Raw genomic sequence first — 144,179 nt, 5'->3', positions numbered from 1 at the left:
TTCAACGGAATTCTGCCACATGTGTATTCCGCCAACCCGCATTGGAGCAGCGTGGTGGAATATGCTCCAAACCTTCTCCTCGAAGGGAGAGGGAGGCCTTTAGCCCAGAAGTGGGAAAACTTACAGCCTGCTAATGCTAATGCTAACGTATTTATATAATCAAATTTAAAAGAAAAACAAACAAACAATGTCTCGCGTTACATTTTTATTGAATTAAACTCGGTAAGTAGTCTTATTAGTTTCAGCTTCTTTTCGTGGACCCGAAAGGTGTTGTTACAAAATATCAAAATGACCCATTTATTCGAAGCGAGGTTTACCCGCGATTGGATTGGAGATGGATTACCCGCTGGGAGCCATTAAATTTCTTCACGAAATATAAATTTTCTTATATCTTATTCAAGCTTAAAATCTGTTACACGTTTCATTAAAATCAATTCAATATTTTTTATCGACACAATATTACAAAATGAATTTCCAAAGGATTTCAAGTCTAAGCTTAAAAAATATAATTTCTTTATTTAGTTTAATTGATATTTCACTTATTGAGACTGTGGTGGTTATTACAAAGAGCACGCACAAAAATTTACGACAATTATTAATGTACCGGTGAACAATTGCTGTATCTCAGTTAGATGGGTAAGCCAGTGTATTATAGGCACGAGGGATAAAGTATCGAAAATCCTATAGATGTCATCAACTGGTTGTAGATCGACCGTGATACAAAGACGATATGATGACCATCGCATACACAACATTATCATAAAAATAACAATAAATAAATATATATAAATTTAATTAGCACATTTAATACTAATTAATAACTTAACAACTGTTAATATATAATTCGCTTCAATGTTCAACTGTTTATAATTTTATATTAATACAAAACCATTTAATGAACTAAATAATAATAAAACACATATTTTAATACCCTATTTGTAAAGCGCTCTCCAGCCACTCTAATAAAATGTATGAAACAAATACGTCGTAAACACCACACGCATAAGTCCGTATATGTAAATAGTCGCGTTACATGTGTGAGTCAATTAGATATATAAAAGAAGGCACCTTTTAACTCTGAAAAGTATTGTTATATTCTATTTTGTAAAGACAAGCATGTATTATTTTGTCACGCAAGGAATACTATCAGAAAGGTTGCTGTGAACTTATTTGTTCTGGCTTATGTGGGTTTTTTCGACAGGATTGGAGCTTATTACAATTCGCTGCTCAAATTCGAGTCGGTGGACGCATATGGGATCTATTTTCATTTTTCAGCCGAAACCTGAAGTTTTTTAATATTTGCTTAAGATTTTTTTCTAGTATATGTAGGGCAAATAGACCACTTGATAGTTAAGAGCATTCTGGATGTAACTTTAATGATTATTATATTTTCGATTTAAGTCCCAAATTAGATATATTATTTTTGGCCTTTTGATTTATATTCAAGCCGTAAAATTTATAACTACTCAATTTATCTCATTCTAGTATAAGTAATAACGAACTTCAGGTATTAAAAGTTCATAAGTATCAAAAATTATTTTCTTCTGCTAAAACCTTGTCGAGAGCTACATATGTATGTTTTGGTACGACTTCTAATCTTTTAGTGCAGATATCGTATCGAGTTTTCCAAACTACATTGCAATATTCCAGAACACTTCAAGTGCAATATATATTTAGAAATTTTCGTTTGTAACTTTTTGTATTCCTTTATATGATATAAAACACTGTAGAGATATTTTATTTATTAAGAAAGTTATTTATAAATGGTAGATTTTTAAAGAAGTTGATAATACGTTCGTTGAATTTTGTCCTGTCACTCATTAACAATAAATTTAAGATTACAACGAAGGACACTAATAGGTAAAACCTAAAAATAGCGATCCATAGTAGAGTTTATCTGATTATGAACACTTACCGAATACCATCCAGAACAGCTAAGTAATCCAAAATACCACAAAGACAAAAAAACCCTTCAAAGACATATATCCTTTATTTAATTTTTTCGTTGTGCGTCAATCACGTGAAAACTGTTGAACTCGTACCAAAAGAGACTATTACCAATTGACGCGGAATCATCCGGAAATAGTTGTAGGCTATTATCATTAATGTTCCGCGAAGCGGGCAGGTTCTGTGAAGCAATCGTTCTGTGAAGTATATTTAATATTTTCATGAAAAATATTTTTAAAAAACAAATAAATTCCTAATAAACATATCTCAAAGATATTTTTTTGTACAAAAACGATTTACATAAAAAAAAAAATACATCCCAATAAATATTAAACGAATCCACGCTAAAGATCGATTTCATTAGAGTCAATTCGAGCCTCATTTACAAATAGAGAGGTACTTTATGAAAGCTAAATGAGAGTGCCGAAAATGATTTATAGTCTCGCTCCAAAACTAATTCGGAAAATACAAAATGCATTTCGCGTTCAATGCGGTCTAATGGCGTTGCGGAATTTCTGTTATTTCTTTGACATATTTGTATAGTTAGAACGATAAATTAGAAAACTCTTTAGTGTGCACCATTATTTATCTATACAAGAATATAATAACGGCACTTAGTTTGCAATTTAAAGTAGAACTAGAACAAAGGCAAAAGTACTGACTGCTGGTTACGAGGTCCGATCGTAAATATGAGTAACATTTTTCTTATACACCAAATAACTAGCTTAGATCAAATTTACTTACTATGGGACGTTAAAATAATAACAAATTAAAATTTTTATCTTTCATTTTTGTTAATAACTAATTTTGCACTAAACAAAATACCTATAATTTATACCTTCTGTCCAATTTTCAACCATCTAACAGTTTTTTCACAAAGTTATAAGCAGAAACGCTTTTCACCCTCTCAACCCAAACCCTAGCGCTCACCCCAGAGGGTTGAAATTTTTAATTTGTTATTTTAACGTCCGAAACCACATATCAAAAAATCATAACGATACTAATTATTTGACCTCCACGGGCTTTATTGACTGGCCTACTTGTGATACACTTATCCCAACGTTTTCTGGAAGATTTCTTTCGAAAGGGCTTCTATGAAGTCATTAAGAATCTACTTTAACTCGTCTCATCAATACCATTGACACACGAGTTCCTCCTGCCCCTCATTCAAAAGGCTAGAAACAGATTTTGCACTGACTCATTTCATTGGCAAATCATTGGTCAAAATGCTCGGACTGGACGTTGCATAGACCCGAACGAAGAAGCCGATAGACATGTTAAAATTAGTTCTGAAACTGACCATGAAACGTATTTCTTCAACTGTTTTAATACCAGAATTTTCGAGTGTAAAAATCAACTTATTTTTGATCGGGTCTTAAACATTAACATTAAAGTCAGGTCAAAATTAAAACCATGTTTTTTTATTTTAATTTATTATGCCTTATACTTTTTAACTGTAACAATTCTACTCCCATTTCGTAAAATATCTCAAAGCTAATAAAAATCGGCGAAAGAACACGCATTTTTTTTTCTGTATCCATAGTTATAAAAATATAACTAATGATTAGAAAAATGTTTGTTTCCAACCATTTGTGGGGCTGGACTTAGATTTGGCACATCTGGTACCAATATTATATGCTGTAATGAGTATAAAACTCATAGGCCAAATATTAGCACAACATAATTATATGTATAAATAAATCGGATAGTTCCCGTAAATTTAGTGTGCGATTTTGTTATTATCCCAGTAATAATGTTCACATTAATCTCTTTATTTCATACAATCAAATTAAATTATGTAAATAACATTAAACGTGTAATTTTTATCGTCATTTTTATTACATTATTTTATTAAATGAATCGTAAAAATCGCTAGTATATAATAAAGGGGGTAAATTTAAAAGGTTAACGAAATCTTAAAACTAAATATATGTATATGCATATGTTATTATGAGAGTCTTTATAATTACTTAAGTACCAACAATAATAAAAACAAAAACGAACATGAGATGGAGTTTCATTGGGGTAGTTGCGTAATTCTTTATTTTCCGTAGTTATATAGAATTACTACGGAAAATAAAGATAATAAAGTACATCATAATATCTCACTCGGTTTCCTATATTTCGTTTATCAAATTGTAACGGACTATACTATACTATTTACATAAATACGTGAGAATGAATTATTGTTATTTTAATACATTTTTTTTATATATAAAACATAACATCGGTCGCAGCGCCACCTACCGGGTCCAATATAAGCCGTCCGTAGACTTAGCTAAGCACATATTAAAATTTAATTAAAATTGGTCAAGTTGTTTTGGAGAGTTTACATACATGCATACATACATACATATATAGAATTATATGTCATATATAGAAACATAAAAACATACATACAAATAAATTCATGAGATTGCATAGTAAATGTATACATATACATGGAATAATAAATTAATGACATTATATCAAGCTTACCTTTTTTCATACGTTTTTGATGAAATCGTTCGTGTATTCATGGATATGTTCGTGTATTGGCGAAGAAAATGACGTGCCACTTTTTTAAGGAAAAATCTCGACGCCAGCCTTTTTCCATACAAAATTCTATAGATTTAAGGCTGACCTGCGCCGAATGTCATACTCTCGTGAAAGCATATATAGGGGTATGATGCTTGGCAGCTCGGTTCAAATTGGACGCGTGGAGTGTTGCGCTCGCCGCATCGGCCGCGTGCAATAATGCATATCAAATTACATAATAAGAAATGATACTAGGCGGTGCAGCTGTGCGGGTTATACTGCGAGGCTGCTAGCTATGGTTGATTATTCTGAAATATAGGAGTGGCGCAGATCCGTGTGTCGGTGTAGTGCCTACTCATATATTAATGGTGGATGCATGGCAAAATATAATTATAATGAGAATGTGCTTCGTGCACTTTTCCTATAAATAATACAAATGATTATTACAAATGACGGTAAGGCAGGCCGTCATATGAATGAGTGTTCTCAATGAGACATCATATTTATTATATAAAAGCGATATAAAGAAGGTCGGGGTTAACCTCGAATAAAATATAATAATGAAATTAATATGATATAGAAACGGTTTGATGGTAGTCGTCTTGCGATAATATCTAAATGAAAAAAAGTATGTACTGGGCGATGCATACTGATAGTAGAGGGCTACCTCGATGACTATTAATTATGAAATTTAAATCAAGTATATTAACAAATAGCAATAAGGCTATAAATAATTATTGAACTTCTTTCAGTAATAATTAATTTGTTTAAAATAACTAAACATATTGCTTGTCAACCTTGTCTTCCATGTTGCAGATTCTTGTAAACCGTAAGCGGAGCAGGTTGTAGCGATATTATATTGTAAAACTGTGACGATCGACGGATGTAAGTTCGTATAGCGGTCGAAATCAATAATCTTCATGTAAAACTGTGACGATCGACGGATGTAAGTTCGTATAGCGGTCGAAATCAATAATCTTCATGTAAAACTGTGACGATCGACGGATGTAAGTTCGTATAGCGGTCGAAATAAATACTCTTCATGTAAAACTGTGTCGATCGACGGACGTAAGTTCGTAAACCGGTCGTTCTAAAACTCCACAATTATTATCAGTAAACAGATCCAAGTTTGGTATAACTGTTTGATACGATCACAACGACAACGATCTAATGATGTTGATGTTTTAAGATTTTTATTGTTAAATAACAAAACCTTTATAATATATTTGTACTATGCAAATGCAAAATGATCGCGCACGAGTACTGTACTGAATATACTCTGGTGGATTCTTGATGATTCGACGCGTGGTCTGAGGCTGTGTGGCTCGACCGAGAGTCGCTGCATTAGTGTCCCTCGTGGCGATGTCGTCTTGAATTTGCTTAGGTGATGCAGTTGCGAGGTGTGATGTTACTGTATAACGTCTTCGGCGATACGGTAGTGTCCCTCCTTCTGTTACCAATGAGGCTGCCTACGTGAGATAGTTTCGGGGTTTGAGGTTACTGTATATGACTATTAGTCTTTTATACACCTCAGCTACGGCTGTGATACCTGCTGGACTTTAGTTCTAGTTCATATATTATTTAACAAAGTGTTGGCACACTATAAAATTGCACTTCCCATGCTCGAGGAAGGTTCGCCGATCTATGGTTGGAATCTACAGTTGATGGCGGGCGCGGGGCCATTTCAACCTCCTCCCCCTTTTATATTTTTCAAAACAGTTAAATATATAAAGATGGGTAGGAGCGACATCCTTCAGCTACTCGTAAGAGGTGTTAAAGGAAATGGGACCGGTATCTCATACATTCGATTATTATTATTCAAATTAATTAAACAAAATATTTATATTAAAAACGCATTTAAAAGATAAACCTGGTTTTATTTGACTCCTCTATAGTCGATTGAATTTATAATCTCTGACGCTCTAAAAGAACACGGTTATTACACAAAGTCAACGTTATATGGATCCTAACTAACTAGACGAAATCACGAGCCAAACCGATATTTAAATATAAGAAATTTAAATGTAAAATTATTTTTATCTAAGCTAGGCAGGGAATAGTCACAAAATCATAAGTATTTGCTATTCAATATTCTAGATGGCGTTACTGAGACATGGGATCACAGTTTGTCTGTGACATATCTTCGCATAACCCTTATATCTATCTTTAGCTGACAACCAGATTCACTATTAGGAGCAGCGATATCATCTTCAACTTATTACCGAAAAGAAATTTCTTGAAATAAAATAATGACGTTGTAATTTTCAACGCTGCCTCCCGTACTGCAAAGGCATAAAAGAAAAGCTAATTTGATATTATGAATATCTAAAACATAACGAATATGACGCTTGACATAAAGATAAAAGCATACGTCTAAAAATATAATAAATAATGACACTAACAGTATAATGTCCTTTCATAACGACATGTAAAAGTTAACGAAAGGTAAGGTGAAGTTGCTAAGGTAATAAAAGTGTAGTAACCTTAAGATAAGCCGGGTACAGTTACGTAGATAGTCTTGAAGTAAATGAGGTAAGTCTCATTACTTCTGAATAATTATGATAGGCAAAATCCCACGTGACATTTTCTTTCAAGGATTTTGGGAAAATGTAACATCTAATTAAAAATTCCATCGTTAGTCAACTGGCTAATTGCAAGGGTTCAGATCCATAGGTCTGGGCTTCTAATCCCTGAATCTAAAAAATATTATTGGATTTATTAATAAATTCCAAGGATTTAACTGAAAGTTTTAAATCGAGTTTATATTATTCCGCACTTTGGAAAGTTTTTCTAAATTAGCCGACGGGCAAATGGGCCACCTGATATGGGACCGGTAGGTGGTCAACCTTGCATATAGAGATTGGTGCCATAAGACACATTAATCATTTCTTAAAGCGCCAATGGACCTGGAGCACTGCACTAGCCTGGAGCTAAGATGTTATGTCCCCATGTGTCTGCAGTTACTCTGGCTGACTCACCTTTAAAACCGGAATACTGCTGTTTTGCGGTAGAATATCTGATAAGTGTGTGGTCCCCACCCAGATGGACTTGCACATAGCGCTACCACCAAATGAACAAAACCTATGCGGTTTCCGAAGTTCATAAAACCGTTAGCTCTGCGTCTACACTATTGTGATAGTATTGGACTGCCGTTCCATTAGCTTATTTTGTTTTAAGAAAAGACACGAAGGGATACTTATACGCAACAACGAATCATTGATTACGACAATCATCATGATTTTTCTAGTCTCATATTCAGAACATCAATTCGTGATGGGTTCTTATATCCTATGAAATTAAGTACTTTATTATGTATTATAGTTCTGAAAAAAAAACATAATTTGGTTAGGCTTTAAGATCATGTTCTCTAACTATACACTGGGACAGACCCTAGGTCCAACATGTAAACGATAATCACACGTAATTTCGATGATGATATATAATTGTAAAAAAAAAATTTCGATATCGAAAACATTACGATAAGTTACCATTTATTCAGCGGAGCTAATAAAATAACAATTCCAAAAGCGAAAAATAAAGCAATTCGATTCAACAAATGTATAGAAAAACATCCGACTCAGGTCGAACAGTGATAGTAAATAATGTATCGTATATAGGTAACCCAGAAAATAGTACAGGGATAAAAATGCCTTCCCATTCGAAGAGGACAAAGGCCTATTTCAGCTTTTAGTAAGAGAGGATTCGTTGGTGCGCTTTTCGGTCTGATGAATACGTGACTTTTTCTCTTTCTAAGTATTTTTTAAGATGTTGTAATTGTTCTGGAAATGTTGCATTTTGTATGGAATATCTCTGAATTACAACCTTGTCGAATTAATCTTAATGTTTTATATTCATCACTTTGATAACGTTTCATTGATTTCTATGGAGTTTTTGGAATTCGAAATTTTTAAGAGTAATATTTTATTTGTTAGCTTTTACAATTTCATGATTTTAGTTTTACATTTTAACCGGGTAAACGCTATCCACGCCGATAAATACACCCATTAACGTAATATTTACCGTAGATAAACGAGTTAGTACCGAAATTTATGACTTTTTATATGGTAATACATTTAAAATTTAGTACCAAAGAACATAACAAAAAAAAAGAAATATTTTTTTAATATTTTACAGTGAAATTTGTATGTCACGATAAATAGAAAGATATTGTGAATTCCAATTTCAAATAGGTAATATGTAACATTAACATTCAATTGTATCAAAGAGACGAATTCAATCCTAAATATATAGAAATAAAGTTCTTATTCGTTTCAACGATTAACGGTATATACCATTAATCCTAAAAGCAGATTTATAACAGGGCAAGTATCGTCTTTTAATTATTACAATTAAACTATTTATTCTTACATTAGAATCTAAAACGTTTCATGTATTTCTCTAGTATTAAAGCGTTCGGTATAATATAAAAAATACCTTTTACATTTGTAATTAAATTAGGCTAAGAGTAACGCTTGTACTTAAGAGAAATATTGATGTATTTTCATGTAGAAGAAAGACTACAGTTACATTATTTTAAACTTCGAATTATTTGTCTAATAAGCACACTTTTAATATAGTTACTTACAGCATACATCATTATGATTTATTTGAAAAAAAAAGATATTACATTCAATTATGTGTTTATCTATGACTAAGTTTTTTCTTATAATATTAAGAGTCACATGGGCCGAATATGTATATAAGGATGGTTAAATGGGCCACTTGATGCTAAGTTTACTTGGTGGTGGGGCTTTTTGCAAGCCTCTCTGGGTAGGTACCTTAATCAGATATTGTACTTCAAAGTACTTGTACTTCGAAGGGTGAATAAACTAGTGTAAGTAAAGGCACGAGGGGCATAACATCTTAGTTCCTAAGGTTGGTCACGCATTGGCGATGTAAGGAATGATTATTATTTCTTACAGTGCCACTGTCTATGGGCGATGGTGAATAATTAACATCAGGTATTCCATTTGTAGGTCCGCCAACCCGTATGGCAAAAAAGTGGTCACCACTACCTATAGACATTTGCGCTGTGAGCGTTTCGTAGATTTTAATTATTTTTTAGATCACTCACCCTTCGAACTGAAACCGAACAATACAGAGTAATGGTTCTGGTTGATGGTGGAATATAGAATAACAATCCACAAAAACCTTCCATGAATTAAATAAAAAATAAAATTTAAGTAACATTCAACAGCTTAAGATTTATGGATTACGCCACTCTCGGATCACACGTAGGAGCTTGTGCAAGCTCGTCTACCTAGATGAGTGGGTATGCTGATGAAGTACCCGGGTACCGATTTTTTAACCACTAATCAGTACTCGGTAGTTTTGCGTTTCCCTAAGGATGAGTGAGTCCGTGTAATCAAAGAAATATAGGGAATATTGTTATATAATTACATATTTATGGAATATTTATTTATGTATCGTATATATATATGTTGTGTATCTATTTTTTTATGTATTAAATAATTTGTACACCCCTACCATCCTATCTCTCTCCTCTACCAACGGTTGCCTGGAAGAGATCGCTGTTTTAGCGATAAGGCCGCCTATTGTACATTTTTGTTTTTTTTGTTTTTGTTGTACTCCTATTATTTTTGTCTATATTGGTGTGCAATAAAGAGTATATAAATAAAATAAATAAATAGGGAACGTAACTTCTTTGTTCACAAGGTTAATTGACGATGTAAGGAATTATTAATATTTACGAGTTTATACGTCAGGTGCTATGTTATTTTTTTTTTAATCTGTTTTTTCAGTTTTCCTCAACATATTATTAATAAAATTTATTTATTTTCTGCATTTTTAGAAAAATAATAATAAGATACATATAGAAATAATAATAAAATTTGTGTATGAAAACTGAGATTTGTTTACCCAATTGAACGAGCTTAATAATTTAAGCATAAAATTTCTGCTTTATAAGTGAAGTAATTTGCTCAGTCGTGCAGTATAATTTTACTTATATATTCTAAGAATTTAAATTAGTCAGTTAATATTAGCTCTTTGTAGTAAAATGACCTTTAATCAAGACTGTCTGACTGTTCGAGGGAAGTGTAAGAGAATTCTTAATAGTGGAATTAAATGAAAACCACAAAGAAAAGACTTCATGGTTTTAATTCTTCTTTAGATTTTGCAATCAAAAGATTCATCAGATAAAATGATTAAATTTTAAATCTGATGTCATAAATCTTCCTACTAATTTTCAAGACTTCCTTCTATTGCATATTAGTACCTAGTGTACTAATATGCAATACACACAGCTCATGAAATGAATAAATGTTAAAATATTCAACATTATTGTACAGTACTTGAATGACCCAGACGGACAGATATCTGATTGGTCGTTATACATCAGTTATTTGAAATGGCACTATCAGAAGTGCCTTATATCTTCAATGTGCTACCAACTGAGTTGTGAGATTCCTTGTGTCATTGAACTTTCAAGTGGATAACAGTGCTACAACGTATTGTAAGTTAATGTACCTTCAGACATGGGTAATAAGACGTTATATCTCCTGTAATTATATTGCTGTTCTCACCTTGCAAAATGGTATACAACAAAAAAAGTATTACGATGAGAAGTTGGGCCCTTCACATACAGCTTTCAAAGTCAAAGTCAAAGTCAAAAATCTTTATTCAATATAGAAGTGTTTGCACTTGCTTATTGATTGTCAAAAATCTACCACCGGTTCGGAATTTAGCACCTCGGACCTGAGAAGAACCGGCGAAAGAAACTCAGCGGGATATATTTTTTTTCATTCATTCGTCCAGGTCTCGCACAATAACTTACTATTAAGTACATAATTACGTACGTTTGGATTTATCAAACCGTATTCAAACACAGTCAAGCGTTACCTTTTGTTTTTTGTTAATTATATCACTTTTTCCAGTTACAACAAAAAAAAGTCCCGATAAACTTTGAAAATACCGATGCGTCGTAGACTTTGTGCTATTTGGTTATGTATTCCAATGTAATTTAATTTTGACTTGTAAATGGAACGAGTTCGTATACGCTCATTACTTTTAAAATAAAACAAACTCATGCAAATACTAGATACGAGATGGCCCAGTGGTTAGAACGCGTGCATCTTAACCGATGAAGTCGGGTTCAAACCCAGGCAAGCACCACTGATTTTGATGTGCTTAATTTGAGTTTATAATTCATCTCGTGCTCGGCGGTGAAAGAAGACATCGTGAGGAAACCTGCATGTGTCTAATTTCAATGAAATTATGCGTGGTGGAATATGCTCCAAACCTTCTTCTCAAAGGGAGAGGAGGCCTTAGCCCAGCAGTGGGAAATATACAGGCTGCTAATGTAAAAAAAAAATTCGCATACTTGTTTCAATGTTATCTTTGAAAAAATAATTCAATTAATGATTTGTTAAGTAAATCATCGATTTATGCTTCGTTTCAAATACAACAAACATGAATATTTGGATCTTTGTTGCCCAATCATGTATAAACGACTAAGCGGATTAGGTTTGTATTGCATAGATAATCATTATCTCGTTTTAGATTATTATATATTAATATATTATTTTATAAAAGAAAAAAAAAAAACATATGTATTGTGATTTCCATAAAATAAATACAATAATGCATATACTACACCAGTGTATACGTGAAGCAGCAAAAACTTTCTACGAACCAATCGCTCTACAGTGACGATAAAAAACGAAGCTGTGATTGGTGTATTAAATTTGATCGATAAACCATAATGCAATGATATCATTACACATTGGAAACAAAGATGGCGTCAGAGTTAATGTAATAATTGTCGAAGTTATGCAATATTCACAATAACGATAATACGAACTCATCAATACAGTCATTAGTGTCTTATCAATTCAATTCAATCAGCACAGATGATGTATAATTTATCAAGATTTCTCTTTGATACCGATGAGTTATTACTCTAACATCGATAAAAGCGCTGTAATTTATAAGAATGTTGAAAGGGACGACTTTAATTAAGCATTAGAAGCAAATTTTCTTCGAACGTGATTAGAAATTACGAGAGATAATAACTTATGTCAGCAAATTTCAACGTTATTAATAATGGAATAGTGGAAAGATCGCTTCATTATCTCGGTTAAAAATGTCGTATGTATCGATAGAGTCGATTCTATTTTAATATCTACTGTTGTTAGTTTAGAAACTCTTTTTGCTGATTGCTATTATTGATAGTGCTCAAGTTCTTCTAGATAAGGACTGGCAACTCATAAACAATCTTGGGTCCCATAGTTTGCGGTACATTAACATTACCCTGTCAAAGATAGTGACAGTTGATTATTACTTTTGGTGCCAATAAATGGGTATAGATCATATTTTATAATTAGGTAGACTATTTACGTAGATGTTGTATGTAATAGACAACTTTACTTAAACCGGGAATACCTTTAGTGTCGAATCAAAAAAGAAATAGGCTGATTCATAGAATGGTGTTATTATACGTTTCATTGAAAAATTCTATAGTATCCGTGTGATACGTAAACAGTTAGACACAAAATACTTAGAGATAACACACATTTGTACTAAGGCCTCCTGTTCTCATCAGAATGATTTGGAGTTAAAATTTCTTTACACAAATGTATCTTCAAGATATTTTTCTACAGCGCTGAGTACGAGTAAAGTTATAAACACTTTAGTGCTGATGTTCGATTTTTCTTTATTGCAATATCATTACAATTCTTCCATGCGTTTGTTAGTTGGTTTCTTATTTTTTATAAAACTAGTTATTTTGCGCGTTCTAGGAGGTAGTCGTCAGGTATTAAAGGCAGGCATAAAAATTGGAGTTCAAGTTTGCTTTATACAAAACTTCATAAAATTCCGTTCAGTGGCCAGGTCGTGAAAGAGCAGCAAACAGAAAGAGTTACTTTCCCATTTAAAATATTAGTATATATTTTAGGTTAAATACGATGTTATATTCCTTATTTATACTGGTTTTCGTTATTAAAATAAAAAATATTAAAGTGCCTTTTGCCTTTAAGAAAGCGCCTCCATTTTCTTCAGGTCCTTATTCGCGACGTTTCGTTAAGATTTGTGTATGAAATATCCATACATTTAAGTTCCTCTTAATACTTCTACAAAAATGGATGTATCTGTATGAGAGACTTCGGTCGATTGATATGGATTTGTTTGGCCAAACAACATGAAAGTTGGCGAATACATGTATCTTTCCATGAAAAACGTTTTAATACTATCCATTTTGTATCTCGTCACTAGCAGCACACCAACACACCAACTGCACTGCAGCACACCAACTTTTCTACCATTCAACCAATGGCCATGACAATTTATATATTGTCTGTTACTAAAATGCTTGCAATGAGGCATAGTGATGCATTTTTTTATCAAAAGGTAGATTTGGAAATGGGCCAGCTAATGGTTACCACCACCGATAGACATGGTCACTGGATACCACCAAGTAATTATATATATATAAATATAAATAGTGCATGCCCGCCTGGGTAGGTACCACCGACTCGTCGGATATTCTACCGCCAAACAGCAGTACTCAATATTTTTGTGTTTCGGTTTGAAGGGTGAGTGAGTAAGTGTAACTACAGGCACAAGGAACATAACATCTTAGTTCTTAAGGTTGGTGGTACATTGGCGATGTAAAGAATGGTTAATATTTCTTACATTGCCTCATTTGCTCATCTGCCACACCTATGTCATAAAAAACATGTTGATAATTAGCTGGTATTTTTATATTAAAACAAACGCGCGCAGCTTTGATTTATATCATCACACTAATTTCCGTGTCCCACAAATAATTGTCACGCTCACGCGTTAAATTTAACAAATCGTTTAGAAACATGAATAATATATAGAAACTATTATTATTTAAATTAAATAAACGTTATATATTCAAAATCTGCTAAGCAGAAGACTGCTCTTTTATCTTCTTGTGCTAAATTTATATTTATATTTCGTCTCATGTAATAGAAAACATCTTGACGAAATCTGCTTGTGTAGGATTAAATTCCCTTTCATGTGTACGCGTATAGAGCCTGCGTATGTGTGTGAACAGCTTCGTTAAAAAAATATAAAAGAGATGATGAGATGAGAGATCGATAAATAATACTGTTTTACAGAGCTTATCTTAAAATTCTTATCAATCTATTTAGTTTCAAGCTACATCTATAATATAATATAGTACGAGAAAAAATAACATTTCTCCGTAAATTATTAATATATAGCAGTTCGGTTTACTGGAGCTGACTCATATACCACAGAAAAACAAAACGTTAATATTTGGTCGAATGAGCAATGAGTTACGACCTTTTACGTAGATAACCTGGGACACTACTATCATTACTCGTCCCCTTGTTTCAACGCGACGATAATATTACGTCACCAGATACATAGGTGCGTAACTTGAAAAACTTCACATACGTAAGGAATGCATTGTGTGGTGCCTCCATATTGAGGTAACCGGTAAATTGTGGGTACTATTAAGGCTAAGGGGGACGCTTAGTGTTTTATCACCCTTATTTTAACGTAATACTAGCCCATTAGAAGATTGTAGCGTGTTTTGGGTTCGTGTTTCGTAAGTAATGCGATATTAATGTGTTACTCAGGTTGTAATGGTATTCGACTTTTGTTTTGATTAATTACTTACAATGAAAAATTGCTCCGGATTTTCGTTTCAAATGAAACATTTTGTATCATTTGTTGTAACATTTATGTATTTGCCTTTATATCTAAGAAAATAAACTGCACAGTTTTGTTATCAAAACTGCACGTTTTTTTCGTCTTTTAATTTCACTTTAGTCCAGACCATTATAATTTTACTATTTATTTTAGTATCAGATAAAATTTAAAGCATTGTAGGTGCTCTCAAATTATTATTATTATTATTGAACTTAAAGTCTAATTGATTTATGTATAGCCAAGATTATAAATATCTCAAACCTTTAGTTTTATCCTCGAGCTTTTATAGCATAAATCAAAATCTATGTAAAGCTCAGTAGGTACTCTTCTAAACTATAACGTAGTCTTGCGTCAATATAATCAATAATACAAATCACGGTAATCATATGTTCATGTGAATTCTATTTGGTGGTAGGGATTTGTACAAGCCCACATAGATATCACTCACGCACTATCATCAAACAGAACTATTGCTGTATTGTTGTATTCCGATTTGAAGTTTAAGATTGAATACTACAGGCACAAGGGTCATAGCATCTTAGTTTCCAAGGTTGCCAGCGCATTGGCGATATAAGGAATGGTTAATATTTCTTATAACATCAATTTTAATGGGCAATGGTAACGACTCATTTGCCATACTGGCCCATTTCCTAATCTGCTCAACTAAATGATATAAAAGTTACGACCGCAAATTAGAAGGTTCTATATAAATTTAAGCAAACTTGCATTTTCAAGTTTCTCCCGATAAAAATAACTTCGCCTATACGAAGTTTATTGAAATGGAACTAATAAGGGACCAAACATTTTACAAATATAACATTTTTATTATTAAACTAGCTGTGCCCGCGACTTCGTGCGCGTTGTTTGAATTTAAGTTATTTGGATATTGTAGCGTGATTTTATTTTTATTATTGATATAAAAGTAGCCTAACTGACTTCTTATTACATCCGCTATCTGCCAGTGGAAGTCCCGTTAAAATTGGTTCAGCCGTTCCAGAGATTAGCCGGAACAAACAGACAGACAGACAAAAATTTAAAAAAATGTTATATTTGTATATGTACCGTGTATACATACATATGCATTTAGTAAAAATGGGTTATTTTAATATTACAATCAGACACTCCAATTTTATTACATGTATAGAAGATGTAGTCAAGAGGCGATTTGTCAATTATTTTCTGGAAACTGAAAACGTTATAAATATTTTATTCAATAGAAGCGACACTTCAATTCTTCACGCCGTCTACGGAATATATTAAAGATTTTTTTATTACAGTCTAGGTAGTATGATAATTTTATTGGCTGTATTTTATGTAATTTAAACTCTTTACTCTGAAAAAGATTGGTCTATATACCTAGTGTAAGTGTGTGTGTCTAGAATTTAAATGAAAAATTTGATGTAATGAAATTGGAGTTCGTCGAGATACATACAAATTGCATGTAAATACTTTTATATGTATTTGACAAGGTTACTCTTTTTCATTTGTCATGAGTCGTCACTGAGTTTATCGCTAGTTTTTCTGAATAGAAATTACATTTCGGTTAAGTAGTTTATACTAAATTTAATATTTTCAAATTATGATTTTTAGGTTCTAGGTTTATCTTTTAAAGTGTCTAATTAAATAAAATATATTTTGCTTTGAAAATAATTTTCAGTGTGTATATATATTAAATAATTTATTTATATTTACTCACGCATATATTTAATACAAAAATGGATAATTCTCTTTTGTTTCTTAATTGTAAAATCATAGCATCATATATCAAAATATGATGTACTTGTAGAGAACGCAAGATCTTTTACAATATCAATCAATATAAATATCGTGAATTATCGAGTTCTGTAATAACAAGATTTGTGAATTTTAAATTTATTTATTATAATTGCATTAATTATAATCCCACAACAAATATGATTCGCACTGTCAAAAAGTTATCACATCTAATATAGAATCAAGCTTCAAACTCTACAACGTAGTTAAAATATGTTAGGCTTTTCTCTTATACAATAGTTCTTGTAGTACCGAAACAGAGACCCCACCAAGACGAGTCTAAAAATATAAGGATTGTATGATCAGTCATTATTCTATATAATGAAAGAATAGAAATCAAAAGAGTGGATCATTGTATTAATCCAAATTCTATTGGATTTGCAATAGAATTTGGGCTTTGGAATGTTAAAAACAAATTGTAATATTCTATTAAATTGTATTCACGTTTTATGTAATACTTAATACAGTAAGCTCTCTAAATAATAAAGAAAAAAAATAGATGAATGTCCCACAGAAGCAAGAAAGAAAGCATTTGCGAAGGTAGTTCAACTAACTGACGGAAGAAACTTAACTGAATTTAATATAATATGTACTGTAGTAAATTTTGAAACTGTAATATGTTCCAAAAGTTAAGTTTCCAAAATACTCTGAACTACTAAACCTTGTGACTACAAGGTTTAGTAGTTCAGAGTATCTCTCAGATCATAGTATAAGCATCCGTATAAATAGTTGTACGTGTACATGATACTTTAAGATTTCTTCTAATAATTAAGATTACATTTGAAAGCCCTTCGTCGAGGTTGACGAACTTTTGCCTAAATCATCATCCTTATGCCCCTACCCCAATTTTATTTGGGTTCCGCGCAGCATGTCTTCTTCTCAAACGTCATCTCAAAAGTAACACACACACTTTTTTCCTAAATAAAATTAAAAATATTTTAAAGTAGTCCAGTACATTGATTATTTGTACAAAGCGATCTTGTAAGTCTGTGTTCACCTATTGGTAGGTAACATGGTCCGCCATCTTCAATTTTACACACAACTTACTAAAAATGTACATGAAATTGAAACTTAAACCCAATATCGATTGAAGATGATACCAACATTGGCTATTCTGCTTGAAACGTAACGTTTTGCTATAGATTAAGTTAACTTAATATTGGGTGACCAACTTTGGACATTGGAGCAATTTGTGGTACTGAATTATATTTTACAGATAAAAATATTATAAGTTTATTTTTTATTTGTAATTTTATATAAAAGTCAATATATTTTTTAAATATGATAACAATAGTGGTTTGAAAAGTAAGAAGGCAAGCACAAAGGAGAATATAATAATAACAAAGATATAATACAATATTTCGTTGATTCATCTTTTTTTTCCGTCAGTGTCGTTTCTTGTAAAGCACTCAAAATTAATTTAATAAATTGGTAGCCAAAACCCACCCCTCGTGATTACATTCAATGGTCTGCTGTATACAAATGCGACAGAATTTTATCAAACACATGTAGGTATCCTTACGATATTTTAATTTACCAAGTGTCATAAATCATAAATACCACTTCAGACTTTTAACATAGTCTAATCAGTTAGAAACATTGGTTCTGTGATTATAATAAGTATAAAATGTAATAAGTATTAAGTTTTTATTAAAACCACTTATATGGTGTAGATATTTAGTCCACGCGGTCGATGTCTGTCTCATGCATCCTCTGAGTGTGAAAATCAACTCGGTGGTAACGTTATAAGTCTGTCTGGGATCTACCCAGACTCAGTCATCAAATAGCACTCGCCAAACAGCGACACTTTGTATTTTGTGTTGCGGTTAAAAGGATGAGACGATAAACATCTTAGTATTGAAGGTTGCTGGCACATTAGCGTTGTAAGGAAGGGTTTTAATGTCTATCAGCTTAATATTAGGTGGTCCATTTGCGCGTACAACGACTTATTTTAAAAAAAGAATGGATAGGGAATTAACTTATATTACGTAGGCAGTTTGTTTGTGTTTCGTTTGTGTTTCGGAATATTTATGAAAATGTTTTAGTTGCAAATTTTAAATAGCTGATTTTTGATATTTTATTTTATGAATGTGTTATTTATTTTTAGTAAAGTTCAATTATTTGTAAAAAATAATTTAAACTAAAGTTATAATTATTTTTTAGGCTTTTTCTGAAATATAAGGTTCTAAGTTTAACCCGTTCAATCGTATAAATTACTAACTCTCCAGCATTATTAAATATACATAGATTAACAATTACTTGATATTATATTATATAACTATAATTAAAGTTAATGATTGAATTTGCGTTGGTCAAACTAATTAACGTCGGAGTTAATTATAAACTATACAATTGTTTAATTTGTAACTGATTGCAATTTGACCATTCTCTAAAATATATTAAATATTATACGTATTCTATTTCAAAACACATAGTATATAATTATGTTTATAGAATTATGAGGAACATTTACGCTCTATTATTACATATAATATTACTATTGCGACTATTCAGGTCAGTTACGTCTACGTGGGCTTCTTTTTAATAAATTAAATTATATTTTAAATGCGAGACTAAAACCTTTGTATAATCATTTTTCTAAATATGAACTATTTACTTAGTTATTTTTTTTTTTTAGTAATAAATGTATCCGCGACAAATACAAGCTAAGGGCCAGTGGTCAGAACGCTTGCATTGTGTGCTCAATTTGTGTTCATAATTCATCTTGTGCTCGGCGGTGAAGAAAAACATCGCGAGGAAACCTGCATGTGTCTAATTTCAACGAAATTCTGCCACATTTGTTACCAACCCTCAAAGGGTAAAGTCATACTTTTACAACTGTTAATAATCACTGTTTTAAAATTTCAATTAAAAATAAATGATCAATGAACAAGCTATCGATATGTTTCGAAAAAAAATAATTCGCGAACATAATGTCATTTTGTGATAAAATTGTACGTTTTCCTGAACAAAGAAACATTTACAAAGAATTAGAATGAATAATAATTTCCTTTACTTTTGTTGATGTACTCGTACGTTACGATGTCTTTTAACTTTTCGCCGTTTAACTTTTAATTGATGATTAGTCATCAATTTATAGGTATTAGATATGTTTAATAATATTCTTATTATTTTATAATACACCTATTATAATCAACTTAAGTGAAGGTTGAATGATAATTGAAAATAAAAATTATAAAAATTAATTATGTTTACTGTATATAGACTCGTTTGGGTATGTCTGGCCACTCATCGGTAAATCTATTGCCAAATAAAACTTAATGTTGGTGTTCCGGCTTGAATCATGAGTCAAGGTATATGATTCTTAACATCTTAGACCCTAGTAATTTTTTTAAGTTGAAGTATTTGACATTTAATGGACGCGTTGTCATTGGTCGAGAACCTGAATAATCTATAATATTTATTGTAGAAAAAAATGTGTTTTAAACGTTAACGAAACTGTTATAATATTAGGTTAAAATATATTATAATATTAGGTTATAAGTAGTTAATTTGAATACTCATGTATTAAAAATAAAGATATTATAATCGACCATTCACTAAAACATTTAAAATAAATATCGACGGACTCTGATAAAATAATTTTCAGTTATATATCAACAAAATATTATTAAATTTATCAAGAATGCAACTGACAGGTACAAACATATTACCACCATGACAAACCAAGATGGATGCCTTTTAGTACGTCTCAAAGGTGACGTCACTTCTTTGACCACGTCACTCAGTTTCGCTCTACAATAAAATATATTAATTAAGTACTTGTTAGTAGTGCAAAATATAAATCTAAGGTTTGTTTATCATTATTTCTTCTTCGACTAAAAATATACTATACGCTATCGAAGAGCGGAATCTTCCGAAACGCGACTTTCTATAGAAGTACCCAACCTCGGTTAACAACTTAAGAATTGGACATTTATACATAGAATAAAATATAATTGTATTTTTTTTAACTATGGTTAACACTAAGCCATCAAATAGTCCATTCGTGAGTCAACCTTCCTAAAATATATCAAAACACTGTTTAAGCTAACATTATCAATATTTAATAAGCTCTTTATTTTTTATTTTTTTAGCATTAGCAGCCCGTAAATGTCCCACTGCTGGGATAAAGGCCTCCTCTCCCTTTGAGGAGAAGGTTTGGAGCATATTCCACCACGCTGCTCCAATGCGGGTTGGCGGAATACACATGTGGCAGAATTTCGTTGAAATTAGACACATGCAGGTTTCCTCACGATGTTTTCCTTCACCGCCGAGCACGAGATGAATTATAAACACAAATTAAGCACATGAAATTTCAATGGTGCCTGCCTGGGTTTGAACCAGAAATCATCGGTTAAGATGCACGCGTTCTAGCCACTAGGCCATCTCGGCTCTAGCTCTTTTTTAAACATTACAAAAGTGTCAGTTTATATTGATCAACAACGTCCATATAGTTTAATAATAATTAATTTCACATAATAGAGTTTGTTTATTTTAAATAATATATTATGAATTAATACATTCCAAAATTTTTAATTTATGACCAACAAAGCGGGCGCGTAACATCTAGTCAATTATAAACTAAACTAGTTCCGAAATCCAGTGAATACCGGCTTAATCCAGTTAAGTGCGCTTTAGGATCGAAAAAACATAACGCTTTGTTCGGTATTATGTAATGCTTAATAAATATATCAGACTATTTCATTCACGTATTAGATCTGTTTGTTCTGTTTGTTATGGAATATTTAATGTGAAAACAAAGACTTTTTGTATCTGTCTGTATCTCTGCCTTCTTCTTCTTAGTCATTCAACGAATTTTGATACGGTTTTCACTAATAGGAAAAGTGATAAACAATGAAGATTTGTTGAAATTAGTAAATATTTCGTACAAAATTGATGAATTATAATTGTGTTTTGTCAAAATTGCTATTGTGTTCTTAAATGGCTAACTTTGCCTAAACCTTAGGATATACATAAAAACAATGATCTAGAAAATCGTAGGTCTCAAAGAACCTTGTCAAATTAATAAAAACTATAGGGTTCTTGCGAAATCATTTTCTACAAACCTTTATCAATCCTTATTCAGACTCAAATATACATAAAAATTGTCTTTTACACTATAACATTCGAATGCTTTGGGAGATATAATAGTTTACAAATTATGTGCAATAAAAAAGAATATGATTCGCAAAGATAGCATTTCGAATTTGGCAATTCAAATTACCTAAATATGACTATATAAGACGTGTGTAATCTATGCTTTAAACCAAAATTAAGACTCTAACCAATTTTCAATATATTTAAAATTTCTCATTTATGACCAACTTGTATAGACTAACAAATAATTGTTATAAAAAAAAATATATCAACATAATATTTTTTTGGTAAGCGTGCTCCTCAGTTTTATCAATACATAGAAAATAAAAGCACAAAAAAAAACTTTTTTTTTACGTTAATATTCATCGATATTTGTATTTTATGATGTGTTTCAATAGTTTAATAGCGAAAATCATAGGTATCCCTTGGGCATCCCCTCTCAAAAATGCTTTACGCTTAATTGGAGGGGAAAATAATAATATTGGTTATTCCGCGAAAACAATCGTTATTACGGATAGTTCTTCGAAAAAATTATTTGTTTTATGAAACGAATAAAATACGACAAAAAAACCAATTCGGATGAAGACATTTTATCGTAAATTTTTGTACGACGAATATTCGATTTATTTCAATAAACTTTAACTGATAAGAGTTACTAAAGTTACTAAGCCAGATAACAGAATTAAACGAAGACATTGCACCCTGTATACCGTTAACTTCTTCGATAAGGCTGGAGATCTAGAGGTCTTTAATTCGAATCCTGGGTCGGGTTAATAGAGTTGTTTAGTTTTTCTATTAAGATCTCAGTAGCAGGCAAGAGTTATAAAGTAGCTAGAACTAAGTTAATGTGTCTTGGAAGAACCTATAGCCTAACCTATAGGTAAAAGCGTAAAAGAAAAGATTTTGAATCTGGTAGTGTACTATACTATAAAGTATACTGGTAGTTGACTAGTCTGAAAATCCGGTTAGAAGGACCATATTATATCGTTTGACAAATTGCACTTTGATTGAAAACTAACTTTAAGCTGGACTACACAAACTAACGACACCGCAGCCTTTGCAATTCATGTTAAAGACAGCCATCGCAGGCGTTTTAGAATAAGTATCCCACATAACTCAGCTACCCCAAAAAGTTAAGACTTGATTAAGTTTCAAAGAAAATGAAACAAATTAAATTTTACTGTAATTACAAGAATTAATCTGCAACATTTAAAGAGTTATAAACAAAAAGTTTCAATAATAAATAAGGCAATATACAAAACTAAGTCAAACAGCAAAGCGGTCCACAATACGCTTGTTTAACGTTAGTACTTCAAAACTCGAAGGAAAACTTTGTGCACACTTAGCGGAATGCACTGCAAATGCGAAACTACGAACTTGCATTTACGGTACACAGAAAATTTAAGATCCATATAAAACGTCATGAATTGAATATATAATTAGGTGCATGGATAATTATGAATGAATGTCTCTTACTTGGTTTTGCTGGATTACATCTTTGAGGTTACACTTATTTGGATATACGAATGAATGGAGGCAAGCTTAACGTTTAATCCTCGAGCATTGCAGTTTGTTTTGACGGACGCTTTGAATGTTCTTGTATTAAGTTTTTCAATATTTACTAATATATTCATTTATTATTACTGTAATAAGATATGATTGTATAATGTGTTATGTGACACAAATAAAACAATATATTTTTTTTTATTTTGCGCCAAAAAAGAACGAAATGTTACCGTTACAGATATTAACAAAGCTAAATAGTAAGCCTATACTTGATTTTTCAAAATTATCTTAGATTGAATACGTCTTATGTCTGTTGATATGGAGTTTATGAATTCGGACATGTGGTATTGTTTGATTTATATGTTTGTTGTTTCGACGGGTCATAGACAATAGCTCATCACAATCAAACTAATATATCGTTTTCTTTGGATACCGTGTCTATATATTTCTATTGTGTTCTAGGGATACCGTTATATGTTGAATATATATTTGCAAAGTCTGACTTATAAAAAATACAATATCAAAAATTCGTATATTCAGATTGCCAATTAAGGATCAATTCATAACTCAACAATATTTTTTGCAGATACATTAAAAATTGTATCTTCACAAATATCAAGCTAATATTAAAATTCGTTGAAACAAAGTCTAATGATCTTACAAATCGTATAAACGAAAATTTGTTGAATTCGTATATTTAACATATAAATAATAAACTTACGTACAAAAATCAGCTTAAAAGAAACCCAATCAACGCGTTTTGTCGGCATTTCTTTGTGGAATTTATATTCCGAACCAGTCGTAGTGCTTGCTGCTTTTTTGAATAAGGATATATAATATTATGTGTAAGAGTGAATAAGAGAGATATGAGTGAGCGAGTCAGCCAACTAATGGATCACTACTAATGGAAACGTAGAAGTATAATCCGACTAAAGATTTCGGTTTAATTTTCCTTATTTTGTTTCATATTTCTGAAGAAATTTAAAGGTTTCGATTTTGAAATAATCTACTGTAAATAAAAATGAATCTGTTCAATTATAAAACGTCTATCGGAAGATAATTTATGTATAATCTTTAATGTATAAGAAATGCTTAGTAAAGTGAAAATAAAAAGGGTATCAAATTTCTGAACTGTATTAATTCCTTAGGCTTTGACTTTTTTAAGGAAAAGGTTTTGGAACTTTGACCGCAGTATTCGATGCGGACTGGTACATATACGAGTATGTATATGATAAACATGAAATGTCTATGAATCCAGTGGTTAGAACGCGTGCATCGTAACAGATGACTTCGGGTTCAAACGCAGGCAGGCACCACTAAGTTTTCATGTGCTTAATTTGTGTTTATAAATCATATCGTGCTCGGCGGTGAAGGAAAACATCGTGAGGAAACCTGCATGTGTCTAATTTCAACGAAATTCTGCCACATGTGTATTCCACCAACCCGCATTGGAGCAGCGTGGTGGAATATGCTCCAAACATTCTCTTAAAAGGGAGAGGTGGCCCAACAGTGGGAAATTTACAGGCTGCTAATGCTAATGCTAAACATGAAATGAATTTTAAAAACAAATTGGGCTCATGAAATTTCAGAAGTGTTTTTTTGAACCTGCAATTTTTAACTCAGAGTGACGTGAACTGACAACTGGGTCGTCTGCGCTAAAATGCTAGTAGCGTTAGTAAATAATGAAGACAATTGCGATTCTATCTTATGCAATAAATTACTATAGACATTTCTCAGAAACTTTGAAAAACATCATTAGCTAATAGACGTTTGTAAACAGACCGATATTCAAACCATTAAAAGTACACATTGTACATCATCCATTAGCCTTTGAGTTTTAAGCTACAACAAAGATTATATGGTGAAAGATTATTAAGATATAATATTATGCTTTAGATAAGTTTAGTGGAAAGACACATTCGATTTACTTTAAGCAGCCTGCTTGACTCTCTGATCGGATTAACAATGCACGATTTTTCTTCAATCTTTGTAGCTGAATGATACCGAATACCGGCTTACTTTTATGTTTTTATTTTTACGCGACGCAAAATGGGAGTTGCTTATTTTGTTTAAGAATTTTATAAAATAAATAGTAAATCTTATATCATCTATAGACAACTGATCAAAGACTGGAAAAGAGAGACCAATGAATGAGATTCGAATCATAAGTAAGATTTTTTTAAAATGACGATATTATTAGTCGTACAAATATAAAATGAAAACTAATTCAAAGAAAATTTGATAAAATTCTTATCAAAGTCACAAATGTCACGGAACGTAAGAACATACGGGAAATATTTTTATCAACATATTCTCAACAATGAGCAAAGTTAAATAGAATCAGATTCACCGCAACGAAAGATCCGTTTTCTCATTTGCAAACATGTCGGAGCCAGTTATGAATTTGATACCACATTATAGTATACATTTTTTACATGGAATTGTTATATAAATGCTCGTATCATTTTGACTTCATTTTAAAACGTGGAATATGTATTATTTATTTTGTTATAATAAAGAAACCTGCTTGTAAGTGCTCACTTTCAGCCATAGCAGTGTAAGTGTTAGTCAGTTTTTTTGTCGTCAATGAACTGCCAACAAAGGTGTCTAAGACGACAAGTCTTTTATGTCTGTAAATTATCAGGCTCATACGCCATTTTAATTTTAGTAACTAAATCTCTACAATAAAAAATAGAGATGTTGCAGGACATACAGTTGGGATAAAATCGCTTCGCTTTATGTTGTGTATTAAATGACCAACATAATAAAATAAATGAACATCGTTTAAGAAAAAAATAATGACAAGAAATAAGTTTAAATAATATTATTTAAAATCGTGACCGATAGAAAGAGACAGAGAGAAATAGAAACAGTGGGAATCGCCTGGAGGAGGATTAATTTTATATAATTTTCCTTACATGACGCTTTCTGCCAGTTCATTCTACTCTAAGCAGCGTAAAGGATCTTTGTTCCAAAAAGCATTATCGCTTAGTGTCGTCGTTGATGTCTACAGTCTTTAAAATCTAGAAATACTCCGGCTCATTCATTATTTTAATTTTATTAACTGAATATATATAAATAGCATAATAAATATTGACGCTTATCATACGTTAGAATCGAAAATCAAAATATACTTTATTCAACATTTTAAATGGACATATCACACGAATAAATTCGGCTCGAATGTAGATTCTATCGAGAAGTACTGGCATGAGACTAAGTATTTTTGTCACCTATTAAATTAGATAATTCACACAATAAAATAACCATTATCATAAAAAAATACTATTTATTGTACAACAACCAAAACACACATTCATAAATCATATTCAAGAAGGATTTACAGACAGCAATCTCTTGCAGGCAATCTTAAGGTGGAGAAAAGAAACAGAGGTTAAAATAGGTAGAGTTTTACATAGTGTAGATAAAAATAATATTTATATACATTACAATAAAATAATAACATCTTTAAAATAAATTAATGAACACTATTTAATATACATATAGATATCACAATGTTAGTGATGTCATGTATAGTACTAATTCAAACATTTATTAAAAGACAAGGGATTTTTATTTTCATATTTTCGTTTTTCAAACAAGAAACCATCACAGTTTCTTTTTCCGTATGACTTGTCTTGCTATATTACCTTCTGTTGCCTAGTGTCATCGTGTAACCTATAAATTATAGACGTATTTCGTCTGACGCCCCAGCGCGCTGACTTTTTTATCCCAGTTTTTCTCAGGTCTAGATATTTTCTCGGAAACAGTAGTTGTTTCTACTTTGACTATATTATCAATAAGTAAGTGTAATGATTCGTATAAAGAGAAATGGATAGAGGAATGTAATTTGTTTTTTTTTTATCTATTCAGTTTTGTAATTTTATTTATTTTTAATAAAATATTATTTTTTTTTAATTTCATATTGAGAGTTGAACTGATCACGTGATGGTAATGCTCACCACTGTCCATAGACATTGACAATTTAGGAAACGTTAAACATTCCTCATTTTACCTCTAGCCCTGGGAACTATGTCTCTTGTATCTGTAAACGCTGACTCACTCAGCTATCAAACCTGATCAGAACAATAATAAGAATTTATTTAAGCCGTTTGGCGGTAGAATATATGTTGAGTGGGTGACACCTACCAGGACGAAGTGAGACTGTGAGGTGATATGTCGTGACATTCTTATCATACGTTTTTGAATCCCGAGCCGACGTTTTGCGAAAAATGTTTATATAATTATTCAATTAAAATACAATTTGCGTTTGTCATTTGTTCTGCCCTTATTATTAAATTTCCATTTGCCGCTCCTCGAGAGGACATTCATCGAATCAATTTTTTTTAAAAATATATGTCCCTGATTGAATAAATACTGTTCTATAAAAATCTTTGCCGGTTATGAATTAAAAATATTTTAAGACAATATTATAAACCAACACAAAATACATATGTATGATAAACACATAAAAGCACACTGACCATCAAAAACCGATTCAAAATATCGGAGATACATATAATTAAGAAGTTAATTGAGACCCATAATAATAAAATGCCAATTATAAACTATTATTGTCAAAATATATTATACATATTAAATACCTAATATTTAATTCTTTGATTTATTTGTTATATACGTTACTCGTTATATTTTTATAATAATAATAATTAATAGTTGTCTATATAATTAAACATAGATAAATAGTTCTGTATCTTTTTCTTCACTGATAGTCAAGCACATCACATTTTAGCTTCTGAAAGGAACTTAGTGTATTAAAAAAAAATCGAAACAAAAAAATGCGAGTCATTCCAATTTTAAATATTGAAATTACGAAAACAACAGTTTCTCATAAAACTCCTTTCTCAGAACATAAATAAAAACAACATTAACGGTTTCTTATAGAAGGTAACGAGACACAGTTAAGATTGGATTAGTGAAGCTGAACTCCAGTTAGTTCTAAGGATTTCGTCTACGTTTCTACTTCCACTAAGTTTGACTTGTTTTCGTTGTAGGGATTACTTTGGTCGTTGAAAACGTAATACATACTTATGCGCTTTAGAAAACACGACTAGTCTATTGACTCGTCTTTTTCGTTTATGTACATTTAGTATTAACGAAAATTGTCACGTTTGAGTTTGCGAAATATTTGTAGGACATTTTATTTCGTATAATTTCTACCAGTGATATTTCACAGTCACGTTTCACCGTATTAATATTTCATTAAAGTAAACCGTATAGTTTGGGTAAAAACTCGCACTGCGATTACTAAACAAACAATATGGCGGACAGGTAACATATAATTCTTTTAAATATATATTTGCCAACGATTCCTATAATTGAATTTGTTCAATAAAATAAAAATCTAATTATAATTAAGAACACGCTGTATAGTATTTCACACATACATACAACTAACCGCAAAAATGATATGATAACTATCACACACTTACTCATATACAGACAAGCTCACGCACACAATGCCACATTATACATACATAAATTATATAACAAAACTTACTCTTACGCAGTATGCGATCATATTAATACATTTGATAAATGACGATGATAATGAATGAGTTATGACGTTATTCTGCTTAGCCGTATATTTGGGAAGGGCGACCTAGTTCTTATGACACAGGTGTCCTTAAAACCAACGGTCCCGTATATAATATATTCGGCTTAATTTGTATTTGTTACAGCTTTAAATAGTTTAATTTTAATTGATTTTCATTTGTTATGCAAATGAAGTCTAGTAAGTATTCCCCTTTAGAGGAATTTATACTTAATAGTAACAGCCAGTAAATATCCCACTGGTGGGGGAAGATTTCCTCTCCCTTTTGAAGAGAAGGTTTGTAGCTTATTTAGCAATGTTGCTTCAATGCGACTTGGTGTATCTATTCTTAATACTTAAATAATATTTCGGTTCTTCAAATGATATTATAATAATATAATTTCGACCTCTTTCAAATATAATTACGTAAGACTACTTGTATATGTATTACTTGGCTTCAGATCCCATTTCAACAAAATCAGGTAAATGATACTACCCGTTGAAAGTTATATGTGAATAGAAGGAAACCCTTTAACAAAAATAATATTTGTGCCAACTGTCGTGATAATCGTAGCCACAAACATGAGACCCATCTCACGAGCGGTGATCGCGAAGCGATATTCGCGGCGTGTTTTGGAATTAATTGCGTAGATCGTAATATTACTGCTATCTTTTATAGTTTTATATTTCATCTCCTTTAAAAATGAATCTGAATTTGAATTATTTGGAAAGTTAATATTATTTTACAAGCACGCACTGTATAAGGGATTAACTGGAGAACTTTATGAATAGCACAAATATGTCACTTCATAATAAGTGATCACCTTCATCAAGAAACGCTTCAAAGACGTTATGTCTCTTTAACTTTTTATTAGACCCTCCTATATTGTTACTCGTCCCTTTTATAGGGATGCAATACGAAATATTACCAGTGCTTAGAGCTTTTAGAATAAACGGTCAGTAGGTAGAAACGATCGAGAAAAGTCTGCAAAAAGACACCTCCGGTTAGCAAATACGATCAGAAAAACACATTTAAAGTAAAATATGATAAAATTATTCTACCCAAGTGCAGGATTCTTATCTTACACTCTGTCGCTTTGAACGGAATACTTTTCACTGCTTATAATCCATTTAATTCCAATTACATCTCATGTATAGTCTTCATCGTTAGTTTCTTGTGTATATTCATATCCCTTGATTAATTTAAACTAAGTCTTAGTCCATAAAACATATTTTCGCATAAATTCTAAGTTATCTTGTTTAATGCAAATTTAGCTTTACAAGAACATGTTATGTCTTCGACTTAGAAGCAAAATAAACAGGTAAAGGATTAATTTAGATTAGCTTAACATAACAAATTGGTCATAATATTATGTAACTAGTAAAGGCAGACGTTTTCATGGCCTTATATACGAATATACATATGTATATGTGGATTGTAGATCAATCAATTGAACGTTATAGAAGTTAAAATGCTGCAGATACATTTGAGGTCAAATTATAAGAAAATGTATAGTATTATTGATTAGGATACTTGATGGTAAGTGACCACCATTGCCCATAAACATTGGCGCTGTAAGAAATATTAACCATTTTTAATATTGCTATTGCGTCACCGGACTTGGGAACTAAGATGCCATGTTCCTCGTGCCTAGTTACACTGGTTCAATAACTCTTCAAACTGGGACAAAACAATGTTAAGAATTGTTGGTTACTGGTAGAATCCGTGATGGGAGAGTGGTACACTGACGGGCTTTCACTACTATGAAGTAAAATATTCTTCATAAAAAAATACATGTGTCGTGGGACACCAGGTTCAAATGAAATTGCTTTCGTAATATACTTTGTATTAAATAACTGATACAATTAAATATATTCAATAAAAAAAGTTTGAGAATAATTTAATGATACGGTATAATACAAAATAATCACAACAATATGCTTAAATAATGTTATGTATAAACGTATATGACGTACGTGAAAGAGACAGCGAGAAAGAGAAAGAGAGGTAAGGTCGCTTGGGGCATAACGTTTTTTACCTACGTTGCGATATCTGCTATTTCACTCTACGGTAACAAGCACAAAAGAAAATCGTTCCATATTAGTAACACACTAGTGACCCGCCCCGGCTTCGCATGGGTGAAATGCTGATACTAAATATAGTAAAGAGTGTCTTACAACGTTGATAGTTTTTCAGTTGTTAGACAATACAAACCGCTATATCCATGCGTTTTCAATCTGTAATATTTTCGAAAATATTAATTTAAATTATATTCTGTAAAGGGCTATATTGATCTTTATTAAAAGCAAATGTATTTATGGTACTTAACTGGTTAAGGATTAATGCTGTATTGCTTCAAAATAAGCCATTATTTCTCGTAAAATGTAAAGGATAAAAATAGTTAGTGTAGGTTATTCCTAGGAGATAGACGTATACTACTACCTTTTAAAACTATACAATACTGTAGTACACTGTTTTGATCTATCCCGTAGGGTTGAGATAGCATTTGTATTGTAAGCGCAAAAAATGTGTTTATTTCCGACATCACTTTAGAAACCTCTAAAATTATCAGAGTCGCTCACTATATTGTGCACGTATTATACATATAAACCTTACTCTTGAATAAATGTATCTAGCCGCATTAAAATCTGTTGTGTTATTTTAAGATCTAAGTATACATAGTAACAGACAGCGGTAAGGACTTTGTTTTATACAGTGTAACTGTATTATTCAGTCACAAATTACAATTCGGTTTTAAATTTAAATATTATTCTCGATCGGTCTGGTATCGATGACTAACATTTAGGGATAAGTGCTTTGTATTATCAGAGTCGTTTTAGGTCTACCTCTTCGCAAAAGCGTTGAGTATTTACCGACCGTTCATGGTTCTTCTAAGTTATGGTCTCTTAATCCTGCCCCATTTTTTATTCTACTCTAGTTGCTAGCTATTGTATCTATACTAAAAATTATAATATCCTAATTGAATGTCTTATTGTCTTCTCTTTATGACACATCATTTTCTCTACCTTTATCATAGTATTAAAAAGAAAAACAATTAATGTGTAAAATTTATGATATTTAAACTTTTTCATGAATATTTTTTTTTATGGCATTTGTTGGCGGACGAGCATATGGGCCACCTGATGGTAAGTGGTCACCACCGCCCATAGACATAGGCGCTGTAAGAAATATTAACCATTCCTTACCTCACCTATGCGCCACCAACCTTCGGAACTGAGATGTTATGTCCCTTGTGCCTGTTATTATACTGGCTCACTCACCCTTCTAACCGGAACACAACAATACAGAGTACTGTTATTTGGTGGTAGAATATCTGATGAGTGGGTGGTACCTACCCAGACGGGCTTGCACAAAGCCCTACCACCAAGTAAATCCTCTTGCCATACATGTCTTATTTCGCTTCTATTTATTTAGGTACAACTTCTGAGGACTCTTTCATTAATTTATATCTCCAATCATATCGTCTATTGTTTCGAAGACACTATCTGCTCTACTCTCCGAAATCTCGTCCACAGAGTTCATTGATCTTTTGCAATTCTTTCTCTTTATTCGCTAATACTTTTTTATTTTAATACGATGTTCAACCATCCATATCAAATATCGGAATATACGAGTGTATAACAATATTCAAAACTACAAACAATATTAAGTACAAACAACTAAATTAATCAGTCAAGTTAGAATAATTCGAGCAATAATCGTAGTTTTGTGGTCGTAATTATTTACCGGCAAAAACGCAAACATTGAAAATCAACTATTAATAGAAAGTACAATTTATTTTATGTTATTATATAACGCTAACTATTTAATTAGCCTTGCAATTATCACACACACAAACGCTAATTTCGAACACAAATTTAAAACATTTGGACGTTATATTGTTTGGCTTAGACGAAGGTGAAAACTGTTTTTTCGAGTGATAAATTGGTGTTATGTCACTGTAAATTAAAGCGATATTGGCCAACCCGCTGTGAGTCAGCATGGTGGTATAACTACCGAATCGTTGTTCTTCACATGGGGTCCTCGTGTCGCTCTGGGCCATTAGCGATCTATGCTCGTTTTATTTTACGCACTGGCTTTGACTAGCATATTTATCTGTGTTGAATTTTTTAATTTTTTTTTGCTTCCACATATATTATTATTTTTAATATCACGGTGCATCTATGAACTGACCTAGTATTCTTAATACAGGATTAAGGATTCGTTTTCACGAGATTAATAAATAAATTTGTGTTTATTTATCTCTTGGTCAAAGGTAAAGATGAACACTGAATATCTGACATATTTGTATTTGACTTAGCGTGGTGGCATATAAGTTTCAAATCTTCTAAAAGAAATATCTTAGCCCAGCTGTGGGCAATGAAGTTCAATATTTATATATATATAGTAAATGGGCCACCTGGTGGTAAATGGACACCACCACACATAGACAATTGTGTTGTGAGAAATATTAACCATTCCTTACATCACCAATGACACTCACTCACCCTTCAAAGCGGAACACAACAAAAAGAGTACTGCTGTTTTGGCGGTAGGATATCTGATGTGATACATACCCAGACGACCTTGCACAAAGCCTTAACACCAAATACCCACCACCATGTAATATATTACGAATTTGTTATATTAGTGTGAAGTATAAAATAATAATAATAATTGTGATTATTTATTGCCAACGTCTAAGCTTACGATATTTTTTTGTTTTACCCGTGGTCGTATTTATTATTTTGCCGGACTTCTCATAAGAATTTTATCTGCCGCGATCAGGAGCTGTCCTCACACAAATAATTTAAATATACATAATATGAGCTTCAGCTGCTATGATAACCATGATGGTCCTTCCAAAACAATTATCACGTTTTGTTAAAAAATAATAAAAGAACACGTAATTGAAAACACGTTTCTTGAAAACACTGTAAATTGTATAAAAAATACTTTTAATCTTGCAATATAAAACATGAATTATTTATTAAGAAACCTCATTTGATAGCTTACTCTTGTGATATTGTGATTGGTGCGAGTGAGATAGCAACACGGTGTCTCTTTTGTTTCGTATGAAGTATGAAGAAGATAAAACTACATTGTTAGCTTCGATAGTTTAATAGCGAAATTGCTATAGTCGTAATTCCAATTATTTCAGACAAGAGAACAACAAATGTTGAAAGTTTTTGTAGAGTGAGTCTCTGTATTGTATATAAATTAAATGGTAACACAAAGCTAAATAAAGAAAGGAGGTTTCCTGTTCTTTTTCTTCGATAGATACAATTGTATTAGCTATTTGTTGATTTACAAATGACGTCCTTACCTCAACATATAAAGTAGTCATTAGTATATGTAAGTATGTTAATTATTTACTCTAAAACAAAGATTTTTTATCAGGGCATAGGTATTAGGTATATATATAGGTACGGGCAAAAAAGCCAACTGGTGGTAAATGGTCACCACAGCACATAGACATTGGACCGTTAATAAAAGCAACCTCCCTCTACAAAGTCAATGTACCGTTTGGCAATATTTGTACAAAACTTTGGGCATTGTTTACTAAACAAATACGTAATGAAACTTTGAGAGTTTGTTGAACTTAACGATTAAACGATTTTTACTTCCCAAGATTTTTTCTGCTGATCATGAGACGAATGAAATTACCAGCGTAAAATAAGCCGATGGAGACACTTTGCTTATCGGATTTGAATTCGTGGATGTTCAGCTTTAGTATGGGTTGCCATCGTTAAAATTCATTATTTCCTCAGAAAAAAGAAAAAGGAAAACAAAGATAACATATATAATAGATTCATATTGCTATTATTTATATATTTTTTATTACTATTACATCGGTACATGACCTAACGCGTCAACAAGAAATATTAATCATTCCCGATATCAACAATGCGCCACCAACCTTTGATGTCCCTTGTGCCTGTAGTTACGCTGACTCACACAAATATCAAACGGAACACAAAAATACTCACCTATGATGAATAAGGCTCACCTAATGGAAAGTTACTACCACCGCCCATGAACATCTGCAACACCGGGGGGCTTGCGGATGCGTTGCCGGCCTCTAAGGAAGAAGTACGCTCTTTTCTTGAAGGTTCCCAAGTCGTTTCAGTTCGGAAAAACCGCCGGCGAAAGCTGGTTCTACATATTGGTTGTGCGAGGCAGAAAATGTCTTAAGTCGAAATGTCTTATGTCGAAAATCCACAATAGGGTGATTACCCTATTGTGGATTTTCGAATATCTAAGTGGTGCGGGTGAAATTTAGAATTTTGACGAGATGTCTGACGATGATTGGGTGGTACATACCCAGCAGCCTTGCATAACACCGCACTATCAAGTCGATATTGCCATTAATAAACTTTTCTTTTTCATTAATGATAAAAATAATGATATATGTACGTGTGAAGTACAATTCGTGGTGTTTTAGGAATGCTTAAGGTATTTGCTTAAAGGCTTTATAACTGAGAGCATTAATCGATAGCAATACGCTCCGTGGGAACTTCATGCTCGATTTGTCTAGAAGCTAAGTACTCTGGTTTTGCTAGAATTAGTTAATAGCACTGGACGTAAAGCTTGTAGTGTTTTGCTTTCGACATTTTTAATATATATTATTAATTACTTTAATGTATAATTGTGTAGCTCTGAGTTATTTAGCACAAGTACTTTTAAGAAAAGTCTATATAAATAAATATTTTTTGTTGTTGTATCAACTTGTTCGATGTAAATAACTTTTCCTACTTTGTTGTGTTTGAGAAAACCGAATTAGAAATTGATTATAATTCAACGTAAAATCAATACACGACCAATTTATAACAATCGAAATTACATAAATTTCAGATGGAAAACCTTTTAAATAAATTGTTTACGCAAAAACTTACAGCAAATCTTAGATTATCGTACAAACATTTTTTTTCTAAATGTTTCTCAAGAAATTGATTACGTAATTTTTAATCTTTTAGTAATATATTTTTTAATTCTAGAAAATATCAAGAGTTTTTAACCTTCACTTATTATTTTTAAGCTAGTTGACATTAATAGCTACAATAGAGTTTTATAACTAATAAAGTTGTTAATAAATAAGGCTAAACATTTTTGTTCTATCATAACTTTTTAAGACACCTTAAAACATATCGAATAAATCAGCATTCAAAATTAAACATCCAACTTTGTTCCAATATATTTTTACTCTTTATTCCATCTCAACTACATCTAATATAATATCACAAAACGAGAATGTAATTAGGTATTAAATCCCGCGGCAGACGATCGTATTACTATTTAATGAAATTTTAGCTCAGTTTCATGAGTGACGTAGACCTGTCGTAATGAGATATTATGGGAAATGAGACTGTAATATACCTTGTTAATTATAATAAAACATTAGAAAAGCGAAGTCCGTTTACTTAAACATAGGAAAATTTTACTTGAACAATTAATGTTTTTTTAATAACCAACAAAAGTCACAATAATATGTTACCTTGATGTGAATACTGTTTGCAAATTCGAGGTAGATACAATCCACTAATCAGGTATACTACCGCCAAACAAAAAATGCTAATCCTAATAAGATATGAAACACCTGTAGCAGGAGGCTACTCTTCTAAAAGTAACTTCAATTCTATATGCGAGTAATAGATTTTAACATTAATTTAAACAAATAAAAGAAAACTCTAATAAAATTATTTAGATTAAACTAGCTGGCTGTGTTTATACATGTGTGTGTGTGAGTGCTTGTCGGGAACGTGTATGTGTGGATGTGATTAAAAACGTAACTCTATCATCTTATAGTTTACCGATATGCTGCACTTAATTAGCTGATAAAGCATTCGTGTTAGGGCTTCGTGCAAGTCCGTCTAGGGGGGTATCATCGACTCAGCGGATTGACAATAAAGGATAGTAGATAAAATAAATGTCTTATTCTTAATACAATGTGTATAGACCGAGGTTGATAACTATATTTTATTTACATAATATCCAGTTATTTCATGATAAACTATCTTTCGATCGTGTAATAACCATACATTGAACTATTAGACTCATTAAAGCACTTTTGAATCGTCATATTACGGTGTTGAATTAAAGTAAATGTAAAGCTACCACCAGTTTGGAAAGCAGATTCTACCGGTAAGAAACTCAGGAGTTACTCTTTTCCGCCATTTTAATTACAGAGTACGTCAGTAAAGAACAATTAAATTTTTATATATCCTGCCTTGAAATCAATAAGTATTAATTCCACGCTTTTTTATCTTTAATATAATCTTGTATTGAGTAACACGCCGTAATTATCAATATAAATCAATATTATATGATATCGGTATCATAAACTACATGTCAGAGCCTAGATCGCTACAGGACAGATCACGTGACTCAAATTCAACAAGCATCACTAACATTTTAATTCACAATTATTATTATTCGGTATTCGGCAGTTAAGAACAATATCGTGACGTATATATATCTCGTAAAAACAAGTATATCATTTACATATGTATGGTAGAGCAATATAGTGAAATTAACTCCAAATATTTCTCGTTAATACGTAATATTTTTCACCTATCTATGAGGCTTCTATAACTCTATATATTTAATAAAATTTATAATTAGTATATTTTATAAATTTAAATAAATTCACGTATGACAAGTAAATCGTTAATCCGATAATTATTTCAAAGTTGTGATAACAGGAGTTGAACTCGTTCCCCCTTTGCGCCTAAAGTTAAACCAATTAAGCCATTTGTCAAAATGTCTGTTCAGGTTTAACACTTGGTACGAAGCATTTATTTGGTCTTAAATGGAAAATGGATCGTATGTACCATACAACGTGTTTTAAATGAACTAGTTGTTAACTGAGTTGAAAATTGAGTGAGTATTATAAATTGAGTTTGTGAAATTGTTGTTTTTAATCTTTTTATATTTTTATCTTTTAGTTGGTATCTAATCTTAGGAGAGACCGTTTACAACCGGTGTACAAGTGAAATAATGTAGCCATCACGCCTGGTAAATCTGAATCAGCATCGCAGTCAATAGATAAAGAAAACCAATATATCAATATATAGTAAATACATAAAAATAATAATATTCTCTTATATTTTATTAGTATTATAATATTATTTACCTACAAAGATACGACGGCATAAGAAAGTAAACATTTTGTAAATAAATATCCTTAATAACATGTTTAAAATCACAAAAGCTCATTAAAGTTTCACTTATTCGATGAAATAAAAAATAAATTTACATTAACATAATATTATAGATATTGACAACTGATATCTCACGTTTATTGTCATGTGTAAGTGCCAAGTTAATCGAAGTGAAATACAGAATTTAATTGCTATTCCATAAAAAATTCTTGGGGACACACAGTTTCTGGTACACTTGAACAACGAAGATTGTAATGTTGGTATTATTTGAATTAGTTCGAAAATATAAATTAAATTCGGTAAAATTTAAGCTAAAATATTTATCAGGATCAAAAATCATGATGATTGCTTAAACGTTGAATTTGATGTATTGCAGCGTCACAAAAATGCAGCTAGTTGAATACCAAAATGCGTAGAACTTAATAATGTGTGAGCTAATTCTTCTAGACAACCTTACTGAAAAGGTGGTGCAATTGTATACATATTATGTATGTCTAGTTTATTACCCATGGCAGGTTGAATGTGATTAGAAACTTTGACAAGAACTGAGACCGTATTATGATCCACATTCAAGCCGGATTGTAAAGAATTGAGAAGTGAATAGTCTTTAAGGAAAAGTATAGCTGATGTAAAACAAGATTTTTTAAAAAAAACTCTTCAAGAATTTTAGAAGGGAATCGTTCTGTCAGAATTATAGTATTGACAGTTTATAGGATAATTTTCTTGTCCTATGCTATATTTAAAAAAAATATTTTTCATCATGATTGTTCAAGCAATTTCGAAGCCAAATATCAATACATACTTTCCATTTTTTCACAAATATATTTTTTTATATAAAATAAAAGAGGATTCTTTGTTAAATGTTATATTCTTCATCAATTATACAATATTTCATGAGGTAAATGATACCGATTTTATTATTGTAATAACCGTAGTCCCAAGGACAGTGAGAGTAATTCATAAAATTTATGCCAGAGTCGTAACGTATGGGGCCATCAAATTATTATGGCAGTAGCCGTTCCGTGCGAGGGTTTTACCGTTTGATTTTCGCATTTATGTGAAATTTACACGTGAGCTAGTGACATAGTGACGAATTTCAGGCAAGGCAAATTGAACTATACTATTACAATCATAAATGTCACTATGCTGCAAACGTAATAGTGAGTTGAGAGTTTCCAAGAAATTGTATTTCCTTATTGAAGACAGATACAAGAAGGTACATTTCAAAAAATTGAAATGATGTATCTCCTCGTTTGCACTTGTATATGAATTACATTTTGTTCCTTGAAATATAGTATGTCTTTTCTTGGAAACTTTTAGTTAATCCATTTTGCTTTTGATTATTTTAATGGTCTCTGCAATCTCGACCAAATAATTAATTATATTTTTAACTTTGGCTAATTATAAAACTTAAGTATTCAATTGAATTTCTGAATAAGTTTTAATTACATTAACTTGATTCAAACCTATAGATTGTTTTATACCAGTTAAATGCGAAATCAATTGAATTTATTCAAAGTTATACGACACGAAGCCATTGTCAAATAAAAGAAAAAGGGTTCAATCTCCATAAAACATAAAGAAAACGAACTCTAAAAAGTTACCAAGTTTATAAGATGACTGAGATGATAGAAAAATGTAAAAATAAACTTTCTGGAAGTGTCTTTCAATTCGATTCTTGTTATCTTTTACAAACGAAATCAACATATGTATACAAAATAGAGAATAATTTCTTGAATTCTGTTATAAATTTAGATTTAAAACAAAATTTAAATATACAACTTGTTTGGATCTTATGCGTGTTACTTATATACTTTTTTCCACTTTATCATATTTACATTATTTCTACCACGCACAACTACCCTGTGGAACCAGCCGGCAGTTTTTCAGAATGGATACGTCTTAGAAACCTTCAAAAATAGAATCTTCTCTTTCCTTCAAGGTCGGCATTGCACCTGCAAGACCCTGTTGTTGTAGTTGTCCATGGGCGGTGGTAGTAATTTTCCATCAGGCTAACTATCAGTTAGATTTAAAACTAAACTATAAAAACAAAAAATTTATAGTCACTGCTCAAGTTCATAAGTACCAACAACGACTGGACATCGTTTCAACGTAATCTAATGAGCAACGTAAAAAAACAAACCGATAAAACCAAACTAACTGAACTGAATACATTCTGAGATTAATGCGTATACATAATATCATCTAAATATAAATTTAAAGTAAAACCTACGAACGATCCCCCCCCCCCCCGTCTTTAATTTTCCTCATTAGTAAACATATGCGATGAAATTCTATTGCAAACAATAGAATATATATACAAAATATCACATAATATTTTCTACAATAATATTTTTCATCGTTTTATTGAACAGAAAAGATAAAAAGACTGGTCTTATCGTAAACAACAAATAATTACTTTCAAAAATGTTTGCTATTGAAATTACATTTTAACGCCGTTTCTCTAGCAAACCGACGTTCCTTTATTTTTTACTTATTCTCTGTTCGAAAATGCCATTATTTATAATTCACTTGATGATAGGGCTTTATGTAAGTCCGTCTGAGTAGGTACCATCAACTCGTCACACAATCTACCACCAAGCAGCAATAATGTGGCACTTTGTACTGGTTTGAAGAATTGATCAGCCAGTTTAGTTAAATTGGCTCGTTTATCCTTTAAGCCGGAACACAAAAACAGGCATACATATTCACATCTCAGTTCTCAAGGTTCGTGACGCATTGGTAATGTAAGAAATCGTTAAAATTACAAACGGTGCCAATGTTTATAATAAGTGGTGACCACGTTCCATCAGATGATCCATTCTGCCAACCTATGCGAGACAAAAATACCAAAAATATTTGTGCATTTGATTTTTCAAGCAAGATATATAATAAATACTATCTCAGTCTCTTTGCTGTTTACCCTTTCTTTTTCACAAGAAGAAGCCTATTACTACGCACTATTCCATCATTCATAAATAGATGGTGAAATTCGGCACCTATAATAACATTGACAATTCAAATTCAAATGTAATTAAATTTAACGCATTACTCGTGACAGCACTGATAAGTGCTTCACTTAAACGTTACCTCTATAGGTAACGTTTCTATAAACGTACTTAAATTCGACCTTGAAATGTGACCTTCATTGCAGAATCAAAAGCTGCCCAAGAATTTTAACTTCAAATAATTAGATTAAATATTATTAACTAAAATCAGCTAATAAAATTATATCCATTTATATATAAAGTTTACTATTGTTTAAACTATATATAACATATCACTTCTTACGCCATGCAGCAATTACAGGTTACGAGATAATAATTATAATATCTCCTTTGTGCTTGTAATTAAACTAAGACACAAACCATTTAAACCAGAACATATAAATACAGAGTATTTAGCAAACAGAGTATCGCTATTTGGCGGTCAGATAACTAGTAAGCATCATCGTATTAAACGACACCTATAAATTTACCTGAAATTACCCATTCCTTAAATTTTCATTTAAAGAAAATCTGAGAATATTTCGTAAACGGACGTTGTAATAATATCATTTTGTAAACGTTCTAGTAGCAGTTACATTTTATGGTATAGAATACCCTGTAGGCTGGCATATGAGTACATAATAGGCCATTACACAGAGTCCTCCCCGAAGAAAGAGGACATTGAGGAACAAATTAGAAATAATAGGAAAAATTGTAATAAAATCCTCTTTATGAGCTTATTTCATAAGATTAGTTTTATTATCACCTACAAAATGACGTATAAAATTGTTTTATTTGTTTTTATTATTTATACCCATAACTGTACTGTACCCATATGTGGGTTCGATATTCAAAATATTTTCATTAAAATATTACATATACGTATACGTATACCTATTACAAATGGATTTTTAATCAACGAAAATTACTTAAAAGCACTAAAAGTGAAATAAATGAATTCCATTTTTAAATTGAATAAAATAAATACTATGTTTTAAAATAGTGACAGATTGGATTTACGGATATTGATTTATGTTACGATGGGTTCAGTAGAGAAGCCGCTTATATGAATATTGTTAATTTTAGTAAGTGTACATATGTTATTTACAAATTATTTGAACGATAGTATCGAGGTGTGGGAGGACAATCGCTATATAGATGGTAATACAAGCTGCAATACAATATAACTAAGAAATGATTTATTAACCTATTTCGATAAAGCAATCATGTGTTTGCCTAAATTAGTTTAGTAATGTAGTTTAAAATATCGAAGTCGACTGTCTCGTTATTCAGAAATAAAGACACTCTGTGATTTTTTTTTAAATGTTAAACTGAACTTTAAATAAAAATGTTATGCCTTTTACGTGGTGGTAGGGCTTTGTGCAAGCGCACCTAAGTATGTACCACCCACTCATCAGATATTCTCCTGACATACAAAAATACTTGGTATTATTGTGTTATGTCTAGATGCCATGTGGTCCGTTTGCATGTCCTCTCATCAATTTACATTACATCACATATTAAATTAGCAGCCTGTACATTTCCCACTGCTGGGCTAAGGCCTCCTCTCCCTTTGAGGAGAAAGTTTGGAGCATATTCCACCACGCTGCTCCAATGCGAGTTGGTGGAATACACGTGTGGCAGAATTTCGTTGAAATTAGACACATGCAGGTATCCTCACGATGTTTTCCTTCACCGCCAAGCACGAGATAAATTATAAACACAAACTAAGCACATGAAAATTCAATGGTGCCTGCCTGGATTTCGGGTTCATAACCCGAAATCATCGGTTAAAATGCACGTGTTCTAACCACTGGGCCATCTCAATACAAAACGAAATACAAAGTTGTATGAACCATTGTTCTCTGTTGCATTAGGGCGTAACTTGAAATCCGTGAAGCTGTTTTAAACAATTACAAGCATTTAATGTTATGTTCATCACTTTAAATGTGCTCGTGAAACGTAACCTCCTCCTTTTTATGATGTTGATTTAAAGACAAACATACATTTATGATTTTGCAGATGCATGAGCCCGCACGCTAATGAATGCGAGCACGCATGATCTCGAGCACGTGTATTAGTAAGTGAGGTGAGTACCTTCATCGAATTCTAATACATCCATTATGAATCTAACGCCATTTTCAACTGGACTGCAATGAAATCGAAACTAAAGAATAATAAAAGTTTCCGAATGAAGACTGCGATGGATTTTTAAAACGCCGTTTAATATTTTCGTTTGACCAATCTTTTCCGTGGAAAAATTTTAATTAAGCGCCGTGAGCGTTTATTTTATCGTTTTCCCCTCTTTTATTCCTGTAATCTGTTATTGGATGTTGAAATTTTTGTTAGTACCGAATTCCAATTTCGCTTCATCTTATACAATTAAAAGTAAGAAGCAATTATTGAAACTACTTTAATTAAAGCGGGAAATGTTTTACGAAGACTAACACATATTCTGTAGTACTAAAAGTCGTTTTGTGAAATTTGAAAGTTTAAATTAAATTATATAGGTAGTATGTTTGCGTTTTTGTATTAGATTCATTTTATTATTGTTATTATATTTCGACTGCCTTGTTAGTCTGGTGGATAGTTGCTAGAAACAGATCTTGAAATCCTGATTCAGGATAGGCCGATTTAATAATTGGATTTCTCGAAATATTCTGAGATGGAGTCCAGAAATTGGAAGCATGTGCACTCCCAGACTCCCACACTTTGGAAAACACGTAAAGTTGCTAGTCGTACGTACGTATCGGAATTGTCGTTCCATCGAATTATGATAGTGACCTTTCGGAGACCCTGGTGCACTATCAAAATCAAAATCAAAATATACTTTATTCAAGAAGGTTTTTACAAGCACATTTGAATCTTCATTTAACAAACTATTTAAAGTAAAGCTACCACCGGTTCGGAATGTAGATTCTACCGAGAAGTTACTGTAATATATTTAGTTGACTAAATTGGTTATAAGAACATAATTATATTTAGAATAACGTGACGTAACTGTGACGTCATTCTCCTGTTGCGATTTTGTAATCATTCTCGTATGTTTTCTTGGTATATGTATCGACTTGGTGGTATCATTATTATTTGCGTGTGCAAAAATATTACGATATAATGAATTGATTTTAAGGTAAATATCTTATACTCTATGTAACATCACCTTTATATCGGGTGAAAATGAATTATGAACTAAGCTTTAAAAACAAGTATTGATGTTGGTAACTTTGAAATTTAGAGTATAATTTGCAGTTCCAAATTTAAATTTTCGAATTATAATACCGAACCAAAATATAATGATGAATTAGCTATAGAAATTGTTGGATAGAAATTTTGATCTATATTACGTTGATAACAAAAAAGTTAATAATGCTCTTAAACTTCTACGAATTAGTGTATTGTACCTACTTATACAAATAAAATATATATTATATATATATATTTTTTTACAATTATACTTTTCTTTTAATATAGATCTGTGTCGAAATAAAAAAAAATAAAAAAGCTAGCAACCCCTGCTTTCAAGGAATTACTTATACTCGTATATTTTTCTCAAGTCAAGTTTAAAGTACACCCCGACACCAGTAAACTATGAATGTTTAAATTCAAGCAAGCACTTTCAATCCAAAAAAAACAAAAGAAAACAAGTCTTACTAGAAAACGTAGAATTTTACGTTTTAGAAAGTCATCGTCTACTTCTACGTTAAAACGGACAAAGTTGCGAGTGAAACTAATCCTACCTAAACGCGTTAACACATTTCACACACGGTTTTTCCTTACTATTTTGTAGACTTGTATTTTAGTAGCGTTAATGCGTTTCTAAAAAGTGCAAAACGTATATCAACGCTACCGCAGTGCGCTTGTTCGAAAACCTCATAAGATACAGTTTTTGTTATTTTCTGAATAGCGTGTTCTGTATGTGAGAACGAATGGGTTAGTAAGTAAAGTCAAAAACAGAGGACTTCCTCTAGCACGCTTTAATTATACGTTTTAAGACTTAGAATAAAATGTATAAATAATGATACGAAACTTGTATTAACTACAAAGCTTTGCCGGCTTCATGTCTAGCTGCAATTTAAATTTAAGTCGTAATCTTTTCGCTTTTTATGACACACAATCGAAATTTACAATTATTTTTATTTAATTTTTGTTTTATTGGATGAATTTTTTTATAACCTAGCAACCGCCCGCCGGCTTGTCGAAGAAAGTGTTATGATATAAATAAAATTTATACCCCAAAGCTTACAGGAACAATGCAGCTTTTTATCTGTTATTTTTTTAAATTGGATAATTAATTACGGATATGACCTCAGTACTAACAAAGAAATTTTACCTTTTTATAGTATTTGTATAGACTAGTGTAAATAATCTGCGTGAAAACATATTGGCATACGTGTATGTCAATTGATGATTCAAAGCCATATATGATATTGGGATTTCATTTACGCAACTTTAGCTTATAAAATCAAGGTCGGTCACAATAATTTAATAAAAAATTGGACTCTACCAGATGTATGTCCACCAAGCAGTACCATCATGATTAATTAAAAAGGCAAGTCAAGTTACTACGGGCAGGCTACTTACAGAATAGTTCTGTTTATCCTTGCAGTTTTAACATTACAGGTCTACACCATGGTTCAAAGGGTACATAATGTACATAATGTGTTAACTTCACATTACAATATTCCTTTATAAAAAGACAATGTAAAACAAAAATAAATATATAAATAAGATTAATAATTAATTAGATCTGCGCGTATAAATAAAAAAATCCGTCCATCTTTGTCATATTAGTATATACTACATCCAGTTTTCGGTTTTATTATGATTTGTAAAAAAAGTAAGTTAAGTAACGGCGTGTAAAAGTTCCACTAAGCTGGGTTAAGCCCTACTCTCCCTTTGAAGGTAAGGTATCGACCTAATCCAAGCACTACTGAATTTCCATGTGTTTAATTAGTGTTTATAATTCACCTCGTGCGCGGTAATGAAAGAAAACATAAGAATGTCCTGCATGTGTCTCATTTTAATGAAATTCTATCGCAAACATATCCACCAACCCGCATTGGAGTAGCGCGGTGGAATAAGCTCCATAGCTTCCCTTAAAATTTTACTAACGAAACATCAAACATAATGTTGAATTTCAAAAGTTTCATACATCCAATTTAATAACGTTTTATAATCTCTCCGTTTCATATGATAATTCCATTGGTCTTACTTTTATGAATTTGTTTTAGGGTATGAAAGAGACAGAAAATCCGAAGCTTTCGTACGCAAGAACGGACAAAGGGTATGTATATCCTTTGAGCCTCTTGTTTATATTACAAAGTATTGCATTCCTCTGAATGTTTTTCTTAGAATGGCTGTATTCAAAATAATAGACAGTGTTTATTTGAAGTGAAATATTGAAAAAATAATTTATACGATTTCGAATTCAAAATAAATTCTAAAATTATATTCTCTTCGACAAGTACCTATATAGCTTTTTTATTATTCACTTAATGTGAATACAAAGATACTCAAAAATATATCGGCGCTAGTATTATAAAAAATGAAAAAGGAGTGTTTTTAGTTTTTGTTTTTTTTTTTTTATATTTTAAACGGTTGTTACAAGTCTGACTGCTTCGATGGTCTTGTGGCTTGATATAAGGCCACGTATTCCAAGGTCCTAGGTTCAAACCCCACGTCGGACCGATAAAAAGTTTATTGGTTTTTTTCGAACAATTCTCAGTAATAGCCCGAAGTCTGGAAGTGTGTACACTTTTGTGCCTTTGAAAGTACGCAAAGCTGTTAGTTCTACGCCTGAGCCAAGTCGAGTCGTATCGGATTTTCCATCTCATCTGATTATGAGATTGACAGAATATAGAGCGCAGTTGCACTCTATATTCTGTCACTCATCAAACATAGTTATGTTTGCACACACACTTGGACACTATTATATATCCTGCTTCGTTGGTTGATCTCCCATGAGATTAGCCCCCGTGACCAAAATCGGGTGGACGACGTCATCAGCACTATTAAAAGAACTATATGGAAGATCATAAAGGACAATTTGCATATTATTCCTACGTCATTTTTTTACGGCAGAGTGGTGGACGACTATATGGGCCACCTGATGGTAAGTAAGTAAGCCCCCATAGATAATGGCGCTGTAAGAAATATTAACCATTCCTTACATCGCTAATCCGCGAGAAACCTTTGGAACTAAGATGTTATGTCCCTTGTGCCTATAGTTACACTAGCTCCTTCAAACCGAAATACAATGATACTGAGTAGAGCGGTAGAATATCTGATGAGTGAATGGTACCTACCCAGACGGGCTTGCACAAAGCCCTACCACAAAGTATCGTACATAAAAATTAAATGATACCTCGCTATATCAGGCAAGTAGACAAACAGCATGCGAGTAGGAAATTAAAGATATTCATATGATTTTTAAATTATTGAAATTTCGCTGTACTGGGTCAACTGAAAAAAAAACGATCTATAAAAAAACCGACTATTTACTTTCCTTAACGAGCAGCCCGCGTTGCACACCATGACCTCTATCAATGAGCCGAACACATTTAAACGTTTGCCTAGTGAAAAAAAAAACATAATATGTACAATTTCCAAGTTTATATATGAAATAAATAAGTCATTAACTAGAATTTATAATAACGTGATTTAATTTGAATAATTCTAAATCAAGCTTAACCTGGAACGGAAAATATGTCCAAAGAAAAAAAAAATTAACTTAATTCTTATTTCCTATAACTAAAATTAATTCAAAGTTCTCTATTAGAGCCAAGATAGCCCAGTGGTTAGAACGCGTTCATCTTAACCGATGATTTCGGGTTCAACCTAGGCAGGCACCACTGAATTTTCATGTGCTTAATTTGTGTTTATAATTCATCTCGTGCTCGGCGGTGAAGGAAAACATCGTGAGGAAACCTGCATGTGTCTAATTTCAACGAAATTCTGCCACATGTGTATTCCGCCAACCCGCATTGAAGCCGCGTGGTGGAATTTGCTCCAAACCTTCTCCTCAAAGGGAGAGGAGGCCTTTAGCCCAGCAGTGGGAAATTTACAGGCTGCTAATGCTAATAATGCAAATGCTAAGTTCTCCATATATGTTATTTTGATTACACGTTTTCAGGGGCATAAAAAGACATACGGTTACATGTGCCCCTCCAGCTCACACGCGAGCAAAGATCCGGGGGAAACTAGTTGACATGTGACATAGTGCTATATATTTTTAAAACAAAATCACAGTGTATAAAAGTAATTAGACAAAATCATTTTTTATTCCCTAACAGGTCATTGACATGGAACCTGAGAATAATTCCCTTGTTAATACAAAATTATTAAAAATATCTTTATAAATCTATACATATAATAAAATTTAAGTGTCTGTTTGTAAAATTAAAATAACCGCTTATTACTAAATGCATATATATGTTTATACGGTACATATACCAAAATGACATATTTTTAAATTTTTGTCTGTCTGTCTGTTTGTTCCGGCTAATCTCTGGAACGGCTAGACCGATTTCAATGGGACTTTCACTGGCAGATAGCTGATGTAATAAGGAATAACTTAACAATAACTTTTTTGTTAAATTCAAATGCGAACGAAGTCGCGGGCACAGATCGTAGTTCATAAAGACGACTAAGTGTGTTACTAAAAAGTGCAATACATCAACACTACCGCAGTGCGTCAGATTAAATAAAACCTCACAAAATGATAGCACTCGTCGTGTGAATGTAACATTATAAAGCTGTAGCCACACACTGCGAGATGTTATCAGATATATGAAAATGTATTTTAAATTAACAAAATGAAGAATACCGTCTCAAAGGAACTCTAATACCTTTGAAATGATATATATTAAAATATCCTCACTTTATACTTTGTATGGTATTATTTTCATTAATGAAATCCTATAAAGTTTTAGGAGTTTCTGTATTGGTGACATATATGCGAACGGGCAATACTCTAAAACAAAAAAGAATAATAATACGAAAAAATTCTGCACATCTTCTGGTAAAAGACTTTATTTATTTATTTGGGAAACAAACAATTAGTAGTAAAAAACAAATATAAAAAAATAATATAAATCAATCAAGTTTCCACTTAAAATTAATACACACAAATGACAACTTACGTTAAAAATAAAAACAAAAACAGAAAGTATAAAAAGCAAGTAAAACATTTATAGTTTAATAATATGACGTAAATTATATTTAAATTCACTAATTTTTGAGTTAAATATATCTAATTCATAATTAAGGAGAATGTACGCAAATATGACGCGCACAAGTGTTCTGCATCGCTTAGTCGCGCCACAGTAGCTGCACGTAATAGCAAGCACTCTCGTGCAAACGTGGTTTTGCGCGCTGAAATTGTGGATTCGTCTACTTGTGAAAGTACTTTGTGAGAGGTCTTACAAATTCATATCATTCAGTTCATTGATTTCAGATTTGATTTCAATGAATGCAATGTTGCTAATTAATATCTAGGTATTGCAAATTGCTTTGCATTGCGCTCGGCTAGGTATGCGTTGGCCTTTACACCTCATGGTTGACGAATTATGAGAGATCGGCGATTCCACTTTTAGAACTGATTTATTTGAATATAAATGAATACTATTTTAGGGATCAAAGTTGAATAATAATTTAGAAGGATTAAAATTACAGTTTCAGATAGTTTTCTTCATTTTACTGACAATTAGTAAGGTAGCTATTAATTTTGTATGAAACATCAAACACGAATATTGAAACTAGACATTTTATAAAGTTTTTATCGCACAGCGGGATGAAAAACGAGAAATTATAAAGATTCTAAACAAGATTAATTAAATTTTCTTTAAATTGACGACGGAACGTTGTTCAATCAATGTCATTTTAGATGATATGGTAAAAATATAATTAGATTTATAGCTACTACTACTTACTAAGAAAGTGCCAGATAAAAAGCGTTAAGCATGGGCATAATACGCAGTTAATATGTTTGATAATGGGCAAAGTAGTGCGCGTCATGTTTGTTTCCGATGCTATTCCGAAGCGATGCAGTGAGCAGACTCCTTAAACATTGCACTCAAATTCTACCTTAATTTTTCTCATAGTTTATCTAAAAATAATTGGACTTAATATTAATATGTTTAGCCTTTTTAATTCAAAAGCGTTTCACTTGTTTATTGATTGTCAAAGATCTACCACCGATTCAGAAGAATATACACTTCATATGTAAATATAATCAGCGGATACGATTTTATTTTAGTATACATTAAGGTTGTATTTTACTCGAAATGGCCAGGAAACGATCGTTTCATTCCCATATGAGGCCATTGCATCTCTACAAGTTAAACTATAGTACAACGTATAGCTACTAAGCCAATAAATAGTTCTCCCTTCAAGATTTTTTCTGAAGCAATCTGAAGTCTAGAACTTGGCATTATTTACAATCCCTCAGAAAGTACATAAAGCCGATGGTCCTGCGCCTCTTTGGTCGTGTCAAATTGCCAATTTTTTTATCCTTGTCGGATTTTTTTGTACGTCTCGAACTGTCGCTGTTTTTCCTTATCGGGTTTTGGGATTGAGGGAATTAAAATTGCATCTACATGTACAGATATCACTGCCCGATAATATCTTCAGCAAAGTTAGGTCTCCGTTGAGGTTAGCCGCAGAGATCCAAATCAACTAGAAGGACATTATCATAATTATAACGGTACTTCGATTGATTGATAAAATATTACATCACCATAAGAAGGAGTTTATGAATATAGATATATAGACGGGTAAATAGGCCACCTGATGAAAAGTGGTCATCACTGCTTACATTGCTGCTTGGCGATGGTGGTGTCTACGTAGATGGGCTTGCACCAAATCTTACCACCAAGTGAATCAATCTATCAAGTAAAATCTAATTCGCCATAAAGTAACGAACGCCAAAATTTAAGTCTTGTATTGCTAAAACTCATAAGTTATATAAGTTTTATTTCAATAATACTTGAAAGTCTGTACTTTAATATATTCTAGTTATCTGAACTCAGCCTTATTACTCCAGGAGTCTAGGAGTATAAAGTATACCTACTGTTTTTTACGGCACTATGCATAGCTTTTGCGAATAGAATTTTTCCGGTAATTCCTCAGTTTGCTTGAAAACTTAGAAACGATCTCGTAAATTACTACATTTCTGTAAAAACGATTCGTTTAGATAACATCAGCTTTTCTTTTGAAGTCGTTTACATTACTTTTTTTTTTTACATTAACAGCCTGTAAAGTTCTCACTGCTGGGCTAAGGTCTCCTCTCCCTTTGAGGAGAAGGTTTGGAGCATATTCTACCATGCTGCTCTAATGCGGGTTGGTGGAATACACATGTGGTAGAATTTTGTTAAAATTAGGCACATGCAGGTTTCCTGACGATGTTTTCCTTCAGTGCCGAGCACGAAAGAAACACAAATTAAGCACATGAAAATTCAATGGTGCTTGCCTGGGTTTGACCACTGGGCCATCTCGGCTTAAAAGTCGTTTATTACAATAAAAAAAAACTTGCAGTTAACAACTGCACCTATATAGTGCACAAGTGTGCACAGATGCACACACTATCCTCCAACTCCCACAAAACGTCATGCTGATATGATCGGAAAGAACGCCCACAGGCTCAATAACTTTACGTGATTTTCGAGGTACGGGATAGTACATCTTTTCTTACTCCGACCTGTTATAGAGAATTTCTTGACCAAAAAAATCATCAACTTTTCGGATCGCCGGCTTAGTTGTCTTGGTCTATTGGCTAACTTTATCAGTTTCGAATGTTGACCATAAAGCTATAACATAAGTTCTTAAAATAAGGAGACATTTAACAAATATTTGCTGCTTCTATTTTATACAAAATTAAAAAACTCCCATTTGTATTCATATAATCTCTACGTAGAAACAAACTTGCTTCACATCATCTGAACGATCTTCTGAACTATACAACGGAATATAATATGACTTTCATAAATAAACAGAATGATTCAATAGAAAGGTTGATACGTACTAAATGCATATTAAAGCAGAATAATGACGAGAATTTATAATTTCCTAGTCGGAAAAAAACAACAATTTTTATGTTTATATTTGTTCTCCTAAAGCTAGTATTTGTATATTTTATGAACAAAATGAAATATAATGTCAATATTTTAAAGTTTTTAAAGAATTTAATCTAGAAATCTAGGCTAAAAGTGATATATACAGAGCAATTTCGATCGAATAAAGCATACTTAAGCTAGAAACCCATTAAAGCGTCTTAGAATCCCAATAATTCAAGTAGTATTACACATCAGAGACTGTGAAGTCATGCTAGTTGAATTACGATCACGCGAGCGAGTTATAATAAAATACTTTATCTTATTGTGAATAAGGTCCATAATTCAACGACGTAAATAAAATGTCCACTATAAAGTCATATGCTCATAGCACACGAAGCTAATTAAAGCATACAGAATATTTTATATAGGACACTTCTTTTCATCTCATGTTTAAGTAATCGCTTATCCTTTGCATAAACCAAAATTTGCCCTTAAATATAATATAATACAAAACTATAGTTAGATATAGAAATCCATACAATAATAGATTTTGCAAATAAACGCCAAATTATCACTGTATTATAAATACTATACAAAATCGAGACCCTCGTGATGTAATTATATTCTTTTACTCTAATAATATGTTTTTACTATATAAATATTTATAGTATTTCAGTTTGAAGACTGTTAAATACTTTACAAAAGTAATATTTTTCACACTTTTGTCTATTAGTGGTATCTATTACGTAGTTAATAAGTACTTTCTATCTAAGTGATATCGAACTTAATTCCTGATTTCTTGGACTCCTTCTAATACTCACTTCTAGTAATAGATTATGGAAAATTAAATGTTAAATCGAATAGCAGTAAAATTTATAGCATCTTATCGAAAACTAGCCTTAGTTCATTGGGTCAGGAGCGACCGAATTCCTTGAGTAAGAGACGACTTAATACAGCAAATGATTACGAATGTAACATAAATTGAGGTACAAAGCAACTCTTATCTGTATATATAATGAAGCACTAGAAACCGTGTGTCTGTATATTGAATAGTGAACAACGAAAAAATTGTTACAGAACACGAAAATATTTTAATATTTTTTATTTTTCTGTATGTAATGTGAAACTATTGACCGAATTGTCTTGCAAATTGTACATGTAAGTAGATTAAGGTAAACTTAGAGCAATATTCGGCTTAGTCCATTGACAAATCGTTCGGTTGATGTTACAGAAAATGTAAAAAAAGCATTTAAAGAAATAGGCTATTCTGTAACAAGAAACTCGAAAGTCATCGCAAAACACGAGCATGAATAGTCAGAATGTGATATACGAAATTGACTAGAATAATTATAAAATTGATACGATACACGTTTCAAAATGACGTATCACTGTTATTCGATTGATAATATTTCACGTGTGAGATGCGAAGGGATTTCTTACAGAATCGCACTGCAGAGCTGTAATAATAAAAACGACTTTCACGCGGACGAAGTCACGAGCTCCAGCTAGTTATATAATAATATATATAATAAGTCTTAATTCCGTAGTCAAAGTAAGGGTCTTATGATGAAAATGTTAATAATTTAATGACTAAGCATAAGTAGATCAATTCATACGTGAGTTGGAAATATTACGGAAGATACAACTGTAAGTGCGTGATTTTCTCGTTATCGACTGACTTTACTGAACTAAGCGTTCATGGTTGCGTCAAATCATAGATCTCGGCATTTATTAAAAACACAAAATATTTTAACACTATCGAGGCCCTGCTGCTCTAATAAGCGATATATTTTTAACTCATAATTATATTTGAATTGAATAAAATATTTTATTGTTTGACATACTCTTCTACATAAATATGTACACACTATATTATACTAATATTAAGATATGTGCACAGCAATGTACCATCATAAATAGGAAGGTCACAGTTATTTTGAAATTCAGGGACATACGCTGATTTTCAGTGACCGCTTTAGAGGGTATTTTCGTCATTGTCTTTCCCACTGAACTGAATAACATAGATCCCATACCATTAGACCAAAATTAAAAAAAAAGCCTTACAATCTACAAGGTAACAAAAATGACGTCACAAGTACGTAATTATCTGTTATAATAACGTAATTCGACGTAAATAAAGTAATTAAATAATTTCGGTTTCATGTTTCTCTCTGGTTTTAGAAGTTCCCTTTAATGCTTTTGAGAGAATATTAAGTCTTTGATAATGTTCATTACGATTTCATAATAACTGTTACATTTTCGTAGAAAAAATAATGTCAATTTACATTTATAGAATTCTTATATAATATAATTTTTTTTTTTATGATTAATATGTATATCAAATTATACTAATACATTTTATTGGGTGGTAGAGCTTTGTGCAAGGTCGTCTGGGTAGGTACCTCTTACCGACTCATCATAATTTCTACCACCAATACTCAGTATCATCTTGAAGGGTGAGTAAGTCAGTGTAGCTACAGGCACAAAGAATAACACCTAAGTTCCCAAGGTCGGTGGCGCATTGGTGGTATAAGAAATTGGTCAAATTTCTTACAGTACCAATGTCTAGGGCATCAGTGAAGACTTACCATCAGGTGGGTCTATTGACAGTCCGCTAACTAACTTCAAATTAAAAAATATTTTGCTTAAGAGCAGTACAGCGATAATACAAAAGCCCCATAAGTATGGGTGTCTTGTCCAATTTTCTATTATATTTTATGTTTCCATATTTCTAGTTCTTCTGATTCCGATAACTTAAAATGTTATAAATATACATATTTATTTTTTATCGAGATCAAAGGACGACGAAAGGAAGAAAACCCCATTAAGTATTACTAAAATCCACAAATCTGTCTTTATATAAAAAAGTATATATAAATATATGTTGACGGTATATGACCTTTGCATTAGTCATGTTAAATTTTGAAATGTTGACGCGCAATTTAAGTTTGCCGGTCTGATGTTAGGCTCTGAAAGATATCCACTACATGATCTCTAGACTAAACATTTTTTTATCCTAAATAAAATATAAAATTCAGTAAAATGAATACATAAATAGTCACATACATACACATACAGATACAATCACACTCAATTACATTACAATGTATTACAATAAAGTAACAGCCTATTAATATCCCACTGCTGAGCTAAGGCCTCCTATCCTTTGAGGAATAGGATTGGAGCCGTTCCCACCATGCTGCTCTAATGCGATTGGTAGAATATCGTTGAAATTTAACAATTGCAGGTTTCTTCACAATGTTTTCCTTCACCGCTGAGCACGAGAAATACAAAGTAAGCACATGAAAGTTCAGTGCTTGCCTGGTTTTGAACCCGCGACCTTCGGTTAAAATACATGTGTTCTAACCACTGGACCATCTAGGCTAGTACGACCTTATTTTATATCTACCATAAGCTAAATGTATTATAAGACTAATGTACTTTCCATTAAATAAATAACTAAATACGATCGCAATTAACTCTCAAGGGGTTAGTTGATAAGAATGAACTGAATCAAAATTCCATCCATTCATTCACTTGATACACTATCTGTGCATCGTTTAAGTTATTCAAATGCAGTTCTGTTAAATCTACTAATCACTGAGTAGAAGCCAATTGGTTATTCTCCGTAGTAATTAACTGAAAAGTACCTAATTAGCATTTCAGTTTAAGCACTAACGTTTCAATTTACGCTGGCTTACTTAATACGCGGTATTAAGTAATTACCCATTGGTTGCAACTTGTTTTAAGGTCGCTCTAATGTTTATATTCCATCTTGGTTTGTGCTCACTTTGACAAGCAGTAAAAGTATTTTCAAGTTGCAATAATCGTCGTTTGAGTTGAATTAAATAAGTATATAAGAAGGCGAAATGGCATAGTTGCTATAACGCGTTATCTTCACTTGGTGGTAGGGCTTTGTGCAAGCCCGTCTGGGTAGGTACCACCCACTCATCAGATATTCTACTGCCAAATAACAGTACACTGTATTGTTGTGTTCCGGTTAGAAGGGTGAGTGAGCCAGTGTAATCACAGGCACAAGGGACATAACATCTTAGTTCCCAAGATTGGTGGCGCATAGGTGTTGTAAGGAATGGTTAATATTTCTTACAGCGCCTTTGTCTATGGGCGGTGGTGACCACTTACCATCAGGTGGCCCATATGCTCGTCCGTCAACCAATGCCGGAATAAAAAAAATAAAAAAAAACCGTGGATTGCGAATTCAAAATCCAATCACCACCAGGCCCTATAGTTCTATGTGACCTCGTGCTCAGCCTAAGGAAAACATAATGATGAAATGAAACTTGAATATGTCTGTTTTCAATGAAAATCCGCCACATGTGTATCTATCCGAATTGAAGCAGCATGGTGAAATTAGATACAAGCGCTCTTCTCATATGAAGAGCCTAGTACTAGGAGATTTACAGCCAAGAAGCACTGGTTCTAACCACTAAGCCATCTCAAGACCATCACGGGTCTGACAAGTTATATATTGTCCTTCTAACTATTCAAAATATGTTAGAAGTCTTTACCATCATCTTATTAATTTAATAAATGCGAAAATTAGGGTGGATGGTTTCTCCATCACAGAGGAACGACTGAAAGGACTGAATGATATTTGACACGGAGGTAGATTATAGTATGGAATAGCACAATGAAAAAATACCTGATATCGTCACCCCCCAGTCGGCACACGCGGCAAATCAGTAGGCGGAAGCTAGTTATATTATAAACCTTATATTCCAACTAGTATAATTTACCGGTCCTGCTCAAATGTTAAACTTTTAACAAACAAGTTTAATATTAAATTAAATAAAGTTTTAACTGTGATTTGTTAGTTAAATATTTAAGTTTAAATTTAGTGTAGTTTGAATCAAAAGACCGATCCCGGTGATATTCAATGCGAATTTTGTTTGATTATAAATAATGAATGCTAGGCCTGACTGGTTTGCATTTGTTTGTATATTTTGGCTTTAAAACAAAAGTATTATATTATAATAAATAGATTTCACATGTATTCAATTTTCAAGTATTTTATTTTTCCGTCGTATATAGATAATGTACTTACATTAAGAATCGGTTTTTTGAGCGCATTATTAAAATTTAATAACTTTTGCAAATTTTCTGTATTATTTATTAACTTAATGCAATATTTAAATAAAAATGTGCTAAGGCGGAATTATTCGAAAGAGTTGTCACTGTCAAATTTAGGATAACGAGTGGGATAAATATTATATAATATATTTATTTTAAACTATAACATGAGTTGAAAATAAAATTTTGATTATATTTTATACATAGGTAAGAATATTTACCCAACTTCGCTGCATATATTGGCCAGGTCGCCTACTTATATCACATAAAAACTCTATTGCCTCATCCTGATAGTCTGAACTTCAATCTGATAAGCCGAGAGATCCATGGTTCAGGATGAAGACCAACGGTTATACGTTCTTTATGACGCTCTTTTTATTGGCCTTAGATATATAACACTCCCGATACCGAAACTTCATACGCCTACCGAGAAATTCCCTATAACTTATTTGAATAGAAATCTCGTCACTAAGGATTATATAACATTTCGTTTTCCTCGTGGACTATTCCAGGATCATATTATTGCGTAAATACAACTAAAGTATCCTACCATTCTGTACCAGAAAAATATTTCAGATTTTTTATGTAACGTCATTATTATTAAACGACTTAAAAAAACTCGAATAACTCAAACAATTAAAATAAAACCTACTCCCGTCATACATATTTCAATTAATATACGTCCGTTTTTTGAACAACATTTCCGTGTAGCTATTATAGATAGAGTCTACAGTTCAGCTACTCTTTACTATACACAGAAAACACTGCACGAAATAAAGACAGAAAATGTGTGAGAGTCGGCCTTATTTCTGCTACAGCGGTTTTCTAGGTAACCTTTAGAAGAGGAAAGAAAAAAAACCGATAGCTTACATGTTTAAGTGTCTTAAATAATAAGAAAGCCAACAGTAAGTATGCTTACAAGTTTTAAACTTGTCTTAAATAATAAAAATTACTTGTAAAAATCTTTTTTAAATCTCTTAAATAGTACTTATATTCAGCGGCATAGAAGAATCATTGTAAATAAAAGACATTTCATCCTCTTCAGCGTTTAAAAGCTTAGTCTAGTACGAGCCTTTGGAATACGTATTATGTGAACCACATTCCTGGGCATCTTGCTTTACATTTACTCCGTATAAAAGTGTATTCATTTTAATATATTCATGTCTTTTATGAATGCAAGATGGATTCTTTTAATTTCTGTTAAATAAAATGTTCATTTTAAGGGAACTACATGGGCCAAAAAAACAGTTTTAAGTATTTTTGTTACTCTGCTTTGTACTCTATTTATTTTATTTTTAAGCTATTAAAATTTCTAAGATTCAATTAAAAATTGCCTTGACAGACTGTGTTTACTGTGTGTTTGTTTGTGTGATTTTATGACTTTTATTGATTATCAAGTTCTTCGTACACAATTCCTTGGCAGCTTAAAATCTGTCGAGATTTATTTTAAACTAAAGGTTCATGCAATATTACGGTGGCTTATCAATACTAATATTATAAATGCGAAAGTTACTCGGTCTGCCTCCTTACACTTTAACGGCTGAACCAATTTAGATGCAATTTGCTGTAGAGATAGTTTGATGGAAAGGAGAAAGGAAGGCTACTGTTTTAATTTAACACTCGAGGGGGTAAAATATTCGTTGAGGGTTTGTGTACTGTAGGTATAGTATTGTAAATTTCGGGAGAGTAAAGCCGCAGGTTCAGGTAGTACATAATTTACCTACTTACTTACTCATAGTATATTGCTTGCGTGTCAAACTTTAAGTCAACAAGAATGGTTAAATGAAACAAGTTGTAACAGAGGGAATAAAGTTCTTGACACACGAAGACGGTCAGTTGTGAAAAGTTCCATTTCGTCAGAATCTAATAAACGATTATTATTTCAATATAAATTGCTACATATGTTGTTGCTAAGCTTCTTATTATTATCATAGACATTTCATTGAATAAACAAGAACGCGAGGTAACAGAAAAAGGTCATAAGACGCTATCATTTTGTTCTAGAAAATTCTACCCTAAGATACTTATGTTATTAGCTATGCTTTTTTATTTCGCTTGGCTACTATTACAGTCTTATCTTTTATCGAAATCTTCAATTCGAGTACACGATCCATGTCAATAAAATAAATAATTATTTTATGAATTTAAGATAAGAAAATACTATCTGGGACAATGAACGTGTATCCTGAAAGTATCAACTTTGTAAATAGTTTTATACATATTTGACAAAATAGCACGATGTTTTCTTTGAAAACAATGTATGTAAAATAATTATATATTACATAGTTATATATTGGTAGACACCTTACAATTATGAAATACTCAATAGCTTTAAGAAATAAACTGCATTGTTACATCAAATTATTATGTATTTTCGTCTATTACAAGTATCCAAGCATGTTAAGACCAGAACCAGTGTAACTAAAGGTAAAAAGGACATAACATCTTAGCTCCAAAGGTCGGTGATGCATTAGTAATATGAGGAATGGTTAATATTTCTTATATCTATATATAAAATATATAGGGGCGGTGGTGATCACGTACCATTAGGTGGTCTATTTGGTCGTAAGCCTACAGATATAATAAAAAAAAAAATACTTTCTGGAAAAGAAACGTGTGTGTTTTAATAATGGTGTGAAAATATCAAATGCCTATTCGTTTGTATAATAGAACCCACGGTTATTTTTAACTTGGCCTATTAAAAATTACATATTACTCAATACAAGACTATATTCAATATAAAAAGTGTGGACTAAGTATTTATTGATTTTTTTTATAATATATTCTATATTATAAAAAAATATTGTACTTCATTCAAATACTATGTAATTAAAATGGTGAAAATAGTAACTGATGAGTTTCTTGCCGGCTCTTATCGGTAGAATCTACTTTCAAAACCAGTAGTAGCTTTAAATTTAATTCAACAGATGTAACATGACGATTCAAAAGTAATTTAATGTGCCTACTTCAATGAAGAATATTTTGATTTTGATTTTTATTTTAAGGCAAGGCAAGGCTTTTATGAAAATAAGAATACGTCAGTTTTTTATCACAATCTTAATTAATATTATAAATGCTTAATGAGTTTATTTGTGACATATCTTAATTACTTAATTCATGATAATAAAATTTTACACACTATCAAACAGTGTGAAAAATTTTACCGGCGGCCTCGCCGATGCCCCTGATAACGTGTTATCAGGGGCACCGGAGAGGCCGCGTGCAGACAATAGTTTAATATCAAATATGAAGACCTTACTCGTCTGTCAATATTAGATTAATGCTTGTATTGAAAAAATAATAAAACACATTCTAACATAATTTTAAGGGGGCATTATCCTCTTGTACATCTTTTCAATGATTATGCATTACATGAGCCGAGATGGCCCAGTGCTCGTGTCCAGAACGCGTGCGTCTTAACCGATGATTTCGAGTTCAAATCCAGGCAAGTACCACTTGCCTGGATTGGAATGTTCATGTTTCAAGTGCTTAATTTGCGTTTATAATTCATCTCGTACTCAATGGTGAAGGAAAGCATCGTGAGGAAACCTGCATGTGTCTAATTTCAACGAAATTCAGCCACATATAATAACCAACCTGCATTGGTTGAATATGCTCCAAACCTTCTACTCAAAAGGAGCGGAGGCCTTAGCCCAGTAGTGGGTAATATACCGGCTGTTAATGTAAAAAAAATTGTATGCGTTATATTGTATTGCAAAATTCGTATTTAATATGGTTAGACACATAGTTTTTATTTAAGTTTAAGTTTAGATATCAGTGACGATTCGATATCACATTTATAAAGCTAGCACATTGAATAAAAGTCGTTGCCCCTTATATGTAATATAGAGTAAAATTCGTTCTAAAAGCAACTTGAAACAGATTTCTCTGGAATTCTTTCAACTTCAAACTCAAAGCTGAATCGAATTGAATTCGAAGGTTTCGCCCAGTTAATTTCAATCTTTTTTATTTCTGTAAGTGTATTTCTTCAAACCGCACACTTTATTTTTGATTTTGTTAAAAATGTCTTAATAAGAAATTCATCATGTATTTATTATTAAAAAATTGCCTGCGTCATACGTGTGAAGTATATTTGGTATCTTGTAATAATGTAAATAACATTTTTTTGCTTAATAAATTGAAGAGTACTGAGAAATGCATAAGTGACTCAATTTATAGCTTGTGTTACCCCTAAGGAATATAACGATAAATAATACCCCAAACATTAAATATTTTCTGGCATTTGCAGATTGTGGTAGATTAAATAAACTCAGATACTTACACACATACATGTACATGTAGTCAGACACTTTAAATGTTATACTAATTTTTAGGCTAACATTCAAATAATACGTAGTTTTTTGAGCAGCATCAATAACTCACACACATGTGTACAATGTACGCTTTAATATAAACACAAATACACTTTGTAACTTAAGCGCTGTTTTAATGTTTTCGCCATAAAAGTTTCATGATAATGTAAAACTGTACACGTCATATTTACGAAGTTGCTGAGTTATTGTAATACAAACTCGATGCTTACCGCAGAACATGATCGTCAAATGTCACCTAAAAGTTAAGCAATATTGACTTTAAAAATTACTTAATGAAAGGATGTATGCGTCATAATTGCGTATCGCTCTAAGTTGGTTATCAATTTCATTATTGTGTAACAAAGTCTCTCGGCCTCGGGGTAAACCTCCTTTCGTTTTTAACGTAACTTTTTTCTATTCTTACGTAAGCGTCAATACGTAAATACAAACGTCAAAACTTTTACTTGGTGGTGGGGTTTTGTGCAAGCCCGTCTGCTTAGGTACCACCAAATCATTCATAGCCAAGCAACAATGCTTAGTATTTTTGTGTTTCGGTTTGAAAGATTTGACCCAGTCTAACTACAGACACAAGGGACATAATAACAAATAACAACATCTCGAGTGATTTTTGCGATATAAGGAATTATTATTATTTTTTACTTATGTCTACGGACAGTGGTGGCCACTTCAAATTAGGTGGCTTAATAGACCTTTCGCCTATCTATATAACATATATAAATATTTTCTTAGATAAACCAGCAAGAAACTCGATAGTTACCCTTTTTTAATCATTTTCAAATAAATAACTCAGTAAACATGTTGTGCAATATTTGTATGCCCTATTTGGAGACCAACGAACACCTAATAAACTACTACTAATGTGCAAAAGTAATTCAAAACCAATGTCGATGAACGCTCAACCTATAAATTAGTAACCATATTTTCTAGCAAGTAATTCCATCTGAAGCTCTACATCCATTAGAGAAATAGGTCAGGAAAAATAAAAGGTAGAACAAAATTCTAATTTTACATCCTTCAGCTTGCGACTGGATCGTTAAAACACCGAGCTTGTATTATCACGCTTAAGATTCACAAGTTTGTGTTTTACAAATGAAAATTAATTTTCTATTAACGATCATAGATTCTCATACGCTTAATATGTGTTTATGAGATGACGAAAAACATTATGAGAAACGTTGGATGGATTGTGTGAAAGACGATATGACTGGAAGAATGTTACTTGTGAGATAACGTCAGACAGAGAAGTATGGAAGAAGAAGACATGCTGCATAAGGGCAGGACGATGATGATACGACTATGTAATTGGTGGTATTAACCACAGGGGTAACTATAACCTAGCATTGAAACAGCGTGAAAGAATATTCTATAACTATCGTATGTATCTTTTTTGAGTGATATGTACCCAAATCTCTACCATCTATACTTTGGTATCGGTATATTTATGTTGATATTATTATAGTTTGATATTAACCATTAAGAAAGTTGTAGAAATATTTGTTTAGTTATATTTATATACAAATAATAATAAAAGTCGTATCTGGTAAGAGCCGGAGCCGCCGCGGATAAATCTGAAGCAAATAAACGCACCAAATATTCGTCTCCTGTTCCAAATTATGCCTTTATTCCATTTGCAGTTGAAACGCTTGGAACTCGGAGTAGTAGTGCAAAAACCTTCAATAAAAGCATAGCACCTCGCCTTATAGCCTCAACTGGTGACAAGAGACCTGGTTCATTTTTTGCCTAGAGGATCGAAATTGCGATTCAACGGGGAAATCTTACTAGAATTCTTTCCCCTATTACAAGCGGTCATGATTTTTATTATAACAATTTTTAATTTTCATTTGTTAGGCATATAGGTATATATAGTTAGGGACTTAATTATTATGAATTTTGCTAGTATAACTTTACGGTGCGGGCGTTTGTTTTGAACTAGTAACCAACTTTTGATTGTTGGTAGGGCTTCGTGTAAATCCATCTGGGCTTATCAGTTAATTTATCAAACATCCTGTGTTGTGTTTAGTTTAGCACTCGCCTGTAATGTAACAATCTAATATTCGATTTGAGCAGTACGATAGTCTGCCTCACTGACTGACGAACGTTCGAATATAATTTTACAATCTTAGGATTAATATTGGGGATTCTCCTGAATTCGAGTATATTGTTGATACTGTGATCCAGGATTCTTTCCTCGCATTACTGTCATGCTCGAATATGGACTGTTATAATAAACGCAAATGCTCCCGTCGAGGGGCCAATAATGAAATACTTTGATTCTCATTACATATGTTCGAAAAATTACTCATATTTTAGATAATTTAAAATTAAAGGATTACAAATGCGTACCGGTATAGATATACTATAAGATATATCTTATACGATGAATATACTAGTAGCTATAAATATAATACTTGCAGAATATTCTTTGTGTCATTACTTGTATTGTGAAAATGTAAACATACGGTTTAGTATGAATGATCTTTTGTGCTATGCAAATAGAAACGGCGTTGTGATCAAAAGAGATGGATTATGTATTGTGACGCGTATTAGTAGTATGATCAAAGTAACCCTTCGCTGCGTCTAAAAATAAAATGCAACATGGTAAAACCGAGTGTTTCATATGAGTTTATGTGGTACCATTTTTATAAGAAACTATACATTTTGTTAAGAGATAATGTTGAGTGATTTAAATGGTTTTACTTGGTCGTAGGGCTTTGTGCAAGCTTGTCTGGGTAGGTACCACCCACTCAACATATATTCTACCACCAAACGGCAATACTTTGTACTGTTGAGCTCCAGTTTGAACGATAAATGAGAACACTGGACCCTAATAACTTAGTTCTCAAGGTTTATGGCGCATTGGAGATATGAGGACTGATTAAAATTTCGAAAAAAGATCGAAATTTTAATCAATAAAATTGGTAAGTAAAGTTGGTGTTAACACCAGGTGTCCAATTTTTCTGCTCACCTACCTACAAAATAAAAATAAAAAACTAAAAATAATTAACTGTGACAAGACCACACCGACATTATGATGTGGGAACTAAATTATAATGTTCCTTGTGTACTTGTTCCTGTAGTTACAAGGGCTCAGATACCCTTCAAATCGGAATACAATAATACTAGTTATTTGCCTTTGGCTGTAGAATATAATTGGGTACCTCCCATGTCAGCACAAAGACCAAACACATTTTAGTAGGTGCCGCTATTGCCGAATAATATAATAACATTTCAATAATAATAATTACGCGTGCATCTTAACCGATGATTTCGGGTTCAAACCCAGGCAAGCACCACTGAATTTTAATGTGCTTAATTTTTGTTTATAATTATTTCATGCTCGGCGGTGAAGGAAAACATCGTGAGGAAACCAGCATGTGTCTAATTTCAACGAAATTCTGCCATATGTGTATTCCTCCAACCCGTATTGGAGCGGCGTGGTCGAATATGCTCCATACCTTCTCCTCAAAGAGAGAGAAGGCCTTAGCCCAGTAGTGGAAAATTTACAGGCTGTTAATGTAATGTAAAATAATAATTCACTTGAAAATTAAAACAAAATCAAAAATAGCTTTGTGACATTTATCCTGTTGTAAAAAGTCTAATTAAAAATGTCATGCCCGAATACTGGCTTAAGTTAAAAGGATTACATACGAAAATGAATGAGGATGCTTCTCAGAAACATCTGATATAATATTTATCACGCTTTCACGATCACTTTAAAATCATTATGTTAATTATTTTAATGAATTAAGCTTATTTTGTTTGCTTTTCTTTCCATATTACACAGTTCATTTAACGTTGAACTATCTCTTATTAAGAGATTTTAATGTGTGTACCACTAAGCATCGATCATTTGTAGATATAACTATTTCCTGTCTGTCCTGTCCTGTCTTTAAAAGTAAGTTTAATTACACACACATACACATAGGTGAGTTTTTATATTATCAGACTTTAAAAGTGACCACAAACCATCTGGTTACCGATTTGCTCACTCACATTTCTAAATATATATATCTCAAGTTGGAAAGTGAATAGAAAACTATATCAGATGTGTCAAAACTTTTTAAGGAAGATTTATATATCTGCAAGCCTACAGAAACATCTGCAGCATCATATTACTTTTAAAAATAAATTATGTATAGCGTTTTCGTAAGCCGAGATATACCAGTGGCTAGTCATGAATCGCCACTTAAGATTACGGTTTTCAATACCGACAAAATCCCGAGTCGAGTCGAGTTTACATGTGCATAGTTCATTTACCTTGTGTAGGAAATAAATAAATTCTGCCACGTGTGTAAAATCAAAATCAAATTATTCTTTATTCAGAAGTGTAATGTTACATTGTTGAATTAAATGCAAAGTTACCGTTTCAGAAAATAGATTCTGTCGAGAAGAACCGGCAAGAAAGTCAGTAGTTACTCTTTTCTAAAGTAAAATTACATTTTTATATATCCTACCTAGAAATTGATATAAGCCCACTCTTTTTTTTCTTTAATATAATCTTTTTTTATGAACTTTAAATTTTTTAATAGGACAAGTTATAACTGTAACTAAAGTAACTGTAGAATCGGATTATAGAAATGAATACCGTGCCCCAGGTAGGATTTATTAACTTTGCGGAGTCGGAAACTAGGTTTTATTAGTTTACCTTTCCTTCTCGTGTCTGTACAATGATGTCATGATCACCGTTTCTTTCAAAAATATTTATATTATTGTGAATATATATGAATTGTTGAAAACATACTGTGAAGCAACTGTGAGTATACCCAATATATAAAAAACATACTGAAAGGAGCTATAAGGTTAGCCAACATATTGAACAACGTGATGAAAAAAGCAAACCATCTCCTTAAAAAGAGAGAAAGACTTTACCTTGCAAGTACACAGTCCTTACAAAAAAACGATAACATTATCTTCATTATTAAGCGTTACATTATCAAAATAAGTAACATTTTTATAATGAAAGATCCTCGTAACAAATGTGAAAGTGTATATATGAGTGTGTATTTTATGCATGTGTACGTGCTTGTAAGTGTGAGACATAATATTTTGTATTGAGATAATTTATTGACCGACGAATGTCGTAGGATACGTAAAGGCCAGTGACATAATTACGAGAGAGAAATCGTGGTCGGTATTAAAATTAATATATAGCAGTAATATATCATAATAATATGTATATGAGAGCAAAATTATTCGACGTATCTCCCGAAGGATTAACGTTGGTGACAGCGAAGTTGTTCTTTAGAGAGATAGTGTTATGATATGTGATTTAGATGAGAGAGAGCGAGATGACAATATGACGGTTGCTTCAGCCTGAATGGTTGTTTATGATATATGCAATTAAATTAAAAAATGATTTAAATTGGAATTATATTAATATATATTTAGGGTTAACTAACGTGGCAAAGCAAAAAAATGTTACTTTTATTATATATTTTTTGTTACGTATGGTATATTTTACTAAAATCAATGCAAAGTTTAAGCTGTCCTGTTATTTCAGATGTACCGTAGACATTAAAATTTGAATCTAGTTCCATTTATAATAAAAAATACGAAAAAATTACATTACTAAAAGCTACATATGGTACGACCAACAAATCACTTGGATTCTAAATTGAAAATTTATGTTAAAAAAATATGGATGTTTATGATGTTTTACACCTTTAATCAACAGTGTTCAGCGTTTTGTCTTCAAAATAATGTGATTTATTTCATAAACGTAAAGCTAAGTATACACATTTTTCATATTGGCCGTATTTCAACAACAATCAAAACAAGAACAGCAACTGTTTCAGTTTAAAAATATTTTGTTTCAAACTTATGGCAGATACTAAATTACGAAGCCAGAGGCGTCCAGCTGTGAAAAGTTAGCAAATTGTTTACTGGAATTGAAGCAAGCAATTGCTCGTTGCCGCAATCCTAGACAATATGTGTAGGGGGAGCCGTGTGTTCGCTGTTATTCGCAAATATTCGGCATGAGATTGTTTTTAAAGATGAATAAAGTTAGGCATGTTTTACTTATATATTTAATTATTTCATCTGAGTGAAATTTTAGAAAACAGGATTATATTTCTATTTTGTTACTTATGAGTGAGTGAGCTAGTGTAATTACAGGTAAAGAGGAAGAAAAGGGACGTAACATCTCTGTATGCAAGGTTGGTGGGGTTAAAATGTCTTACTGTGATAATGTCTATGCGTAGTGGTGACTTACCATATGTAGGCCATTTGGCCTTCCCTGTACCGATTTTATATGAAAAACCTTAAGTTCTTTAAAATCAAAATATTACAGAAAATATAAAATAAAATATTTTCTTCGGACAATTATGGAGATTAAAATTAAATAACAACATAACATCAAAGATAACCATAGATTATAAATACAAATTTAAATTATTCATTAACACAAATTATATAATGCGACTAAATAGAGAAGTCCAATAAAGTCTTGTTACAAATATGCTCAATATTTAACATCACATACATTATTTCTGTTTGATAAAACATTAGAATTTATCCTTAAAAAAACTCGAAACTCACCGCAGAACACGAATGTGAAATGTCAGAATTCGATATGCGACATAAATTTTAATATATTTTAATATAGGTATAGGTTACACGTATCAGAATGGCGTATCACCGAAAGTCAACATTTCAAGAATGATACAAACAAACAAGTTTATTAAAATTAAAGATGTACCTACCTTATCTGTAATTTGACATAATATTACTCACACTCCAGGGTGGCTGGAAGAGATCTCTCATAGAGATAAGCTTTCCTATGTATCACTTTCTTTCTTTGTTATTATTTTTTTTTCTGTGTTACTTGTTTTTGGTACATGAATAAATAAATAAATAAAAATAAATAAATCAACAAGTATAGCCCATTAATAAGTTTTTCATTAAAAGTATTTTTTACGAAAATTGATGTGAAATATTTAATTTTGAAAATTTTCCGTTCATCAAAGCAGTAATAGCTTTCATTAAGAAAATATTTCATTCATTGCTATATAACGTTTTTCTTAAATTTTAGGCTAAAAGGTCAGACGTAAATGATCAAACGAGCTTGCTTACTTATTAAGGATTTTTAAGTAAAAATAGATTCATAAACGACGAAAATCACTTATTTTCACATTTATCTGCAGCCAAATACACTAACTTTTCTTTACTTATTACTTAGTATTCTCAACTCGTGCGATCAACGTAGGCTCTAAGAAGGCACGTCTACTCCTTTCTTGGCAGGATATAAAACGGTCTGATGTTGGATAGCATTACTACATAGTAATTTATTTTTATTTTTTTTACCGTTATACTTTTATAAAAAAATGTGTCCGTCCTGATACGTCTGGTAAATGTGAAACATATGTTTATTGAGATATTGTTTAAGAAAACTAATAAATTAATAAGACATTATGACGTTTGCCGTTACGGCATGTAAGTCGGTTTGACGCCTTTGATGAGCCAATAGATGTTTTACAACTAATTAATTCAAATCAAAGCAAACTTTGAGATAATTATACTACTTTATTTATGCAAGATTCTAATTATCTGAGTAATGAAATTATACAGATACGATTATGTGTTTCTCTGTTTACCACACATTCATTAATAATTATAATACTTTGTAGGGCTATGTCCTGGTTTGAATAGTAAGCCAGCTTAATCTTATATGCCTATACCTGTAGAAAGGCATGTCGTCCTGACCTATTTCAATCAATCTCAAGAGAGACTAGCAGTTGCTTAGTATGCCTGTGTTTGCTACACACTTGCGAAGTGTGTGTGACCGGAAAGAGTTACTGCCCGTTACCGTACTACCCCAAGAAAGGTCAAAGTTGTAAGTATGTACCCAATGCCCCGTGTACATACTTCCAACTTTCAGAAAAGCGCATTAATTTTTTTCGACCCGATTGGGATTTGAACCACGGAATTTGCGGCCTTATAACTAGCCACTAGAATAACCAGGACATCAAAAAGGGTAATAGGCCATACTGATACGTGTAACCTATACATTTTAAAATTATTATACTTTATGTCGCATATCGAATTCTCACATTTCACGTTGGTGTTCTGCGGTGAGTTTCGAGTATTTACAGAATAATTCTAATGTTTTATCAAATAGAAATGTATGTGATGTGAAATATACTATATTGATCATATTTGTGACAACATTTTATTGGGCTTCTCTACTTAGAACCATTTTAGAATTTGTCTTGATGTGTAAATAATTTTTAATGATTGATGGTGTAACAGTAGCTAATTTTTACGGTAAAAATGGCTACGAACAAAATGATCACTTATAGCCAGATCTTTTTCTCGACTGCTATTTGACGTGGAAAGCCGTACGACTTGCGTCTATCTTAGTATATTTATAAATCTGTTATTTATATCGCTGCCTCTTTGTCTAATGTCTAACTTATTTCAAGGCTGCAGATTACGACGTCTTTGGATGGCGCAAAAAATCGTTGATTCTATACCTTTTTTTCAGTCTTGTCAAATCGCCTATTAATTACAACGGACTGTAAAAGTGATCGAGAGTCTTTATATTTTATGTTCAATATAATTAAACTTAAAAAAAGTCTTTGTAATACGATGCATAATGAAAAATTATACCGACTAGTGTTATATAATATATTAATAAATGTTCTGCATCAAGAACGAATTTCTATTGAGTTTAGGTCTTAAAAGAATAGTTGATGAAGTAAACAATTCAAAACATAATAAAAACCATTTTGTGGTATTGTACATTAATTTAATTTAACTTTGAAGATGATTGTACAAATTTGATGATAGGCCACAGCGCCAATTTATAAATACAAAAAAAATAATTGTTTAAGCAGTATACAGTTTAGTTGTGCGATAAACCAGCCAATCAGAAAAATGGCGTTTATATGATACACTACAACACACACTTGTCACGACAATGGTACAAATTTAAATCCGACGAAATTGCGAAGCGCTGCTACTTATATACAATTCGTATATATTATACCTTCTCCTTCATTTAGTAGCTTTATCGGGTAAACGTTACAATTCTCATTTATTAATATAAGTATGATGACGACTAAAGGACATTTTGACGCCTCAACATACAAAACTGCGTACAAATGTGGTACGAGTTTATAGTTCGTTGCCAAATATATGAAGTTTTGTGGCGAAAGTTATAACAAGTATAGTAATTGCCAATTAAAATTTAATCAAATAATTACATCCGTTTGTTTACGAATTCAATCCTTAAGCCGCTTTAAGTAAGATCCATAACTCATTGTAAGTTTGATTATAATATTTAACAATTATGAGTTGGTAACGTATTGTTAAAATTTAATATTCTAAGGATTTGTTATATAAAGTAAGAATATTCTATGAATCACAGTTATATCGAGTACTGTGTTTGTAAGTAGCAAATCATTTGTGTGGAAGATGCTTTCATAATACATAGTCTTATGAATGAAATATCACGGATAACAATGTTGGTAATACAACATGCAAATATCATGCCTTAGTGATAAGGATGGCTTTTGTAAAATATATATCTTGCCCTTATTTTCTGTATTAGTTTTATGAAATATTTTTTGTATTGTACTTTATATAAACTGACATAGAGCATTAGGGTCGAAAAAAAAGTTAAAAAATATATTTGTAAATTTAAAATTCGATTGTCATTCTCTCTGGAAACAAAAGCACGTGGGCACATATGTCACGCACACATGTAAATAAAGTCTTAAAAATAATTGAACAATACAGTAAATATAACAATCAATCTATGAAAATTTATACATATACCTAGTAAATAGGTACGGTACGTACAATTAGTATGTATTTATTTATTTGTTTGAAACACCATCGCCATTTTCTCAAATACAAATAATCAAAAACACTCGGACTGATTCTGTGTTATACACCATTATAGGTATTTACAAAACTGTTAAATTAAATATGAAACTCTTAAGCTAGCATAAACAATTTAATACAATAAATATTAAAATAAACACAACAATACTAATCCTCTAAATAATGCTGCTTACTTACAGGGGATATCAATGATTTCTTAAAGCTGTTTATATGTTAATTAGGCATAATATTATGTGAAACTCGTGGTTTATAAGGCGCTCGCAAGTGAGGCCACTAATATTGATTTATTTTTGACATAATCAACAATCCTCGTGACAACTAATTAACGCAAAACTTTAGTAAGTTATACACATAATCCTTTCTCATAAATCATTCCGTCCATCAATTAAAGCCTCTACGATATAACGTACGAAATAACGATGAAAATTCATGATAAAAATTCATTTGTTTTTTTTTTTTTTGACTTCAAACAGAAGTCTCAAACTATACCCTGTACAAGTTAGCTTGATCTTTTTGTCAGACGGGCTAGTGATGGGTAACAGAGTATATAATAAATATAACAGTCGATGGAACGATGGAATGCGTAATTCAAATTAGAATTCAATTATTTTTTTTACCTTATTTATCTAAAAATAGTCATACCAGCTAAAGAGACCCCAACAACGGAACGATAGGTTTATCCCATTCTTGAACCGCGTAAGACAATATTAAATAATAATTATTTTGTTGATATGACAGCTTTAGCGTTTCTTTTGGATTGAAGGAACACAAGAAACTCTCTAAAAACTATGTGTATTACAAATAAAACTGCAGGCATCGTTGATAGTTAGTGAGCATGTTAAACCCAATCAAAGTAAATACACTAATCATACATGCCACGCAATATCAAACGTTAGTTTAACTCTGAAGTTATTGTAAGATTTAATTATCTTAGTAATCATTTCATTTCAGACTGAGATAGTCTCGCGATCACGGCGTTCCTGTATTGTTCTCTTTCTTATTATCAGATGAACAGTAATTGTTGTTAGTCGTTGATTCGACTTTTGTAAATGGCCTATCTGTTGTTAGAATGTTCAAGAGTACACCGAATTGACTTTGGATTTTCTTCATTGTTAAACTGGATTTGATAAATTTACTTGAGTTTCAAATTTTAAATTAGCAATTGTTTCATTTGTTCTATATTTAGTGTTGATTCTATTGTTCGGGCATATAATTTTAATAATGTTTTGAAATGATAATACAGATTATTTTTTATATATAATATTTAATATGGCAAACAGGCGAATACCACCTGATAAATGACAACTGGCTATAAACATTGGCACGGAAAGAAATAAAAACTATTGTTTACATTGCCAATGTGCCACTTACCTAGGGAACAATGATATAATATCCCTTAGTCTATGTTTACACTGGCTTTACATATATTAGCGACAGTAAATATTATTGTTTGGCGGTAAAAAATGAGGGAAATAGCTGGTGTTAAAAAAAGTGAAATATATTTTTTAATTAGATGTTTAGTGTTTATAAGAAAAATAAGTATTTAGTGGAGAAGTTATTAATGACTGGAAGCGTGTCTTTTTATTACAAAAGGTACCGCTATTAATGGCCAAGTTGAACGCTTCCGTTGCGATTCTTTCAGAAAGAAAATAAAATACCTAGCAAAATTTACATCAAATAATTTTGCGTTATTTTGTATCAAGTATTTTAAACTTAAATAAATAAATAAAGCAATATTACTTGATAAATAAAATATTTCCATTATAGATATTAGGGAGTATAATATGTCTGTAGTGTTTTAATTATTCACAAGTAATTTTAATACTCAATAATTCAAATATTACAGTTAACAAAAGTAACTTCAATATTTTATCAACAAAGTTTATTACCCTTGTACTTGAAATGCCTAACTTAGTCATTAAACATTCTTGATAAAGCTTCAGTTTCGAATGGGAGTAATTAAGAAAAGACCCCTAAGGGCGTATGAATAATAAAACAAGAATCAAGTATAAGACAACAACAACACGTTAAACTAACAAACAAATTTAATAAATTAGTTTCTCAGCAAAATTATTCATTTAATTGATGCTAAGTCAAAGTATTTGAAATAAGAAAGTACGTGTTTTCATTTGTTTGTTACTTATAATAAAATTACTCGTGACACCTGTAGGTGTAAACGTCGTGACGTTCCGTGACTTTTAATGAATCAAATGGGCAAAAGTGTTTACGACGTAATATAAATTATGAACATTTTCAAGTTTGTTTCAAGTTCAAGCTTTTCAATAGTCTAAATTTAAAGCGAAAAGCGCTTGCTGTTATAATGTTATACTAAAACCTCCGAATTACGCTACATCTGGTATAATGGTTTTATTTATATTAGCTTAGTACTTATTTCACAATTATTATTATAGATCCATATCAATTACTGGCCCGGAAGAAAAATATTTATAATTAACATTGTTAAATTAAATAAATACTTGGTGGTAGAGCTTTGTGCAAGTCCGTCTGGGTAGGTACCACCCACTCATTAGATATTCTACCGCCAACTAACAGTACTCTGTATTGTTGTGTTCCGGTTAGAAAAGTGAGTGAGCCAGTGTAGGTGATGTAAGGAATGGTTATTTTTTTCTTACAGCGCTATTATCTATGGGCCGTGGTGACCACTTACCATCCATCTTACCATCAGGTGGCCAATATGCTCGTCCGCCAACCAATACCCCAATATATATATATATCAATGGATGTTTGTAGCAGTCGCCTCTGCAGCGTAGGGCTCTTCTAACCTTTCCATAGATCTCTTTCCCGGGTCTTTTGCACCCAAAGCGATCCACATCTCTAAGTGAAAATATCTCTCTAGCTTTTATTTGGTCGTCTCTGTTTTCTTTTCCTTCTCGTGGTAGCTACCTGTCACACGTTTTGTCCATCTGTTATTACACAGAGATATTTCCTGCCCAATGACATTTGCGTAATCTAATTCGTTTTCGTTAATCTGTAATTTTTGTTTTTCTTCTAATTTAGTTGTTGCTAATTTTGTCTGTTCTTTCCATTTTACGTTGGCAGACAGCAATCCTTTCTTTGTCCTCTTTTTCAATTACCATATATCAATCTGTATATTTGAACTATTGCCCAGATAGAGTTGACGGATGTTTGTATTTCTTGTAACGCGACATGGTCTGAGAAACTTTTAAATTAATTATGTTGTGTTTCAAGTTTTTCTTTATTTGAAGCCCAACTCCATTTCTTCCATTCATTCCAGGCGTATAAGATAAAATCGGCATATTCTTCTATTATATCCGTGTCTCTAGTTTCGCTTTTGCCTATTATGTCCCATTTTATTGACTTAATAGTAGTTAACTCTTCAATTTTACCATCTGATATTAAAGTTCTTACATTGAGACTTGCTATACAGAGATTTGCGTGATTTATGTCTTTTGTTCTTACTTTTATTAATAGGTTTATTTAGTCGATTTTGATTTAGGAGGTAATTGTCTGACTACTTTACGATGACCGGTTGGCTTAGAGAAGTTAGGTTGGTATGTTACGGATGCCCCAATTAGTTTTTCTGCGCATTTTCAACATCTTTGTTTTGTGGGTTCTGGTTGTTAATATTCAGTTGCGATGGTCGTACAACACTAGTTTTTGTTTGCGATAAGTTTTTTTTGTGTGATTCTTTCGTCCTTTCGTAGCGTTTTTTATTTGTAAATCCTTTCTCCTTCTCTGCATCTTCGGGTGTAATGGACATAAATCGTTTGTTCGTGTTTCTTTCTGTGGATGTACAAGGTTTAGGTTCATCTGTTTTCAGTGTTACAATATTGTCATAGCACAGAACGAGTCGTTGTCCTGACTCTCGTTCTTGTTTAAGAATTTCCTGTCTCTTTGCTTTTGTAACACACTAGGTGGATTTTTTTTTTTCAGATAATGATTTGTATTATAAAACGGTTTTTTTCTTTTTAAGTATCTCTATTTTTCTGCTTTTTCTGTTGATATTGTGATAAATATCGGTTTAATTTATGCAGCTCATTTTACTATCTTTTATCATATCAGAAAGAATATATGTTAACATTCTTTCTGACATGACAGTTTTCATTGCGTTATTTATTATATCTAAGACAGTAGGTAGACTTCCATATTCTGTTTTTTCAACCTTAAAATACGATTAAGATTGAATTTTCGTTAAAAGATAATATTCGTTTTTTTTAAGTAATCATTTAATCAGTTAAAACGGAATATAAACTCATTTTTAATCTCATTACAGATTCAAATTTTTATCTTATTTCATTTAGTGATACGATTTTACGTTATTTTTACATACCATTTAACAAAATTATTAACTTCGTGTAGGGTCTCAAACAGACTGAATAACTCTTTATATATTTGTCATTTACAATTAACATTGATTATGAATGAAAAAAATGACGATACTATTTTGATTGAATGCTCTCGATGGTAGAGCTTTGTGCATGCCCTAGAGTCTAGAGTAGGTCTAAATATCACCTATTCAATACTATATCGCCAAACAGCAGTACTTAGTATTGTTATTTCTGGTTTTAAGGGTGAGTGAACCATTGTAACTAAAGGCATACTCGTAAAATATGTTCTTTCTTTTAAGCTGTTTGTCTAGTGATATCGATAGATTTTTTTTGTTGTTTGATTTTACGATACGTTTGAATTTTTCGTAAAATTTTTTGTTTATTATTCTTTAATATTTTGTTCCATCTCTATCATTTAAAGCTTTTGTTTTGACAATTTTTTGTATTATTTTTAGAATCTCTTCCATTATAACAGACTACTTGTGCCCTCTATTGGGTATCGCAAACAATTAATTGTCAGCAGCTTGCGCAAGAGTTTGATTTACAGCTATTGAGTTTTGCTACTAGTCGATAGATGGCTTTCTCTTAGAATTTTTTAATTACTGTTATTCTTATTTTGTTTTATACTGATTGAAATTTATAATTAATACAAAATTTTCGAAATTGAAATTTTTACACATTTTTCTAAATCTATTTTCGAAACTGACTTATCATATAAGGAGTTTCCAAATTCTTCATGCTGAAGCGCTTTAAGTAGATATTAGTTTGTGGTCGTTTTTCAAATATTTGATGGTAAATACAGATTTTGGAAGGCACATAACAATTGTCCGGTAACAATCACAGATTTAGCGTACTCACACGTCGCGTTGTATACTGTTTTTATTTTTAAGCACAATAATATAATAGAACCAATGTGAACAGTAGCGCATTCTCTCTATATATCATCTCCCTATATAATTAATGTATGTTAATTACTACGTAGAAATAGTAATACTTTGTCACGCCCTGTCACAGTCTCAGGTACCAGTCGTTTCCATACTAGTATTCAATTTGCCTGGTTAGGACTCTAGGTTGCGGTTGCAGTTACATCACATAATATAGTTTTAATCTTTTTTTTTTTTGTTTATTTATTTATATTTTCTGTGTAGTTTTTTTTTATACATTTATTTCTCTGCTTATATTCCTTTTCTTTCATTTGTTTATTCTCGTACCAAAAGGAACCGTTTTTATGTACAATTATTTATACTTTTTTGTCCGTCTGTATCTGGTCCTAAGTAAACTATTTCTTATTCTTATTAATTAAAGAATATATAAGGTTTACCGTGTGACCGAATATATTTAATTAAAAGGAGAAAACACTGGACAGCTCCCTTAGTCATAGCAAAGACTTATTTTACCAGTCTGCTTATAGAAAAGTGGAAACAAAAATATATTTTGTAAATTTTTGATGACTTTATCTGATGGTAAAGTATTGATGACCAAATGGTAAAGTACATTGAGTAATTCTGTAAAGCTATGATGTTAAATGATAGATTTAGAAAATTTCGTAAGAGTTTATAATTAACACATGCAAATTCACCCGTTCACATAAAACTTTTTAATTGATGATAAATGAAAATTGAACTGTGTTTTATGTATATAACAATATAAAGAAAAAAAATTGACACCACCAGGAAGTACTTATGTAATGAAAATGAAATCTGACCCGTGAGAGAATGGGACTCCCTTGGGTGCAGACTATGTAGAACTTTTTGCCGAAAAAGCTCCACCAACGATATATCTGACAGGACTGTCTTATTATGGAGCTCGTTAAATAAGTGTTTCATATTCAGCATATTATAATCCTTACTAATATTATAAAGCCGAAAGTTTGTGTGTATGGATGTTTGTTATTCTTCCATTCAAAAACTATTGAATGGATCTTAATGAAACTGTACAATAATATAGCTTATTCATCAGAATAACACATAGGCTATTATTTGTAATAATTTTGCGTGATTAATACCTGACAAGGAACCCTTAAAACGCGAGGTAAGCCGCGGGCGAAAACTAGTTAAAAATAAGAAAGGTAATTATCCACTGAAGTAACAGAGACTATGCAAAAAAACACAAAAAAAAAATTATATTTATAAACTTTACAATTCTTTAGACTAACATCTCTAGGTAATTATGGCCATTAAAAATAGAACAAGAAAATATTTCCCTGTAATTGAGCTCGGCTATTAAGGTAGTAAAATAAAACACTAGCAAATTAAAAAGGGATGCTTCCAACAAGCTCTGTATATTATTAAAACCGGTTTCAACGCGGAGGTGATTATATTTTAAATTCTTTTATTATAATTTAATTTAGTATGAGTATATAATTTTTAAAATCCTTTTATTGTCTGCTTATTTAAATACTCAGTTTTAACTTGTTTAATGGTCTCATGAACAACGTCTATATATACATATATGTATATTATATTATTAATCCGGTGATTCAGTTTAACATTATAAAATGATTTAATATATAAACATCATTATTATGACAGGTGTTAATTTAGTTTTATTGGTATCTATTAATTTTAATGCTAAATTAATCGAAACTGTATGTTATTATTGTTATAAAACGGTTTCACTTACTTTGTTCTGGACAAATGTTCGAAATTTTTGGGAAAGGATACGATTTCCATCATCGTGGAGTAGACGCGTCCAAATGTCGGCTCAGACAGTTCAGTCGACGTGATTTAATGAACATGTCGTGCATTCCTCGATAAATAAATGCAACGCTGCTCCAATGCGGCTGCTACAAACAAGGTCATCCAACAATTAGTGTACATAGGTTTCCTTACCATATTTTACTTCACCACCGACCACTATATACCTTAAATTACCGACATTTGAAATTATTTAATAATTATCGCATATATAATTTTTAATAATTTAAGAAAAGCAACCAAAATTATTTCCCTTAGGGGGTGATTTTCAACATTCCAATTCCTTTAAAAAACATACAAGGAACCTATTTTATGATTTACAGTTCTCAAAGCAGTTATAAATATTAATACATTTAGATTGCCTCTACACTACAAACTATATTGTAAATCAGTCAAACAAGTACCTACATTCGACGTGACAAGTACATTATCGACATAAATTCCTCTATATTATTATGCAGCAGTGATCTAAATAAAGATGATGTAGTCGAGATGGGCCAGTGATTAAAACGTGTATATCGAAACTAAACATATTAGAATAAACCCGAAAACTAACATCTAAGTAAGCTGGAAGAGATCTTGGGATAATGGGGTCCACCTTCGTATACTGTTTCATTTCTATTTAGTTAAGCATAATCCTCGTTTGATATTGTATGTCTGTGTGCAATAAAATTTACAAAAAAGTTTCTATTTATATAATTTTCATTTTATCTTATGCCATGAAGACACGTGTATGTGTATGTATGTAAGATAAATATGTGCCCTATGATGATGACCCAACCCAAACTAGAGCAACGTAGTAAAAGAAGGTCCAAGCGATACCTTCAAAAGTGGAGACTTATGCTTTATTGTTACTATTCCATAACAGCTTAAAATTTATATAATTAATATAAACAATGCAAGCTTCAAGTATTACAGTGGCATATTTGTGTTGTATACCTTTTATACTACATCAATGCTCTTTATATAATATTATGTAATTCAAAGAAATATAAACATTTTTATAGAGCTCGTCGAGACTACATAGACGTGATTTTTATATAATAATTCAGTTGGAAAGTATTCATAGTTATATTCATAGCTATTTTGTTTTTGAAACAAACCGGGTAGGTTATACTTCACTCCACCTGATGGTTAGTGGTAGTTGAGTCCAAACGCGAAGAGGGCCAGTACAGTCAGAGAGAATGAACTGCATTAGTCGGCCACTTCTCGCCCGCAAGATGCTGCCTGCCTCTTCACGCCTCCTTGTTCGCTTCGCTAGCGTTTTAGGTTGTTGTTGTTTTTTGTTGTTAGGCATTAAAAGTAGCCTATGTCTTTCCTTGGAGTTCAAGATTGCTTCACACCAAATTTCATCAAATTTGGTTCAGTGATTTCGCTATAAAAGGGCAACATACAAAAAGATAGACAGACATGCAGATAGAGTTATTTTCGTATTTATTATTTTAGTATAGATAATCATTATTTATTATATTTTAGTGCATTAAATTCAAAATGCCACTATTTTAAATATTTGGAAGTTATCTTTGGAATTGAACCAATATCTTTAGATGAAATTATTATTACAAGATATTGCAATGGCTTCCAATGCAGCATTAGAGGCGATTTTTAATTCTTAGAATGTCAATATCTACTATAGAAGGTATACAATTTTCAAGCAGGTAACCCAATAGTATATTTGTTTATCTTCTATATATATATATATGTTTGTTCCGGCTAATCTCTGGAACGGCTGGACCAATGGTGACGTGACTTTCACTGGCAAAGAGCTGATATAATAAGGAGTAACTTTGGCTGCAACAATAACTTTTTGTTAAATTCTAACCCGCACGAAGTCACAGGTACAGCTAGTATAAAATATAATTTATTTATACAAATTTAGTAAATATATCAACAGGAAATACAAAGAGAGATCCATGATTTATTATATACAAAATCAAATTCATTTTACTTTTATATATATATATATATATATATATTATATAAGACTAGTTGTCACCGGGCGCTACCCACGCGTTTTAGTGATTAATCACGAGGCTTTACGCATAAAATGTATCCTACGTACTTTCTTGGAGTTTCTTAGGTTTGCTCCATACCAAATTCCGTCAAAGTCAGTTCCCTGGTTTGAAAGAGCAACTGACAGAAAGACAGGCAGACAGAGTCACTTTTGCATTAGTAGAGATAATAGCTTAAGATTAAGACGTTAGCGGTAATTGTAACTATTTACGTTACAATTTATATCAAAATGTATCTGTACCAAACGACCAATTGACGTCCCATAGCAGTCTTGCCCAAGGCGATTTATGCCTACAATAGCATTCGCAATAGAACGTTAAGAGCTATCTATATTGTTTGCAGACGATAGATTCAAGTCCAGATACGCTACTCTTAACGTATCGATGTTTGGTTACTGATGATTATTGTCATTAGGTTTAATAGCATCAATCTTTTCTTTTCTTAAAAATTATGTATATGTGAATTGGACACATTTCAGCTACATTAGAACCTTTTCCTTTTACATCATAATATGAAAATATTAGTAAAAAAGATAAATGTATACTACTTCCTGTTTTGTAGTTATTACCTTTTTCTCTTGATCGCGGTTTTTTTACCTAACTAAAATATTGAACAATACAGCAAGCCAACTGAGAGAACATTCTGGATGTTTTTGCGAAATATTTTTCAAAAGTTTTATTTCTAATACGACCAAAATCCGATGCAACCCTTCTGTCACTTAAAATCATTGCGGTAGATGTTGTGCTAATCAGACCTGTGACACTTTTTTATTGCGGTTCTTTCCGCAAACGCCAAATGTAGGCATAGGTTGACATACCTCCGTAGGCATGATCTATGCGGGGCGATGTCATTGGTAGCATCCATCCAAGCAAAATCAAGGGCGTAGCTTAAACACTGTTCGTTTTTAATCACCGTAAAATATTATAGTTTTAACAGGCATAAAAAGAAATTGATCATTTATAAAATAAAACTGTTGTATTGATATATTTTTTAATGAATTCAGTCGGTGCTTACAGTGCCATCATTTTAATGAAACGTGATCAATCTCACAAAGTATGAGAGAAAATGATAATTCTATTAAAAATCATGCCAATAATTTTTCATTATTAATGAATAGCCGTTGAAGAAGTTCAAATTTATCTATAAACGTGTTTTAAAAACTGAACAAGATTTAATATTATTTTTTAAAATAAATACTTAAATACACTACACATATGCACATTGAGGATGTGCATCGTGACGTAGTGGGCTATCTTATGTCATCAAAGTTTAGTTGGTCACATAAATATTTCCATATTCAAATATATTTTATTCTTTTAAATTCTATGAAGTCTTTATTTAGTCAGTTTTATCAATTGCCTATTTACGCCTAATACTTTTAATATTATAATGTCTTACATTACTTCGTACATTACTTCGTACATATTCCATCTCACACACGTCATTCATTCCTTATTAGATCGTCCTTTTCCCCTCCCTCCCTCTACGCTCAGATAACTTTTCATACCATTTATTACTTATAAATGGTATGAAAAGGCGTAGTAAGGAGACATAAGTAGATAACCTACTCGATTAAAAAGTATGGACGGACTCTGAAATGAGAGCAGTAAATAAATAACTCCATCAATACAAGTACACTTGGTAACTGTCGTACGACAAAACTTCACACATAAAAACACACACACATATACACATTACTGAAAACAATGTGAATTCACAAATATACGAAAACATTGTTCGTAACATACGTTGTACGTTCTTATTTCGTGCTTGCAATATTATTAAAAACCTCTTTGTTTCTTTTGCTATAATGAATTATTCTTAGGCACAGTGTATACTGATGTTATGAGCTGTTTTAAATATATTATATGAAAGATTATTCTACATTCATAGCTTTAAGGTTTTACTATGAATAAAGTATCGTTATAAAGAAATTGACTATTTTAAATACGTGTGACGTACATTGACTGTTTTGTAGAGAAATCAATTAATATCCTAATTTAAAATAAATATGTATATAAAATAATTATAATTTGCTAAATAAATCACTTTTTCTTAATTATCATTCAATACGAGCTGAAACAAAAACAATTGAACGTTTGATTACGGTTAATAAGTAAAATAATTAAAAGATAAACATTCTTTTTTTTAAATAAACTAAGTATAGTAGTAAAATAAATTAAGACAAAATCCTTTTAACAGGATAAATTGTTTTGTTAATTTATTAATTTGTCGTTAAGTCATTCTTCAGATTATTAGCTTAACTAATATCTATATTGTCTTTTAAGTATAATATTTATAAAAAAAAAATACATTTGACTTGGTGGTGGGGATTTGGGGAAGCACGTCTGGGTTGATACCATCATATCATTGAGTATGTCCCTGTATTGAATCAGATATTCTTCCGCCTAACAGATACACGTAGGATTGTTGTGTTCCGGTTTATAGGGTGATCCAACATCTTAGCTACCAAGGTTGGTGGCGCATTGGTGTAATTTTCCTTGCATTGATGATTTATTAATCAGCGCCAATGTCTATGGGCGGTGGTGGCTACTTACCATCATTTAGTATAGTACTTTATATACGCAAGGTATACCTCATAATGTGTTTTTACCAAGATGACACAAGATAAGCTGATAATGTTGGCCGAATCAAATGGGACGATCAAGAAGTTTTGCTCTTTAAACGTAATCTAGTAAACATCATTAATTTTATTCATACACAGACAAAATAAAAGATTGTCTGTAAACAGTTTTATTTTTAAACGAGGTGACTTATATTTGTTCTAAATAAAATGAGAGAAATCGCTACCAATGGATAACTTATATATTTTTCCTGGAGCAATCTGTGAGAAATTAAAAATAAAATTCCATTTCGTTCACCGTAATCCGAGCGATAGTCCGAACAATATACTACGTCAATATCACGTACCGCCATTGTTTGAGATGGAAGCTGGAATTATTATCATTAGGTTTTTTTTTTTTTTCAAATTCTCTATTCAAGAAGAACAATTGTGATCATTAGGGAGTAAATGGCGACACAATAAAAGAATAACGCCACACATGTGGTTTCATAGAATCTTTCAATTATTGTGCATTGTTAGTGCAAAGACAAAAGATAAAAGTTAAATAGTAATTCTAAAAATAAACTTCAAATAGATTTCAATTTATTTTGCAGAAATTTAAATAGCCTCACTTGTTACGGAAGAGGCATTAGAAATCATGAATTATTCATTATGTAAAAACTTAACAAAAAAAAAATGACTAAGCTAAGAATAATTCAACGTCTTCATCGTGGAAATGAAGTTAGATTTTTGTTAAATTAACTCTAAATCAAAGATCTTTAAATAACATAGACAAATAATTAATCGCTTTTATGAAAAAATACAACTTTAATTATAATTTATCTGTAGTTCAAAGTATTAAAACTATATTTAGAATGACCGTAAGCATCCGAATATTAGTCAGTATTAACAGCTTCTTATTTTACGTATAGGAAATGGTTTACACGGTGTGAGGGCTTTCTGCAAGTTAATCTGGGTACGGACCAGCCATTCATCATATACTCTACTGCAAAGTATCATTATTTAGTATTATTGCAACTATAGGCACAAGGAATAAATCATCAGTTATCAAGGTTGATGATATGTGGTCAATTTTAGGGTTGGTTAATATTTCTTACAATGCTAATGCCAATGGACGATGGTGAGCACTTACTATTTTGTAACCCATTTGCCAGACTGCCAAATCTGTTAAAAAATATACCTTCATATAATACAGACAGATGCAGCGACTTTTACGATGTTTTTCACGATTTTCTTAAGCATACCTCCCCGAAAAAATTCAAAGTTTTTACGGAAAAGTATAAAATTACTCCATTATTTAAATTACTCAGTTGTATATATAAAAATGTCAAAACTAACCCAATTCTGTTAAATTAGTTAAAGGGTTGGGATTATTTAACTAGTTTATGAAACCGGCTTTCTTCACTCGAATTTTTTCGCCATAAAAATACTGTCGGTAACCATAGTTTGTTTCTTAATACTTATGACAAAAGGACATTTTTTACCCAAGAAATTACGTTTAATCGGGGAAAAGCTGCTACAATATTTTCAAGCATTCCACGCGGACGTGATTTGTAAAGCGAATATTTTTAATTTTTACTTGTATATAATTAAGGCCTTAATGTAAACAGTTTTATGTATCTTAATATAAATAGGTCTTAATATATATTTAGGCTGAATTTCCAAAGCTATCAAAATATAGCATATTTCTTGAAGAAAAGAATATCATAAAATATCAAAATACCTTTGAACGAATCTCAAAAATTTCGGGTCCCTTTTATCTCAAATAACGAAATTCTTCGTCGAAATATCCGACCCTTTATACAGTTTATAATAAACTAGAATATTTTCCCTTGCTACATACAAAAGTGAAAACTCATCTTCGTAGTGAAAACTTTAAAAGAATCTGCATAATAACTTTCGAGTTGAATTGTATAAAAGACCAGATGTAAAAAGTCATACCATACTTTATTTGAATACGGCAAGGCAAAAAGATTAAGTTTCATATTTTTCATATGTTAAGTGTATTCAAATATTGGTCCACACTTGAGTTTAAATAATTGTGAAAAAAAAAATATATATATATATATACTGCCTGCTTTTGAGCCGAGATGGCCCAGTAGTTAGAACGCGTGCATCTTAACCGATGATTTCGGGTTCAAACCCAGGCACCACTGAATTTTCATGTGCTTAATTTGTGTTTATAATTCATCTCGTGCTCGGCGGTGAAGGAAAACATCGTGAGGAAACCTGCATGTGTCTAATTTCAACGAAATTCTGCCACATGTGTATTCCGCCAACCCGCATTGGAGCAGCGTGGTGGAATATGCTCCAAACCTTCTCTTCAAAGGGAGAGGAGGCCTTTAGCCCAGCAGCGGGAAAATTTACAGGCTGCTAATGCTAAAAAAAAATACTGCCTTTGTTTATTTGTTTGTTACAGCTACCTAAAATGAGGGTTGTATTTCTAAATAACATAAAACTTTAACTGTACTAATATAATTATATCTTTCATATCTTTGTATACGTATATTATATAATCTATACTAATACGTATATATGCGAAAGTAACTCCATCTGTTTGTCTGTTCCTCTTTCACGGTCAAACCATTAAGCCGAATGTGATGAATTTTATATGGATAATGTATTCATATCATCAAATCTAGACTGATTTTCAGTAAAGTTTGAAGTCGAGAGGCAATCTATATACATTAATATTTATTACTGAGTTGAGAACTGGTAATCATAAAACCGATAGGTTTCTTATTGGTTTTATTGGTGATTCTTCAAAATTCACCCCCTAAGGGAGTAAATAATGCCTTAAGTTTGGTGCTTTTGTTAAACGATAAAAATACGTTATTAATAATAATAATTATTATTAAATTATTTCAATTTGGTTCATATATCAAGTGGTTTGTTTTTGACTAACACTTAACGACCAGCTCCTAAAATACAAAGGAAGGCGCGGGCAAGAAACAGTACTTTCTATAGTAACATATTTAAAAAGGTATATAAGCGCACACCGATCGGCTTTCCTAGGTCGCATGCTTGTACTGACCTATTTTAAACACATTTTTTCTCTGCGGCTAATCTAAGCTGACAGTAATTAAGCTTAGATAATTTGACGCTGAAGGTAATTTAATCTTGCTATCTCTTTTAATTAATACATGTTAGAATAGCTTAACAAGCGTATTTGTGATTATGTAAGCACTTATGGACAGATGCTCCGTAATGGTACTGAAATACCCGGCTGTACATCACACGTTATACGTCAATACAAGCTTGTATGTGTTTTGCAATTCGCATGAACTTTGAATTATATACCGACTTATTTTATTTTATAACTGTTAGTGAAATTGAAATGAATGAAAATTAAGTGGATTTTTTTCCACTTTTGCATACGACGACGTGGTGGTAGAGCTATGTGCAAGTCTGTCTGGGTATATACCACCCATTCATCGCAAATTCTGCCGCCAAAAAATAATACTCAGTATTGTTGTGTTACAAAGGACATAACTGCCTACATAAAGTACACAAAAAAGGCTCCCTTAAGCAATATTATATGTTCTATAGTTTATAAATCAACTACAATTTTATTGCAGTTGTAGTCTTTCTCGATGACAATAAAAAAATATTTTTTTTTTAAACTACGACGTAATATTTTTAAAACAATCGCTATGTTGAATATCGTGAGCTTCATACACGAAGATCTTGGCTTTAAATTTGACTGAGAAGATCAATTTTTCATGATGATTTATGTTTAAAATGTTTTGTGCTGCGAGTTCAGATGAATTGCTTGTAATTCTTTCACATATAATGTTATATAGGAGGTTGACTTATATTTAAACACCTAACATCAATACCTGTTAAGAGTAATCAAAGTTGTGAATTTAGTTTAAAATTTGAAAATTATATTTTAATTTGAAAAAAGAACGAGGAAGAATTTTAAGGCGTTTAAATTAGTAAGATTATATTTTTTATATTAAAGTTTTGTATATTACAACTTAATATTAATTAATAATTAAGTTGTTACCAAAAAAATATAATGAAAATTAATTGCATACTTAACCTGATAAACGTAATTCACAAAACATTATAGTATTACAAAATCGGGCGTAGCTATCTCGTAGCACTCGTAACGTAGCATTGTCATGAGGGACTGATGAAAATACATTCTCAATCCCTGGTCGTATCATTTAGCGATAGAATAAATAGATACAATATTCAATGCATAAGACAAATTGAATTGAATGCAAAAATCACAGTCGAACTTAAGTAGTTATGTTACATATACCATCCATTAATAAATTAATTATTTATTGCTGAGCTATTTGTTCTGTCGTATTTCGATTTGAAGGGTGAGTGTGGAATGTAATGTGAATGAATATACACAAGTGATATCTTAAGTTTTAAGTTTTTATGGTCAATGGCATTTTGACGAACGGAATGAGTAAACTTTTTCACACTTTCTGTAGCAGTTTTTTACAGTTCAGTCCCTTATCAGTTTATATCTAGTCTTTAAAAAAGTCTATATCTAGTCTTTTACTATTGTTTCTATTTCCTACAGCGATAATGGTATACTAAAAGAATCTTTATCATATACTTCACAGTAAAAATTGACTGACGTCGTGTAGCTTTTGTTACTGGAGATGAATTCAAATCTCATTAGTTATTGTCATCATCGCAACATACTTATTGCATATTCCGTCCACAAGAGGACAGAAGCCAAATAAACAACATTTGATATCAAATTGAGAGCTTGAATTATCTATGATGTTCATTACGAATTTACGAAAAAATTACGCTTTGAACGTCGGCGAAGCTGTCACGTCAGAACTATGGAAGTAAAATTAAAGTGGATATTAGTAGATATAAGTTAGTATAACTCAGCTATAAGTAAATTTCATGGAATGCGATAAACTAAGGTCTGTTAAGCTATATATGTTAGTGCTGGGAGTTTTTTTCAGAAACGGTTTTAAGAACTAGTTACTTTAAAAAGAACGAACGAACTGTTTCTGGATTTAAAACGAACGACACTCGCCACCGGCGGCCTTCGTTTTGGTACTGCTTCGCGAACCGGTTCCTTTCACGTGTAACTGACTAAGCACTCTATTTTGATCGCTGTAAGGACTATTATTGTATGAATATTAAACCAGTTATAAAGAACTACTTTGGATTTGAAGTAACGAATATGCTACAATTAATCTTATTTCTATAGAAATACAATACAAATTTGGTTGTAGAAGAAAAGACTAAATCGAAAAACCTGTTTCTTGGTACCGCTGCGCGAACCGGTTCCGATCACGCGTAACTGACTAAGCACTTTATTTTGATCGCCGTAAGGACTATTATTGTATGAATATTAAACCAGTTATAAAGAACTACTTTGGATTTGAATCTTATTCCTACAGAAATACAAATTCAAATTTGGTTGTAGGAGAATTAAAAAATTACGAAACAAAAAAAAAAAAAAAAATGTTTTCGTAGACTCCTTATACGCTTATTATTTTTTATTACAGATTTAGTATTAACTGCTTATAATCGGGTAATCCTCAGCCATAATAGTTGAAATTACAAATAATTTAAAAATATTTCTTAACTATCTGTTTTTTTAAATGCAAATAAGTGCGTGACGTAGAATTAATTCAAATAAATTATAAAGTCGAAGTCTATTTTCAAAATTATATAATATGACTCCAGTGTTGAATATACATTATTTCAGTAAAGTATCGTAAATATAGTAAGTTCTCGAACCTATGAAAACAAACCGGTTTTTTTTATAACCATTTCGAAGAACTGTTTTGTAAATGTAAAAAACCGGTTCGTTTCGTTTTACGTAAAATCTGAAATGACCCAGCACTAATATATGTATTTGTTGCTATTTTTTACCTTATTTCGAGTTAAGACCTTCCTCTGTTATGTTCATCAGAATTAAAAAAGGTCTTATATAAATAAATATTTCTAGTTTTAAACACGATTGCAACTATCATAGTTTCTGCCATAATGATCCAATAAAACGATCACTGAATTCCTTGAAAAGATGCAGATGGCCTCGTTACGTAATAAAAACTAACTTATAAATAAATTTCTATTGAAAAACGCAAAAAAATAAAATTGCACGTTTCTCTTTACAGGTAATATATTTATGATATAGTTATAATATTATACGTAAAGTCTAAAAAATTGCAATTCTTACTACTAAAAAAAAAACTAGTTCGATCCGGATTCTTGTACGGAGGGCTCCGTCGTACTATCACATAATACTGAAAATTTACCGGATTTTTTATGTTTTCCTATATAACTATGCTTCAAATATTGTTTTTGGCCGAATTTCGTGATTCTAGGTGAACGGGAAGTGCCCTGTGAAAGCGAATGTGTGGGAAATGCGAAATAAACGGCCGTAACTTTTATTGTGTAGACTTAGAGGTTCAACCTTTTTCACAGCTGCCAGGGATCGCAGGTCTCAGTATTTGGTTTAAATTTAAATTTTTATACCGGTACACGTTTCTGAGAAAAAGGGCATTGACAACGAATTTATCTTATAGCGGTTCCTTTATTCCTGTAGAGGTACGTAACCTTAATAATATTTCTCAAATACAAAAAAGAGAATTTATTGCTTTAGAATTAATTTATACAGTTTATTATTCATCTTTACTTTAAATAACGTACTAATTGAGTTATTTAGATTCTGGGCGAGAACATATAAACACGATAAGTACATTACCCACTGGCTTCAACGTAGTTTAATAAACAACAACATCAGAGAGCAAGTTTTCGCCGGAACCATAATTGTTATCAATGTTCATGTCACTGTGTAATTAACCCCAGGTACCAGGGGACTATTACAATTGTTCCGTGGCAAGAGAATTTAATCAGAAGACAGGACGTGAGTTATAGACCTCTTTATATACCACGAAACGTTATTTGTATAAGGGATTGTTAACCAAAAACTAAAAAGGTGTGGCCTATTTGTATATGTTTTTTTTTTTTCAAACACAATATATTAGAGTTAATAATTTCTGCTTAACGTAAGTTTATAATTATAATCGGGTTATTAAGAATGAAAAAAACTATGCAAGTGTTTTTTATTTCATCATACTCCCCCCCCCCCCCCCCTTGATAGAAAAGCAATATGACACTATTTGAGAGAGATTACTCACCAGTGTTATATCAAAGACTTCTTCACACTATGGAAAACTATTAAAAAAAAATCATGACAGAATTCATACTAGGTACTACAATATAGACGTAAAAGGTAATTACTATGATCAACGACACTGAATATTTAGCACTGAATATTAATATAACTGTTGAACACAACTTATTTGCGTAATCTTCACTTTGTTAAGACGACTAATGTATCATCTAAAAATAGCTGTACTAACTCAAAAGCTTATATTTTATTATCAGAATTATTTGACGACCGAATAACGATGTCGACAACGCCTATAGAATTTCCCAGGAATTTCAATACCCTTAATATTATTAAACTATAACCGAACGAAACAGAACCAAAGTTCATTCCAGCATTATAATAGCCTCCTTGTTTCTGACAGTTACTTGACCTTTACGATGTAATTATCTTTCGAAACATAATTCACTACAATCCTCTTCAAGTTTCTATGTACCTACTGTCAATATCAAGTTTGAGCGTATGTATTTTGGAATTAAATTTATACACGTATGTGGTATTTAACCGATTATTGTTGGTTCAAGCCCAGCTAATGAATTTTCATATGTTTCATTTGTTTTTATAATTCACCTCGTGTTTGGATCTCAAATGTATACCACATTTGAAATCCACATATATTGAATGAATATCTACCACATAATTACGTATCCATCAACACACATTAGAGTTGCGCATTTGGCTTATCTATTATATTGTCCAGCGTAGCCATATTCAGTCAGAAGGACGTAACTACCAAACATATTAGCCAAATATACATCTTTACGTACACTTTTTATGTCATTTTAGACAAAAGTTAACGTTATATATGTTAATTTATATCATGAATATGCTGAATCTGTATATTATGGAGACGGTTTCTATAGCGAGTTGATATAATGTAGCGTACTCGTAGCAATCGGCCTACGAATACGCTACGGTAATTGTAAAAACTAGGCTGTACTAATTTATGTTATAAACTTTGTTTATAACGCTAACGCTGTATTTTAATAAGAATAAACTTTAATTAAACCCGTGCAAAGTAAACAGGGTAGTTGGTTATAAATCTAGCTCCAATTAAAAGTAATTCAATTAAGAACATAGTAAATAATCTTCAGTTTTTCTTAATTGGACGAGCAGATCAATTTGTAGCGAAGTCTCAGTTAATAAAATATTAATAAGAAAACTTGTGTAACGGATCAATCATGTCCGTAGGTATTCTCATAGTTTGTTAGTGAAGCTAAGTTGATTGTAGCAATCAACGCTTTATGATTACAAAGCGCTGCGGATGAATACCAATATTATTATTTCTTGAATTTACAGCGCTCGAACGGCTTTGGTGGCAACGAATTTCCGTGTTCATTGTTCAGAAATCGTTATAATTATTTAAAATATCTTAATTAGTACCTTGTTCACCTTCCCGCTGGGAGATTACCGGGTTTACTGTTTAATTTAACAATCCAATGGTTTATCTATAACTAGCTGTAGTATTTTAAATATAACGTAATTCGCGTACTTATTTTTTTACGTGATAATCTTAATGTAATTTAATGTAATGGACTATTATTTAAAAAATATATAAAATGTAAATTACATATTCCAGTTCTGTCAAACGTGTAGTTATGCTTTTTCTATGCCTAACAGCAGACTTGCTATAGTTGTACTGTACTAATACTTGATTATGGAGGATTGGCGTATACCACACATACAAAAACTTAAGGACCCAAGCAATGGCTATACATAACTGAAATATTCAATACGTTATTAAATAAGATAAACAAAAACATATTCCTAGGCAAGTATTCTCCGCACTCGTAATAGCGTATTCAACAAATTATTTTATAGAGAAAATATTTAGAAAATGCTATGACTATAATTGCACTACCACAGCTTATAATATAAGGATCGTACTTTTACACAAGATGATTTAAAAAAGAAATTTCATTCATTTCATTAAAAATATCAAATGTCGTATTATTGTTACATAAATATCGCGACAAAAACATTTTTTTTTTTCTAAAAGCGTTCTTTCATAATACAAATAAGTAATAATTTTAAAAGGTGACGTTAAATTACATTTGCCTAAACTGAAGTTGACAGGAATAAAGCGTTGGAAATGGAAGATATATACGGTGAAATGATAAAGTGTACATTTTACAAAAATACTTATTCGAATATCAAGGGACTGTCGGTGTACAAAATGTTTTTATTTATAGGACTCCACTCCACTTATAGCCACTTTGTTCTTGAAGGTGAAAGTTGGAAACAAATTTTCGTAATTTTTAAAAATGGAATGCCTTTGTGACTGTCAAAATTGTAACGTAAGCTAAATCTATTGCAATTAAAAATAAACATTGAATTTTTTTTTCTTTTAACGTCAAATCCCGAGGTGCTTCAATGCTTATACCGCTAATTATGTATATATGTAATACCGATATAGATGAAATTTGGAATGGAAATCGTTTGAGTCCTGGGAAAGAACATAGGCTACTTTTTAATTTAACCCTCGAAGGGGTACTATGGGGGTGACGATTTATGTACTATAGGTAAAGTTTTAAAACCTTAGCGCGGATAGGGCCGCTAGTTTTGCTAGTATAAAATATACCTGTTTAAGTTAATCAAGTTTAAATCAAATTAAATCAAACTATACAATATTAATATTGTCTCTGACGAGCACTTTTGGTTCGTCATTCTACATTTGGTAAGCATGTCGAAATCCCAGATGTCAACTTGTGTCTATATCATTACATTGGATTTTTTAAACTGAAATAAAGCAATAGTTGCATAGTATTGATGTTTGACAACAGAATAAATGTAGAGTAGTCAGAACTCAGACAAGAGCACAGAAAACACACCAGGTAATAAAATCAACAAAAACCATAACGAAATGCTTACCTGACATGTTCATATAAAAATATTTATACATTAATTATTAATATTTTAAAACACAATAATAATATTTAACAAAAATTAATGAAATCATCTCTATATATATTTTTATATTATTTTACATATCTTCTGTAAGAAAAAAAAACAGTAAGTGCACATAGTTTGTAAAAAAAAAAACATTACTTAAATCTGATAGCATTGTAGCAACATCATGTTAAAACAAAAGCAATGCAATCGACGCAGAACTAGTAAGAATTTACCGGATGCGACTTCAAGCATAAAACAATAGGGAACTATAACATCGAACACATTGACAAGAGAAATGAGAGCTATACTTGTACTTAAAATATTTTTTTTTTTTTATTTCAGGCAGTCTACGTATAAACAACCTTATTATTAACAATCTTTTTCTTCAAATTGTAGTTAAACGAGAATACTTAATTTGTTTTACTTTGTTGTTTTGAGTAACGTTTCATGTATAAAGCTTAAGATATTTAAGGACTGTAAGCTTATGATTTTATTATCTACTAGCTGTGCCCGCGACTTCTTGCGCGTTTGAATTTAATAAAAGACCGTGACTTTATTATTATTTTACTTATAATATTAAATAAAAGTAGTCCTTATTACATCAGCTATCTGCCAGTGAAAGTCACGTCAAAATCGGTCCAGCCGTTCCAGAGATTAGCCGGAACAAACAGACAGACAGACAGACAAACATTGTAAATAATGTTATTTAGGTATATATACCCTGTATGCAATATGCATACAGTAAAACACGGTTATTTTAACATTACAAATAGACACTCCAATTTTATTATATGTAGAGATTAATCAGTTGTTATAGTAACTAACTTATTGATTTTTCTCAGAAATTCATCGCATTGTGTCTGAGTAAAATTTCATTGTAGAACTTGTGTGGTTCAATTTTATGCATAATTTTCTTGAACGAACTTCATAATGATCATTGGTTAGATCGAGATTTAATGATACAGTGTCAATAATGCAGTAGTTTTTGGTGCGTCTAGTGATGTGAAAAAGTCGCAGATTTGAACCGACAATAGTCCAAGGGGTCACTCTTAAACTATCGTTGTCCCCACTCCTAGCATACGCAAATTAAGCTTCAACTTAATTTGATATGCGAATAAAAACAATTTTATTTATTAATAATGATACATTGCTAATCTTATTTAATTAGCATTAGCAGCCTGTAAATTTCCCACTGCTGGGCTAAAGGCCTCCTTTTCCTTTGAGGAGAAGGTTTGGAGTATATTCCACCACGCAGCTCCAATGCGGGCTAGTGGAATACACATGTGGCAGAATTTCGTTGAAATTAGACACATGCAGGTTTCCTCACGATGTTTTCCTTCACCGCCAAGTACGAGATGTATTATAAACACAAATTAAGCACATGAATATGCAGGGGTGCTTGCCTGAGCTTGAACCCGCAATCATCGGTTGAGATGCAAGCGCTCTAATCACTGAGCCATCTCGAGCTACTGAGCCATTAGCAATACAATGCGAGATAATCATAAAAAAAGAGATCAACGCTACATAACATAAAAGATGGTTCCGTATCGTTTTAACTTATAATCAGTACAACAATTGTGATACCATGTAGAATGACACTGCAATTCAAAACATGACGTGATTGTTAGTTTGCATATGGACCGAGATGATTGGTTGCCGCTTCGCTCAGTGGTACAGGTGTTTGCAATTATTCATACAATAAGTATTGTTGCCCATTGCAGTTCATTTTTGTATCTCACAAGCTATTGACTTGATGTTTCATTGACTATAACAAACGTTCTGCCAGTGGTTGCTCTAAATCAGCTGTGTTGTTCTGTAAAAATTAACTTTGTAACTCACCTGTAAAATGTTAAAAACCTACTTTCTCACAAAGGGATCAAATGGGCTGGAAGTTCATCTGGTGAAAAGTTACTACTACCAATGAACATCTGCACACCCGTAGGCTTTTTTGATTTATATAAAACACAGAGTGGTTGTGCTGAGTAAAAAATGCCTTAAAAATCTCGCTATTGTGGATTTCCAGACATCGAACTGGTATGAGTGAAATTTGAAGATCTATCGTCATGTAATAATGCTACTAAGCAGCTGAGTATAATCAAAAACAACAATAATTCAGCGGAACATTGCCTGAGAAAGATGATCCAAAGTCAAAGGACTCGTCTACTCCTTTCTTAATGGATGGCAACACATTTGCAAGCCTTTCGGTTATGCAAATTTTCATGGACGATGTTATTCATTTTCTATCAGATGAGGCTGTAGTTTGAAACCTCTTTCGATAAAATAATTAAAAAACACTTACTACTAAAATGCTTGGTGACATCCAATCAGTATAGAGTATATACGCGAGAGTAACTATACGCGTCGAATATCCTCCTTCTTTTTTATAAATCCACCTTTAATAAATATAAATATTAAATCAAATCAAATGTATTTTATTCAGTAAGATTACAATAAAAAAAATTTGTATCGTTAATATGTTAACTCTTATACCACTTCGGAAAGCAGACTCCAGCGGAAGAAACCGCAAGAACCTCGTTGCATTTTTAAATAAACAGATTTACAAGAATATTCACAATTATTGTTCTTAATCAGTCCTGTATTGGAACTTGGAACCCAAGCCTAAATCCAAGGATCTTTATCCGAAAATTATAATCTGTTCTTAAACCATAACTATGTCAACATACAAAAAATAAACACACATATCTCCTCATTACATTAGTATGATAGTAGAAAGATCGATACTACTAATAACAGCGGTCCAGTATTGCCTCTTCAACGTGTAATGTTGGTCTTTTTATAACCCTATTTGTGCTTCTGCAAATTGTTTGTTTCATCTTCAGCTATAAAACTTTACATACGCCATCGCATACAACAACAGTTTTATTTCTTTGTTCCGTTATTAAAATGAAATAAAAAGTTATATAAAACTTTTATTAGTAATCGCACGCTTACATAAAACTGATAAAAGTTCATTTTTTTTTTTACATTAACAGCCTGTAATTTTCTCACTGTCGGGCTAAAGCTTCCTCTCCCTTTGAGGAGAAGGTTCCACCACGCTGTTACAATGAGGGTTGGTGGAATACACATGTGGCAGAATTTCGTTGAAATTAGGCACATGCAGGTTTCCTCACGATGTTTTCCTTCACCGCTGAGCACGAGATGAATTATAAACACAAATTAAGCTTGAAAATAGTGGTGCTTGTCTGGGTTTAAACCCGCAATCATAGGTGAAGATGCACGCGTTCTAACCACTGGACCAACTCGGCTCTAAAAAAAGTTCATAGTAACACATATATTAGTGTGTATCAGTGAAAAAAGATCGTATTTTTACAACCGGGAACTGATAAATCGTCACCCCTGGGACGTTTTTCCCTGGTGGTTGAGCTAGATATAAGTCTATCTTAGTAAGTAGCAAATTAGTAGTTATTATGAATAACAATGCTTGTGTTTAGGGATATTTTGCTTTGAAGGGAAATAATATTTTAGACTATTTGTAATCGTTGACGGGGCATAAAACAATATAAGGAGTCTTTAATAAATATGATATATAATGGTACGTCTACGCTTCCCAAAGGGGCAGTGGAAACGTACCTTCAGGTAGCCCTTTACCATAATTATACAATAAAAGTTACATGGCGCTATTAAATATTTTGATACAGGTAACCTAGAGTAGTATAATAAGATCAATTAAAATAATAAAACATTTTATTTACTTCTTTTTATCTTTTTAATGTGTTATTTTTTATATCAAACAAGCGAAAATCATTTTATAATATATGACATGTAAAAATAAGAACATTTTGCTTATATACAACTTTTACTTTATTTATTGATAAAAACCGCATTAAAATCCATTGCATAGCTTAAAAGATCTAAGCGTACAGACGGCGGGAAGCGACTTTATACTAGGTAGATATAAGGTAAACTAGTAAAAATATTACCCTCCTGAGACAGCCGGGTAAACAGTGTTGTAACAAGTTTTACAATATAACATAAGATACATATATCTAGTTATGTCTATTACCAATAGCATTCGTATGAAGTTATATATGTCATAGTTTATGTACAGAGCATAGTACAATATACGAACAAATAGATTTTTTAAAATAACTTACTAATTTAATCGATGATTTCGGGTTTAAACCCAGGCAAGCAATACTGAATTTTCATGTGCTTAAAATTCATCTCGTGCTTCGCCATGAAGGAAAACATCGTGGCGAAACCTGCATGTGTCTAATTTCAACAATATTGGTGGTGGAATATGCTACAAACCTTCTCCTCAAAGGGAGAGGCCTTAGCCCAGCAGTGAGAAGGCTTACATTACAGGCTGTTAATGTAATTAAAAAAAAACACAAAGGGTCGTCCGCGACTTTACTCGCGTTTTAGGGGTTGGTCATAAGGTGTTAGACAAAAAAGTAGGCGATGTCCTTCCTTGAAGTTCAAGTTTGTTTCGTAAGAAATTTCATCAAATTCGATTTAGCAGTTTGGCTGTGAGTTCAGATTTACTTTCGCATTTATAATATTAAAGCGTTGTACGTGCTTATTTTTTTTTATCTAAAATCAACCTATACATATATAAAGTAAGTTTACGATATCATATATTACTATAAAATTTAAAAAGTGCCTATGTTGTACAATTTTAATTAATTCGAACTTGTTTTAAACATGCAGGCTGTAGATTTGTCGCTTTGCTTTCGAGATAAAAATTCAAAGCCCGCATCGTTTCTTCCATCTATCCTTACACCAAATTTGGTTGTTGTTTCATCATTCAATGCCTAAATATATCGTCGTTTAATTAAGCAACGTTAGCTGTACCTTAGATAAGTAATTTTAATATTAATGATTGAAAAATACTTACCAAAGTCACTAAAATCCGAAATCTATTATATCTGAAAGTATTGAGTAACATAGAAATAGAGTATATACATTTAGTATATATATATACATATATATTGCTGCAGGGTTGAAGTTAGTGCAATTGCAGGCAAAAGATAAATATTTTAACATCTTAGTTCCCAGGGTTGATGGTGCATTGGCGATGTAGGAAATATTTCTTACCATGCCAATGTATATGGGCCTGATGACAACTTACCATCAAGTGAGAATAATTACAAGTGTCATATCTATTTCTTCGCTTTCTTATTAAGAATAATATCGATCTGAAACCAGAGATCCAATGCAGGAGTTACGGTTTTACTGACTTCGTCTCTGGAATGACACTAATAAAAAAAATAAGTATGTATACGTCTCGGGACGCCCGACAGAAGTGATAATTTAAAAAGAAAACACCTCTGTCCTAAATACGGCTAGCGCTTTGGGTTAGAGTGAGAGAGAAGGAGCCTGCCTACCGCTGTCGTATGCGTAAGAGAAAGGGAAGCCAGACCGACTGGCGTCGTAACGCGTTACGTAACGAAACGGTTTACCCTACCTTAAGAAGTTTTCACTTCAAAAATATGACCTATCTTAATGTTTAATCCTCTAAAGTTTTAATTATACAACATTAAAAGCAGCTAAGTATGTAGTCTGCTTTAAAAAATGTCATTATTTGGTGTAGTCAAACTATAGATTTCCCATCTTACATCCATATTTCCAAGGTGATTTTTGGTGTCGACTTTTAATTAATTTAATTAATTATAATTATATTGTTTCAAAGCATTTGTATTTAAGTTATGCTAAATATTAGATTAACAACATTCTCAAGTATATATACCCTTCTGTATACAAATAAATCCACTTTAATTTTACAATCAAATTGGATTAAATGACTATTGATATGACAAGTCAAATAAGTAAAAATGGCGCTGTACATGATATTTCACGGGTGTATAAATTAAATAACTATCATAAAAAATACAAACATTTGTTATTTGATGCATAAATGTTCAAACTATCAACATATATCATGATGACAATGTGTTTTAATAAAACTCGATAGCTGTCGCCGTGTGACATGTATGGGTATCGAACAATATTTTTTATAAATTCTTTTGTTATTTGAACACACATTTATTCCGGACTAAAATCCCACCTACTCTTATGTAATTCTGCAGTTTACCGACCATTTGACAATATCGCTAACGATTCCACTAAATTTCGCTTACGCCTTAGAAAATCGTTGGATCGTGAGGATTTCTTCCTCCAAATTTTTATTTTTGCTGATGAGGCATTGAATCTTGATTATGGTATTGTCATGGAATATTTAAAAAAATATTTCACAGGGCACGTTTTCTTTTGATTTATCGCATTTTTGAAATGAACTTTCAATCTATCAATTAGAAAAATCACTCAAGATTAACGATTAAGACTTTATATTTTTATTGAAAATCAAAAATACTGGAGGCGATCGCTTCATTATAAATGATGTAATTAATGTATCCAATTATATTAAAAATATGCTTACGGTAGTGCTTCGGGCAGACATAGGTAGGTGGATTGTTACAATCAACTCATTATCTCTTGAACTAATCATAAATACGACTAACTAAAAGTCTTAGGCTTAATTTGAAGAAAAATTGACTCCAGTAAAATTTTCAATTACAGTGTTATCAGGTTTCACACTTGATTCGTTTGCTGTCTTTTGAGGTTCTCATCACATTCAATAAAAAAAAAAATCACCATAAATTTTTTTTACAACGATATGCATCTTGATAACTATTTTGAATTAATGAACTAACGAAAGTATAAACATAAAAATAGATACCTATTTTTTTTTATCGTTGATCATATCAAAAATACAAAATTAAATCACTTAAATTGTACAATATGTAATTTAATATATTTCAGTACTGAAACTTTTTTTGTAGGCGTTAATTGAAAGGTTTTTAATATTCCTTTTAAAAGCGATGGAGTTTTTGCTTTGAAACTTATTAATTATATCAGAAATGGACCAATCAAAAGCACGGAAATGTTTTGTTTTTATTAAATTTTATATCATTCGATATACGAAAAGAATATTATTACATAAACAATTATTAAATTTATATATTTTTTATTATAAGTACATTATTGTATTATTTTTACTAGACCGAAATAAAAATTGTTGTCTTGAAGGTTGAATGAGCGGGTAACTATAGGTACAAGGTATATGTATAATATCTTAGTTCCCAAGTTTGGTAGCGCCATGGCCATGAAAGGGATGGTTAATAATTCTAACACTGCTAATATGCTAGTAAAATAAAATAATATGCTGCTAATATGGGCAGTGGTGATCACATACCTAGCGGCCCTTTTGTCTACGAAATAAAAAGTGAAAAAAGATATAAAAAAAAACCAATATATTTTATTGGCCCGGATTCAAGCTCTGGATCCGTAGCCGTATAAGCTAGGCGATAGACAAGACTAGTTAATCCTACGTTTTACTCATATGAACGATTTATAAAAATACTTTTAAATTGTTATTTTACTAGCTAAGCTTTTTGTTATATCGAGAACCGTCAAAAAGTGTGTTTATTTTTAGTAAGGTAATAACTTTCAAGGTAGGTATGTATATATTTTGGTACTTAAATGAATAATGATTTTTTTTAAAAATTATATTCGAATAACATCAAAAGATCTTGACAAAATTTATATGAATATTCCCTTGTAGTATCTATTTTTCCAACAGAAATATAATCAATACCAGTCAATGTTTTTAGTCCTCATTTGTATTTTTAATACTGCTTAAAATCTTTGACTTTTAATTATTCATTTAAGCTCTTAAGACATTTATTGATTTCAACTCACGTTGTGTACGTATTACCTTTTGAAAATCTGGGTCAGCTGTCCAAAATTATTTGCGACACACCAAAGAAGTTTACAATATATATTGTATTTTGTATTATTTAAGTTTTTTTTTTATTTTGGCAAGTCTGTAGGGAAATTGGGGGGTACTAAGTCAAACTTTTATCATCTAAAGTGTGAATGGAATAGAAAAACAACTGAAACGCCGAAATAGTACTTTTTGAAAATAAAGTTAATAGTTAAGTTAGTAAACCTGATTTTCCAAAAGTACCAAATTATCGCTTTAGTCTTTCTTCTTGCACTGAGTAAATAAATACATAGTAAATACAGCAGGTATTTATTTTTGTTTTTTTTTTTTTTTTAACCTAACTTAAATTTGATTGATTAGTAAATGTAAAATGCAAATAATTTATATCTATAATATATTATTTCCTGGATATATTTACGTTCATAAATATAGTAATGTCTGTATTTATGTTGATAATAAGAATTAATAACACAAATTCAACATAAAAAATGATTAGCTTCCACTAATATGAGAACGAAGATCTATTTTCTTTATAAACTACTTTTCCAATGAACACAATGAACCGAAAAATATCCCTTAGAATAACGATTTGGAGTGAGTGTGTTTGTAACGCAGAGAAAAACGATTATTCTGGCTGATATTTATTTGCTGAAAGACACTCATGATAAATATTCCATAAGTGTTTCACATAAGCCACAACAATGTGCTGTATTATTATTTATATAAAGCACTACGAGAGGGAAATATCACTGATGATATTATCGTCTATCGCTATCCCTTTCTAATGATTAGCTTATTGTCGATGCAATAAATGTTATAATCACTTATTTCAATATTGACTTTTTTTTTATGTTTTTCATATTGTCATATTAATCTGGTATAATCTCTTAATATCACGTTCAATCTGTCAACAACTTGTCTGTATGTCTGACTCTCTTTTAAAAAATAAGGCTTAGATCTAACTTCAACACACTGCTCTAGTGCGGGTCGGTGAATACATTTAGTTCAAGTGTAAGTTATTTTTATTAATATTAGTTCATGCTTAAAATAAATAAAAATAAAAAGTGCTATTGATTAATTTTGAATTTTAAAATCACAATAATATTATAAAGAGGATTAGATTATATAAGAGGAGTATTTTAATGAATTGATTTATACATACATACCATTTATTTTGTATTATGTAGATTTATATCTTTAGTTAATTGTATAAAAAATATATTGCGGAGGGATGAGGACCATGTTGTGAGGAAGGTTTTTAGAATGGATGTGGATGGATATAGAGGAAGGGAACGACCGAAGAAACGATGGATGGATTGTGTGAAAGACGATATGGTTAGAAATAATGTTACTTGTGAGATGACGTCCAACAGAGAAGTATGGAAGAAGACATGCTGCGCCGACCCCAATTAAAATTGGGATGAGGGCAGGAGGATGATGATGTATAATATATGAGTAATTCCACCAAAAAATGACAACATTAAAATAATAATAATAAAATATTTCCCTTTACAATTCGGAGAATTTATTCAATCGTACAATCAAGTTTTTATCAATTACGTAATACATTTCTCCCAACAATTGATGAAAACATATCATATGAGATTATTCTTACATTACGAACGCTCTGCTTGACCGATATTATTACAATTTATTATCTCGGACTCGTAAACAACGCTGCTACGGACCTCTAAGAAACTTCTTTGTATAATGTTGTTTTAACATTTTTGCCGATATTCTTTTGAAGGAAATATTGTAACTAATCCTGATTACTGAGCTCAGTGTTTTCAAGCATTTAAGCTGTTTCTTTCCAAGACATTTTCATTTCTTTGCCGCCCAATGTCTATTGTTTTATTTATAAATGAAAAACAGCTTATACGACTGTATAAGCCATGGATTAGAGAAATCCTACACTATTTTCGTTCTGGTTTCATATTGTCTTAACATCTGCTGTAATGAATAATGAAGACTGTATTTAAGATGTTATAATTAAATATTTATACTATCATAACAGCAGAGTTAATTCAACATTCTATAGGGCTGATGATTTTACAAGGAAATACTTTTTTTTTCAACCCAATTTCTGTAAATAGTTATATTTTACTGTGAATTAATTAGATTGGATAAATATTGTACTTCTGTTATACCGGAATTGAGTAAAATATTAGGTAAAATGTATTAAGCATTTGATAAAATCTTGTTTATTGTAATTACAAGATATATTATCGATGTAAAAGGCTAGGTAGAAATTCTTTAGATATTTTGAAGCCAGTGATCGTTGATCCGTTCAAGTAAGCACCGAGTAAAGTGCAGTAGTGTCTACTATAATGGTGTTTTACTGAAAGTTTATAACATAATATTATAATTATGTAGTTTATCATACAATATCATTAATGCATTAATCATTAATATCAATATCATTAATCATTAATGCATTTTTATCGTCATATCTAATTTAAAATATATAAATCTGGTGCCGTAAATATTTATTTAGCTTATATGAATGTCACAATTAATCGAATCGATGAATTATTAAAGGATGCAGGGACACCTCTACGTTTTGAAATTAACCCTTTTAATTTTAAATCTCTAACATCCATCTTCTAAATCACTAATCAGAGTCATTTTTTTTATAAATTGACTAATGACTCGTTGCCGGTCGCGTCATCAACTGTTGACCGACCAATGATCATTTAGATTAAAATTAAATTAGATATTATGCTTAATACTGGATGTTGGTTCAAAATTGATCACAGAGAACATAATTAGCGTCTATCGGGTAAAATTAAGCGCACGAGTACCCCCGTATCTAAATTGGAGAAGCGTGATAAAGATACAGTTGATTGTTTCAATTAAGCCAAACTAATAATATCCCCAACTTCACGGGTATGTCCATTCATTCAGTTGGTATTGCCTAAACTTGTACCTCGACGTTTATCATTATATTGACTATTAAGGTACCCTCATTAATCGCGCATGGGCACGAAATTTCAAAGACCCAATTTCCCATTATTCAAAACCCATGTCACAAATACTTCTCAATACCAAATAATACACGATTCGCCTTTAAACGTGACAATCGTCACATTTAGAATGCCTTTTGGTATGGTTCATTGAATTTCCTTTAAGGACCTTAAGGAAATGACTAGGGCAGAAATAATATAACGTCTTTTGTGGGATTGAAGTTAGATTTATTTAAAACGAAACCTAAATCAAAGATGTATAAATAATACGCTCAAAGTATTTTCTTAAATATCTAAGAGAAATAATCTTTGTTTAATAGAAATTTAATTATAACTAAATCTGTTGTATTGAAGCCTAATATTTGAAGTTTATTTAGAGGGATTATTATTGAAACAATCTGCTGTTATCACAAAACTCTTCAAAAACCTCCTCACCCCTAGAGAAGATTTCAAACTTATTACATCACGATAATCCAATTCGGGTTGCTAGATAAACACGAGATAGATTAAATCTACAAAAAAAAAAACATTTTATATAGTACGTGTCCAAATTTGAATTTGTTTTCCTCATTTAAGATCTACGTGTTAAATCCACTAGGCCACTACGACTTCATTTCATAATATAATTAACATAAAACAAGACTAGTACTCGCGTTTACTAACTGCATTCTAAGCGTTGTTAAATTTGCCTTAACAGAGTTTACGTTGTATCAAATTGCTCTAAACTTACAGAGTCACACTTAAATTATTCTACAATTTACCATGCGTGTTTACTTAGTACATAATATAAACCTGTGTGAGTTAAATTTTCAAAATTTCCAATTGCCTTAAATTAATCTTAATAATTTGTTGCTCTATTATAAAAAAATCCTCTTAATTATCTTTAAAATAAGGATAATAGGTCAGAATTCGACCTGCGATATTTTTCGAGCGAGCGAGCCGTTATGGCCCAGTGGCTAGAACGCGTGCATTTTAACCGATGATTTCGGGTTCAAACCCAGGCAGGCACCACTGAATTTTCATGTGCTTAGATTTTGTTTATAATTCATCTCGTGCTCGGCGGTGAAGGAAAACATCATGAGGAAACCTGCATGTGTCTTATTTTCCAATAACCCGCATTGGAGTAGCGTGTTGGAATATGCTCCAAACTTTCTCCTCGAGGGAGGGGCGGCCTTAGTCCAGCAGTTCGAAATTTACAGGTTGCTAATAATATTTTTCTTAAAGAATATAAGCAATGTCATTTCTAAAGTATAACTAATATGACGCCAATAGATCTATACCGATGAGAGTAAGCATTCAATTTTATTTAAACTATTTTTAGCCCTTTGACGTTGACACTAGGCTATTCTACACAAGGCTTGTTGATGTATATAAACACAGTACGTATGCTTAGTAAAATAAAGGCTGTTTTTTTTCACGAAATTATTCTATTGGAAATTGATTTCAATGATCAGAATGATTTAGAGAATACTATTGATATATTTGGTATAATCTGTTTAACTTGTTTGTTTTTTTTGTATAGGTTGGCGGACGATCATATGGGCCACCTGATGGTAAGTGGTCACCACCGCCCATAGACAATGGCACTGTAAGAAATATTAACCATTGCTTACACCGCCAATGCGTTACCCACCTTGGAAACTAACATGTTATGTCTCCTGCGCCTGTAGTTACACTGGCTCACTAACCCTTTAAACCGGAACACAGCAATACTGAGTACTGTTGTTTGGCGGTTGAATATATGATGAGTGGTTGGTACCTACCCAGACGAGCTTGCACAAAGCCCTACCACCCAAAATTTATAAATACCTGTTAATATTTACTATACAAGAATTATGTATTTACCCTTATATTTCGTAAGAAGTTAAATGCTAAGAATCTTACCCAATTCTGTTATCAAATAACTGTCATAAATTGACTTATTAATTGGATAAAATAATATATTTTAGCAAAATAATTGGACGTAGCTGGACACGACATTTTCAATAATTAATATAAAAATACTTCACACAAAACGAAGCATGTACTCTACGCCCGAAAAGTTCTACTTCATTGCCTAATTAAAAATAATCTTAATTAATTTCATAATCAATTTAATGGATTATTTATGTATATACAATTGAGATATTAAATTAATAACAATACAATAATATAATCTATGTTTTAATAATAATATATTTTTTATTATTACTGTGTTTTCTCTGAGGCAAAATAATAAATACGTTCATTACACGGCTCAAAACTCCGAGTTGAGGGTTTTGTCGATTAAAAACCCATTAAATATTTATTTGTCCCACCCGGGCTTTGAATCTAAATCTCGAGGACAGCCTTATAAGCTACCCATTAGAGCAGTAAGTCATTCAAATAAATGTACAAGATTTATAACGGGACTATAATTATTGTGAATAAGCCCGATGCCTTTTACTCACTTTAGCTCAATTTTAGTTATGATTTGGACAATATATTATAGCCTGAAATTGCGACTAGTTACACAAGAAGAGATATGCCACACAGTTAACGCGGAAACGATGATTAATAATCGTATATATTAGTGTATAAACAGATTAATTTCGCCGATGACATTGCGAATATGCTCCTTGACTAGGAATTAATTGTTTCTATTTCATATAACTTACAATGATTACAGAAAACAACGGATCGGATAAAACATATGAAATCATTGATTAGAGCGCGTCAATGTTAATCGAAAATCTTGGGTTCAAAATTGTATGTAAAAGAATGAAGGAAAATATTGGTAGGAGAATTCTATGTATAGCTGATGCAGAAATTGTAACATAATTGTATCAGCATGATCATATAATCTTCCCTATTTTTTCTAATTTGAGTGAAAAATAAATGATAAGGCTGTTTGCAAATACGGTGAGCGTAATTATTGTAAATATTAAGAGTATTAGTTAAATAGTAATGGAACAACTTCCAAATATCACCGGTTAAGTTTTCTTGTTACATACAAAATTTGCGCGCCAAATCCAACATTAGTGGATACATGTAACAATATATCTACACATATAATAAAATTGGTGTGTCTGTTTGTAATATTAAAATAACCGCTTTCTACTAAATGCATATGTATGTATACAGGATACATATACCAAAAAACCATTTTTTACAATGTCTATATCATTTTTGTCTGTCTGTTTGTTCCGGTAAATGTCTGGAACGGCTGGACCGATTTTGACGAAACCTACACTGGCAGATAGCTGACGTAATAAGGAGTAATTGTACTTTTATTTTAGAATTATATATAAAATAATAATAAGTCACGCTGCTATGTCCAAATAACTTAAACGCACACGAAGTCGCTGACACAACTAGTTTATAATAAATTTATATAAATGTTCCAATTTTTGGACTAAACGGATCTTAGACGAGTGGAGTGATGATGTATATGCATGTGACAGACAGACAGGCACGTGTTCCGTATTCGATGACGTCTTCGAAATTTGATCATGGAGACTGGATCATAACGGCGAATTTTTTTAAAGTTTTTATTATATTTATTTAATGAAGCAAGCCATTCGAGTAAATAAAAGAGAAGAATATTACTACGACGTCCATACGTTAACTGCGGGTTTCAAGATGTTATGTATAGAAACTAATACAAATATTATTACTCTTTAGCGGTAGAATACAAATGTAAGTGGGCTCTTATGACGTTATACCCAATCTGGAATTATATATTTATTACTTTTGCTAATTTTTTTTTAAATTCTTAAACATAAACATTACATTAATTACAAAAATTTAATTGCAGACACCAAATGTGATGGAAGAAATTTTGCTAAATTTTATGGCGCACTCACGTTTGACCTTGATATTTTCTCCCACGGGGCCAAAAGAAGTTCGAACTTCAAAAATAAAAGTTAAACTGTTTACCAAGAAAACCTTGGGGATTGATGTCTTTGTGTATGAGGATAAAAAATATGAACGTGTGCGTGCGTACCTCTTCAAATATCACGTTGATATCATGCGACATAAACTCATATCTCATGCAGGATTTATGTTCTCACTCTTAACTGAAAATATATGAAAAATGTTTTGACATTGATAGGCGTGTGAATATTATAAAAAATATCGACACCTAAACTTATTAAATGTTTTGCTAGTAATAACTAAGGAGGTACTCATCAAAACAACCAAATCAGTCCAAACTCGAAGGGTTTGTTAGTGGACATAATCATAATTTAAATCTTATCTACCAGTTTCATCAACGGATAATAGTGTTGCTATTTGCTCACATTTGGAATGATTCTATATCATAATTATAAGAAGAACGATCTTGCTTTCTATATTCTAGTTATTTAGGTAGATAAATATTTATAAGGAAGCGATACAAAGTTGAACTGTTATACGGGTACGAGTCACAGAAGTTACTGACTTCAATTTCGGTATACTCAAAAGCAGAAAGTCGTTTCGATTATATACTTTTTCTTATACATATGTCAAATGGAATGTATTATTGTTGCCGTAATTGAATATATTTTGGGTAATCGAGTCGAGAAAAGAAAAGTTAATTACAGTAATCATAATAACGTTAACTACATTTTATTAAATTAAATGAAATATTTTTACATTCGCCATTTTAATGCCTCAAAATTTAAACAAAAAATAAGATTTTATTCATTGCCTGTGCCGGTAATTATTCAATTCATTACACATATATCCTGCCCGGCATCAGCTAGGCTTTGTCTTAATGCAATAACACTTGAGTTAATAACCGTCTCCGACATATCCAATGTAAGCCTAGCACTTCAATAACCTACCAAAATATCGTATCACTTCGTATCCGTGCGTTAGGAAAATATTTTTATATATTTTCCAATACGATGCTGTAAAAAAACATAAGTATTCCGTTAAAAAATTATTGAATATCGCAAAAACATTTTCAAAACAAATATCATACTGAAATAACAGACATTACTCTTTTAAATAAATGTGTTTCAACTAAAATTTTGCGAGTCTTCAGTCTGTTATATTTTCCCAAAATAATAAGCGTGTTTAAAACATCCTACAAAAAGGTTATTCACTTCCAGCCTACCCTTGGCGTTGAAGCTATTTGCCGCGTCGAGAGCCTCACAACGACCGTTGCTACTAATGTTACGCGTTCCTCTTAACGTAAACGAAAAACTTCTTATAAAACTTCTACGTCCTTTTAGAATGATCGTTTTAAATATTTAACAGCATTTTAGTATACGAAGCAAGTGAATTTTGCATTTCTATTTATAAAAATGCTCGCTATGATCCTTTTTGAAACATGCTATATAATGTAATTATACGTTGATAATACTAGAAATATACAAGAGTCGAAAACAGCTTTAGAACGTTTCGACCAAATCGGATAAATGTTAAACACTGGACCAATTAAAAAATATTAATTTATGTCTATATCGATAAAAATGAGTTTATGCTTACTTCATAAATATAACGTTACAAAATCTTTAGTAAATAATACATAGATTAGATATATATCTATACAAGATTATATTTACGAAAAAAAATTAAGATTGTTTAATTTATGTGACTATGAAGAGAGTAACATATGAGTTTCTTGTCTGGGCACTTATTACATTCGGAACCCTATAGTAGCTTTACATTTAATACGTATAATTCAATAATATTTCAATTAAACAGCACCTACTTGAGTTAAGAATGTTATTATTGTTTGTAATGAAGACAATACAAATACTCTTATTAGAACAAGGGAATCACAGCAAATTATCCGCTAGATATTTGATATATTGTAATATATATAGGAGTTTGTGTTTATAATTCATTCCGTGCTCGGCGGTGAAGGAAAACCTCGTGAGGAAACCTGCATGTGTCAGCTATTGAGTTTTATTTTATTTCGAACCGAAATTCAAAATTAAGATATTAAAATTGTTTTAGTTTTATTTATATAATCATTGTAGAGAATAAATTCTACAAAAGGTCTAACAAAAATAATTTAAACCAATATTTTCCAAATGAATAGTGTGCTAAGTTTTATAAAATTACAATAAAACACAGTACAAAATACATCTAAATTATTTATTCATCCAACCTTTTAGTTCAGTCGACACAGCCGTTTTTGTATTATCAACTTTATTAATAACATTTAGAATATTTAATTTTACATTTTAATAAAGCTTATCCAAATATGAGTTAATATACAAACTTTTTACATTTAACCTTCTTTATAACATCCTACTTTAATATTTCTAATTGCCTGCCAGTAGTAAAATATAATAAAATGTTTTCACACACGTGATTAAGCCATTTCACGACTTTTACTCAATGCTTCAAGCCTTACCCTTTTGCTTTTTTTTTCAGTTCTATTCCATTCATCTATTGTTACGGCTTTTATAACAGTAGTAGAACATTCGGAGCATATTCGACCGGTAAATGTGAGACTGTATTTTGAGAATAATGGGTCCTAGAATTCGCATTCTCTATGGCCGGTACACGTACACGTTCAATATTTCTTTACATTTTGTTATTTATGTATAAAACTGTTCTAGTGCAGAAATGTTTAAATTGTTTTTGAACGTATAGCGTTTTATTCTTACGAAATTTGGTCTGTATGCATTTTTATCAAAGCATAATTAATACTTATCTGACTTTATTGAACAAGTGATCCATTTAAATTTGAACCGTTATACAGAAATATACGAACACATATAAATACTAATAGACCTTGCTTAGAATTAAAAGAGAAAAGCAATTTAGACAAGAATCCTGTTAGATTAAATCTATACTAATATTATAAATGAGAAAGTAACTCTATCTTTTACCTCTTCACGCTTAAACCGCTGATTGGTGCGCTCTAGGTAAAGTTTTATAAATTTGGCGTGGATGAAGTTACTGGTTCAGTTAGTATGTTTATAAATATAATGTTATGCATATTTATTTAAAGATACGTACCATTTTTTATTTTTTTATTTAATTAAATAGTATTTCTGTATATGTCTTTTAAACGTTTACATTTTGACTGGAACAAGAAGTAGGTCAATGAATTATTATAATGCATATTATGTACCTTATGACGACCTCCTTGGTCGAGTAGTGTGTACATCGGTTTTCATGGGTACGCCACTCCGAGGTCCCGGGTTCGATTCCCGGCCGAGTCGATGTAGAAACAATTGGTATGTTTTCTATGTTGTCTTGGGTCTGGGTGTTTGTGGTGTTACTACGTTGTATGTTATTACGTCGTTACTTCTGATCTTCCATAACACAAGTGCTCTTGCTACTTACATTGGGATCAGAGTAATGTATGTGATGTTGTCCAATATTAAAAAATAAATAAATAAAATTTATATATTTTTAAAGATGAAAAATTTCCCAAACGCATAAACACACATCTGTACACACACATGCATGTATTAAAGTACATATAATACAGAAAAACCCTTACCACATTAGCTCGACACATTTTTTTTTCATTTTTCTTCTTCTTTTCTTTATATTATCTTAATATATTATTTAAACATAAAATTTGAACTTAATAATAAATCTAGCAAATGTAACCACTGATTGGGAAGTCACTGGCCTCTAAGATACGGATTCTCCTAGTTTAGGAGTACAGGACCCCTTTGATATATGTATCATAAAAAAAAAACATAAATAAAAAAATATATTATTGGATTTTAAATTAACATGGTTATTTTTATTACTACCTGTTAGTAATGTATTATTGGTTCAGATGAATTTAAGTTTCGTCACAATGCTTTGCAATTAAGACGTATTTGTAATTCGGTAAAAAAAAAGAACAAATAAAAGGTAAGACTTTAGCAAAACAGCTCGTCGGTAAAAATATATATTAAACATCACGACACTTCCTGAAATCGTGGCTTCCTTTCATCTCAAGGAAAACATTTTCATCTTAAATCACTCGCCTTGTCAGAATTTCACAGACACATGCAGGTTACTTCGTTTTTTCTTCAACAGCAAACAAGATATAAATAATAAACACAAATTAAACATCAACTGTAATATCAATGGTTTTGGTTAACTATACCGAATCTAACCTGTACTATATTGGCAAGAATACAGGTTTCGCTCGCGGTTTAGGGGTTGGTTGTCATGTGTTACGCAAAAAAGTAGCGTATGTCCTTCCTTGGAGCTCAAGTTTGTTTCATACCACATTTAGTCAAAATCGGTGCATTAGTATGGCCGTGAAAAAGCGATAGACAGACGGACAGAGTTACTTTCACATTTATAAATAAAATCAATAAATAAATATTGGACAACATCACATAGGTACATTACTCTGATCCCAATGTAAGTAGCTAAAGCACTTGTGTTATGGAAAATCAGAAGCAACGACCACAAAAACCCAAACCCATAGAAAACTAATTAACTTTTTCTACATTGACTCGGCCGGGGATCGAACCCGGGACCTCGGAGTGGCGTACCCTTGAAAACCGGTGTACAACACACTACTCGACCACGGAGGCCGTAAATTTTTAATATTAGTACAGATTTTATAGATTGAACATAAACAACTTCAACTTGTATGAACATGAACTTTTTAATTCCTCTCCGTTTATTATTCTTTATGAAGTTCGCTACAAGAACTAAGTAATTATTTTACGAAATGCAACACAATATTCCGTCACAATCCTTGGCAGCACGTGACTTCAACATCGCTAACATGTCATTAAAAACTTTTTCGCAAGTCATTAACGTAAATAGCGAGCACCTTGAAATTATAATACTCCCTACATTCTCTGAGGAATTCGCTTTCCTCAAATGTAAAGGCACTCGTATGGGGGGGCTCGTGAATGAGTATAAGAATGTAATTCTTATTGTGTAAACTATAGAGGCGAAAATGCTACAAAGTTCATACGTATTCTAAAGGCTCTCGAGGGTACCCTATTCGCCACATGTTAAACATGCTCCGTGCGGTACAATCGAGGCGCTTTTATTGCATTTTAGACTTTACTCGTCAAATAATAAGGTGTATTATTTATATATCATTTCTAATATATATTTGTATTTCTTACAAACTGGCTGGTCTATACAACGGCTCTTTAAGTGGAAGATATTCGAAATAGTTATAATAATGATGAGGATATTCGACATTTTCAGAACACTTAGGATTGAATGTATGGAGTTTGAGGTGTGTAAATAAATTGAATAGTTTATCCATATGAAATACGTCTAATATATTTTGTACATGCCTCACGATTTCGCCAAAGTTATATTCGTATTATATATACCTAACACCACACCCGTGTCGCCTAACATTGTTCTAGCTTTACATACATGCCTTTAGTTCGCTAGTTTGTCTGACGTTTATAGCTACTGCTCTTCTTAGTGCCGTAGCATGAAACTATATCGCCAATAACATTCCCCATAAACGGGCCTTCAAACGCATAAAGAATTATTCAACCCGGACTAGTCGTCCACTAGAATATCGTTCAAACATATAAACTCTTCAGCTATATAGCATTAGTAAAGATCTCCAGTGCCCATTCTATAAGGATATCAATATTGAAATGTTTAAAGGCGACTAACGGTGTTACGCTATTTTGATGCGTGTGATCTTTAAATGATGATATTATTTTAGCTAATATCGCGTATCACCTACTGGCATTTAACGATCGTGTTCTATGGGAAGTTTTGAGTTTCTACAGAATATATCCCAAAAGTTTGTACCAATTTTGTACTCTTTATAAATTTTACTATACAAGCCCTAATGTTGTGAATTGAAATGGAAGAATTTTCATAATTTAATTTAAAAGACGTGGCTCGTATTTGATTACGTAAGGACCTGACTTTGTAATTGCATTCGATAGGGATTCTTTATGAAATGTTTCGAAACTATTGAAGCACAGTAAAAGAGCGACGAGGTGTGATGGTTTTATAACAGGTACATGAATTGTAGCGAATTTCACTTTTACGGTAAATAATTTCTTTATTATTAGCTCCGCTTCATTTTACGGTTTTACCGTCAAAATTGATTTTAACTTGACTACTTTATAAATTCTGCCACATTGTTTGACGTTTATTTCCGTTCCCTTAGGATAGTATCATGACGTTATACAGCGCATAAACATCCCCAATAAACGAAAAGCACAAAATACTTACTGTATAATAAAGAATAATCAAAATAAGTAAGAGGTTATATTAAATAAGATAAAGCGTGGATAACAAACAACACACGTGATTTTATCATTTGCATCATATATTTTTAGTCTGTAATTTCACCAGCGATTTAACTAATGTCTCTCTCAACATTGACTACGTGCTTAGAATAAAAATTCCGTTCACGAGAAACGTTTTAAAGTAGTCCTTGCTTGCTCCATTGAAACTTAAGAGTAGTGGAAACCTGGAAGTGACATATGTGGATTTACATCAGTGCGTCTGTTTCACTAAAACAGTATTTGTTTTTATAAGAGAATTTGCCAATCTTTTAACTGTCTTCGGAAAAGGAAGGGATTGTAAATTCGTTTTACTTTTTGGATCTTCATATGTTATCGTATCTTTGCTGATTGTGAACTTATTATATATATATATATTTATGAATTTCTCCCATAGACATTTGCGCCATAAGAAATTTTAATAATTTCTTCAAGCTAAGGAACTAAGTTATTACGCCCTTTTTCTTAAAGTTACACTGGCTCACTCACCCTTTAAACCGGAACAAAACAATACAAAGTATTGCCGTTTGGCATTAGAATATATGATGAGTGGGTGGTACCCACCCAGACGAGCTTGCACAAGTCCATATCACCATATAAGATTGGAAAGGTCGGTACATCTCCATTTAAATTTAGTGAAAGAATTCACACCCAAGAGAATAAAACCAGCCGATTCATCAATTGTTGGTCTAAAAGGCGCTGTCTGATTTGAACAACACGTTCCGGATGAATGATGAATATTAAATATCCTTTATATTTTCTCTATACACAATCCATGAAAGTGGAATAAAGTCGAAGCAAATACAAGCCGATTTTAATTTGCAAGCATATATAAAAATGAAAATTTTAAAAATGTTTCAAGTATATCGAAGATGACTTTATCGCGACGTCATATAAAATTATACTTATTTTAATATTAAACAGTCGAAATATATTAAAAAATACGTATTAGTATATAGGCTATTTTAAGACTATACAAGGCGCAAATTCGGCCTCACATGGAGTACTGCTCTCACCTCTGGGCGGGTGCTCCTCAGTACTAGCTCCTTCCATTTGACCGTATCCAACGTGGAACAGCTCGAATTATCAACGATCAAGCCTGCTGAATTTCACCTTCGACCTCTCGTCAAAATTCTAAGTTTCACCCGCACTACCTCGATGTCCGAATATCCACAACAGCCCAATTTTTTTAAGACATTTTCTGCCTCGCACAACCACTCTGTGGAACCAGTTTTCAAAAGTAAGACAAATCTTTATATGAACTGAATTAAGCTTCTACTTAAAAAATGCACACGAGAATACTTGTATTTAAATTTACCTTCCTTTGACACTTATCATTATATTTTAATCATGTATTAAAAGTTACGGTTCCGTACCACTAAAGGAAATAAAAACGATTATAAGATCACTTCGTTGCCCGTCTGTCTGTCAAGATCCTTTTCTCAGGAACGCGTAGAGGTAAAAAATAGAAATCAATCCAAAATACGGAACTCTGTGGTCCTTAGAAGCTGTTATATTATATCAGTGACAATTGGTATATCTGTCTGGAGGTACGGAACCCTTAACGCGCGAGTCCGACTCACACTTTCCCGGTATTTTTTTTTGGTTTCAAGAGTACACTTGAATTAGAAATTGTCTCAAATTCTGAAAAAGTAATTTACAATCAACTTTGTGCAATTGCCAAAATAAAAGCGTTAGACGCCATTTCTACATATTATATGTTCTGATTGAAATTTACATTACCGTGTATGTACTTTAGTAGCAATTTTCGTATATAAGAGCTTTGTAGTGAACTCACGATACACATATAATATTATTATATGTTATTGTGTGGGGTTTTGAGCTAGAATTCATATTAGGAAACATTATGAGCATTAAGTCATACTTAAACTTAACAATAATTGATAAATATTAATGTTAGATATCCGTACGTACTAGCGACCCGCCTTGCTCCACACGGATTTGTTAATAAAAAAAATGAGAAAATGCATCTTAACCGATGATTGCGGTTACAAACCCAGGCAAGCACCACTTAATTTTCATGTGCTTAATTTGTGTTTATAATTCATCTCGTGCTCGGCGATGAAGAAAAACATCGTGAGGAAATCTGCATGTGTCTAATTTCAACGAAATTCTGCCACATGTGTATTCCATCAACCCGCATTGGTGGAATATGCTCCAAACCTTCTCCTCAAAGGGAGAGGAGTGCTAATGAGAAAAAATAATAATAATTGTATTGTGAAGCAAAATATATCTACGACTTATATATTAAAGGTTTATTTTAAAAAATTGCTGTCAAGCTCAAAACTTATTGTTACAGTTCCGATCACATTTGGACTCGATATCTTTTTCGGTATTCATTCAATGTTATACTAAAAAAATAATCTATATTTAATTCCTAAGGAAACTAATATATTTATTTGAATAAGGATTAATAATTTATTAGAGAGAATGATTTCGCAAACAAGCTATGTTTTTTATTAATATGTAATGCATAAAAATTACTCTTATGAGTTTGCCTTAAAAGATAGATACATGCTATTGCCAACATTTCTGTGAAAAGAGAAAGCCTACGATGTACTAGTACATTGCCTTGATGTATTACATAAGCCAATTAGCCGGCGTTGGCCGAGTAAGCCTACAAAAACAGTTCATTTTGACAAAATTTCGTCTTGTAAAAAAATATTCAATATAGATTTTTTTCGTAAATATTTATTGCTACAAGAGAAAACTCTATGCAAATTTGAGAGTTTGAAAGAAGTGACTTTGTTTGATACTATTTATAGATTTATTCGATTTATTCGATTTTTTGTTTTTTTATTTGATTCTTTTTTTGCATAATCAACTACTTATTTGGCTAGAATTCGCTTGTAGGGATTTTTTTGGACCACTTATTTTCAGTGACCCTGCTTTTAACAGGGAGATTCATTGGCTTTGAGTGGAAGAATAGACACTTCTAGAATTCGTCATAAACAGCTAAACTTTGAATACCGTGATACCGAATCCGAATTTTTTTCAGGTAGAATTATTATTATTCGAACAAAGACAAAAAAACAGTCTGACTATCATAGGGACTAAAAGCAACATATGTATAAAAGACTTTTAGGTCCGCTTTCTTAAAGGCAAGCCTCTATTACAGGTCCCTGTTCCACAAAATTTCACAGTTTATCTACCAAGAGATTAAGCTGGGCTTGGTTCCTCCCTGCCAAGACCTAACGGCGATCTTATAGTTTATTAATTTATATCGTTTCTATAAGAATTTTACTAATTGAACTTGAAATGAAAATCGTATGAAATTAATATTGCTTGAATAAATTGATGATACGCAATTTTAAGTATCTCATTTATGAACCAGAGATAAATCTTTTTAACGGTATCCGGTTGAAAAGATTTTACGCACTCAATAATATTTCGTTAAGAAAACTTTGAAATATAAATAATTTGTAACATTATATACAGTTCATTTGTTCGTTAATGTAAATACAATTTTGATCAAAGAATAAGTCTTTGTATACGCTAATTCATATTATTTTAATGGTATGTGTATATGTATATTTGAGTGTGTGTACAAAGGCCATGTAGATATGAGCTCAGAGCAAACTTAATCAGAAGCCATAAGATGATTTTTTATGATTTTTTAAATAGATTATAAGCGATTTATGACAATAAAATATAAAAATAAATATATTTTTTTCGAAAATCTTTTAATGATTTTTTAAAAAGATTACTTAAAAGTTAATCTTTCGCTATTTTTACAAAATATAAAAAATAGGACGCTCGATGTTGTTAGTACATCATACCAACGATATATAAAAATAGTGAATTAATTAATATCAAAATAGGTATCTGTCGCTTTGACTATAATTTAAAATAAAAAAAAAATCAATTTTCAATCTTTCGATGTGAAATTTTACCAATAGTTTACTTCAGCTTAGACTATTAAAAATGACGTCTAAAATTCGGATACAATCGCCCGGAATTGTTTTAATTAGTCTAGTAATATTAGAAATAGAAACACATAAATTTCCCTCGTATAAAGAGAGAACGTATGTACTATTAGGGAAATAATACGAAAGTTAATTGACCATCCCGATTCAGTTAACGGATACATGTCTGGCTTCACATCTTGTCACGTAATAAAAGTATCTTTTAGTATCAAAATAATACTGACACTTAATAATAAGTATACTACTAGTGGATAGTTTTATTTGTAAACGATAAACAGATAATTGTTTATATTGATAACGCGAGAAATTATAAACAACTCACACATCGATGGACCGAAAATCTTGCGTATGTCCCATGTGCTCATAGTTACACACTCACTTACTAAGCATGTGTTGATTAATAAAACCAAATTAAGAATATTTATATTGATGACAATAAATATTTTTTCCCTGTTAAAATATATAATATATTTACTTGGTGGTAGAGCTTTGTGCTAGCCCGTCTGGGTAGGTACCACCCACTCATCAGATATTCTACCGCTAAACAGCAGTACCTAGTATTGTTAGCACTGATGACCTCCGTGGTCGAGTAGTGTGTACACCGGTTTTCATGGGTACGCCACTCCGAGGTCCCGGGTTCGATTCCCGGCCGAGTCGATGTAGGAAAAGTTCATTAGTTTTCTATGTTGTCTTGGGTCTGGGTGTTTGTGGTACAGTCGTTACTTCTGATTTCCATAACACAAGTGCTTGAGCTACTTTAATTGGGATCAGAGTAATGTATGTGATGTTGTCCAATATTTATTGTTGTGATCCGGTTTGAAGGGTGAATGATGAATATAACATGAATGGTTAATGTTTCTTATAGCGCCATTGTCTATGGGCGGTGATGACCACTTAACATCAGGTGGTCTATTTGCTCGTCCGCCTACCTATAACATAAAAAATATAGAACCACCTAGGGACCTATACAAATAGAATAGGCAAACATCGAAATCGATTCCTATTTACAGCAATAACATTATTAGAAACGTAACTGATATGATTGACTCGGCAGTGGGAATTTGTGAAAGCTTGCTTGCTTGACTGATCAGAAAATGCATTCCTAAATAGCAATACTATTAATATTGATATGTTTCGGTTTGAAGGGTGAGTGAGCCAGTGTAACTATAGTAACAACAATATGTAATTTAATTTATATGAATTATAAATCACATTGTACTCGAGTCTAGTAACTAGATTTTTTAACCTTCTTTTGTTTAATAGCTGCTCCGCTAGGTTTTATCCGCATCAATCGTTCCTGTTCCTCCCACGTAAGTCGTAGCGTGATGTATAGTATATTCTGTAGTAGTTTTTAACCCATCTCAATAAATAATCTATTTAACAAAAAGCACCTTTTTAAGCCCGCACTGGGAGAACCAGAGATTCAATCGATTTTTTTGTGTATATATCTGAATTGGTTTGGATCGACGACTTAGATTTGAATCCGATAGGTGGTCCTGAAATCGTGTTTCAAGTTTATTTGTTTTTAACATAAACATGAAAAAAAACATATTCTGAAACTAAAAATTCTAGATGGCCAGTTAGAATAATAAATTATTCGATAATTAAAATAAAATCAAAACGAACAAAGGGACCGTTTCCGATCGCACAATGTTGACAAAGCGAAAATTTCTGACATTCATTCGTCTTTTTCTTCAACTAGAAATGGAATTTGTATTGTATGGATTTTATAATATTTATTAATTATTTATATACCATGACAATGGGCAGCGAGACCGACTCAAGCCTGTAGAACGACCCAAGAATGTCAATATATTTGAGGTATCTCGCTTGGTCGCGGAGTTATTGCTTTAGCTAAAATTTATCATAAAGTCGCTATAATATATTTGACGTTAGAAAAAATATATATCATATAAGCTGGTATATAGGATGATCGGATCGTTACTTACAAATCACTTTTCGGAATACACTTTTAGAATAAATTGCAAACATTATAACATAATTAAACCATCTTTGATCAGACGTTATTTATAAAAATAATTTATATCTTGTTTCCTATATTAAAATTAATAATTAAAATTATATTATAATTAAATATTAAAATTTGTAAAAATGTGTTAATTTTTACTTGATATACATACAATCAATATTTTTCTTATTTACTGTTAAACATGTATATCGCTAATGTACTTTTTTAATTAAATAAATAAATAATATATTATATGCAAGTAATCTACGCGTTACTGCTACCTCTAAGAAACTTAGAAAAACATTTAAAGCGTGATTAAAGCGAAATGGTCATTTAATTGTAACATATATTTGATTATAATAATTTGACTTATTAATTTTAAACCTTTTAATTTAACAGGCGTTGATTGTAAAATAATAAATAAGCCATGTCAATCGCTCCTTAAAATTCCCAGAACCCATTCTCAGTATTCCTTTACATTAAAAATCAAAAAAGTCTTCTTAAAATTTGAAGACTATCATTCTATTTTGAAAACGTTTTTCGAAGTCAGATTACCTAACTCGACCTCAATCTGAATTATCATTGGTCGGTGAAAATCGATGACGCGATAGGCGACCAATGAGCTTTCAGAGCGTTTATCTGTCTGTAATGGAATGATTTTTGGTTAATGTTCTGACAGTTTGTTATCTGCGTGAGGAAACCAGTTTCTTTAAGAATCAATACTGTGTGTTTATATTGTTTGATATCATAAGCGTTGAATAATTTCATCTCTAAAATAAAAGGACAAAATGACTTCATAGTTTCGCCCCCTATTAACCAAGACTATTTTAAATTAATTATGTTCTGGTAAAAATATGAATCAATTGAAATTAACCTTAATAATATATATAATAAACACAGTTTTCTCTCATTTTTAATTCAAGAAAATACTATGAACTGTTTATAAAGACGTTTTTTTAAATTAACTCAAGAGTAAACTAATAGAATTGGATCAGATGCGTTATGTTTACTGCGCATCAAATAAAACTGTAATAAAACGCTATTGCCCCTTAACTACGAAAGAATACGACTTTACCGACCTCTCCGCAATAAAATACGAATATAAATTATTTACGGGGAAACCTTGTGGGATTCAAATCACATAGAAACTTTCGATACTAAATTCTAAAATAATATAATTATAACGCATAAAATGTTAAGAGTACAAGAGTCAAGTCCAGTAACTTAAACGCGTGAATAACACTAAATGTTCATGGGTTTCATTTGTTTTTTTTTTTTTTTACGGTGATGATAAACATCAGCATGTCTGTAAACGTAGGATGAAATGTTATTATTATACATTCGCAATAATTAGCTCGGAGTAGAATATGTTGTGGAATAAGACCTTCAATAATCTCTCCAAGAGGTCAGGAGATTTGCCCAGCAGTGTCAATTGATATTTTTACAAGAACAGTATACCCGAGCTTGCGTTTAATTATTATTTTTCATTTATACCAATATTTATTTTAAGATATTCTTGTATTCTTAATACTTTAATAATACAATTATTTGTCACAAATTAAGTTATTATTTTCATAAAGTATTATGATATACTTTTAAATAAAAATGTTATGTTTATATCGTTATTTATTAGTATATAAAGTAATCATCTCTAAAGTGCTCACAACTAAGAAATATTTCATTATTAAATGACATTGTAAAATATTAGTATTGCGTTACCCAATATAAATTTTGATAAACAATGTTGCCACACATTTTCATATTTCGAATCAAACTATCCTCATAACAGAAACCATTTAGGCTAGGTCTATGACAAAACTTAGAATTTATTGGACAATACATATTATATTGGTTTAGTTTGAAAACTTTGACAATTTAAATTGAATTTCATCTGAGTTTTATATTGAATTACAATATTTTTTAAATTTCTTACGTAGAACGGATATACCTAACCGGTTTTATTGTTTGCACGACCTAGTGGTTTCAATTTTATATGCCATAAAACTGAGCTGAAAGAGGTAAATTACGTCGTGCATCTGTGAGGGAAAATTGAAAATGTTACATTGTAAGGAAGTTTTTAATGGCGCTTCAACTTATTTTTAACTTACGGCTATTAAAATATTTGTCAATAATAGTGCCCTATTGGCAAACATTTTCTCTACTCATTGGTCTAGTGGCTAGCATATTTATGACCCCGATCTTGGCTCAAATCTGTGTCTAGGCCTCAATTTTTTTTTAAACTACGATTTATTCTTAGCAGCTTACACTTTTTGCCTTAAAAGCAACGCGTGTCACATGTTAGTGCTGGGCATGAACTCTCCCCGTTTGTGTTACATTACTGTTCCTTCGGAATATAAAAACAAAGGATTAGAGCAACTGTGCCTGCACGCACTTGTGCAGTCCTGCGTATAGTATGAGAGTTCCCGACAATAAAGCTTAAATCTAGTAATTTTTTGCATAGTTAATTCGTAGACATTAATAAGACTTCATCCCAATATTTTATATTTATAGATATTATGAAGTGATTTCTTCGCTTCACTTTCACATCACTCGATCATATTTCGTTTATTCTGAAACTTTTTCATCAAATTACAAAGTTCAAGCAGTTATGTGTATTTAATTTGTTATTCGATATATTCAAGTAAAATTAAAGAGATGTGCACATTTATTTCAATTTTTTTTTAATTAAAAATATCGATATACGTATTATCCAATCACGGCGAAGCTAGTGAGAGTATAAAAGTAAGTATGATACTCGGTTAACGAGTAGCCCTTAGGATAAATCATATTTTATAAATGAGGTGTCGTTAGCTTCGTCTCAGAATTCTGCCTTTAGTTAACTATGTGACGTCATTTAGAATCCAATATGGCGGATGCGACATTATACGCTAAGCATCAAAAATATCGGTCAAACTAACGGTTCTTAAAAACTATACTACTTATATTAAATATATTTTCTACTGTGACTGTTTATTTTGGTTGGTTTATTTATTTATATTAAGGAGCACCGAAAGAAATGTCAATAGAACATAAAAATATATATATAATTCCAAGCGATGTTATTTTTTTTTCTTTTTATAAGTCAAAAAATGCATAAAAAAATAAATTAACTAAAGTAAAATGAAATACAACTTTAACCGACATTGTATATGACAAAATTAGCAATTAAAAAAAAAAATAACAAACGAAACTAAACTAAAAACCAGCGTTACCCACTCTATCTTTTCGGGGGGCGTCGGTTGAGCATATTACCGACTAGATCAAGTGATGAATGGATAGTACTTAGATTTGCACAAGGCCATACCAGGTAGTTAGGTATCCTACCGCAAAGATTATTTTCTCCTCGATGAGATTATTTGCAGTATTATATACACTTTCATCCAACTTGCATGTGCAAGTATCCAAACGCGAGATTTATTATGAAAGGTTTTAATTAAAGAAAGAATAAAAGGCACTTTCCAGGGTCTGCACCCGTAACCATCGGTTAATATTCGCGTGCTCTAACAACCGAGCCTCGGCTCTTCCACCGAGGAGTAATTATAATATTTACATTTATAATCGTTGGATATAGACCATATTAATATATTAAATATATCAATAAAGCGTACGTTGAATTTCATGCAATTAATTTGATTTACTTGCATTTCAACAAACTCGAAACATACCGCAGAACGATCGTGAATTAATGCCAGAAATGTCATGCTACATTGGCTATCATAATAATAACATTCAAAGGATCCAAGGATCAAAATAGCGTATCACCGTAACCAGGAGTTACAACTTTTCACGATTGATAAATACGGAGTGATCTTTTAAAGAACAGAACATTACATAATTTTTTGGAGTCTACTTATAACTCGTAATGGTGTATTAAAAGTGTGTTCTATTTTTTCTTAAATTAAAACAGACGTTATTTATAAATAACAAAAGTTTTATTGTATATTCACATATTAAAATTATACACAAACATTTCTACTGTGATTCTATTTGCTTGTTTACAGTTCGCGTTATTAATTTAGCGTCAAAAAACGAAAATATATCGAAGTTTTCGTTCGCTGACATGCGATTTTTCTGAAAATATATATTTTATATTAAAGTTAAATTGTTTCAACGTAACCAACGAACCCTAATTGAAATATGAGTGACATATTATGTCTGCTTAATTGAACATCACGATTCAATATTGCTTTGCCCTTATGGTTTCCGTTCACGTTTGAATTTATTAATTATTTTTTAATTAGATATTATCGAGATCGTTTTTATTAGGATGTTGTCTTATAAATTATTGATGGATTTAATTTAATTGCATGTCACACGATACCGGCAATTCGTGTGAATTTAAAGTGTTTTATTTCTGTTATTAATTATATCTATTTTTTTATGATATAGACGAGCAAATGGACTACCTGATGGGAATTGGTCATCACCACCCATGGACAATGTAAGCGCTGTAGGAAATATTAACCCTTTATTAGCATCACCAATGCGTTACCTTAGGAACTAAGATGTTATGTCCCTTGTGCCTTAAGTTACATCGGCTCATTTACCCTTCAAACCGAAACACAACAATACTTAGTAGGTACTGCTGTTTGGCGGTAGAATTTTTGATGAGTGAATCGTAAGAAACAGTATTTATTGAGTAATTATAAGTTTCATTTAATGAAAAACATAAACAATGAATGAATTTTTCTATTTAAATCTCAAATAATTTGTAAATTAGACACAATGCCACCCTTCACTTACGATAAGAACAATATTATTATTATTAATCAATATATATATTATATATACAGATCTTACATACTAAATTCGTGATTTTTTTTATAACTACATAATACAGGAAATGTCATATAATATACATATATGGAAGTACTATTTGTATTTCTATAAAGAACAAGTTAAGTGTATAAAATCCTAACATCTTACGTCGAACCGAAGAGATCAAAGGCCGGCTTAACCCTCAATATATTACAAACCACGCAAAATACCCAAACATCAAACTGGTCTTCTGTGCTAATACGGATGAGCAGGAGCGTGGCGTCGCAATGCGTCTATTGCCCTGCATTTTGTATGAACGCACGGGTTTAGGCCGGTTTAATACCATACAATTTTATGACCGAGGCAGAACCTGTCTGTAATATGGACGTATTATGCAATGGACGGGTATAAAGTGACAATCGGATTAATTGTGGAGGATACGTTTGACGACATATTGATAGGTTCCCTGATAGAAATTCAAGTATATATTGCTATGCTACGGATACTCTTGTTGCTTCTAATTAAATGTGCACGCGAAACCAGCGTAATATATTTAAATAACAGCATCAGGTAGCCTTCAAATGAACTACCATCAATTGCTAATAATATTCAGTACACAGAACATGAATGCTTGAAATTGGGTCAAACATTTATTTTTATAACCTTGCAACAATTCACTGATTCTCACCGATAAATACAAGAGTTCGAAGTCAATAAAGTATATAAAATGTAGTCGTCACTGAGCAGCTGTAGTAGTGTGAAATATCGAAACATATATTTTTATACAATTTATAATCAAAGAAAACCGATAAATCCGGAGTAAAATATATTACTTCCTATACAAACGGCAAACGCAACGAAGTTAATTACATGGCAGTCACGAACAGAGTACGCGGTGGGAGGATCATAAGAAAGCGTCATGTCGTTTACCGTCACGGTATACGAGATGGTCTTACTACTAAAGTGCGAAAATAGATGTGTCTCATCAAAAAGTGTCCCAGAGCCAAGCAAAAGCCAATCTTTCAGTTGAAGAGAAAAGGTTTAGAGCTAATTTGTATACGGCCCCATGTGCATAAACACATACACGTATAGCAGAGTTTCGTCCAACTCGTGCAATCGTGACCGTCCGACCGTGAGATGAATTATTGAAGTAAATTAAGAACATAAAAACTGAGTGATACTTTGATTTGAACCCGCTTCGGTTAAGAACGCGTCAAAAGCATTTCTGGTATGTGTATACACTAACTTGCAATTGAGCTGATATGGTAAGGTGTTGTTTGATATCATTCACTTATATTTAAAGGGAAGACCGTTTGTTCAACACTAGAAAAATTTATAATATCAAGAACTCATATTTAATATTACCAAGCAGTAAAATAAATTAAATACAAATAAAACTTTACCATATTGAATATTAGCCATTCGCAACAGATTCTTTGACTGAAAGTTGTTGAAATGTAGTTTCTCTATGAGTACATTTCCTTTAACGAAGCTAGAACGAAATAGAAACAGTTATATGTAATTATACAACTCATACTAGTCGAACCTAACTTCCAGTAAGTTATAATTTATTTAGGTAAAATATTGTAAAATAATCTGCACTGTTTTTTTATTTAATTCTTTGTCATGTTTCAACAAAAATTCAATATTAAATGGAAAAGATTTCATAATAAAATTTGAAAATTACTGAAAGGTATTCTACCGCTAAGTACGAGATGAATAGCTGAGACAAGATTAAATAAGCAATTGAGAAAGTCGAAGGTCGAAAGTAATTTCGTCCATTGATCCATCTTAACTCTCAGTAAGAAATGAGAAATTGAAAAAAAATCCTACCTTTCTAATTTGTAATCATAATATCTTAATCTGCATACGAAATGAGACTTTGCAAAACAATATCACTTTAATACCTAACGCTTAATTGGAATGCGATTAGAGATGAATAGTATTAAAAATTTTAATGCTAGCGACCAAAATGTCAAAAAAATATTATTAGTATAAACAGTTTGTAAGGTACGAAATTGTCCTTCAACCGCAAACTGCTGATTGGCAGTTCCCTTATAACCTCTTTTGATTGTTCGCTTAACTGGGGTAGTTTCAGAGTTAATTAACGGCCCATTTTCAAGTTAAATAGTTGGTTGATGTGCAAATTGACTCGATTCTGTATAATGAATTGAGTTGGACAAAACTGTGTCGTTAGTCCGACTTGAAACTTTGCGTATTAGCTAATTTCTAGCTACTTCGACGATCACATGTTCTGAAGATTAATATTAATTTTAATGCTAAAGCGTTTATAAATCTACTTGGTTTATCATACTAATGTTATAAAAATTTAATGAAATTTTATTGTATGTGGGTTTGTATAGTGTACCTATGCTTGATACTTCATAATGTCAACAAAGTACACTGAAAAGTCAATTTTGATACTTGTTAAATCGAGATGACAGTATAACTCCGAACATTATAGAGGCTCCATAGTGTTTCAAATACCTCTCTTTGTCTTTATTATGTTAGACGTTTAGTAGATACGTATACAAAAACTCTTTTACGATTGAAGCGTGTCGCAATTGGGCAAGCCTCCTTTTTTATTGAAGTTTTAAGTTTAAGCCATCACACTGCTTTGATGTGTAATATGAATACTCATGTATGAAATCATAAAACACAATCAGGTTTCTTTGCATATTTTGTTCGTGATAAATATAATTGTATGTATTGTATAACTAGCATAATGTATCTCAAATGTTGGAAAAGTGTAACTACGGATTTTTTTGCCGGTTCTTCCCTGTAGAATCTTAATGCCGAACCGGTAGTAGCTTTTTAATTTTAATATAGTTCTATAAAATGACGATTCAAAAGTTCTAGTAAATGTTGATTTTGATTTTATCGCACAAATTAAGCACATGAAACGGAGTATTGATTGCTTGGGTCTGACTCCGGAATCTTCGGTTAGGTTTGACGTGGGCTCTCGGCACAAAGTTCACATTAAATTTAGATCACTTTTGTTCACTAAAATGATATTAGCGATTCAAATTAATTAAAACAATGACATGTATTTCTTTGAATACATCAACATATAACGTTTGTCAAAATAGCTCTTCCATTGAAAAAAAAATTATTTATAAATTTACTAACAAATATTATTTTAAAGACGTTAGCTTTGATTTTATACTGTTATTGTTTTAATTTCTATAACACAATAAAAACTCGATTGTAATATTATATAATGGAAATTATAATAAAATTTCTCGTTTATTGTAATGTATAGTTCATTTACATGGTGGTGTCTTAATTTATGTTACGGAAAGCAAATATTGTAAAATTTAAAAATTATTAACAAGTAAAACGTATTTTTCCTAAATTATGTATTTAGTCTTCATGAAGAACTTACAACACAGTATTTTATTACGAATTCGTACCCTTCGCCGTTGATAAACTTCAACTGTATCTAACAAGTAGACATTATCAGATATTCTCTTTGAGAACAAGGGTTTGCGAATGCGGTCCATAGATAGGACCAATGACATCAATAAATTATCATATTGTTCTGTGTTTTGCTTTAGCGATTCATGATATGGAGTTTGTACGTTTAATAAATAATGATTAAGATCGTCTTGAGCATTGACAGTCGGTATAGCGACTTAGCATGTAAATTGGTTTTTAAATCAACGATTCTACAAACATCTATTACATTAACAGCCTGTAAATTTCCCACTGCTGGGCTAAGGCCTCCTCTCCCTTTGAGAAGAAGGTTTGGAGCATATTCCAACACGCTGCTCCAATGCTGGTTGGTGGAATACACATGTGGCAGAATTTAGTTGAAATTAGACACACGCAGATTTCCTCACGATGTTTTGCTTCACCGCCGAGCACAAAACACAAATTAAGCACATGAAAATTCAGTAGTGCCTGGGTTTGAACCAGAAATCATCGGTTAAGATGTACGAGTTCTAACCACTGGGCGATCTCGGCTCAACATCTATTAAGATATTGATATTTCAGTCTAAGGTTTTATTGTTATAGTTACTTAGACTCATTTCAGACAATTGATCTTTGTAAAAAAGTTTGGGTTACTAATCATGGATAAGAATGGACAAAAACGAGGTGCCAAAACTTAGTACACGACTTTATCCATTTGTAAATTGTAGAGGCACAAGTCTCATTAGCAGAGTTTACAAAAGAGTTACGTAGCCTAATCCACGACGCTTCTCTATTTCAGGTTGACTGATGATTTTTGTCATTATGATTTTCTTTAACAACGCCGAACACTAAATACCTTGTACAAATTTAGTACTGCGAAAACTTACTGCTGTTTTCGAATCTTAATTCTTAATTATATATTCACTGGGTTTTTACGGTTTTAATTTGTGGTATATACTAAAGAACAAAATATAAATTAATAATAATTAAATAGGATACAATAATAATTTTAAGTTTGAGTTTTAAGCCGAATGTCTACTTACATCTTTATGTTAAGCTTATTATCAACGCCCCTATGAACTAATTATTTACTTTGTCGTCAAACAAAATAGAAAAGAGTCTTAAACTGGTAATTAGATACAAAAAACCAACTGAACATATATTTTTTTATGATTTGTCAAGTATTTCAATTAAAAGCTTTAATTAGATCTCGTTAAAATCTTCCATTAGCCCTGTTTAATTTCTGTTAAGTTCTTATTGAATATTCCGGACGTGATAGGCCTTTAGGCCTGGTCACGATTCGGTTTGCATATTTTTGTTACGAATTGAAATAAATTATGCGAAACTTTTGGTAGAATGAATTTACAATTTTATTATTCAATTTCAATTTCATTATTTCGCTTCAATTTTATTTCTCGATTGGCTCCTGATCTTTGTCGCGTAATTTATAATTAAAATTTTGACACTACAACATCACTTTTATTTTGTAACGGCTTAAATTAAATTCATTTGTAATTATTTTCGAGGAATTTTGCTAAAATAATTTTGCTTAATTTTTTTTGCTATTGTTTCAGGTAGGAGGTATGCGGGCTCAAAAGGTACCCGCTGCCTTGCTACTGTTGCTATTTGCAATAGACTCCTTACATGCCAACAGGAGAAAACAAAAGGAGAAAATCGTCCAAACGACCACAAACATCTGCGATATAAGCGACCGAGACTCCAAAGTACATTGCTACTGCGAAAACAGCCAGGATATAAACGAGGCAATTAAAACAGAATGCTGGGTATTCAACGGCGGTATAGACAAGACAGATCCTTTATGGCCAAGCTTTACTTCACAGTCAAATATAGAAACGTTAGCATTTAACGTTAGAGCGGATGGAGGGTTGAGTTTTGTGCCAACAAAGGTACTTAGATATTTGCGAAAACTTAAACATTTCAGCATTAAATACAGTTCCATTTTAAAAATTGAAAGTTATGCTTTCGTCAATCTAACTTCAGTACAAGAAATGATATTAACTAAAAATCAGATTGTTGTCCTAAGTAAGCACGCTTTTTATAATTTACCCAACCTGACTGTTCTCACGCTAGACGAGAATCGGGTGAAGAAACTTGAAACTGATACATTTTATGAATTACCGGCATTGCAAAAACTATTTCTGACTAGTAACAACATAAGTGTCATAGAAGATGGAGCGTTCCGACATCTTGTAAATTTATTGGAGCTTGAGCTTGATAGGAATAACATAAGTGATTTAAAAAAGGAATGTTTCGATGGACTTGCTAATTTAAAACGCTTAGATTTAAGAAGGAACAAAATAGCCGTACTTAATTCATTTACGTTCATTGAACTCTGGAATCTGCAAGAGCTATTGTTAGATTATAATGAGATTTATATATTAGCTCAAAGAACTTTCGACGGATTATCACAGTTGAAAAAATTGAGCTTAAGTCACAACAAATTGGTCACATTAACAGATGGACTTTTTGAAGGAGTCAGGGGATTATCTGCCTTAGACTTAAGGCATAATAAATTAAAAAGATTCACGATAGACAATTTACGGCCAATCTACGACAACTTGAAGATGCAAAAGAGTTTCATTTATTTAGAAGGTACGTAAAACTCGCTTTCTCATTTTCTTAGTTAATAACGGCGATCGCGTCTCATTAATATTTCAATAATTAAAACAAAAATTTAGCGTAAATATTCTCTAAAATATTATATAATTACTCTGAAATTTTCTCTCGCCTATAAACAAAATATATTAAGTAAAAGTATACTGCTTATCAGAGTTTTCGAGACAGTCTTAATTTAAATACAAAAGTCAATTAGGCCTGGTAGACGATGAAAGACTTCATTAGTTCAATTAAAGATTAATTAAGGCGCCGATTGTTGCAGGGAACGATTTTGACTGCGATTGCCATCTGGCGTGGATGCACAAACTCCGACATGAAGCTAAAAGTATCAAAGTGCGGATGTCTCTAGAAAATTTCATTTGCAAATTTAACGCTGATCCAGCTTTAAGTTCACATCTAACTTATTACGAAAGAATTGGTGTTAATAATAATTTAGAAGACACTGAAAAGATTAGAAACGATTTGGATTCCCCAGAAGAAGTTGGTGATGAGGTTGATGACATTTATATCGATGAACCAAAAAAAATAAGAGCTGACAACGAGAGGACACTGTTACAGATACCCGTTGAATTGTTGCCCTGTCCTGCTGAAGTCAAAAGCGTTACAGACAGAACATACACGTATCCATCTCAAAACGAAGCCAAAGATTATAGGAATCTGATACAATCCTCATCAATTCCGTCTGTTGATAAAAAAATTACAATTCTTTTACTATCATTATTTCTTTTATTGGATTAAATACTTATTTTAATTTATTTAATTATATTGTGTATATGTCTATACTCGTGCTATTAATTGTAATCATTTGCTGTTTATTTACATTTTATTATTGAAATCGCTTTTATTTAATGAATATCAATTACTACTTTATTTCGTATTAAAAACGCTTCACTTCAAGTATTATTTTATTGGCTTCTACAAAAAATCTGGACTGGTTTTATGAAATTATTTAATATAGTAAAATATAATCCATTTTTGATTTTTAACATATTAATATATTTAGATAAGGCAAAGGTTTTGGTGAAATTATGAAACCGGTATGAATATTTTATGTAATCTGATAGATTAAATTTTATTAATAGTTGTAAAGATTAATTTCGTTAAACAAATAATAGTTAAATGTTTCAAAAATTATAAAGCATGCTAATATATTGACATTTCGTATAATTTGTTAACGATAATTAATTATTCAATCACAATATATGTAAGTATTGTAAATATAAATAAGGATTTTGTAAAGAAATGTGATATAAATGTAAGTAAAATTATTATAAATTAAAAGTTTAATTTATATGTTGATTAAAAAAAAAAAACGTCTTCGAAATTTTAATCTCTATAATTCTCGTTGCTATGTCTTTATTATTAGTATGTAAATATTGTGTTTATTATTGTAAAATAAATTATGTAAATATTGTATTTAAATATAAGTTGATGTGATTTTACATAGATAGTTATTGATTTAAAATATTTGTTTACATCATAATAAAATAATATAGGAGTATGTTTTTTCATTGCCCTGTACACAAATATCATAACCGTTTTGGTAATTGTTAACATAAAAGTTTAATGCCCTAAACAGATTAGGTACTAAAAAAAATACTCACTACACACTGCGGGATTTTAAACTTTATTGCGGGACATAATATCATACACTAGTGTTACTTTTGTGATTTAATTGAAACTATGAGTTGGAATATAAATTACTAGTTGTATTCTGTGGCTTCCGTTGCGTTATAGAGGTTGGTTTTCAGGTATTAGACATAAAAAGTAGCCTATGCTCTTCCAGACAGACAGAGTTACTTTTGTATTTATAATCTTAGTATAGATATTGATAAAAACTGGTTAGGGGAAATACTAAGTAGTATCCTGTTATTCTTAAATAAAAAAAAAACATGACAGCCATGTGAATAAGTTAAGACGTTTTAGAGTCGAGTTCATAAATCAAAATTCTCCTAAAACCTTTTTTATCGTCTAGACGAAGGTAGACATCTTCGCATAATTATATATTTAAAATATCGTTAATGTCGTTCTCAAGAATTTCGGTCAAGGCCGTTCTAAACAGACTCTAGCTACCTAAGCATATTATTTCAATTTAAACAAAGACCGACATAAAATACTAGGTGAGATTCCTTTATCAGTTATTCTCATATCTGGGATGGTTTATATTCCGAATGCTTTCGAAATAATTTATTTAATAAAAAAATAAGAATATATTAAAATTAATAAAGAAATAAGTTAAACTACTACTGAAAGTTAAAGTTTGTAACTTGTATATTTGTTTAAACTTCTCAGCTGAAAATGACTCAGTGGTCATAATGAATCTGAGTCAAGCTCAGGCAAGCACCACCTAATTTTCACGTGCTTAATTTGTTTATATTAATTCATTACTTGATCAAAAAAATCCTGCTTAATATGATTAATTTCAATAAAATTCCTCATTTGAATTCATTGGGACAGCGTGATGATAATAGCTCTAAATCTTATCATCAAAGTGACAGGAGGCTTTAGCCATAGACATTAACAGGCCTTTTACTTTAAATTACCGATGCGACCCAGTGGTTAGAACACGCAGTGCTTAGTATTTCTTGTGATTGAGTCAAAAAGGCTACGTGTTATTCATACAAATAAACAACCAATAAACGTCTACTTTATTTTTTTTTACATCGGAGTTTTTATTAAATGCCAAACAAACACTCGTCTCACTATTAATGTAGATGTACTTGTGTAATCAATAAATAATGCCTGTTTGTCGTAGTATTGTGAAAAAATTATCCGTATACCATAATTACAAAATAATATATTTCTCACTAATATATTATTCTCACAAATAAAGAGTATTTAAGCTGAATCGAAGCTAATTTAATACGGATGTTGGAAATCATAGTGTATGAGTACGAGTACTTATGGCAAAATTACCATTTTTTCACTTCACTTCATTTCCAAAGATGAATGATGTTATAGACGAAATTAAACACATCACATTGATTTAGATCCACGTATTATATACATCAGCTCTCCAAAAATGCTGAAGCGTAAAGTAATATCAAAGAAAATGAACGACAAGTAATATTGAGAATACTGGTTTTAAAATAAAATTAATCTTTTATTATTGCGAGTTATTTATTAGTTTTAATTAAAAACAAAAACCGATTAGTACGAAACGGACACGCTTGAAGAGGTCTTCGTACTATTGCGATGTAAAATAAAACGAGGTACATTTAAGCAAAGATTGCAATTAGAAATATCGCCATGAAAAATAAAATGTAACAAAAAGAATACATTTCAGAAACATTTCCGATTCACGCACTTATATAAGTTTCCTTCTTTTTTGTATTTTGTATAAATGATCGCCATCTTCTCGATGTAAACGTAAGTAAGTCAGTGAGTGTGAATAATAAGAGGGCATGAAGAAGGTTGCAGGAACTGGCTCATCAAAGTGGAACAGAAACAGGAGCATCTTAGAAGCAGTCTAGCGGGTACACCAACAACAGTGGATACTGTTGCTGCTAAATATTTTTTACGTAAAAAACGGCTCTTCTTCACTTCGAAGCCATCACGATGATAACGCATATCATGAAAGCCCTCGTTTCTACTGAGCGGAGATGTCAACCAAATCCAATACATTGCTACAATAATTATCTGCCCAATTTTTTTGTCAACCATCACACAAGAACCGATACAATACAGATGTCCAATATATGTAGCGTACTGTTTGAGTTACGTCACTGGATATAACTCTATATAGTAGTAATTCGAACCCCAAGACCTAGTGTAAGACCCTTTACAGGCAGACAGAGCTTCAGGATTAAGATATGGTAAAGGCGAAGGATAGAACACCCTCATAATAAATGACTCTAAAGGACTAGATTTAAGATTTATTTGAAGACGATGACTGTCTCGTAAGCTAGTCGAATGCCACATTTGCGCGATAGGGTATTCCATGCAGTGGTTGCCATATCTCGTCGTACTAAAAACTTATTTTAATTCAATTACTGAACGAATCGCTTGTTTGGATGACGTTGATTGGTTTTTAATATAACAATCTAATTGATTTTACACATACACGTGTACTAAAATAATTATGAATATCATTAATAATATTACAAAATGTTTTAATTAACTTTTACAAATACGTGTTTTAGACCTCCGGTATCATATCACAAGAATAGAATGACAGATCATTAAGATTGTTTATCAAGTACCTAAATCAGAAATTGTAATGTTATTTAACATTTTAACTCCAGTTACATTTAGTTTCTGAAACGCTTATCAAAGTCAGATTTACTAAACTAAGTAAGGAACGTTTATTGGTCGTTTATCTTAATTGGTAATCGGCTGCCACGGACTCATTACAATTCACTTATTAAAATCAAAATTAAGTAATTTTACTTTAACTTTGAGATTTTGTTTTTATGGCATTGGTTTGCGGACGAGCACATGGGCCACAGTAAGTGGTCACCACCGCCCACAGACAAACGCCGCAAGAAATATTAACCATTCCTTACATCACCTATGCGCCACCAACCTTGGGAAACAAGATGTTATGTTCCTTGTGCCTGTGATTACACTGACTCACTCACCCTCCTTAACGGAACACAACAATACAGAGTACTGTTATTTGGCGGTAGAATATCTGATGAGTGGATGGTACCTACCCAGACGGGCTTGCACAAAGGCCTACCACCAAGTGAATTTGATTAGCATATTCATTAAATAAAAAAAACTGATACCTCCAAACAAACATATACGTTATTTTTTTGTAAACAGCTAAAAAAGTTGTTTATATTGCTAAGTGAAACATTTGGGTTCAGCCAATGTCAAACGAGTTTGTATTACAAATAAAACCTTTTAATAAAAACGATAGGATTTTATTTTACTTTTTTGTGAATTTTACTTTTAAATGACGCATAATATAAAAAAAAATCTACATGGAATATATTATTGCTGTTCTAGATTTTCTTGGATTTCTTCGGATATACTATAAATACGTTTTTTTTTTTTAATCCGCGAACCTCTTTATTTATCAATCAGTAAAAGTTATCCTTGACGTTAACTTAAATGAATCCATCGATGCAAAGGCACAAATTTGTCAACCCAATATTTTTCTTACAGTAACTAAAGGGATTAAGGTCAGTTGAATGAAACACTGTAATTACTTTCAATAATTCTAATATATTATTTCACTTCGGAGCTTGTGTTCTCGATGATGGCTCAAGCCAGAGTGGCCGTCGTTATCCCGCTTTGCTCAACTATGATTCAGTAGTTGATTTGATGGGCCAACGCTTCTGATTGGTTATCGCAGATTTAGTCAAATTAACATCCAATAACCGAAATATTAATTGATCGGGTAAAAATCTATTTAATTTATTAATAAACATTTTTAAACAACTGAAATTATCAGCAACGTTTTTACATGCTATGCGGAATAAAAAACAATTTTAACAAATACATCTATTAAAACCTTACAGTAACCAAATAAATGTATCAAAAACTATTCGTTTCAAATTATGAATATCATCTCATGAAGCTGTATTACATAACTTGGGAAATTCACATTACTGATGCCAGCGCTATTATCAAATTGTCATCGTGTAATGCAGTACTGAAATGCGCTTGGAACGCTAAAAGTATGGATTATGCATCGGTGTCAAATACACCAACGATTTGAATTTCTATTAAACATTATATTAGTAAATGATATACGCAAAAGTTAATGTGAAATATGTCATACTTATGATCAATTTCTTGTCACTCGCGGCTCCGCTCGCGTTTTAAGGGTTGGTCGTAAGGTGTTAAAGAAACCTATGTCTTTTCTCGGCGTTCAGGCTTACTTCATAGCAAATTTCATCAAATTCGGCTTAGTGGTTTTGCCGTGAAAGCCTTACAGACAGACATAGTTTCGCATTTATAATATTAGTATAGATTTATATAAAAGTAGACTAAATCCATTAATAGACGTTACGAAAACGTTAACGTTAAAATAGGTATTTTATATACCTAACCATAAACAGACATGTTATAATTCTATTAAAGAAAATGTTTGTTTGTTTGTTTTTTTATTTTATTTTATGTCTGAACAAATTTAACAACTTGTAATTGAATCTATACGTATAAACTTCACAGTTTTACTCGCTTTAAATTTAGAATATTGACGTAAAAAGAGCGAATTTTGTTTTGTTGGAATGTAATAAGACAATTTTTTTTTTTGTATTTCAGACAAGACTAATTGATTAAATGTAGGATAACAAGCGAACGGATCACCTGATGATGAGTGGTCATCACCAGTGGTCATTGCCATTGCTACCGTAAAAAAATTTAATCATTCCACTACACACAATGCATCTCCAATGCACCACCATCTCGGGAACTAATTTATCGTGTTTCTTGTGCCTGCACACTTGTATTGTACACTGACTCACTCACCTTAAACGAAGTATTGCTGGTTGTTTGTAATTTAACTATATAACTATGTTACTTATAATTGTAGGAATTTTATAGTATTTTGTGTAATTCATTAAGTAATACGTATAATAAACATTTATAATTAATGCTACATTAACTAGAATACAGATTTAGCACATAATATTCATGCATGAAACTCGTAAGTTAAAGGATATTTATTCAAAGCGACCCATATTCCCACACCCTCCTAACTATATAGAGAAAATTAAGGGGACTAAATTAAGGGGTAAAACTTAGTTTGTAATGATAATAAGGGGTACGACCTTAAAGGGCACAATTCCAATTTTAATACAAATGCTATACAGAAGAGAGATTTTATCTGAAACCAGTTTTTGGCCAGAGGTTTCAAGCCCGAAAAACTATTTTTATCACGTGTCAATTTTATGAATCGAGTTATCGAGTTGAACAGCGACGAACTGTGGCTTGGAACATTTTAAAAGTATGCAATTTACCGCAATGAATATTTATATGTATTCATTAAGGTATTTCCACACTTGATTGAGGTGGTTTTGTATATTTAAATAAGAACACGATACTCTCATTTCTAGGCAATAGTCTCAATTTAAATGTAACTGTGAAGGGCATATTATTTAATATAATTCTTTTTACGAAACACGTTGCGTCTTCTGGTGTATGTATATTGGTGTATTATTGGTATATATATTTGATTTCAAACCTATGCTTTTTTTATAATATAAATTTCCAATTCTCAATTCTTCTTTTCCCTGTCCATGTTTCAATCTATTTGGAATCGGCGCAGCATTTCTTTTCTATCTATTCTCCTGTGTTATTCGTCATCTGATCGTTCACATCCATCTCTCTTATATCCCGTCTCCCTTCTTCTCACTCCTTCTAAGCTCATGCTCATCACTCTTTTCTACAGAACCTTATTCAAATATTCTCATAAAAGCACTTTTGAATCGTCATGATACTGTTGAAGTAAAGAGTTTGGAAAGCAGATTCGAGAAGAACTGACAAGAAACTCAGTAGCGAATATTATACAGTAAGTTTATGGTTTAAAATTTAAAAATATTGAACTCTTGATTGGACTATTATTCTCATCCAATTTTTACTCGACCAACAAAGCCTTATCGAGGTCAGAAGCAATCAATCTTTGTAGCAACGAATAACCTGTCAATTCTGCGTTCAAATAAGTAGACGGTTGAATATCCTAAAAAATCTACAAATCAGAAAATAAATATATTTAAAAATTACTTTTTTTTGTATTCATAAATATTATAGTAATAACCAGATACTCCGAATATTACAATAAATATAAATTAAAAAATAAAATCAAGTTAAAATGTAATGTTTATTTGTTGATATTATATTACAGTTTACATTTTATAAAAAACAGTACATTGTGTTTTTTTTTTTTAAATAATCTATTTATATAATATATTAAAATAGTTTAACAATAGTAGTCAAATAAATTAAATCAACAAGGAAATAAATGAACTTATTACAATAGGACATAAAGGGATGTATAGATGTAGTGAATAATCCTTTCCTTTCGTATTTTCTCGGAAATGTTCGTTTTTGTCTTACTACTTCACTCGCACTCAGTACCCGTCGAGACAACATAGGGAACGGTCGCATTGCAAGAGGAAGTATCTATATAGAGTAGTTAATACCACAGAAATATTTTGTTGATATTTATGTTAGATTTTGTGATAAACTTCATGGACTCGTGTACTAATGCAGGCCACCTATATTTTGATATACTTTTTACATTTTACTCTTGTCTGTCATTTTTGTAAATAATAAACATTGATTTTATTCGATCCACATTAACAAATCATATTTATTAATATTAATTTCTCTGCTGGTATTTTTTGTTTTATGTTGAGGTGTCTTTTTTGTTATGTCATAGTATTTTTAATTAATTACAAAAATTTATTGTTATAAAAAGATCTGCAAAATCCTACTGTAGTTTTGACTTATAGTTAGACTTTTTGGGTTCCAATCCTTATAGAATCATTAGATCATCTCAACCGGAATTTGGTTTTTATCAGTGCGTTTTATTGAAATAAAACGTCCTCGGTAACTAGTTATATTTTTGTTTACCTAACGAATTCTTTATATTATAGAATCGTGGTGGTTTTAACATCTCATTGTAATATACGTCAAACGGGCAGTTTGACATTTGACATTGATAAATAAAGTATGCGATTTATTTGATACCTAAACGTAATTTAATAATACAGTAATTCATAGACACATCGGCACCATTCGGGTGTTATCGTTGTTCCGAGTTTTGCCGATAGGAAAGGATTATTCACTACATCTATACCGACATTTTACATTAGAAACTCCTTAAGTAACATATCTTGTCAGAGTGCCCATCTAAGCCTTTTACTATTAATCATACAATTAACTCAAATTATACGGTATTTTGAAGGGACTCGTGTCTGACATTCCTAAAACTCGTTACTGAAATTTCTATAGCAAACGATCGAATTTGATTTCATATAATCAATAAAAGTAATTAAATCGAATCACCTCCTCAATTTTGATAAATAATGTTAAACTTTAAAACATAGGCTAGATGCCTTTTTAGCCAATTTTCGTAAGTTTTGCCATATTTTTTACTTATTTAATGTAGAAGAATTTATTTCAAACGGATCGTTATTAAGGAAAACTTTCGAGCTAGTTTTCGAACATCCATAAAATCCTTATGAATTGTTTGTTAAACTTTGGTACACTACAATATATATCTGTGACATTAATAAATATGACTTTTGTTAGATTTACGTGAACAATTAAAAAAAACTGAAAATGGTGATCGTGCTTATCTTCTCAATGAATCAGATACGTTTATAGATATCTAGAATCGTTACATTCAATTGCTTCGAACATTGCTAAACTTTTTGGGTTTTCTTTCACTACTAATTCGAACGAAGTTTAAAATGTTCAATTTACATATTAAATCGATTCAGTACCCCGTCACTCGCATCTTAGTTAAGTTGAAACATTTCCTGAAGCTAACTCTGCGAAGTTTTTACGGCTCCCAAGGGTCGAACTTTAACACCGTTTTAATTAGTTGGCTTTATTTTCTCCTTGAAAATTACAGTTTCAGCCTCGATCCCTTCCTTCATATCATAATAGGGACAACGGTGGAATAGTTGGAGAAACTTCCGCGAAGACGTCTGGTTTTATTTCCTCGGTGAAGAAATATGGCTTTGTAAATGCAGTAAATTTAATTTAATTGCGATGAAATAATTTATCTTCGAATATGTTGAAATTATTAACATATATCATACGTTTAATAGATAAAATAATACTGATATATATGTGTTTAATAAACGTAGCTTATATAAATAGCGCAATGAAAACATTTTCAGAATAATTTAATTGTAGATTGAAAATCGTACCTCATAGGCATAATAATTTAATTTAACATCACTAGTCCTAAAAATTATGAGTTCAACCTACTACATTTCACCTCGGGTCACGAAATAAGCAGTTTCACCGCACTCATTCACGGAAAATCACGACCATTTTCGCTCGAATTACTTTCCCACGTAACATTAACAAAAGTTACATTTTTATGTAATACATAATTTTAATTCATAATCGTCGAGGGATTTTATGGTTATGCGACCACATTTCGTAGTCATGAATAAAATATTTTTTTATAATCACATTTTCTTTTAGTCAGTTAATATGTGATAAAATCTTTAATGCGTTTTTAAAATACGTTATTCTTTTATTTTATGTACGAAGATTTCACTGCGAATCAGTCAATTGATTGTCCTTCATCCATAGATATCAGCTCTGTATAAAATATATAGATAAGCTGTACACGATTATTTAAACCTGAAATATAACTATATGATATACTTTTAAGCGTCGTGGGTCGCAGGTCACAGGTGTTATCATCTTACGAATATTACAAACCTAAAGTTTGTATGGCGATGTTTGCTACTCGATCACGCCAAAATGGCTGATCTTATCTAAACGAAATTTGGTACATAGTACACATCTTAGTCTGGACTAGCACGAAGGTTACTTTTTAACTTGATACAGTATTTAATTTGATACGGTATAATACATTGACACATCCGCAATAAAACTCTCTATCTAATTCAATTATACCTGATATAGAAATGTTAGAAACCAAGTCGTATCTACAAAATAAACAAAATGGCGTCGTGTTTAACATTTAGACACATCTAATTCTCTCTCTTATATTAACACAGGCGTCCTCTAATCTCATCACCTAAAAGCCTCGCAATGTGAGAATTTTACTTAAACAAACGAATCTTCCATACAACGTGTGTCTACATATACAGCTATTGTAGAACCGTGTCGTACGAACTTTATGATAGAATATAATATAAAGTTTTCCTTATGCTTTCGTGGTTTAAAGCAACAAAGTTGTTAATATAACACACGCTATGATTTAAGATAATATGTTAAATTATGAACGCTATTACTCGGTAGCAAGGCTTAGTTATCGTGGATTAAAAATCGAAATTACAATTTGATTCAGTTTAGGCTCTTACGAAATTACATAGCATTTTTATAGATTTTATTACAAGTATTCTAACTGTAGATTCCAGTGCGAAGCGGTTCTTTTGCAAAGAAAATTACCAGTAACTCGTTTTCACCAATTTAATGGCATACGTTAAATACCCCATCTATTATCCATCTACAGTAGTACATTATATAATGAATGTATGTATGTATGGATGTAGAACTTCAGTGAATTCAGTGATTTCAGTGATAAAGAAGGATATGTAAAAATAACTGGTCTGCGGCTTCATGAAATAATTTTGTTTTAAACTAAGTTTAACCTTACCAATATGTATCTCGAAAGTAATTCAACAATTTCAAGAAATTGTATATTTTCAAAGGACATTCAAGTAAAACATAAGGGTATTCAAGTATACATACGGATATTCCATACCCTTAATGAGACAAAGTATGCAGATATTTGTAATGGTATCGTCGAAATATTTCGTTAAGTCATTCAATAAAGATGTTGTTCTTGGCGTATAGTAGCTAATTCCAAATATGTTACATTTTTAATTTTTTAATTTTTACTTGCGGATTTAAACGTCTACACGTCTTAAAATCGGTCAACCCGTTTTTTAAGTTGGGATGGATCCGACATACAGACCGGCAAGCAAACAAAAATTTTAGAAATAGTTTTACTATGTCAGAAGAACAGTATATACTTTCACATGTATTTTGCTTGATAGTAGGGCTTTGTGCAAGTCCGCCTAGGTAGGTACCACCCATTTATCATATACTATACCACCAAGTAGCAATACTCTGTATTGTTGTATTGCGTTTTAAAGGGTGAGTGAGCCAGTATAACTACTACTACTAATACCCGTGGTTGGCGGCGCATTGGAGATCAAGGAATTATTAAAATTACCGTATAACTTTATATTCTAATAATAAGCGTGGTGTTTAACACAAAACAAAATCATTATTATGACCGTTAATTATTTTATTTACGACAGATCGTAACTTTTTCCTATAGCCGACATTAACAAACAGATATAGCCGCGAACTGTCAGAATAGTAAATACTAACTAAAACCTACAATGAAAATAAACACGTGCAAAGCAAATAAGTTTCGTATGTAACTTTGTTTACTTTATATTCAGTGGAATAAAAGTCAAATAATGCTGGGAAGAATTTCAGTGGAAGGTTTTATAAAATAAGTATGAATGGAAAATCAATATAAAATTTACCTCTAAGCTTTTAGTGAAGCGTTAATGTAGTTCTCAATGTTTGAGAAAAAAAAAACATTCTTAGTAGTTTCAGAGAGGCGTTTTATGGTGGATTTGATTTTTAACTTTGCAGGTAAGAATAAGATATTTCTAAAAACTAGCTACCCTTTACTTTGTAAAGGACAATTCGTCAATAGTCGTACAATTTTTTAATCAATGAGATAAAACCATTCGCCTGTTGATCTAGTCGCCCTTTCTATTCATATATAAAACAACATGTCTAGTGTTTAAGTATAAGGCAGGATATCCTAAAATGGTCGAGTAGAGTGTACACCGGTTTTCATGGGTACGCCACTCCGAGGTACCGGGTTCGATTCCCGGCCGAGTCGACGTAGAAAAAGTTCATCAGTTTTCTATGTTGTCTTGGGTCTGGGTGTATGTATATGGTATGGTATGTGTATGGTACCGTCGTTACTTCTGATTTTGCATAACACAAGTGCTTTACATTGGGATCAGATTAATGTATGTGATGTTGTCCAATATTTATTTATAAAATCCTACAAAAAAGTAACAGCTCGAAGTGTGAAAGTTGGAAATACAAAACTGTCCTTCGATTTATAAAATATTGTGAGTTTCTATGTTCGTTTTTTCCAGAAATTTTATCAATTCCATAATTCCTGTCATTTCCAGTAGGAGCAATACTATTTTAGCGATTTATCAAATGCCATCCATCAATATACATACATTCTTTTGATTGATCGTAACACATATAACTGCCAAGCACTACTGAATCGAACAAAAAATTGATATATCGTAAAGTAAATAGTGTGGCAGGTGTTACCGATGTACCGATAATGGACCAATGTATATTGGCACATGGTAACTTCTGGCCCCTTATATTTCTCTACTGAATTGCAAATTAGTTTGCTGAATAGAGATCTTTTTAGACTGGTCTCTTGTTTTACCTTTAAGGATTGAAATCGAAATCCTTTGAAAGGTCAAACATATAGTTTCCTTTATTACCGTTGAAATTTAGATACGGAATCCCAGCTCTATTCCAACTTAAGTCATTTTAGCTGTATGTGCAATTCCGAGATACTATTCATAGAAAACAATTTTATTAATACTGAAAATTTAAAATTAAATTTTATTCGTTCATTTACTTTATAGGATTCTAATAATAAAAAATAACACATCCATTTGAATTACATTTTGATTATATTTCTTTATCTTCAGGCTAAATAGGTATTAAAGTTA

General features: G+C 31.5%; 1 protein-coding gene across 2 annotated transcripts; it reads left to right on the top strand.

The window, feature by feature from the left end:
• Positions 1–43,243: 43,243 nt before the first annotated feature.
• On the top strand, positions 43,244–131,556 carry LOC125068768 (connectin-like). 2 transcript variants are annotated; one of them, XM_047678070.1, is made up of 3 exons: positions 43,244–43,300; positions 129,711–130,749; positions 131,036–131,556. In XM_047678070.1, exons 2-3 carry the CDS (start codon positions 129,720–129,722, stop codon positions 131,509–131,511), a joined length of 1,506 nt encoding a protein of 501 aa, XP_047534026.1. In that variant the 5' UTR covers positions 43,244–43,300; positions 129,711–129,719; the 3' UTR covers positions 131,512–131,556. The 2 variants fall into 2 exon arrangements, with proteins under 2 accessions (XP_047534026.1, XP_047534027.1); XM_047678071.1 differs by lacking the exon at positions 43,244–43,300 and adding an exon at positions 46,457–46,495.
• Positions 131,557–144,179: the final 12,623 nt, after the last annotated feature.

This window comes from Vanessa atalanta, chromosome 14, assembly GCF_905147765.1.
Source record: "Vanessa atalanta chromosome 14, ilVanAtal1.2, whole genome shotgun sequence".
Taxonomy (NCBI): Eukaryota; Metazoa; Arthropoda; class Insecta; order Lepidoptera; family Nymphalidae; genus Vanessa; species Vanessa atalanta.
This window is presented reverse-complemented; position numbering and strand designations above follow the sequence as displayed.

Coding starts and splice junctions, on each gene's coding strand:
- LOC125068768 (XM_047678070.1), top strand. CDS start 129,720: ATGCGGGCTCAAAAGGTACCCGCTGCCTTGCTACTGTTGCTATTTGCA. Junction 130,750..131,035: donor GAGTTTCATTTATTTAGAAG/GTACGTAAAACT, acceptor CGATTGTTGCAG/GGAACGATTTTGACTGCGAT.